Source organism: Ranitomeya imitator, chromosome 5, assembly GCF_032444005.1.
Source record: "Ranitomeya imitator isolate aRanImi1 chromosome 5, aRanImi1.pri, whole genome shotgun sequence".
Lineage (NCBI taxonomy): Eukaryota > Metazoa > Chordata > Amphibia > Anura > Dendrobatidae > Ranitomeya > Ranitomeya imitator.
Genome location: NC_091286.1, coordinates 290969149 through 291113327, shown reverse-complemented (window position 1 = coordinate 291113327; position 144179 = coordinate 290969149).

Genomic DNA, 144179 nt, shown 5'->3' with positions numbered 1-144179 from the left:
GTACAAGCTCCCCCTGTAGGAAGGTGGGTTTTCGGTAACTCCGGCCGGCTCGCGGCCTTTCAATTTTTTTCATGTGGACCTTCTGCTGCCTATCTGAGTTCCAGCACCATTAGCTGGTTCTTTGGAAGTCAATCTTGAATAGGTCCCCCTGGGTTCCAGTACCATCAACTGGTTCCAGGCAGAGCCTTTGGCTTAGGTGCCTCTTTCTTGGTATCCAAGTTCCACCAACGTCTGGTGGTCCTTGGTAGTGCTTTCTGGCACGGGTACCTCCTGGTTAGTAACCGGGTTCCAGTACCGTCAGCTGGTCCTCGGTAGTTCCATTGGCTCTTGTACCTTCGGCTACCCATCCGGGTTCTAGTACCGTCAGCTAGTTCTCAACAGTTCCTCAGCCTTCTTGTACCTTCTGCTAAATTTCCAAGTTCAAGCTTTTTGAAATTGTTTTTGGTAATCACTCTGGATCTCCCTGACGACGACCCTAAAGACAACGACCCTGAAGACCACCCTGAAGAAGACGACCCCAGAGACGACGACCCTGGAGACGACGACCCTGAAGACCACCCTGTAGAAAACGACCCCAGAGACGACGACCCTGAAGACCACCCCGAAGAAGACGACGACCCTGGAGACGACGACTCTGGAGACGACCCTGAAGACCACCCCGAAGAAGACCAAGAAGATGACCATGAAGAAGATGAAACACGACATGAAAAAGGACAAACAACAAGAAGACAACCACAAAGATACAGAAGAGCAAGAGACAGAAGACCAAGAAGCAGAAGAACAAGAAGCTGCAGAACAAAAAGCAGAAGAACATTAAGCATAAGACTAAAAATAAGAGCAAAAGATATTATCTAAATTATAAGCAGAAGAAGACTAAGCAGTGTATGGGGGTAAGTCCGTTCCTCCTCTTGGTGCCCCTGGAAAAAACCTGCTGCTGCTGGCCAAACTGAACATGGACAAATCCTGTTGTAAATCTTTTCTGACAGGCAGAATGGAAGGTGTAATCTTCAAACGTTTATAGATAACAACTACAGGAATGCCTGTCACAAATAAGAATATGATGAAGAATATGAAGAAGATGAAGAAGTAGAATATGAAGAATAATAGTTGAATAAGAAGAATATGAAGAATGTAAAAAAAAAAGAATAGGAAGAAGGTGAAGAAGAAGATGAATAAGGTGAAGAAGAAGTTGATGAAAAAGATGCTGCTGCTGAGGATGATGAAGGAGAAAGTGTGGGAGAAGTAAAAAAGAAAGTGAAGAGCATGGAAGTTGTGAAACATAAATATCTGACAAAATATAAAAAAGCTTAACATAGTCAATATCTTTGTAACTCCGAACATCTTAAAAAAAAAAAATCCTGCTATTCCATTTGATTGGGCTAAACCTCTATGCCTTTAATGTCTTTTCCACCTCCCCTAATACATTCTACATTATTCTTAGTTCTTTTCCTTCATGTAGAATTAACCTACAAGGAAAGAAAGGATTTATTTTCATTCCGATATTTGTGTCCCATTGACTTGCATTGGTTTCCCGTATCGGAATCGGCGATACCCGATATTTTTTGGGTATCGGTCCGATCCAATCCGATCCAATATTTCCAGATATCGGAAGGTATCGCTCAGCACTACTGCTACTTATTAAGTATTTTGTGCGACATATCTCTGTGATTTAAGGGCATAAAAATTCAAAGTTGCAAAATTGTGAAATTTTCTAAATTTTTGCCAAATTTCCATTTTTTTCACAAACGCAGGTAATATCAAATACATTTTACCACTATCATGAAGAGTGTCTCGAGAAAACAATGTCAGAATCACCATAGGCAGGAGAGAGGTGAATATTCATTACCTTAATGAGCGGAGACACGTGATCGCTCGGCTGCAGGAGCTGCAGGAAGCCGGAACAAGATGCTGCGAGGGCGCTCAGGGAAGGTAAGTAGGATTTTTTTATAATGTTTTTCTCATGGGGGCCATACTTTTAAGGATAGTGATGAGGACCCACGCATGCAAGGATGGGAATAAAGAGCCATGCAGACAAGGATGGGAATAAGGAGCCATGCAGACAAGGAAGGGAATAAGGAGCTATGCAGACAAGGATGGGGATAAGGAGCCATGCAGACAATGATGGAAATAAGGATCCATGCATACAAGGATGGGAATAAGGAGCCATGCATACAAGGATGGGAATAAGGAGCCATGCATACAAGGATGGGAATAAGGAGCCATGCATACAAGGATGGGGATAACAAGCCATGCATACATTGAATGGGAATAAGAAGCCATGCAGACAAGGATGGGGATGAGGAACCATGCATACCTGAATAGGGATTTGGCGACAATGCATACCCGGCTTATACTCAAGTCAGTAAGTTTTCCCAGTTTTTCGAGGCAAAATTAGGTGCCCTGGCTTCCACTCAGGTCGACTTATACATGAGTATATACGGTAATTGTGCTGAATAAATTGTATTTTATGATCTGTGCAGGAAAATTAGAATTCCATGAGTATAATACTTGTTTACATAATCCTCAGACAATAACAATGACATTTTTCTGAAATGAAATGTCTAAAATTCTTTAAACGACAGATACATTTATATCTTCTAATTTTTACATGTGTTAGGCTACTTTCACACATCAGTTTTTTGTCATCAGGCAGAATTTTGAAAAAAAACGAATCCGTCGGAAATTGGGAAAAACTGATGCAACGGATCAGTTTTTTCGCCGGATCCGAGTTTGTGGATCTGCCGGCTATTTTGGATTCTGGGGAGGAGAGAGAGAGAATGCATGATTTGTTTCAAAAAACGGAATATGTCGCCGGATTCCATAATTTGACCTCACGTTTCACCCGTTTTTCACCGGATCCATCGCTGTCCGTTTTTTCGACGGACAGAAAAAACGTTCCTATGTCCATTTTCTCCAGCCTCTGGAAAATGGATTTTCGATGGATCCGCCAAAAAACGGATGAAACGTGAGGCCATCCATCGCGAATATAAGTCGTTGAGAAAAAACTGATCTGACGGATCCGTTTTTTGCAAAATTCACCGGATTGTGCCTGACGGCAAAAAACTGATGTGTGAAAGCAGCCTTACTTTAACTTTATCAAAGCCCAACATTTTAGTCCTGACTTAGCAGGCTTAAAAGGAATGTACAATGCCTTGAAAAAAATATTCATACCGAATGAACTTTTGTACATGCTGCACAACTCAAATGTAAATGTATTTTATTGGGATTTTATGCAGTCATCTCATGGGTCCTTGATATCATTGACCTTGACTCACTGAAGGTGGCTATGGAGGTTGGCTGGGGTAGGGTGGTCAATCTGCCATATAATGTGAACAGAGTATATAATTTTGTCCTTTGCTGGTGTATCCCAAGGGTAGTGCCTCTCAGATCCCAATAGCTCATCTTGGCAGACGTTGACTGGATGGGATGGCAGATGGGCTTCAGGCATGGGGTCTTCACCCTGTAGACAATCTTTGGCCATGTGACCAAGGTGCCCGCACATGTAACAGCGCAGTAGGTTGGTCAAATCATGGGTCCTGTTTGTAAACCTTTGTCCTGCTCAAATGGCTGGTGGCTTGAATCCTTGATTAAGGGGTCTCCTGGGATTGACAGGTATACCAGGTCTCCAGTGGGGTCGATTGGCTATAAATTCATCAGCCAATCGAGCTGCATATTCTGGGGTTTTGATTTTTTGTTTGGCTACCCACTCTTGTATTTCTGGAGCCATTTTCTCCATACGTTGCTTGAGCACAATCAGGTCCCAGAGGGCATCAGTGGAGTGGGCAGCTCGACCATTGAATCAGCTGTTGCAGTGTCGTCGTAGTTGTCTGCCAAATTCTACATAGGAGACTCCCTTTGGAGAGAGTGTCTGAAACTTGGTGCAATATCTTTCAGGGGTTATGGTAAAAAGGGACAACAGGGTGTCCTTAATAGTCCAATAGTCCAGACAAGGAGCACCATTTGACTTTTCAATGCAAAATTTACTGGAATTGAGATGGGACGCCATGTTGCATTTGGAGAGCCCCTGATGCACCTTTTGGGCACATGGCAGTGCTCGGAAAGGAAGTTGCGCTGTTTTGGAATGCAGACTTTGATGGAATGGTCTGCAGGTGTCACATTGCGTTTGCAGAGCCCCTGATATACCTAAACAGTAGAAACCCCCACAAGTGACCCCATATTGGAAACTAGACCCACCAAGAAACTTATGTAGATGTGTTGTGAGAACTTTGAACCCCCAATTGTTTCACTACAGTTTATAACTCAGAGCCGTGAAAATAAAAAAATCCTTTTTTTCCAAAGAAATTATCTTTTAGCCCCCAGTTTTGTATTTTCCCAAGGGTAACAGTTGAAATTGGACCCTAAAAGTTGTTGTCCAATTTGTCCTGAGTACGCTGATACCCTATATGTGGGGGGAACCACAGTTTGAGCGCATGGCAGAGATCGGAAGGGAAGGAGCGCCATTTGGAATGCAGACTTAGATGGATTGGGCTGCAGGCATCACGTTGGATTTGCAGAGCCCCTGATGTAACTAAACAGTAGAAACCCCCCACAAGTGATCCCATATTAGAGACTAGACCCCCCAAGGAACTTATCTAGATGTGTTGTGAGAACTTTGAACCCCCAAGTGTTTCACTACAGTTTATCACGCAGAGCCGAGAAAATAAAAAATATTTTTTTTTCCACAAAAATTATTTTTTAGTCCCCAGTTTTGTATTTTCCCAAGGGTAGTAGGAGAAATTGGAACCCAAAAGTTGTTGTCCAATGTGTCCTGAGTACGCTGATACCCCATATGTTGGGGTAAACCCCTGTTTGGGTGGATGGGAGAGCTCGGAAGGGAAGGAGCACTGTTTTACTTTTTCAACACAGAATCGGCTGGAATTGAGATCAGACGCCATGCCGCATTTGGAGAGCCCCTGATGTACCTAAACAGTGGAAACCCCCCAATTATAACTGAAACCCTAATCCAATTGTATAACAGAAAGATGGAGGGCACCATCAGACATAATAGCAGAAAAAAAGGGGTTCAACCCACAGCATGACCTATAGTAAGATCCGTAAACAAGATGTCATGCTATATACAGGGGACCACCAAGTAATAAACCAAAAAAATATAAACTATAATTATTTTATTATGTCGACCAAAAAACACACAAAACGACACTACAATTTAAGAACATTTAAAAAACACACACAAATGTGACATCATAGGTTCCAATAAGGAACCCCCCCCTGGACATTTTATTCATGGGTACATTTGTCCTAAACACATATTTTGAAGATGGTAAGCTCTACCATCTTCAAAATATGTGTTTAGGACAAATGTACCCATGAATAAAACATTGTTGTATACCTCTATCTTATTACATGTCCAGGGGGGGGGTTCCTTATTGGAACCTATGATGTCACATTTGTGTATGTTTTTTAAATGTTCCTAAATTGTAGTGTCGTTTTGTGTGTTTTTTGGTCGACATAATAAAATAATTATAGTTTATATTTTTTTGGTTTATTACTTGGTGGTCCCCTGTATATAGCATGACATCTTTCTCTTGGTTTTTATGAAACCCTAATCCAAACACACCCCTAACCTTAATCCCAACGGTAACCCTAACCACACCCCTAACCCTGACACACCCTTAACCCTAATCCCAACCCTATTCCCAACCGTAAATGTAATCCAAACCCTAACCGTAACTTTAGCCCCAACCCTAACATTAGCCCAAACCCTAACCCTAACTTTAGTCCTGACCCTAGCCGCAACCCTAACGCTAGCCCCAACCCTAGCCCTAACCTTAACCCTAGCAATAACCCTAGCTCTAACCCTAGCCCTAACCCTAATGGGAAAATGGAAATAAATACATTTTTTTAATTTTATTATTTTTCCCTAACTAAGGGGGTGATGAAGGGGGGTTTGATTTACTATTTATAGCGGGTTTTCTAGCGGATTTTTATGATTAGCAGCCGTCACACACTAAAAGATGCTTTTTATTGCAAAATATATTTTATGCGTTACCACATATTGAGAGCTATAATTTTTCCATATTTTGGTCCACAGAGTCATGAGAGGTCTTGTTTTTTGCAGGACGAGTTCACGTTTTTATCGGTAACATTTTCGGGCACGTGAAATTTTTTGATCGCTTTTTATTCCGATTTTTGTGAGGCAGAATGACCAAAAACCAGCTATTCATGAATTTCTATTGGGGGGGGGGGGGGGGGCATTTATACCGTTCAAAATGGATAAAGCAGTTTTATTCTTTGGGTCAGTACGATTACAGCGATACCTCATTTATATAATTTTTTATGCTTTGGCGCTTTTATGCGATAAAAACTATTTTATAGAAAAAATAATTATTTTTGCATCGCTTTATCCTGAGGACTATAACTTTTTTATTTTTTCGCTGATGATGCTGTATGGCAGCTCGTTTTCTGTGGGACAAGATAACGTTTTCAGCGGTTCCATGGTTATTTATATCTGTTTTTTTATCACATTTTATTGTACTTTATGTTCGGTAGTATGATGATAAATCATTGTTTTTTGCCTCGTTTTTTATTTATTTTTTTGCGGTTTTCACTGATAGGGTTAACTAGTGGGATAGTTTTATAGAACGGGTCATTACAGACATGGCAATACCAAATATGTGTACTTTTATTGTTTTATTTACATAAATAAATTGATTTATTGGAAAATATTTTTTTTCTTCTTTATTTGGGGATTTTTTTTTTTAGTTTATAACATTGTCCCAGGGTGGGATATCATTATATTACATCAGATCGCTGATCTGACACTTTGCATAGCACTGTGTCAGATCAGCGATCTGACAGGCAGTGCAGGAAGCCACCTCACTTCAGGACCCGGGGGGAGGCCGTGGCCATTTTGGATCCAGGGACTCCATGGAGAACACCGGAACAATGCGATCGTATCGTGTTGTTCCGGTGGGAGAGAGCAGGGAGCCCCCGTCCCTGCGCGATGCCTCTCTATGTCGCTGTCACTACTCACGTGTTATTCCACTTTTTGTTTGGCGGTATGATAATAAAGTGTTGTTTTTTGCCTCTTTTTTTTTACGGTGTTCACTGAAGGGGTTAACTAGTGGGACAGTTTTATAGGTCGGGTCATTACAGACGCGGCGATACTAAATATGTGTACTTTTATTGTTTTTTTTATTTAGATAAAGAAATGTATTTATGGGAACAATATATATATATATATATATATATATATATATATGTATATATTTTAGGAATTTTGTAAAAAAATGTTTACACTATAACATTGCCCCGTGTATCGTGTAAGGTCGCTGATCTGACACTTTGCTGTGCATTGTGTCAGATCAGCGATCTGATGTGCACTCCTGGAGGCTTCCCTCCCTGCAGGACCCGGATGCAGCCCCGCGGCCATTTTGGATCCGGGCCTGCAGGGAGGAGGAGGTAAGAAACCCTCGGAGCAATGCGATCACATCGCGTTGCTCCGAGGGTTTCAGGGAAGCATGCAGGGAGCCCCCTCCCTGCGCGATGCTTCCCTCTACCACCAGAACACATCATCATGTTTGATCGCAGTTTGCCGGGGATTAATGTGCTGGGGATTAATGTGCCGGGGCAGTCCGTGACTGCTCCTGGCACATAGTGCCGGATGTCAGCTGCGATAGTCAGCTGACACCTGGCCGCGATCGCCGCGCTTGCCCCCCGTGAGCGCGGCCGATCACTATGACGTACTATCCCGTTGGTGGGCATATGGGCCCACCCCACCTCGACGGGATAGTACGTCTAATGTCAGAAAGGGGTTAAACATTGGCACATCTCTATTCTGAAGATGATTTCCTTGATGGTGGGCCATTATGAAGGTAGGGTCCAGCATTGGTGGTAGGGGCACTGGAACACCCAAAACTGACTCAATAACACATGCCTTCTCACTTGAGGTTCCGGGTCTAAATGCAATCAACAATTCTTGGATACGTGCTGCTGGTGACTGGGTATTTGATTCCAGACTACGACTGTATCCTGGATTTGGCAAGCAGCTTAATTCCTCTGGGTTCACTTCAGCTAAGTTTTCATCATCCTCCATGACGTTCTGGACATCCCAAAGGACCAATTTCTTGATCAAATTAAACTGTCGTTGGTCCGGTATTCAGTCTGTCGAAGCTGGCACAAATCCTGTAGTTGTTGTTTCTTGTTGTGGCTATACATCTACTCTGGTCCTCTTCCCAAGGTTGAGTTGGTGGGGTTGGACATGGTGGTGTCTGAATCCTGCTGCGTATGCCTTACCTATAGTCTGCTGTGTCTGTCAGTATGCATCCTTGGTTGTGAAGCTTTGGACAGTGTCTGAGAACACCAGTCCCCTACAGCTCCCCCGATTCTGCCGGGCTGAGTAGTATCCCACTTCTGCTACCAAATGTGAAGATATGGGAGTAAGTCTGTGCTCTCGTCTGCTGGCTCAAAACCGCATGGACCAGGGATCATCATACTGAATGCCCACTCTCTTTTTACTATGTGAGTAATACTGTGAAGGAGAGAATGGCTAATGAAATCAATTATTAAACCTTATATAAGTTAGTTCAGATATGGTGTAGCAAGATGGCGATTGTGTCTTTGAAACGGTCTTGGAAGTCCTTGGAACTGTCCTGGAAGGAATCTAGAATACAGGAGTGAAGACACTGGAATACACCAAGACACCATATTTGGACATGAAGTTGGACATGAACCAATTACAAAGTGACTAGGTGTTCAGAAGTTGTGCGACCTCCCCCATTTCCTGTTTGTAGTATCTTCCTTTGTTCTAAAAATAAAGTTCAGTTGTGCACTACCTTTGGCTGAGAGAGGAGTGTGTATCTGTCTCTGTGTATCTGATACATTCTTTGGCCTCTAAGCATGCACTCAGTTTATATTTGGTCAGGTACAAGCAATCATATAGATCTCACTTTAAGAGATCACCCTCACAATACTACTCAGACAACACAGGGTGAGGGTAAATCAGTGTGGCAATAATTTATTGAACCACCAACACACACTAGCATTAAAACAGTCTCACCCTTCCGCTGACTCGCCGGGATTAGAGCTGCTTCCAGGGCTGACTACCCTCACCAGTGGCTCCCCGCTTTTGGCTTGCCCCCACAGAGAGAAGATAATGACAAGCTTAGGAAGCTGACAGTCCATTGATGTACGAGGCCAGGTGACCTGATTGTCCCAACCAGGATTCTCTAAACCATCTTTGAGGGTTCAGTGATGGTCAATGAAGCAGTTCTGTATTTCTTCAGTTGGAGCCATGATACCATGGCTACTGTAATGTAGAGTCTCTCAAAAGACAGGCAGATCCTTCTTTTTACAGGTCACAACTTCTCATTCAGGCATGTAGAAAAGCCACGGAGACACCATCACGTGTTTCTCAACGCAAGCAATAAATAGCCAGGTCTTTCACCGGGAAGGAACAACCACGGGAAGGGCAGCATCCAAAAGGAAAACCACCTATGCCAAAACATGGTATCCATCCACAGACAGCTGTTTCGGGGTATTTGCCCCTCATCAGTGTGGAGTAGGAAACTGGCTACAACTTCTCATTCAGGCATTCGTCCACAGGCTTGGGGGAAGGTGGAAGGAGGCCATCCCTCACTGCTGGAGTGTTCAAGCAACATGCATAGATTGTCCTTCATATTTGCAGAGCACCAATGGGTCATCAACATATTAACACATTGTACCTTTGTTTCCCACCAAAGATAGTATAACAATACTAGGACTGCAATACTAGCACAAATACAATAGCTGATCAGCAGCCAGTCAACAAATGGCAGCCATTGAACATTAATTCGATGACAATAAGAGTCAATATTCATTCTCACATGAACTTTAACACATGTCCCTAGGCCTACTGAAATAATACGTGTGAATAATTCAGATTAAATGCTGTGTCGCCATACTATCGATCACAGCAGTTAGCGGACTAAACTGACGGGAGCGGTGCGGGCACATACACCAAGGTATACACATTACACATATATGGACTATATTCCCACATTCACAATCTATAAATTTATTACAGAAACATTTGTATGTGAGATTTATTTTTCATTTTATTTTTTTGCGAGATGATCTGTCAGTTTTTTTAGGAGCCCTTTTACTATATACATATTAAGCATTACATTTATATTAACTTTTATTATGAGTTCAATTCAGGAAAAAAACAACCAATTGCACCATTTTTAGTGAGGTCATTTACTGATCAGCATGAAGTAATGTATTCATTGAATTATACACGTTGCTACAATTACAATGGTATAATATATGACTACTCATTTTCTGGTTTGTGATGTTTATTGAAAAAAGTTGTTTTACAAAAATATGGTTATTGCAAATTTATAACTATTTTATGACGGCCACAACACAACAACTTACAAGAAATGCAAAACTGCTGGGCTGGAGTTTTTGCAACTTGTGTGTTTCAAAAATATGCTAGTCACAAAGAGACCATATTCATTTTATTTTTGCTGTGATGCAGCATTGGCATAATGTAATGTTTGGCTGCGTAGCCAAAGTAATCTTGTAGCCCCCGTCACTGTGTGCGTTTGGAATGCACGATTATCATGAACGAATGTTTTTAGGAAAGCTTATTCACAAAACTTGTGCAGTCTAAAGAAGCTGCCTATCATCTGAAGAACAAGCTTGTTCATCGGGTGAAATGATCTTTCTGCTTGCCCAAGAAATCATAATTCTGTGCAGAATATAGTCATGTGTAAACAGGACCTGTGCTGCCGAGAACAATGTCAGCCGAACACTCTATCACAGATTGTTCAGTGCATATCGGAAGCTTGGTCTGCCTGTTTTAAAATTGGCTAATGTAAATTAGGCTGCAACCAAGAATCTATTGTGAATAAATTACATTTTGTAACTGTCTTCACCTAGAAGTCTATGACAGAAACGGTTTAGCATCATCATAAAATCCAAATCAAATCCATATTTCTAATATAAGACAATATTTTCTTTATACTGGATTTGCATGTTGAGTTCACTATGTAATTATTAATAAATCGCTCCCACGTGTTAGAGGTGATATATTGCTGTCATTTTCTTTAGTAGATTTTATAATTACTGACAGCATAAAGATGAAAACAAATTTGTCTTGAATATATTAAACTTTTTAATAATTATTCCCAAACTATTCATAAACAGATTATTTTAGGAAAAAGTTTTTGTTTTCTTTCCTTAACCCCTTCCCCTTGTATGAATACTAGGTCTTAAAGACTAAAGCAAATTTACCAATTGTGCTTTGCCTTTGTTTAATGTTTTAACGAAAAGGGTTTTCCACTATGTCCAACCCAACCACTATTTAGAATCGTAATAGCTCTGCTGTCAGCACAAAATAAAGAGAGGAGGGGATGATCAGCTGTAGTCTTCACTATTCTGCCAGAGCGGATTTTTTTTTCTGGCATTGTTTTTTTTTTATCATTAATTATACTGGTTAATCCCTTACCAGCTGACATGTGCCCGCAATAGGCATTGGGGGAATCGCAGTCCACCCGCACCTGTTAACTAGTTACAGAAAATAAAGAGGCCAAAAAGGACCACTCATGCGATATGCGCAGCACACCACTACTCAAAACATGTAATTATAAAAGGTAAACTTTATTGACAATACCCATTGAAAACAATTAAAAAACACACAATGAACAATTCCATCCACAATGATCCCGCAAATGAACAAGTGTATGGATCCATATAGCATACACTATCAACAAAATAAGAAATAACCCAATGCCTGGACACAATTCACATTTAACATACCCCGGCTATAGGATAATAACAAATATACACAAAACAGGTGGCCATGAAGCAACATAAAACAATTTCACACAAGAACCAAAGTGCCTCGTGGCACTGGAGTATTTGGGATAATACCCGTGGTGAAAGCTTAAGTAAAAGTAATGCCTACCAGCCACACAGTGATGCATGGGCCACCAAATGAATAAACTCCAGCGCATGTATCCTAAAATAAGGACAAGGCAACAAATAGGCTGTGCAAGATGGATGAAAATATGAGACCGCTCACAAGACCAACCCGAAAAGTTACATGCTGCTGTCAAACTCTGACAGTGGCATTTAACAAGCGTATCCGGCTGGAAATGCGTGCACCGGTGACCCCCGGCACGTGATTGGGGGGGTCATCGGTGCATCGGCATGACAACCATAGGTCTCCATGAGAGGCCGGCGTCACACTAGAGAGTTTTACGGACGTATGAGCGCAGAAAATACGTCCAGAAAATACGCATTGCACACTGCCCAATGATTTTCTATGGGGCAGCTCCTATCTGCCATATATTACGCATCCGTAATATATAGTATGTTACGGGCATAGAAAATTGCAGCATGCTGCGTTTGTCAGCGTATTGCGCAAAAAATACACCAATGAAAGTCTATCGGGCGAGAAAATTACGGATTACACACGGACCATGCGTGTGACTTGCGAGAAATACGCACCGGTGTTCTATAGAAAAGCCGGCAATTCAGCGCAGTGTACAGTAAAATTACACTGACAGAATAGAATAGGTAGAATAAATGTGTAAACATAGAATAGGTATATAAATATATATGTGTATATATATATATATATATATATAAATATATATATATATCTATATATGTCAGTGAGACACATATATATCTAATATATAAAGCTGAATTTGTGTGTGTGTATGTGTGTATGTCCAGGATTGGCATCTGCACCGTTGCAGCTACAGCCACAAAATTTTGCACAGTCACAAGCCTGGACCCCGAGAGCGTCATAGGCTATGTTATGAGGCAAAACTAAAACCCCACGCGTTCCAATTCACCAAACAATTTTGCCCCTATCTACATAATGGGGAAAAAGTGAAAGGAAAAGTGTTGGAGGCAAATTGACAGCTGCCAGATGTGAACAAGGGGGACTTAAAGAGTGAGAGCGATGGCGCCAAAGAGTATATACCGTACAGTTGCTAAGGTGGGGCCCCGACATGGGATACTCACCACACACGGTGATATGAACACACACACAAAATGCGCCACACACTACCACGTGCTTGATCACATATTCCAACCTCAGCACACATTTCACCACACATACACCAACCTCGCCACATGAAAGTCGAAACAACACAAAAGTCGCCACTCAAAACTCGCCACATGCAAAACTAGGCTCATGCAAAACTCCCCACACGTGCAAAACTCACCTCATGGAAAACTCGCCACACGCAAAACTTGCATACGCGGAAAAATTGCCACGTGCACAACAGTTGCAATACATGCAAAAGTTGACTCACACAAAACTTGCACATACTCAAAACGCACCACACATAAAACTCACCACGCGCAAAACTTGCTGCACACAACTTGCTACACTAACCCGTCACATGCAACTCGACACACAAAAAGTTGCTACACGCATGTCACCACACAAAACCCATCTCACAAAAGTCGTTACATGCATGTCGCCACATGCAACTCAACATACACAACTTGACACATGAAACTCGCCCTAAAACACACACAAGTCTGGTATTATCCTTCAAAAATAAAAATCTGATTAATAAGCAGACAAACTTCAAGAGCAACAAATGTACCATATAGGAAATACGGCAGCTGTCAGTCACATGACCTGTCTATTATGTGTATGTGTGAGCTAATATATACTGCCAGGGGGGAGGGCTTCCTGTTGCCTGGAGATTTATCAGGCTGCCAATTTAGCTTACAAATACTGAGGTAAAAATACTGACCAAATAACGTGTGAACGCGGTCTAATACAGGAGGAGATGACATACAGATATATACTATGTGCAGGGGAGATGACACACAGGTATATACAATATACAGGAGGAGATGACACAGGTATATACTATATACAGGAGGAGATAACACACATATATACTATATACAGGGGAGATGACACACAGGTATATACTATATACAGGAAGAGATGACATACAGGTATATACTATATACAGGAGGAGATGACACACTGGTATATACTATATACAGGGGAGATGACATACAGGTACATACTATATACAGGGGAGATGACACACAAGTATATACTATATACAGGGGAGATAACACACAGGTATATACTATATACAGGGGAGATGACACACAGGTATATACTATATACAGGAGGAGATGACACACAGGTATATACTATATACAGGGGAGATGACACACACATATATACTATATACAGGGGAGATGACACAGGTATATATATACAGGAGGAGATGACATACAGGTATATACTATATACAGGAGGAGATGACAGACATATATACTATATACAGGGAGATGACACACAGGTATATACTATATACAGGAGGAGATGACACACTGGTATATACTATATACAGGGGAGATGACATACAGGTACATACTATATACAGGGGAGATGACACACCGGTATATACTATATACAGGAGGAGATGAGACACAGGTATATACTATATAGAGGAGGAGATGACATACAGGTACATAATATATACAGGAGGAGATGACACAGATATATACTATACACAGGAGGAGATGACACACAGGTATATACTATATACAGGAGAAGATGACACACAGGTATATAGTGTATACAGGGAAGATGACACACGTATATACTATATACAGGAGGAGATGACATACAGATATATAATATATACTGGAGCAGATGACACACAGGTATATACTATATACAAGAGGAGATGTCACACAGGTATATACTATATACAGGATGAGATGACATACAGGTACATACTATATACAGGAGGAGATGACACACAGGTATATACTATATACAGGAGCAGATGACACACAGGTATATACTATATACAGGAGGAGATGACTTACAGGTATATACTATATACAGGAGATGACACACAGGTATATACTATATACAGGAGCAGATGGCACACAGGTATATACTATATACAGGAGGAGATGACTTACAGGTATATACTATATACAGGAGGAGATGACACACGTATATACTATATACAGGAGATGACATACAGGTATATACTATATACAGGAGGAGATGACACACAGGAATATACTGTATACAAGAGCAGATGACATACAGGTACATACTATATACAGGAGGAGATGACACACAGGTATATACTATATACAGGAGGAGATGATACACACATATATACTATATACAGGGGAGATGACACACAGGTATATACTATATACAGGAAGAGATGACATACAGGTATATACTATATACAGGAGGAGATGACACACTGGTATATACTATATACAGGGGAGATGACATACAGGTACATACTATATACAGGGGAGATGACACACAAGTATATACTATATACAGGGAAGATGACATACAGGTATATACTATATACAGGAGGAGATGACACACTGGTATATACTATATACAGGGGAGATGACATACAGGTATATACTATATACAGGGGAGATGACATACAGGTATATACTATATACAGGAGCAGATGACACACAGGTATATACTAAATACAGGGGAGATGACACACACACATATATACTATATACAGGAGGAGATGACACACAGGCATATACTATATACAGGAGCAGATGACACACAGGTATACTGTATACTATATACAGGAGGAGATGACTTAAAGGTATATACTATATACAGGAGGAGATGACACACGTATATACTATATACAGGAGGAAATGACATACAGGTATATACTATATAAAAGAGGAGATGACACAGGTATATAGAGGAGGAGATGACATACAGCAGGTATAGCAAATAGATTAATGGCTGCACTCAAAATTAATCTGTGTTAGAGCAAGGAAATGTGCGATACATGAAATGGGAATAGCATAATAGCTTGTGAAATATATGAAAAAACACATGAGATTCTTAGCACAAGATTTGGCCAAAAGTTGTGAGCCCATCCACCAATCGTCAAGGTAATCTCAGAACGGATGGGTACCTGAGCTGACTGCCTAGTGTGAACACTTACCTATGGCTAATAACGTGGTAAAGCCTGCTTATATAGGAAGCTCAGAACCAACTGTGTTAGGATGTAATTAAAATCACAGCATGGTGAAGGGCGGGGCGTTCAAGTCAGAAAAAATAGTACATAGTAGATATAGTAAAACTGACTGAACAGCAATCTAATCTGAACTGGTGCATAACCAAAAAAGTCATATAGCAAATAGATTAATGGCTGCACTCAAAATTAATCTTTAATATTTCATTAAAATAATGTTTAATAATGTGTTTGTGTATTTTTTAACCCTTTACTAGTATTGGATTAATAATGGATAGGTGTCATAATTGACGCCTCTCCATTATTAATTTGGCTTAATGTCACCTTACAATAGCAAGGTGGCATTAACCCTTCATTACCCCATATCCCACCGCTACACGGGAATGGGAAGAGAGTGGCCAAGTGCCAGAATAGGCGCATCCTCCAGATGTGCCTTTTCTGGGGTGGCTGGGGGCAGGTGTTTTTAGCCAGGGGGGGGGGCAATAACCATGGACCCTCTCCAGGCTATTAATATCTGCCCTCAGTCACTGGCTTTACCACCCTGGTGGAGAAAATTGTGCGGGAGCCCACGCCAATTTTTTCCGCCATTTAACCCCTTAATTTACTAGCTAGAACGGCCAAATTTTGCATAGACACACCACTGACTTTAGTAGTGTGGAATATGCAAAAAAATGGTGATATGAGATGGTTTACTGTATGTAAACCAGGTCTCATATCATGTCGGGTTTAGGAAGGAGAAAGCAAAAGCCGGTAATTGAATTACCGGCTTTAAAGCTGTCTAGCGCTGGCAGAAATGTTAATATATATATATATATATATATATATATATATATATATGTGTCTCACTGACATATATATATACCTATTCTATGTGTAGACATTTTTTCTACCTATTCTACTGTAAGCTGTCAGTGTGATTTTACTGTACACCGCAATGAATTGCCGGCTTTTCTCTCTAACAGCGCTGCGTATTTCTCGCAAGTCACACTGCTGGTCCGTGTGTGATCCGTATTTTTGGGGCTTCCATAGACTTTCATTGACGTTTAATTTGCGCAATACGGTGACAAACGCAGCATGCTGCGATTTTCTACAGCCGTAGAAAGCCGTATAATACTGATCAGTTTAATACGGCAGATAGGAGCAGGGGCATAGAGAATAATTGTGCCGTATGTTTTGCGAGTTTTACGGACATAGTTTCTGCACTCTTACGTCCGTAAAACTCGCAAGTGTGAAGCCGGCCTCACACCGTTGGTTCTGAGCTTCCTATATAAGCAGGCTTTACCACGTTATTAGCCATAGGTAAGTGTTCACACTAGGCAGTCAGCCAGAGGCGTAGCTAGAGCTTTTGCCGCCCGGGGCTGTTCCCGAGTTTGGCGCCCCCCCCGGCTCAATACACACAAAGGTTACCAAAAACGGTTTTCCTGTTTTGTAGAACTTAAACTGGGCCTAATGGTGTCACCCCCACATGCCACACCTGTGACTTAATACCACCACACCATGACCAGGCCACATAGTGACCGAATAATACTACATACAAGGGACAAATACCACAACACCATTTCCAGACCACATATTACCACCACATAGTGACTGAATACTACAATACTGATCAGTAATAAAAAAAAACCCACAATACTATCACCATAAGTGCCAGTATTCACAGGAGATCTGTACTTAGTATGCAGTGTCTGTGTAGAGGTAATACAGAGATCACTGGTGACATTATACACAGGACCTCTATATAGTATACAGTGTATAGTGTCAGTGTATAGGTAACACTGACTCACCAGTGACGTCTCTAGGTGAAGTCCTTCATCTTTCATCCAGCACAGACCGCCATCATTCCTTCCAGCCAGGACTCGTTTCTGCAGGAAATAACACAGTTATCTCGAGCTCCGCTTGCAGAACACATTACTTAATTTCTCACAACTTCTACATTACATCACATGAAGAAAAAAAGGTGATATAGTGTCACTCTGCACAGTAACAGGACCGCCCCCCCATTTAAAACAGTATACTCAAAAAATAAAATAAATACATCACTGCAGTAATAATATCCCTTAATTAGCCCCTATGGTAATAATATTCCCCACCCTGGCCCCGTTTCTCATTCCTGGCTCCAGCCATATGTTCTCGCATCCTGCCCTCATGAGTATCCATTCTACCCCATATGATCTCCACATCCTGCCCCACCAGCCTCCATCGTATCCGTCCTGCCCCATGATCCAATCCTGCCCCGTGTCTCCAATCATGCCCCGTATCTACATTCTGCCCATGCCTCAAGTCCTGCCCCCAGTGTGTCCAGCATATTACCCCCATGTTGTCCAGCAATCTGCCCCAGTGTGTCCAGCATATTACCCCCATGTTGTCCAGCAATCTGCCCCAGTGTGTCCAGCATATTACCCCCAGTGTGTCCAGCAATCTGCCCCAGTATGTCCAGCACTGCCCCCAGTGTGTCCAGCAATCTGCCCCAGTGTCCAGCCTTTCCCCAGTGTGTCCAGCAGTCTGCCCCAGTGTGTCCAGCATATTACCCCCAGTGTCCAGCATTGCCCCAGTGTGTCCAGCATATTACCCCCAGTGTGTCCAGCAATCTGCCCCAGTGTCCAGCATTGCCCCAGTGTGTCCAGAAGTCTGCCCCAGGGTCTCCAGCATTGCCTCAATGTGTCCAGAAATCTGCCCCAGGGTCTCCAGTATTGCCCCAGTGTGTCCAGAAGTCTGCCCCAGGGTCTCCAGCATTGCCTCAATGTGTCCAGAAATCTGCCCCAGGGTCTCCAGCATTGCCCCAGTGTGTCCAGAAGTCTGCCCCAGGGTCTCCAGCATTGCCCCAGTGTGTCCAGCAATCTGCCCCATGGTCTCCTGTATTGCCCCAGTGTGTCCAGCATTCTGCCCCATGGTCTCCAGTATTGCCCCGGTGTATCCAGCAATCTGCCCCATGGTCTCCTGTATTGCCCCAGTGTGTCCAGCATTCTGCCCCATGGTCTCCAGTATTGCCCCGGTGTGTCCAGCAATCTGCCCCATGGTCTCCAGTATTGCCCCAGTATGTCCAGAAGTCTGCCCAGGGTCTCCAGCATTGCCTCAATGTGTCCTGAAATCTGCCCCATGGTCTCCAGTATTCAGTGTGTCCAGCAATCTGCCCCATAGTCTCCTGTATTGCCCCAGTGTGTCCAGCATTCTGCCCCATGGTCTCCAGTATTTCCCCAGTGTGTCCAGCATTCTGCCCCATGGTCTCCAGTATTGCCCCAGTGTGTCCAGCAATCTGCCCCATGGTCTCCTGTATTGCCCCAGTGTGTCCAGCATTCTGCCACATGGTCTCCTGTATTGCCCCAGTGTGTCCAGCATTCTGCCCCATGGTCTCCAGTATTGCCCCAGTGTGTCCAGCAATCTGCCCCATGGTCTCCTGTATTGCCCCAGTGTGTCCAGCAATCTGCCCCATGGTCTCCTGTATTGCCCCAGTGTGTCCAGCATTCTGCCACATGGTCTCCTGTATTGCCCCAGTGTGTCCAGCAATCTGCCCCATGGTCTCCTGTATTGCCCCAGTGTGTCCAGCATTCTGCCACATGGTCTCCTGTATTGCCCCAGTGTGTCCAGCATTCTGCCCCATGGTCTCCAGTATTGCCCCAGTGTGTCCAGCAATCTGCCCCATGGTCTCCTGTATTGCCCCAGTGTGTCCAGCAATCTGCCCCATGGTCTCCTGTATTGCCCCAGTGTGTCCAGCATTCTGCCACATGGTCTCCTGTATTGCCCCAGTGTGTCCAGCAATCTGCCCCATGGTCTCCTGTATTGCCCCAGTGTGTCCAGCATTCTGCCACATGGTCTCCTGTATTGCCCCAGTGTTTCCAGCATTCTGCCCCATGGTCTCCAGTATTGCCCCAGTGTGTCCAGCAATCTGCCCCATGGTCTCCTGTATTGCCCCAGTGTGTCCAGCAATCTGCCCCATGGTCTCCTGTATTGCCCCAGTGTGTCCAGCAATCTGCCCCATGGTCTCCAGTATTGCCCCAGTGTGTCCAGCAATCTGCCCCATAGTCTCCTGTATTGCCCCAGTGTGTCCAGCATTCTGCCACATGGTCTCCTGTATTGCCCCAGTGTGTCCAGCAATCTGCCCCATGGTCTCCTGTATTGCCCCAGTGTGTCCAGCATTCTGCCACATGGTCTCCTGTATTGCCCCAGTGTGTCCAGCATTCTGCCCCATGGTCTCCAGTATTGCCCCAGTGTGTCCAGCAATCTGCCCCATGGTCTCCTGTATTGCCCCAGTGTGTCCAGCAATCTGCCCCATGGTCTCCTGTATTGCCCCAGTGTGTCCAGCAATCTGCCCCATAGTCTCCTGTATTGCCCCAGTGTGTCCAGCATTCTGCCCCATAGTCTCCTGTACTGCCCCAGTGTGTCCAGCATTCTGCCCCATGGTCTCATGTATTGCCCCAGTGTGTCCAGCAATCTGCCCCATGGTCTCATGTATTGCCCCAGTGTGTCCAGCATTGCCCCAGCCCCAGACAGTCAGACATAAAGAAAAAAAAAAAAAAGTAAAATCCTCACCTCTCCCGTTCCTAGCGCAGGTCCGGTGCAGTCAGCGTCTCTCCGGCTCTGCGACGCTCAGGACAGAGAGGCAGAGCGGCGCGCACAGTAGTGACGTCATCGCGCCCTCTGCTCTGAGACGTCGCAGAGCCAGAGGACGCTGCAGCTGCCGGCGCCGCAGGAACCAGGAGAGGTGAGTATAGAGCGGGGGGCGGGGTCCGGTGGTGGGGGGAGCTGGCCCTGGTCGTGGCGGCGGACGGCGCCGCCCGAAGATTTAAAGGGGCGTCTTTTTTTTTTTTTTTTTCTTCTCCTGCAGCGCCGGCCGCCCCCCGCATTGTGCCGCCCGGGGCGGACCGCCCCCCCCGCACCCCTCTTCCTACGCCACTGCAGTCAGCTCAGGTACCCATCCGTTCTGAGATTACCTTGACGATTGGTGGATGGGCTCACAACTTTTGGCCAAATCTTGTGCTAAGAATCTCATGTGTTTTTTCATATATTTCACAAGCCATTATGCTATTCCTATTTCATGTATCGCACATTTCCTTGCTCTAGCACAGATTAATTTTGAGTGCAGCCATTAATCTATTTGCTATATGACTTTTTTGGTTATGCACCAGTTCAGATTAGATTGCTGTTCAGTCAGTTTTTCTATATCTACTATATACAGCAGGTATATACTATATACAGGGGAGATGACATACAGGTATATACTATATACAGGAGATGACATACAGGTATATACTATATATTGGAGGAGATGACATACAGGTATATAGTATATACAGAAGAGCTGACATACAGGTATCTACTATATAATTGTCCAAGGGTCACTTCCATCTTTCTGTCTGTCTGTCTTTCTGTCACAGATATTCATTGGTCGCGGCCTCTGTCTGTCATGGAATCCAAGTTGCTGATTGGTCTCGCCAGCTGCCTGTCATGGCTGCCGCGACCAATCAGCGACGGCCACAGTCCGATTAGTCCCTCCCTACTCCCCTGCAGTCAGGTGCCCGGCGCCCGCTCCATACTCCCCGCTGTCATCGCTCACACAGGGTTAATGCCAGCAGTAACGGACCGTGTTATGCCACAGGTAACTCACTCTGTTACCGCTGCTATTAACCCTGTATGACCAAGTTTTTACTATTAATGCTGCCTATGCAGCGTCAATAGTAAAAAGATCTAATGTTAAAAATCATTAAAAAAAAAAATCATCATATACTCACCGTCCGGCACCTTTCCCGATCTTCGCGACGTTCCGGTGCTAAGGATGGTATGGGACAAGGATCTTCAATGACGTCACGGTCATGTGACCGCGACGTCATCACAGGTCCTGTGCGCCTGCGCGAGAAGGACCTTCCATAACGTCATGGTCATGTGACCGCGACGTCATCTTAGGTCCTGCGTGAGAAGGACCTTCCATAACGTCACGGTCATGTGACCGCGACGTCATCACAGGTCCTGCGCGCCTACGCTGGCGACAACTACAAGGGGCCCTCGGATCGGAAGGTGAGTATATGTTTATTTTTTATTTTTTAACCTGTGACATACGTTGCTGGGCAATATACTACGTAGCTGGGCAATATACTACGTGGCTCTGTGCTGTATACTACATCGCTGTGCAATATACTACATGTCTCTGTGCTGTATACTACGTCACTGGGCAATATACTACATAACTGGGCAATATACTACATATCTGGGCAATATACTATGTGGCTGGGCAGTATGCTCTGTGCTGTATACTACGTCGCTGGGCAATATACTATGTGACTGGGCAATATACTACGTGACTAGGCAATATACTACGTAGCTGGGCAATATAGTACGTGACTGGGCAATATACTACGTGGGCTGTGCAATATACTACGTGGCTCTGTGCTGTATACTACGTCTCTGGGCAATATACTACGTGGCTGTGCAATATACTACGTCGCTGGGCAATATACTACGTGGCTGGGCAGTATGCTCTGTGCTGTATACTACGTCTCTGGGCAATATACTATGTGACTGGGCAATATACTACGTGACTAGGCAATATACTACGTAGTTGGGCAATATAGTACGTGACTGGGAAATATACTACGTGGGCTGTGCAATATACTACGTGGCCCTCTGCTGTATACTACGTCTCTGGGCAATATACTACGTGGCTGGGCAATATACTACGTCTCTGGGCAATATACTACGTGGCTGGGCAATATACTACGTCGCTGGGCAATATACTACGTGGATGGGCAATATACTACATGGCTGGGCGATATACTACATGGCTGGGCAATATACTACGAGGACATGCATATTCTAGAATACCCGATGCGTTAGAATCTGGCCACCATCTAGTATACTATATACAGGAGGAGATGATACATAGGTATATACTATATAACTAACCACAGATATTTACTATGCCCAGGCAACGCCGGGCTCTTCAGCTAGTATATATATATATATATTTAATTCAGCGCTAGATAGCAGAAAAGCTGGTAATTCAATTGCCGGCTTTTCCTATCTCCTTCACAAACCCGACAGACTATGAGACATGGTTTACATACAGTAAACCATCTCATATCTCTTCTTTTATTACATATTCCTCTTTAGTAATATAAAAAGTGTCTTTCTGTCAAATATGGGATTTCTAGCTATTAAATTAAAGGGTTAAATCCCGGAAAAAATTGGCGTGGGCTCCCGCGCAATTTTCTCTGCCAGAGTGGGAAAGCCAGTGACACAGAGGGCAGATTTTAATAGCCTAGAGAGGGACCATGGTTATTGCCCCCCCCCCCCCCCGGCTAAAAGCATCTGCCCCCAGCCACCCCATAAAAGGCACATCTGTAAGATACGAAAAGCCGGCAATTGAATTACCGGCTTTTCTGCTATCTAGTGCTGAATTATATATCTCAGTGACATATATATATATATATATATATATATATATATATATATATATATATATATATAGACTGTATATACAGTTAGGGCCAGAAATATTTGGACAGTGACACAAGTTTTGTTATTTTAGCTGTTTACAAAAACATGTTCAGAAATACAATTATATATATAATATGGGCTGAAAGTGCACACTCCCAGCTGCAATATGATAGTTTCCACATCCAAATCGGAGAAAGGGTTTAGGAATCATAGCTCTGTAATGCATAGCGTCCTCTTTTTCAAGGGACCAAAAGTAATTGGACAATGGATTCTAAGGGCTGCAATTAACTCTGAAGGCGTCTCCCTCGTTAACCTGTAATCAATGAAGTAGTTAAAAGGTCAGGGGTGGATTCCAGGTGTGTGGTTTTGCATTTGGAAGCTGTTGCTGTGAGCAGACAACATGCGGTCAAAGGAACTCTCAATTGAGGTGAAGCAGAACATCCTGAGGCTGAAAAAAAAGAAAAAATCCATCAGAGAGATAGCAGACATGCTTGGAGTAGCAAAATCAACAGTTGGGTACATTCTGAGAAAAAAGGAATTGACTGGTGAGCTTGGGAACTCAAAAAGGCCTGGGCGTCCACGGATGACAACAGTGGTGGATGATCGCCGCATACTTAATTTGGTGAAGAAGAACCCGTTCACAACATCAACTGAAGTCCAGAACACTCTCAGTGAAGTAGGTGTATCTGTCTCTAAGTCAACAGTAAAGAGAAGACTCCATGACAGAAAATACAAAGGGTTCACATCTAGATGCAAACCATTCATCAATACCAAAAATAGACAGGCCAGAGTTAAATTTGCAGAAAAACACCTCAAGAAGCCAGCTCAGTTCTGGAAAAGTATTCTATGGACAGATGAGACAAAGATCAACCTGTACCAGAATGATGGGAAGAAAAAAGTTTGGAGAAGAAAGGGAACGGCACATGAACCAAGGCACACCACATCCTCTGTAAAACATGGTGGAGGCAACGTGATGGCATGGGCATGCATGGCTTTCAATGGCACTGGGTCACTTGTGTTTATTGATGATATAAGAGCAGACAAGAGTAGCCGGATGAATTCTGAAGTGTACCGGGATATACTTTCAGCCCAGATTCAGCCAAATGCTGCAAAGTTGATTGGACGGCGCTTCATAGTACAGATGGACAATGACCCCAAGCATACAGCCAAAGCTACCCAGGAGTTCATGAGTGCCAAAAAGTGGAACATTCTGCAATGGCCAAGTCAATCTCCAGATCTAAACCCAATTGAGCATGCATTTCACTTGCTCAAATCCAGACTTAAGACGGAAAGACCCACAAACAAGCAAGACCTGAAGGCTGCGGCTGTAAAGGCCTGGCAAAGCATTAAGAAGGAGGAAACCCAGCGTTTGGTGATGTCCATGGGTTCCAGACTTAAGGCAGTGATTGCCTCCAAAGGATTTGCAACAAAATATTGAAAATAAAAATATTTTGTTTGGGTTATGTTTATTTGTCCAATTACTTTTGACCTCCTAAAATGTGGAGTGTTTGTAAAGAAATGTGTAGAATTCCTACATTTTCTATCAGATATTTTTGTTCAACCCTTCAAATTAAACGTTACAATCTGCACTTGAATTCTGTTGTAGAGGTTTCATTTCAAATCCAATGTGGTGGCATGCAGAGCCCAAATCGCGAAAATTGTGTCACTGTCCAAATATTTCTGGCCCTAACTGTATGTTTTTAAGAATATTTGAGCCGATGGATCCATGATGTGTACATTTTGCAAGCCTGCGAGAAAATAATCGCCGTACGGAAGCCATACGGATGCCACACGGATAAATTTGTGCGTAAAAATCGCATCCTCGCATTGAATACGGAACAGTGTTTTGGGACAATTACTGCACATTACGGCCGTAAAAAACGGACCGTATTTACTGAAGCCTAGTGTGACGCCGGCCAGACCTCTATGGTTGTTGATGCCAGATTGCTGTGAGCGCCACCCTGTGGTCCGCTCATAGCAAGTCTGCAATTCAGCTACAAAGAGCATCTGAGCATCACCTCTATGTAGCTGAGCCGATCAAAATGTGGCAGCTTCTAACCTCCCATGGAGGCTATTGAAGCATGGCAAAAGTAAAAAAAAATGTTTTTAAAAATATGAAAAAATAAATAAATAAAGTTGAAATCACCCCCCTTTCGCCCCATTCAAAATAATAATAAAAAAAAGTTAAACATTCACATATTTGGTATCGCCGCGTTCAGAATCGCCCGATCTATCAATAAAAAAGGATTAACCTGATTGCTAAACGGCATAGCGGGAAAAAAAAAGTCAAAGCCACAGAATTAAGTTTTTTCTGGTCACTGCGACATTGCATTAAAATGCAATAACGGACGATCAAAAGAATGTATCTGCATCAAAATGATATAATTAAAAACGTCAGCTCTGCGTGCAAAAAATAAACCCCCACACAACACGAGATCATGAAAAATGGAGATGCTACGGGTATCGGAAAATGGCACAATTTTAGTTTTTTAGGCAAAGTTTGGAAATTTTTTTCACCACTTAGATAAAAATGAACCTACGATACGATACGATACACTTTATTGATCCCGTGGGAAATTATGGTATCACAGCAGCACAACTTAAATCATAAAAATCATAAAGGAATTACATAGTTGACATGACAGTGGAGTTGACAGAAGAACATTATACATTATACATTAGAATAGGACATACACAACAAGTGAACTGAAATGTAGAGAAATAAGTAGACATTCACCTTGGTGGTTTAACCCTAATGTTATTGTTGTACATTCCGATAGCAGTTGGCACAAACGATTTCCTATATTTTTCCTTCTTACACCTCAGAAGTATAAGCCGGTTGCTGAAGGTGCTCTTCTGTCTCATGAATAGCTCATATAATGGATGTGCATTATTGTTCATAATTGCCATACACTTTTTCAGAGTTCTTTTCTCCACTACCTCCCCAAAAGAGTCCAGCTTGCAGCCCACAGCAGAACTTGCCTTCTTAATAATCTTATTCAGCTTATTAGCATCAGAGGCCCGCACACTACTACCCCAGCACGTGATTGCAAAAAAGATGGCACTTGCCACTACAGATTGGTAGAACATTTCTAACATTTTGCTACACACATTAAAAGACCTCAGTTTCCTTAGGAAATACAGTCTGCTCATCCCCTTCTTGTAGACAAACTCTGAGTGGCATTTCCAGTCCAGTTTGCTATCCAAATGGACCCCCAAATATTTGTAACTCTCCACCTGCTCTACCTCCTGACCAGCAATAGTGATCGGTAATCATTCCATCTTTATCCTGCTATAGTTAGCCACCAACTCCTTAGTTTTCCTCCTTAGAACAACTCCTTAGAACCTAATCATGTTTGGTGTCTATGAACTCGTAATGACCTGGAGAATCATAATGGCAGGTCAGTTTTAGCATTTAGTGAACCTAGCAAAAAAAGCCAAACAAAAAACAAGTATTGGATTGCACTTTTTTTTGCAGTTTCACCGCACTTGGAATTTTTTTCCCATTTTCTAGTACACGACATGGTAAAACCAATTGTGTCATTCAAAAGTACAACTCGTCCCGCAAAAAATAATCCCTCACATGGCCATATTAATGGAAAAATAAAAAAGTTATGGCTCTGGGTGTTAGAATCTGTTTAGTTTGTTACTATCCGCCATTTTCTTGTGGAGTTCTGGCTGCTGGTCTTTTCCCTCTGGTGCTGGGTTTGTCTTGGGTCAGGTGTTTGTTTCACTCTTTATTAACCAGCACCTGCCTCCCAGTCCTTGCTGGACAACAGTGTTAATCTAGCTTGGTGCTTTGCTTAGTGTTCTGTGTGTGTTATTTGTGCAGTACTGGTACCTCTGGTTCTGCTAGCCTTAGTTTCTGTTTTCTATTGGTTTCTGCAGCCTTCTCTGTGTTTTCTACTAGGAGGTGACCCATTTTTGTACCCAGTCCTTAGTTCTTTTAGGGAAAAGCCTTCCCCTTATCTATAGGTCTTCGCTTGAGATTATCCTAGGATCGTGGGTCTATTAGTAAGGAATGGGTCGTCCACTCCATCGTAGGGTTTCAGCCTAGTCATAGTGCAGGGTCAGTTTTCCCCCTTCTACCGTAGTCCTGTGTTGCAGATCCGCAACACTGGCAAGGTGGGGAGAAAAATACAAAAACGCAAAACTGAAAAAAGCTCCGCGGCTTAAGGGGTTAAATATAGTTATATGTTTATAGTTGGTGTCAATACAAACATGGCAATTCCAATTTTTTTAATACTTTTTTTCATCTTTTATTTTAGTACAATTTGGAAACTTGCACTTTAATGAACTTGATCACTCATAAGCTGCGGTGCTTCTGTATTGCGGTGTAATTTGTTGGGCAGAATAACGCTGATAGACTTCCTATTAGACCCAGCCCTGGTAGGGTCTACTAGGAGGACTCGGATGGCAATCATGAGAGCCGAGGATTGTATCACAAAATGAGCTGTTATGTTATTTCCAGGGAGAGTTTTCTGTTCGGTAGTGTTCAGGCCATATGGGGGTTTCTAAATATAGGAAGACAATTCCTGGACATGATTTAAGAGAGCAATTAAAACAATTATAAATTAGACCACATTTTGTTTGATTCATTATAATTGCAGTAGACATAAGTTACCAAAAAGTAGGGTGATTTTTTACAAATTAAAAGTGTATTATTACACTTTCCATTGACTCATAAGGTATTCTAAAATTTACATTTTTATACCATCACCTGCCAATTTATGGGTTCTGGGCACTGCATGTGATGATCACACTATCTCTTTATTTCATGGTGCGTTTCCCATCTTCATAATGATATTTGATCTGCATCATTACATTTACTGGTAATTGTGCGAGGCCTAATTCCAGGATGTGCTTTTCAGCTGACTCGCATTTGGCCAGTCTTTATATTCATTTGTACACGCTTATGATAAATTTAGAGTTGCTTGAGGTTGAAAATTTGTGCAACTAAGAACAAAAATGCAATCAATTTTAATGCATGCGGGCGAAGGGCAAGGGAAGTTTATTCTGCTGGTAATGACTGACACCTTCCTGTGAATCATCTTTCCTGAATGTTTCTTAAAGGACTAGCTGGCTTGTAGCCAGTAAAAGATGCAAAAACAGACCACAATGACTATGCTATCTCAGTAAAATATCACTGAGGCTCAGACTGCTAATCTGCCTTTTGGGCATTTGCCCGGGGAGTAGCAGTGTGCTACTGCTTGGAAGTCCGCCAGCTAGTTTTTCCGTCTGCTGGCCCCTTTAACATTCCGAGCACCTGGTGGTGTAGTATCACCGAGGGCGGGATGGGGCTCATGATGAACATGCGGCTGGAGCCATGTCTGGCCTCAGCTATGTGCTTTGGGGAGGGGGGCAGCTCTGCTACCTGGCACACATCTTGTTACTTATATTGCACGCAGCATCAACCTCTCTATGTGCCGAGCTGTCTTTAGTGTCCCATCAGCCATGGGGGGACATCGAAGTCAGGCCAAAATGAGAACTGTGATAACTGCCTTGTGTGGTGCCCAGTGCCCAAAACACTCCAGGTAACCTCTGCAACTGGTTATCAGCTGCGCTGTCCATCTCAGCTTTTGCAGTGCTAAATAGGCAGAGGAGGCAAAAATTTGACAAATGATAATTTAACCCCTTCACCTTCATGACCATGCCAAATTTTACAATTCTGACCAGTGTTACATTATGTGGTAATAACTCTGGAATGCTTCAACTGATCCCAAATCTCTAAAGGCCCTGTCACACATAGCGACGCTTAAGCGATCCCGACAACAATACGACCTGTCAGGGATCGTTGCTGCGTCGCTATGTGGTCGCTGGTGAGATGTCAAACAGTGAGATCTCTCCAACGACGCAGCAGCGTTGCGGCGACCTGCAGCGACCTGTACAACGATGCTATTTCATGACGATTCAATGGGACGTCCTGTCAAAGAGGTCGTTGGTAAGGTGTCAAACACAGCGATGTGTGCTACCCAGCGGGACCTCAACGATCAAAAAACGGTCCAGGCCATTCCGACACGACCAGCGATCTCACAGCAGGGGCCTGGTCGCTGCTACGTGTCACACATAGCGAGATCGCTACTGAGGTCGCTGTTGCGTCACAAAACTTGTGACTCAGCAGCGATCTCGCTAGCGATCTCGCTGTGTGTGACGGGGGCTTAACCCTCTCACATGATAATTCTGCTTCACGTCACTTGTCTTATCTATTGCTTTCTTTCTCTCTGTGCTATGTTGTGCATAAGTATGTGATTCTTAAGATCTTGCATTTGTCTTTGCCTGATGAAGAGACCTGTGTAGTCTCAAAAGCTTGCAATTAGTTAACATCTTTTCAGTTAGCCATTAACCCCTTAAGCCCAAAGGGTGGCTTGCACGTTAATGACCGGGTCAATTTTTACAATTCTGACCACTGTCCCTTTATGAGGTAATAACTCTGGAACGCTTCAACAGATCCGGATGATTCTGAAAAGGTTTTCTTAGGACATATTGTACTTCATGATAGTGGTAAAATTTCTTCAATAAGACTTGCATTTATTTGTGAAAAAAATGGAAATTTGGTGAAAAGTTGAAAATTTCGCAATTTTCCAACTTTGAATTTTTGTTCCCGTAAATCACAAGAGATATGTCACACAAAATGCTTAATAAGTAACATTTCCCACATGTCTACTTTACATCAGCACAATTTTGGAACCAAAAGTTTTTTTTGTTAGGGAGTTATAAGGGTTAAAAGTTGACCAGCAATTTCTCATTTTTACAACACCATTTTTTTAGGGACCACATCTCATTTGAAGTCATTTTGAGGGGTCTATATGATAGAAAATACCCAAGTGTGACACCATTCTAAAAACTGTACCCCTCAAGGTGCTCAAAACCACATTCAAGAAGTTTATTAACCCTTCAGGTGTTTCACAGGAATTTTTTGAATGTTTAAATAAAAATGAACATTTAACTTTTTTTCACACAAAATTTATTTCAGCTCCAATTTGTTTTATTTTACCAAGGGCAACAGGAGAAACTGGACCCCAAAAGTTGTTGTACAATTTGTCCTGAGTACGCCGATACCCCATATGTGGGGTAAACTACTGTTTTGGCGCATGGCAGAGCTCAGAAGGGAAGGAGCGCCGTTTGACTTTTCAATGCAAAATTTACAGGAATTGAGATGGGACGCCATGTTGCGTTTGGAGAGCCACTGATGTGCCTAAACATTTAAACCCCCACAAGTGACAATATTTTGGAAAGTAGACCCCCTAAGGAACTTTTCTAGATGTTTGGTGAGCACTTTGACCCACCAAGTGCTTCACATAAGTTTATAATGCAGAGCCGTAAAAATAAAAAATAATTTTTTCACAAAAATGATCTTTTCACCTCCAATTTTTTATTTTCCCAAGGGTAAGAGAAGAAATTGGACACGAAAAGTTGTTGTACAATTTGTCCTGAGTACTCTGATACCTCATATGTGGGGGTAAACCACTGTTTGGGCACATGGCAGAGCTTGGAAGGAGCGCCGTTTGACTTTTCAATGCAACATTGACTGGAATTGAGATGGGACGCCATGTTGCGTTTTGAGAGCCACTGATGTGCCTAAACATTGAAACCCCCCAAAAGTGACACAATTTTGGAAAGTAGACCCCCTAAGGAACTTATCTAGATGTGTTGTGAGCGCTTTGAACCCACAAGTGTTTCACTTCAGTTTATAACGCAGAGTCGTGAAAATAATTTTTTTTTTCCCACAAAAATTATTTTTAGTCCCCAGTTTTGTATTTTCCCAAGGGTAACAGGATAACTTTGTTGTTCAAATTGTCCTGAGTATGCTGATACCCCATATGTGGGGGGGAACCACCGTTTGGGTGCATGGCAGAGCTCGGAAGGGAAGGAGCTCCATTTGAAATGCAGACTTAGATGGAACGGTCTGCAGGTGTCACATTACGTTTGCAGAGCCCCTAATGTACCTAAACAGTAGAAACCCCCACAAGTGACCCCATACTGGAAACTAGACCACCAAGGAACTTATCTAGATGTGTTGTGAGAACTTTGAACCCCCAAGTGTTTCACTACAGTTTATAATGCAGAGCCGTGAAAACAAAAAATCATTTTTTTCCCACAAAAATGGTTTTTTAGCCCCCAAAATTTTTATTTTCCCAAGTGTAACAAGAGAAATTGGATGCCAAAAGTTGTTGTCCAATTTGTCCTGAGTATGCTGATATCCCATATGTTGGGGTAAACCCCTGTTTGGGTGCATGTGAGAGCTCAGAAGGGAAGGAGCACTGTTTTACTTTTTCAACGCAGAATTTGCTGGAATTGAGATCGGACGCCATGTCGCGTTTGGAGAGCCCTGATGTGCCTAAACAGTGGAAAACCTCAATTCTAACTGAAACCCTAACCCTAGCCCTAACCCTAGCCCCAACCCTAGCCCTAGCCCTAACCCTAACGGGAAAATGGAAATAAATACATTTTTTAAATTTTATTATTTTTCCCTAACTAAGGGGGTGATGATTTACTATTTATAGCATTTTTTTAGCGGATTTGTATGATTGACAGCCGTCACAGACTAAAAGACGGTATTTATTGCAAAAAATAGTTTTTGCGTCTCAACATTTTGAGAGCTATAATTTTTCCATATTATGGTCTACAGAGTCATGTAAGGTCTTGTTTTTTGCGGGACGAGTTGACGTTTTATTGGTAACATTTTTGGGCACGTGACAGTTTTTGATCGCTTTTTATTCTGATTTTTGTGAAGCAGAATTACCAAGAACCAGCTATTCATGAATTTCTTTTTGTGGGGCGTTTATACCGTTCCACGTTTGGTAAAATGGATAAAGCAGTTTTATTCTTCGGGTCAGTACGATTACAGCGATACCTCATTTATATAATTTTTTATATAATTTTTTTATGTTTTGGCGCTTTTATACGACAAAAACTATTTTATAGAAAAAAATAATTATTTTTGCATTGCTTCATTCTGAGGACTATAACTTTTTTATTTTTTCCCTGATGATGATGTATGGTAGCTAATTTTTTGTGGGACAAGATTACGTTTTCAACGGTACCATGGGTATTTATTTCCGTCTTTTTGATCGCGTGTTATTCTACTTTTTGTTCGGTGGTATGATAATAAAGTGTTGTTTTTTTGCCTCTTTTTTTTTACCGCGTTCACTGAAGGGGTTAACTAGTAGGACAGTTTTATAGGTGGGGTCGTTATGGACGCGGCAATATTAAATATGTGTACATTTATTGTTTTTTTTTATTATTATTTAAATAAAGAAATGTATTTATGGGAACAATATATATATTTTTTCTTTATTTAGGATTTTTTTTTTTATACATGTGAATTTTTTTTTTTATATCATTGCCCCGGGGGGGAGGAGGGGAGATTAAGGGGTTTAAAGGTATCAACCACTGGGGACTCTCAATTCGAAATATTTTTCTGTCCACTGGCTAAGGCCTCTTTCACACATCGGTTTTTTAGAATGAGTCACAATCCGAAAAAGCGTTGAAGACGGATGCTGTGCAGATAGTAAAAAACTGATGCACTGGATCCGTTTTTTTCAAGCAGCTGTTGAAGGAATTTAAAGGAACAAAATTTGAGAGAGAGAGTTAGGGAGAGAGAAAGAGAGATATTTTTCCCTGAATGGAAAAATGGGTTAAATTACAGGAATTAGAAATTCTTCCAGGCATGTTCAGTTTAAAAAAACGGAATCAGTCGCTGGATTCCGTCTTTGGACGGACAGCGATGAATCCTGCGTCCATAGGCTTCCATTATTGCCAACGACAGACAGCGCAGGATCCGTCGCTGTCCGATTTTTCGACGTACACAAAAAACTTTACTGTGTCCCTTGTCTCTGGGTGACGGACACAGAATTTATGAAGGATCTGTCAAACGACGGATGAAACGGAAGCCAAGTCTATGAGAAAAAAAACGGATCCAGCAGCAACATTTGCTGGATCTGTTTTTTTCACAAAACAACGGATTTTGACAAAAGCAAAAAGACCTTACACACTACAAAAATATATATCATTCCTGTGTCAACTGATCCCGCTAATTTTGAGAATTTTTTTTCGTTACATATTGTACTTGATCAGCAATTTCTGGTTTGAAGTGACTTTATTGGGCCTATATGACAGAAAAGACCCAAAAGTGATACCATTCTAAAAACTGCACCCATCAAAGTGCTCAAAGCCACATTCAAGAAGTTTATTAACCTTTCAGGTGCTCATCTGGCTCCTTGAACATCTGATGAAGGATCTGGTCCAGAGCTGAAAACCGGTTTGTGATGTTGACCGTAAATAAAAGGTACCGTATATATTCGAGTATAAGCCGACCCGAGTATAAGCCGAACCCCCTAATTTTGCCACAAAAAACTGGGAAAACTTATTGACTCGAGTATAAGCCTAGGGTGGAAATGCAGCATTTACCGGTGAATTTCAATAATAAAAATAGATCATTATTTCCCCATAGCTGTGCCATATAGTGCTCTGCACCGTTCATTATTTCCCCATAGCTGTGCCATGTAGTGCTCTGCACCGTTCATTATTTCCCCATAGCTGTGCCATATAGTCCTCTGCACCGTTTATTATTGCCCTATAGCTCTGCCCCATATAGTGCTCTGCACCGTTCATTATTGCCCCATAGATGTGCCCCATATAATGCTCTGCGCCGTTCATTATTGCCATATAGCTCTGCCCCATATAGTGCTCTGCACCGTTCATTATTGCCCCATAGCTGTGCCCCATATAGTGCTCTGCACCGTTCATATTTCCCCATAGCTGTGCCCCATATAGTGCTCTGCGCCGTTCATTATTGCCCCATAGCTGTGCCCCATATAGTGCTCTGCACCATTCATTATTGCCCCATAGCTGTGCCCCATATAGTGCTCTGCACCGTTCATTATTTCCCCATAGCTGTGCCTCATATAGTGCTCTGCACCATTCATTATTGCCCCATAGCTGTGCCCCATAAAGTGCTCTGCACCGTTCATTATTGCCCTATAGCTGTGCCCCATATAGTGCTCTGCGCCGTTCATTATTGCCCTATAGCTGAGCCCCATATAGTGCTCTGCGTCGTTCATTATTGCCCTATAGCTGAGCCCCATATAGTGCTCTGCACCGTTCATTATTGCCCTATAGCTGTGCCCCATATAGTGCTCTGCACCGTTCATATTTCCCCATAGAAAGCTGTGCCTTGGTCATCTCCCATGAAGTCAACTTTGGCTCATACAATGATGGATGGTGCAATCTGACACTCCTTGAGCTTCAAGTTCACCTCTAATCTGTTTAGATTTTTTTCTGGGCTCTTTTGTTACATTCGTATTATCCATCTCTTTGATTTGTCATCAATTTTCCTCCTGCAGCCACATCCAGGGAGGTTGGCCACAGTCCCATGGATCTTAACTTTCTGAATAAAATGTGCAACTGTAGTCACAGGAACATCAAGCTGCTTGGAGATGGCCTAATAACTTTTACCTTTAACATGTTTGTCTATAATTTTCTTTATAATCTCCAGAGACAAGTTTTTTCTTCGCTTCCTCTGGTCCATGTTAAGTGTGATACACACCATGTCACAAAACAGCACAGTGAGTATCTGTAGCCCTATATACAGGCCCACTCACTGATTCCAAGATTGTAGACACCTGTGATGCTAGTTAGTGGACACCTTGATTTAACATTTTCCTTTTTGTCACATTATTTTCAGGGGTACCATCATTTCTGTCCAGGCGTATTTTATGAGATTTTTTTTTAAATTCTGTGGAAGCATGGTTGAAAAGCAATGTATGACTTTCATTTGTTGATTTTCATATATCTTTTATTTATTATTACTTATGTCAGATTCAAAAACCATTGTGGGTTTTTCTGTCATTAAACGAGGGGTACCAACAATTTTCACCATGTGTGTGTGTATATATATATATATATTTTTTTTTTTTTTTTCATCTTTTGTATTTTAAAAATCGCAAAAAGGTAAATGGGTTGACGCAAAGTTTGGGCACCCTTGGAGATTTGTGTGCTCAAGTAAGGTCTGAAACCTTGGTCAAAATTAATTGCAATTTTCCCGGCTTTATAAAAACACAGCCTCCTCTAACCTTATGGTAAAAATAGCAGTCATGGGTTCTTCTAAGCAGCTGCCTAGTACGCTGAAAATAGTGGAGGTCCACAAAGCATGAGAAAGCTATAAGAAGATAGCAAAGCATTTTCAAGTTGCTATTTCCGCAGTTTGAAATTTAATTAAGAAATGGCAGTCAAAAGGAATAGTGGAGATCAAGATAAGGTCTGGAAGACCAAGCAAAATTTCAGTGAGAACTGCTCATAGTATTTCTAGAGAGGCAAATCAGAACCCCCGCTTGACTGCAAAAGACTTTCAGGGAGATTTAGCAGACTCTGGAGTTGTGGTGTTCAGAGACACCTGCACATATATGGCCTTCATGGGAGAGTCATCAGAAGAAAACTTCTCATGCGCCTTCATGATAAAATTCAGGTATGTGTGGAGAAAAAAGGGCACAAAATTTCAGGAAAAGAACATTTCACCAACCATTAAGCATGGTGGTAAATCAATTACACTTTGAGGTTGTGTTGCGGCAAATGGCACGGGGAACATTTCAACGGCGGAGTGAAGAATGGATTCAATGAAATTTCAATGAATTCTTGATGTAAACATAACATCATCTGTACAAAAGCTGAAATTGAAAAAGGATGGCTTCAACAAATGGATAATGATTGTAAACACGTCAAAATGCACAGTAGACTTCCTCAAACAACAGGTTTAGAGAATCGCTAAGAACTGGCGAAATCCTCATCTCCTTCATTACTAGGTAATTTTTCATTCTTGCTTTATTTAAAACAAAGTATTATTTTAAAAAAAATCCAATTTTTTTGCCATATCACATTTTTTAATACAAAAAAAAGGAACTTGCAATTATCACACTGGCCATTAGAACTAATTTCAGCCCTAGCTCTACCCATTTTTGCGGAGGTGGCTTAAACTGGAGTGAAAGCACCAAAAAGGTTCAAAATCTTTGCTCAACTTCATGTTGTTCAAAAACATTCCTTCTTTTCTAAGCCTTTTATGCCAGAATGTAATTGCTTTGATGAATTGAGGCATAGGTTCCTGTCATTTCAGCCTCTTTACATACTGTATACATTAGGTGCAATGGACAACTGTGACTCTATGCTTTCTACTGAAGCATCTAATAAACCTGTGCAAAGGTTGTTATGAAGATAGGGGACACAGGGGAGCTGTGACATCACCTATTGTCTCTGTTGACAAGGAACTGAGGTGAAAAAGAGTATGAATCGAAAAAAAGCCCCAGTGGCAATTATGAAAAACAAAATTGGCAAAAAATTAATAAAATATGATCAATAGGTCAAGTTCTGATAATAGCGTCCCTTCTAAAGGGGGAAAGGCAGAAGGGTTTATTCTAGTTTTCATATTTATATTTTTAAATACTTTTATTGCTTACTTTTTTATTTTTGTTTCTTTTATGGACTTAAACCTGCTATTGCTTGATAACTTATCTTATAGGCCGGGGTCACACTAGCGTAGACTATGGACGAGTGCTATGTGAGAAAACATCGCATAGCACTCGGACCATTGTTAATCCATGGGGCAGCTCACATCACCATTTTTTTCTCGGGCATAGTCTGCGTGCGAGAGAAATTGCAGCATGCTGCGATTGTACCTGCATATCAGCCTAGTCTCACCAATGCAAGTCTATGGGTTCAATAAAAAAAATTAATAATAATAAAAAAAAAAAAAACTAACAACACACGGACCATCAGTGTAGCTTACGAGAAATATGCAAGCATTTTCCAGGTGACTGGAAATTGCCTCATCCATTATCAGGAAGCTCTTCAAAAAGTCTCCTCGGAGACCAACAACTTGGCCAGACACATAAATGTGGAGATGTTGATAGTTTTGGTGCAGGAGAGGCCAGAAAAATGGGACCAACGTGACGCACATTATGCGGACCGAAATAGAAAGGATGGAGCTTGGAGGCGAATATGCAGCAAGATGTGCCCCAATTATGAGGAAAGTAGCAGGATATTAGTAAGTACAATCAAAAAAAAACAAAAAAATTCAGTAATAATGAAGCAGCAAATTAAGATAACAATCATATGTGATGTTGTTTGTAATATCCTGCCTGTTTCACACTTTACACTTGGCAAGTCGCATGCCACGTTACACTGTAACCGACGTTTCACAATGCAAACACTGTGATCAAAATTTAAATATTTATTGTGTTACTTTGCAGTGTGTGATGTCACTAGACGGTGGCACAGCTGCAGTGATTTGTACCGCTGTGAGCACCAGCAGCGGGCCAGAAGTGTTGCAGAGGGCACTAAGCGAAAATATATCTATTATCACAGATTGAATTTCCTTGCTCCCATTATGGATCTACGTAAATGCACGCATGCCCTCATATTTTACACATGGCCTTATAGTCCAATATTAATATTTTTCCCTTATTTAACTTTGTGCTAAAAAACAGAGCTGACTCTAACCTTACCGAACGGGAAACAGCATCTGACTCCGAGGTCAACTTGGAACCTGTTGTTGAAGCTGAAGAAGTGGCTGGACCTTCTTCTGCAGCATCATCATCAACAAACCAACCACCACTACCAGCACAGCCTTCTACAGGAGAGGAGACCAATCAAGAGACGAGGAACATGGACATATTAGTAGTCCTACACTACCCCTGGATACTTCACCCCAGGCTGCAGCCATCCCACTGTTATGAATTCCGCTCTTGGGCTCCCTCCGGTGGTTGTGAGTGGCACTTTTGTGAGTTCTGCTCTTGGGCTCCCTCCGGTGGTTTTAAGTGGTATGGCTGCTCCTTGGATTTAGCAGTCTGCAGCTGCTTCCACTGATTGTCTTTCTGCTCGGCTATTTATGCCTGGCTCTTCCCTTCAGCCAGTGCCACTTGTCAATGGTTCTTGGTTGGATTCACATCTCTCTTGGATTTCCCTGATATCCTGACCAGTCCTGCAAAGTTAAGTCCTTGCTTTGCTCTTTTCTGTCCACATGTTGTGGACTTATTCGTTCTGTGCATTCTATGTTTTGTCCAGCTTGTTAGTATGGATGTATTCAGTTAAGCTGGAAGCTCTATGAAGCAGATTTACCCTCCACACCTTTAGTCAGGTGTGGAGATTTTTGTAAACTCTGTGTGGATTTTTGTAGTTTTTAATACTGACCGCACAGTATTCTATATCCTGTCTTATCTATCTAGCTAGACTGGCCTCCTGTGCTACATCCTGGTTTCATTCTGTGTGTGTCTTTTCCCTCTCCACTCACAGTCATTACTTGTGGGGGGCTATCTATCCTTTGGGGATTTTCTCTGAGGCAAGATAGTTTTCCTGTTTCTATCTTTAGGGGTAGTTAGTTCTCAGGCTGTGACGAGGTGCCTAGGGAGTGACAGGAGCATCCCACGGCTACTTCTAGTGTTGTGTTGAGCTTAGGGACTGCGGTCAGTACAGGTAACACCTCCTTCAGAGCTCGTCCCATGTTGATCCTAAACCACCAGTTCATAACAGTACAAGTGGCCAAAATGAATTAAATGCATCTCAAAAGAAGGAAAAAAAAATTCTGAGCCATTTTTTTTCTGTGCTCTGTTTTGTCTTTTTTTTCCTCTTGATCTCTGGGTGATTCAGGATTTATGCTCTGTGTTATGAAAGGCAATTCAGTACCACAATGGACATAGCGGTCAGAGCACATACAGTGATCTGACAATAACAAAACCCTAAAGAAAACCACGCAAAGGGGGCAAAAAGACCCTCCGTACCGAACTAACGGCACAGAGGTACACCCTTTGCGTCCCAGAGCTTCCAGCAAAAAATTAGACAAGCTGGACAGAAAAAATAGCAAACAAATAGCAAAGAAGAACTTAGCTATGCAGAGCAGCAGGCCACAGGAATGATCCAGGGAAAAGCAAGTCCAACACTGGAACATTGACAGGAAGCCAGGATCAAAGCATTAGGTGGAGTTAAGTAGAGAAGCACCTAACGACCTCACCAGATCACCTGAGGGAGGAAACTCAGAAGCCGCAGTACCACTTCCCTCCACCAACAGAAGCTCACAGAGAGAATCAGCCGAAGTACCACTTGTGACCACAGGAGGGAGCTCTGCCACAGAATTCACAACAGCTCTGGCATGGATGTTCAGGGTTTATTTTCTCGTGTGGATCAACTTGCTGCAAGAGTACAGAGTATCCAAGATTATGTTGTCCAGACTCCGGCTTTGGAGCCTAAGATTCCTACTCCTGATTTGTTTTTTGGGGACAGATCCAAGTTTTTGAACTTTAAAAATAGCTGCAAATTGTTTTTTGCTTTGAAACCCCGTTCTTCTGGTGATCCCATTCAGCAAGTTAAAAATCATCATATCCTTGCTGCGTGGTGACCCTCAGGACTGGGCATTCTCCCTTGAATCAGGGGATCCGGCATTGCTGAATGTAGACGCATTTTTTCAAGCGCTCGGATTATTGTATGATGAACCTAATTCTGTGGATCATGCAGAAAAAAACCCTGTTGGTCCTGTGTCAAGGTCAGGAAGCGGCAGAATTATTCTGCCAGAAATTTAGGAAATGGTCTGTGCTCACTAAATGGAATGAGGATGCTCTGGCTGCTATTTTCAGAAAAGGTCTTTCTGAAGCCCTTAAAGATGTTATGGTGGGCTTCCCTACGCCTGCTGGTTTGAGCGAATCTATGTCTCTAGCCATTCAGATTGATCGGCGTCTGCACGAGCGCAAAGCTGTGCACCATATGGCAGTGTCCTCTGGGCAGAGTCCTGAGCCTATGCAGTGTGATAGGATTTTGACTAGAACAGAACGGCAGGAATTCAGACATCATAATAGGCTGTGTTTTTACTGTGGTGATTCTGCTCATGTTATTTCTGATTGCCCTAAGCATACTAGGAGGGTCGCTAGGTCTGTTACCATCAGTACTGTACAGCCTAAATTTCTTTTTTGTTGCTAAGAAGGATGGCTCCTTGAGACCCTGTATAGATTATCATCTTCTTAATAAGATCACGGTCAAATTCCAATACCCCTTGCCTTTGCTTTCTGATTTGTTTGCTCAGATTAAGGGGCTAGTTGGTTTACTAAGATTGACCTCCGAGGGGCATATAATCTTGTTCGTATTAAACAGGGTGACGAATGGAAAACTGCATTTAATACGCCCGAAGGCCATTTTGAATACGTCGTGATGCCATTCGGGCTCTCTAATGCTCCATCTGTGTTCCAATCTTTTATGCATGATATTTTCCGCAATTATCTTGATAAATTCATAGTTGTATATTTGGATGATATTTTGATTTTTTCCGATGATTGGGAGTCTCATGTGAAGCAGGTCAGGATGGTATTCCAGATCCTTCGTGATAATGCTTTATTTGTGAAGGGGTCTAAGTGCCTATTCGGAGTTCAGAAGGTCTCTTTTTTGGGGTTTATTTTTTCTCCCTCGTCTATGGAAATGGATCCTGTGAAGGTCCAAGCTATTCATGACTGGATTCAACCCACATCTGTGAAGAGCCTTCAAAAATTTTTGGGCATTGCTAATTTCTATCGCCGTTTCATTGCCAACTTTTCCAGTGTGGTTAAGCCCCTTACTGATTTGACTAAGAAAGGCGCTGATGTGGCGAATTGGTCCTCTGCGGCTGTTGAGGCCTTTCGGGAGCTTAAACGCCGATTTACTTCTACCCCTGTGTTGCGTCAGCCGGATGTTTCTCTTCCTTTTCAGGTTGAGGTTGAAGCTTCTGAGATTGGGGCAGGGGCCGTTTTGTCTCAGAGGGATTCTGATGGTTCTTTAATGAAACCGTGTGCTTTTTTTCCAGAAAGTTTTCGCCTGCGGAATGCAATTATGATGTCGGCAATCGGGAGTTGTTGGCTATGAAGTGGGCGTTTGAGGAGTGGCGACATTGGCTTGAGGGAGCTAAGCACCGCATTGTGGTCTTGACTGATCATAAGAATCTGATTTACCTCGAGTCGGCCAAGCGGCTGAATCCTAGACAGGCTCGATGGTCCCTGTTTTTCTCCCGTTTTGATTTTGTGGTCTCGTATCTTCCGGGATCTAAGAATGCTAAGGCTGATGCCCTCTCTAGGAGTTTTTTACCTGATTCTCCTGGAGTCCTTGAGCCGGTTGGCATTCTTAAGGAAGGGGTGATTCTTTCTGCCATCTCCCCTGATTTGCGGCGGGTGCTTCAGGAATTTCAGGCTGATAAGCCTGACCGCTGTCCAGTGGGGAAGCGGTTTGTTCCTGATAGATGGACAAGTAAGGTAATTTCTGAGGTTCATGGTTCAGTGTTGGCTGGCCTTCCTGGGATTTTTGGTAACAGAGATTTGGTTGCTAGGTCCTTTTGGTGGCCTTCCTTGTCGCGCGATGTGCGTGCTTTTGTGCAGTCCTGTGGGACTTGCGCCCGGGCCAAGCCTTGCTGTTCCCGCGCTAGTGGGTTGCTTTTGCCTTTGCCGGTCCCTGAGAGGCCCTGGACGCATATTTCCATGGATTTTATTTTGGATCTTCCTGTTTCCTAGAAGATGTCTGTTATCTGGGTTGTTTGTGACCGGTTCTCTAAAATGGTCCATCTGGTACCTTTGCCTAAGTTGCCTTCCTCCTCAGATTTGGTTCCATTGTTTTTTCAGCATGTGGTTCCTTTGCATGGCATTCCGGAGAATATTGTGTCTGACAGAGGTTCTCAGTTTGTCTCTAGGTTTTGGCGGGCCTTTTGTGCTAGGATGGGCATTGATTTGTCTTTTTCTTCGGCGTTTCATCCTCAGACTAATGGCCAAACTGAGCGAACTAATCAGACCTTGGAGACCTATTTGAGATGCTTTGTGTCTGCTGATCAGGATGATTGGGTGGCTTTCTTGCCGTTGGCCGAGTTTGCCCTTAATAATAGGGCTAGTTCGGCTACTTTGGTTTCACCTTTCTTTTGTAATGTTGGTTTTCATCCTCGTTTTTCTTCGGGGCAGGTTGAGCCTTCTGATTGTCCTGGTGTGGATTCTGTGGTGGACAGGCTGCAGCAGATTTGGACTCATGTGGTGGACAATTTGACGTTGTCTCAGGAAAAGGCTCAACGTTTTGCTAACCGCCGTCGGTGTGTTGGTCCCCGGCTTCGTGTGGGGGATTTGGTTTGGTTGTCTTCTCGTCATGTTCCTATGAAGGTTTCTTCCCCTAAGTTTAAGCCTCGGTTTATTGGTCCTTATAAGATTTCTGAAATTATCAATCCTGTGTCTTTTCGTTTGGCTCTTCCAGCCTCTTTTGCCATTCATAATGTTTTCCATAGATCTTTGTTGCGGAGATATGTGGTGCCCGTTGTTCCCTCGGTTGATCCTCCTGCCCCGCTGTTGGTTGAGGGAGAGTTGGAATATGAGGTTGAGGAAATTTTGGATTCTCGTTTTTCGAGGCGGAGGCTTCAGTATCTTGTCAAGTGGAAGGGTTATGGCCAGGAGGATAATTCTTGGGTTGTTGCCTCCGATGTCCATGCCGCCGATTTGGTTCGTGCTTTTCACTTGGCTCGTCCTGATCGGCCTGGGGGCTCTGGTGAGGGTTCGTGACCCCTCCTCAAGTGGGGGGTACTGTTGTGAATTCTGCTCTTCGGCTCCCTCCGGTGGTTGTAAGTGGCACTTTTGTGAGTTCTGCTCATGGGCTCCCTCCGGTGGTTTTAAGTGGTATGGCTGCTCCTTGGATTTAGCAGTTTGAAGCTGCTTCTGCTGATTGTCTTTCTGCTCGGGTATTTATGCCTGGCTCTTCCCTTCAGCCAGTGCCACTTGTCAATGGTTCCTGGTTGGATTCACATCTCTCTTGGATTTCCCTGATATCCTGACCAGTCCTGCAAAGTTAAGTCCTTGCTTTGCTCTTTTCTCTCTACATGTTGTGGACTTATTCGTTCTGTGCATTCTATGTTTTGTCCAGCTTGTTAGTATGGATGTATTCAGTTAAGCTGGAAGCTCTGGGAAGCAGATTTACCCTCCACACCTTTAGTCAGGTGTGGAGATTTTTGTAAACTCTGTGTGGATTTTTGTAGTTTTTAATACTGACCGCACAGTATTCTATCCTGTCTTATCTATCTAGCTAGACTGGCCTCCTGTGCTACATCCTGGTTTCATTCTGTGTATGTCTTTTCCCTCTCCACTCACAGTCATTACTTGTGGGGGGCTATCTATCCTTTGGGGATTTTCTCTGAGGCAAGATAGTTTTCCTGTTTCTATCTTTAGGGGTAGTTAGTTCTCAGGCTGTGACGAGGTGCCTAGGGAGTGACAGGAGCATCCCACGGCTACTTCTAGTGTTGTGTTGAGCTTAGGGACTGTGGTCAGTACAGGTACCACCTCCTTCAGAGCTCGTCCCATGTTGCTCCTAAACCACCAGTTCATAACATCCCACGCCGTGGCCGGCGCAGGAGGGAGCTTCCCACCACCGGTAACAGGTGCCAAGTAGACTGTGAACGATATTGGTAAGGAGGCATATGCACGGAGTGTTGCACGCTATATGTGCACATTTCCCCATGAGGTGAGGCTGTGGGCCAGAGGTTCCATGCAAATTTTGATAGATGCATGCACCGAAACTAATAATCGTACTCCGGTGTTTTTTTACCTAGAAAGATGGCAGATGTCCAGCAACAACCACCTACAAATGCCTGGAATCCAGGATGAGCAGCCAATAGCAGTCACAGAACCACCTCCCACACGGATACCATCACCACAGTCACATCAAGCCCCTTACCAACACCGCCTCAAAACATGTCAATTTTCCTAATCCAGCTGCACCTGTCCAATATGGCCACTTGAACATACCTACTGTAGGAGAGTGGTGACAACATGGGTAATCTTGACATGGCCATTCTGGGGGTATGCACAAATAGCCCACGTCAACCCACATGATTATGTAAATCCTTACCCAAGTGCCCAGTACCATGTTCCACAACAGGGCCCTTTCTTGTTCTGTAATCCAGCCTCATCCACCTCTCAAGGCTGTCTTCCCGCCATCACCTCGACCTACATGCCATAATTTGTAAAACAAAGTCTCATCATGACTAAACTGTTTTTTTTTTTAAGTTGTTGTTGGCCCTGTAGTAGTGGCCAAATACGCCATATGCTTCCAATATGTTTTTTTGTGTGAACCAAACCTGTTTTGAGTTAAAAAAAAAAGTTAATTCAATAGGTGTGGTTTCTGTTTTAACAAATATATAGATGATGTGTTTAATTTCACAATTAGAACATTATTGGTCCAAAACATCACACACTTCAAACATTAACATAAGTTTATTTAAAAAAACATCATAACATAGACACTGTATTGTCTTGCAATGGAGTATATCCCTCTGGTGAAACAAAATAATTTGTAAACACATCCCGCACTTTAAGTCCAGAGGGCTGACGATGTAGATGATGTACATGTGTAATAGCCATGCCATTATTTCCATGTGCACCATCATCACCATCATTTGCTGTACAGTCATGGATTCTGGTGAAGTTGTGAAGTATCCCACACGTTTTAATAACCACATTCACATTTCCTTGACTGCAGGACCCACCATTTGGCACAGAGAATGCCAAACGCACACTCCACCAATCGTCGTGCACGGGATAGCCAAAAATTAAATATTCTGCGCCGGTGGTCCAGGGCTCTACGTGGATAGGGCTTCATGATGTTGCGGTTCAATTGAATGGCCTCATCAGCAACCATCACATAAGGCACTGCTTCCATAGTAGACTCTGATAGCTGGAATCTCCAGTTCTTCCATAGGCCCCAATATTTACAATTATAAACCTGTATGTGCTGTCGACCAGGGCCAATAGAACTACAGAAAAAAATTATTTGTAATTGAAATATTGGAGCCCAGAGTTTTGCGGCTTACGAACACGGATGTGCTTCCCATCCAGAGATACAACGCAGTTTGGAAACTGACATGTTTCCTTAACCCCTTTACCCCCAAGGGTGGTTTGCACGTTAATGACCGGGCCAATTTTTACAATTCTGACCACTGTCCCTTTATGAGGTTATAACTCTGGAACGCTTCAATGGATCCTGGTGATTCTGACATTGTTTTCTCGTGACATATTGTACTTCATGACAATGGTAAAAATTATTTGCTAGTACCTGCGTTTATTTGTGAAAAAAACGGAAATTTGGCGAAAATTATGAAAATTTCGCAATTTTCCAACTTTGAATTTTTATGCAATTAAATCACAGAGATATGTCACACAAAATACTTAATAAGTAACATTTCCCACATGTCTACTTTACATCAGCACAATTTTGGAACCAAAATTTTTTTTTGTTAGGGAGTTATAAGGGTTAAAAGTTGACCAGCAATTTCTCATTTCTACAACACCATTTTATTTTAGGGACCACATCTCATTTGAAGTCATTTTGAGGGGTCTATATGATAGAAAATACCCAAGTGTGACACCATTCTAAAAACTACACCCCTCAAGGTGCTCAAAACCATATTCAAGAAGTTTATTAACCCTTCTGGTGCTTCACAGGAATTTTTTGAATGTTTAAATAAAAATGAACATTTAACTTTTTTTCACAAAAAATTTAATTCAGCTCCAATTTGTTTTATTTTACCAAGGGTAACAGGAGAAAATGGACCCCAAACATTGTTGTACAATTTGTCCTGAGTATGCCAATACCCCACATGTGGGGGTAAACCACTGTTTGGGCGCATGGCAGAGCTCGGAAGCGAAGGAGTGCCATTTGACTTTTCAATGCAAAATTGACTGGAATTGAGATGGGACGCCATGTTTCGTTTGGAGAGCCCCTGATGTGGCTAAACATTGAAACCCCCCACAAGTGACACCATTTTGGAAAGTAGACCCCCTAAGGAACTTATCTAGAGGTGTGGTGAGCACTTTGACCCAACAAGTGCTTCACAGAAGTTTATAATGTAGAACCGTAAAAATAAAAAATCATATTTTTTCACAAAAATTATCTTTTTGCCCCAAATTTTTTATTTTCCCAAGGGTAAGAGAAGAAATTGGACCCCAAAAGTTGTTGTACAATTTGTCCTGAGTACGCTGATAGCCCATATGTGGGGGTAAACCACTGTTTGGGCGGATGGGAGAGCTCGGAAGGGAAGGAGCGCCGTTTGACTTTTCAATGCAAAATTGACAGGAATTGAGATGGGACGTCATGTTGCGTTTGAAGAGCCACTGATGTGCCTAAACATTGAAACCCCCGACAAGTGATACCATTTTGGAAAGTAGACCCCCTAAGGAACTTATCTAGAGGTGTGGTGAGCACTTTGACCCACCAAGTGCTTCACAGAAGTTTATAATGTAGAACCGTAAAAATAAAAAATCATATTTTTTCACAAAAATTATCTTTTTGCCCCCAATTTTTTATTTTCCCAAGGGTAAGAGAAGAAATTGGACCCCAAAAGTTGTTGTACAATTTGTCCTGAGTACGCTGATACCCCATATGTGGGGGTAAACCACTGTTTGGGTGGATGGGAGAGCTCGGAAGGGAAGGAGCGCCGTTTGACTTTTCAAAGCAAAATTGACAGGAATTGAGATGGGACGCCATGTTGCGTTTGAAGAGCCACTGATGTGCCTAAACATTGAAACCCCCCACAAATGACACCATTTTGGAAAGTAGACCCCCTAAGGAACTTATCTAGAGGTGTGGTGAGCACTTTGACCCACCAAGTGCTTCACAGAAGTTTATAATGCAGAGCCGTAAAAATAAAACAAAATTTTTTTCCCACAAAAATTATTTTTTTAGCCCCCAGTTTTGTATTTTCCTGAGGGTAACAGGAGAAATTGGACCCCAAAATTTGTTGCCCAATTTGTCCTGAGTGCGATGATACACCATATGTGGGGGGAACCACTGTTTGGGCACATGGGAGGGCTCAGAAGGGAAGGAGTGCCATTTGAATGCAGACTTAGATGGAATGGTCTGCAGGTGTCACATTGCGTTTGCAGAGCCCCTAATGTACCTAAACAGTAGAAACCCCCCACAAGTGACACCATTTTGGAAAGTAGACCCCCTTAGGAACTTATCTAGATGTGTGCTGAGCGCTTTGACCCACCAAGGGCTTCACAGAAGTTTATAATGGAGAGCCGTAAAAATAAAACAAAAAATTTTTCCCACAAAAATTATTTTTTAGCCCCCAGTTTTGTATTTTCCCGAGGGTAAAAGGAGAAATTCGACCCCACAATTTGTTGTCCAATTTGTCCTGAGTGCGCTGATACCCCATATGTGGGGGGGAACCACTGTTTGGGCACACAGGAGAGCTCGGAAGGGAAGAAGCACTGTTTTACTTTTTCAACGCAGAATTGGCTGGAATTGAGATCGGACGCCATGTCGCGTTTGGAGAGCCCCTGATGTGCCTAAACAGTGGAAACCCCCCAATTATAACTGAAACCCTAATCCAAACACATCCCTAACCCTAATCCCAACAGTAACCCTAACCACACCTCTATCCCTGACACACCCCTAACCCTAATCCCAACCCTATTCCCAACCGTAAATGTAATCTAAACCCTAACTGTAACTTTAGCCCCAACCCAAACTGTAGCCCTAGCCCTAACCCTAGCCCTAACCCTAATCCTAACCCTAGCCCTAACCCTAGCCCTAACCCTAGCCCTAACCCTAGCCCTAACTCTAACCCTAGCCCTAATGGGAAAATGGAAATAAATACATTTTTTTAATTTATCCCTAACTAAGGGGGTGATGAAGGGGGGTTTGATTTACTTTTATAGCGGGTTTTTTAGCGGATTTTTATGATTGGCAGCCGTCACACACTGAAAGACGCTTTTTATTGCAAAAAATATTTTTTGCGTTACCACATTTTGAGAGCTATAATTTTTCTATATTCTGGTCCACAGAGTCATGTGAGGTCTTGTTTTTTGCGGGACGAGTTGATGTTTTTATTGGTAACATTTTCGGGCACGTGACATTTTTTGATCGCTTTTTATTCCGATTTTTGTGAGGCAGAATGACCAAAAACCAGCTATTCATGAATTTCTTTTGGGGGAGGCGTTTATACCGTTCCGCGTTTGGTAAAATTGATGAAGCAGTTTTATTCTTCGGGTCAGTACGATTACAGCGACACCTCATTTATATCATTTTTTTATGTTTTGGCGCTTTTATACGATAAAAACTATTTTATAGAAAAAATAATTATTTTTGCATCGCTTTATTCTCAGGACTATAACTTTTTTATTTTTTTGCTGATGATGCTGTATGGCAGCTCGTTTTTTGCGGGACAAGATGACGTTTTCAGCGGTACCATGGTTAGTTATATCTGTCTTTTTGATCGCGTGTTATTCCACTTTTTGTTCGGCGGTATGATAATAAAGCGTTGTTTTTTGCCTCGTTTTTTTTTTTTTTTTCTTACGGTGTTTACTGAAGGGGTTAACTAGTGGGCCAGTTTTATAGGTCGGGCCGTTACGGACGCGGCGATACTAAATATGTGTACTTTTATTGTTTTTTTTTTTTTATTTAGATAAAGAAATGTATTTATGGGAATAATATTTTTATTTTTTTTTTCATTATTTTGGAATATTTTTTTTTATTTTTTTTTACACATTTGAAATTTTTTTTTTTTACTTTTTTACTTTGTCCCAGGGGGGGACATCACAGATCAGTGATCTGACAGTTTGCACAGCACTCTGTCAGATCACTGATCTGATAGGAGTGCAGGCTGCTTCACAGTGCCTGCTCTGAGCAGGCTCTGTGAAGCCACCTCCCTCCCTGCAGGACCCGGATCCGCGGCCATCTTGGATCCGGGGCTGGAGGGAACAGGGAGGGAGGTGAGACCCTCGCAGCAACGCGATCACATCGCGTTGCTCCGGGGGTCTCAGGGAAGCCCGCAGGGAGCCCCCTCCCTGCGCGGTGCTTCCCTGTACCGCCGGCACATCGCGATCATCTTTGATCGCGGTGTGCCGGGGGTTAATGTGCCGGGGGCGGTCCGTGACCGCTCCTGGCACATAGTGCCGGATGTCAGCTGCGATAAACAGCTGACACCCGGCCGCGATCGGCGGTGCTCCCCCCGTGAGCGCTGCCGATCGCATATGACGTACTATTGCGTCCTTGGGAAGTAAAGCCCACCCCACATGGACGCAATAGTACGTCTAATGGCAGAAAGGGGTTAAAGCCACGGGCTATCCGCAGCCAGTCTTCTTTATTGGGCTCAGGCATTACCGATTGATGCAGTTGGGACCATATTTCTGAGCACGGAGAACGGACAATGCCTGAGATGGTGGATTTCCCAATTAAAAACTCAAGATGAAGTGCCACATAGGAGAGTCCAATGGATAGAAATCTTAAAGAAAAAAAACTAGAAAAGGCCATATCCATGCATCATTTTAACAGTCAAGAGATCATAAAAGTTCTGGATGTTGCAAACTAAGCCCAGGCTCAACAAGTGACAAGACTATTCAATGCCTAGGGAACATATATAAGTTACAAACAGGGAATGTCAAAGGCAAAATGTAATTAAGCCATTTAACTTGAAAAAAGGGAAAAAACAATTCAAACACAAGGAAGGGAACAGTGTAATTAGAAAACAAAATAAAACCAGGAACATAGAGGATGAATACATACTGCAATGTAAGTAAAAGGCACTCCTCTGCGGAAATACACTTGGGCATCTTGGTGTCCATGAAGGTGATCCCAGGCCGCACAGTCTCCAGAAGAATTTCAAATGTAGCCACGCTCAATGACAATACTGGTAGAACTTGTCAGGATATCTACATAGTGAAGCATACAGACGGTGGAAATGCCCTTTAGTCAGCCGTCGCCTCAGAAGCGGATGTATCCACATTCATCTCCACCTCCTCGGATTCACAATCACTGGGTAGGGCTCCCCAAAACGTTGGGACAAAACCCAATGAAAAAGATCCCGCTCAGTTGTGTTGAAAGTAAGCCTGTCTGACATGTTTGACACAATGCAGCAATACCAAAACTCCAGCATGGACTCTAATGCAAAGATGGGAGGGTGGAACTTGTTGAGGAGCCAATAAATAGGGTCCTTGATTAGGTTTTTATTCATTTCAAGACATTTATCCATTTTACGTCCATTTTGCAAGTCAGCGAGAAAGTTCAAGCCATACGCCTGACATATGGATGCCATATGGATACATAGGTGAGAGGAAATCGCATCATCGTGTTGCAAACGGATTACACACGGATGACCATATGGAGAACACTCATGCAACTCTCGGCCGAGAGACTAGGATCGATTTTCAATTAGTTAAGTGTGACCCCGGCCATATACTGCAATACTGATGGGTGCCACACAGAGATGCACTGCAAAATTACCCAGAAGACTTAGCTGTCTCGTGAGACCGCTAAGTCATGTGGGTAATTTTGCAATGCATCCTGGGAAGGGAAGATGGCGGCAGCCGTGCGCGCATCGCCATAGCTTCGCTGGATTGGATCCCGGCGGGTGAGTATAGAACTATTTTTTATTTTTTTTAACAGGGATATGGTGCCCACATTGCTATATACTACGTGGGCTGTGTTATATACCACGTGGCTGCTATATACTACCTGGCCAGTGTTCCATACTATGTGGGCTGTGTTATGTACTGCGTGGGCTGTGCTATATATTACGTGGCCACTGTTATGTACTGCATGGGCTGTGCTATATATTACGTGGCCAGTGTTATATACTGCGTGAGCTGTGTTATATATTATGTGGCCAGTGTTATATACTACATCGCCTGTGGCTGCTATATACTGCGTGGGCTGTGTTATATAGTACGTGGGCTGTGTTAACGCACCGGGTATTCTACAATATGTATGTATATATGTATATAGCAGTCACATAGTATATAGCACAGGCCATGTAGTATTTGTCTGCTATATACTACATGGCTCCTATATACTACGTGGCCTGTGCTATATACTATGTGGCTGCTATATAAATACATACATACATATTCTAGAATACCCGATGCGTTAGAATCGGGCCACCATCTAGTATAATATAACCAGCCTCTGCCCATTATGGAGTGGACTCAGCCTTTAACCCGCTCCAAAGTGCTTGAAGAGTTCCATGATGTAATAGTACATCATGGAACAAGAAGGGGTTAAAGGACCCAGTCCTTAACCTATGAATAAGCACTTCAGATTGCCTAAACCTAATCAGGTTAAAATACTTTCATCCTTAAAGGGGTTGCCCACAAAATGTATACTGATGACCTATACTAATATAAGCCGCATCTAATAGGGGCAGAGAGTTTTTATAATGGCATTACGTGCAGAGTACGTGCAGGATGAACATCGCATGGCTAGGTCCCTAATAAAATCTTACAATAAAGAGTAGACTTGTACAGTTGGAATAAACATCGATAAACCTTAGAATATGAAAGAGATGGTAAATTAAAGCAGGACGTGTAAAAGTAATGCATTAAATAATGAAGATAATGTACATAATTGCTGTCTGCATTTTTTGTCTCTGTCTGCGTTTATGGTGACCTTAAAAGACTTCTAGACACATGGTAGTAGCTTGCATGCGGCTAGAAATCCCATTTCAGAGGCTGCCCTCAAAGAACACAGACTTCAGTAATTAAATTGTCACTAAGCAGTGAGAAGAACTCATACATTAGATTCATTAGCTGCCATTGCCACACACATTGCCTATATTGCTTAAATCAAGAGCTGAAGGACAACAATCTACTTGTGAATTTTAATCTAATTTTCCAATACCTGTTATGTCAGGACCAGGTTAGATAAGTTTACTTTTTGTTTGTTTGTTTTGATAACAGCTGTTTGACTTTTATTGAATTCGTCGAATTCACTAAAATGTATTAATATGTATATTATTCATAAATTAACACAAATTAACAGAGAAATAAATCACATTACTGATAGAAAACAATGCTCATGACTCAAATAGCTGTTTTACCAACAAAAGTTCATGTTTAAACGAGTTGGCCAAAACTCGGACAACCCCTTCTCAATTGCTATATTCCCTCTTATAAAATTATAACAGCCAACATTTACCTCTATTGCCGGCACTGTTCCAGCGATCACGACACTAGGTCTCCCAGGGCTTACATGATGTTGTTGTGCCATGTGAGCCGTGCAGTCATTCGGTGGCTTATACCCTCTCACTTCCTTTGAACATAGTTGACATTCGGAGAAAGTCAAAGAACAGCAATGGTTCTCACTTCTTCCAGGTATCAGTTTTGTCCAAGTCAGAGTGAATAGGCTGCTGTTTGGCTACAGGACTCACATGGCATAACAAGGTCACGCAAGCCCGGGAGACCAAGAGCCGTCATCCCTGGAACAGCATTGCCATTGCATCGGAGGTGTGAATAGGCTGATATTATTTTATAAGGGGGAATATAGCAATTGAGGAGGGATTGTCTGAGTAGTGGACAATCCCTTTAATCATGATAAAGTACTTTGTTGAAGGGTTATTTTCAAAAAGGTAAGATATAGTGTATCAGTCGGATAACTGCTTTGGGCCAGAAATCTACAACCCCCATGTATACTGAGAACTGGGCTGTGGAAAACCAAGAATGGGACTTGCAGCTCTGTCCTGAATAGAGTACAGGTGTCAATGCACAAACCTCAACTCTGTTCATTGTCTATAGGACTTCTAGAAAAAGCCATCGCTGTACTGGGCAGTCCTATAGACAATTAATGGACACATCCACTCCTTACAGGAAAGAGCTGTAAAGTCCTACTCTTGAGGTTCCAGAGCCCCAATTACAGTATCCTAGAGATCCCCAGGTAAGATCTTTTAGATCTGCACATATTATTAGGAGAATAAATCTTTAACCAGAATAGAAGTAATTTTTGTAATAACTGAAAGGAAATTAAATCTATTTTCTACAGTTTGTATTTTGATTTGACTAAAGTTTGAGAAATAGCATATCTATAGAAAAAAAGAAAGAACATTTGAAATGAATGACAACAAATCGTACATAGAGTTGTTTTAACATTTCATTTATACAATCACGTTGACTGTATTTTACGTTGTACATGTTTTTTCTTTGCAGAACTGCATTTTTTATGTTGATAACATTATAGTTTTTTGTTATACTGCAGATCATAGGTGTCTGATACTGGACTACGTCTCTAGCATTTTCCTTTTTCATTCAGTTTTCATCTTGAGTAACTTTAACAGTAGGTTCTTCATATACAGTTGTGCTCAAAAGTTTAGATACCCCAGCAGAATTTTCGCTTTCTTGGCCTTTTTTTCAGAGAATATGAATGGTTGAAGCCATTTATTGTCCAACTACTGTGTTTTCTCTTTTTAAATCATAATGACAACCCAACATCCAGATTACCCATTTTTCTTCAAGTGCCTCCTTATTGTGCATCCTGAAACAGCCACAGCGCTAGTTTTCAGAGATTCCAGTATTTCAGCTGATGTTATTTGTGGGTATTTCTATGCATCCCGAACAATTTTCATTTGTCACAGGTCACAGGTGAGGATTTTACCTTTGGTAGCCATTCAAACCTATTTGTGTCAAATTCTGTGCACGTTATCTGGCTAAAATCACCAGGGTATGATCAGGGTCATTTTGATGTTTTGGGTTGTCATTATGATTGAAAAAGAGAAAACAGAGTAATTTGGCAATAAATGGCTTCACCCAACCACTAGCCATGAGTGGAGAAAAAGATTTGGTGTCATCATTCATATTCTCTTAAAAAAGGACAATAAAGCAAAAATTCTGCTGGGGTTTGTAAACTTTTGAGCACAACTGTAGTATTTTTTTTACTATATTTTTTTCTCTTTCATGGTGGATACTCCTCCATTTTTTCACCCTCCATTTTTAAATGCTGTTCATGTTTGTAACTTAGGTACAGTTATGTCACCTCCTTTGGCTTATATAGTAGTGATAAGCGAATGTGCTCGGATAACGTCTTATCCAAGCACAGTTGGGTGTTATCTGAGTATCTTGGGCGTGCTTGGGTAATATTTTTGAGTCCCCATGGCTGCATAATGTCAATTCTTGCAGCATATTTCACCAGTACTAATCGGAGGAAATACATAAGAAAAGCATGGGAAAAATGTGGAAAATAAATGTATGTATTTTACACAACTTTCTTCCTGCCAACACATTAGGATATGCAGCAGAATTTTCTCCTGTAAATCCTGAATGTGTACACATAACCTTAGTCCCTGTCCTGTGTCCCCCCATTCAGTATAATTACTTCATAGCATCATAATGAATTTGGGTTGGGAGAAGGCGCTATCAGGTACTGAGTCTCCTCCGCCACCTCCCAATTCATTACAAGTCCCTGACAGCATCTTCTTCCACCTTTCAGTTCATTATAGAGTGTTCTATGCACCTTATCGCCTCCTCACCTATTTCCCAATAAATTTAAAATCCCTGATAGCATCACAATGAATTGTGAGATGGGGGATGATGCTATCATGGGCTTAGCATACTCCTCCACCACCCAATTCATTTTAGATCCATATCTAACATCCTCCACCTTCCCATTTTTGTAAGTCCATTATTAGCCCCCCTTCCTCCCATCTCAATCCCCCACATCCCTTATTGTCCCCCCGCATCCCATCATTGTCCTCTCCTCACCTCCATCATTGCTTACTATACCACCCCATCATTGTCTTCTCCCCACCTCTATCATTGCCCTCTCCACCATCTCAATCATTTCCCTCTCCACCTCCTCCATCATTACACTTTCCACAGCCTACATCATTGTTCTCCACCTCCACCCCATCATTGTCCTTCCCATCACCTTCATCATTACCTTCTCCACCACCTCCATCATTGCCTTCTCTCCCACCACTGTATTCATTGCCCGTTCCACCACCCCCATCATTGTTTTCTCCCCCCACCATCCCCATGATTGCCCTTTCCACCACCTCTACTATTGCTTTCTCCCCCACCACCCCATCATTGTCCTCTCTATCATCTCCATCATTGCTTTCTTCACCACCACCCCCATCATTGCCTTCTCCATCACCCCCATCAGTGCTCTCTCCACCATACACACACACACCACTCACCTCTCTACACGTGTACACAGACACACACGAATCACTTCTCCGCATGTGTACACACAGACACAGACACACACCGCTCATCTCTCTGCACGTGTACACACACATACACACACATCTTCACCACCTGCACACATATATATACACACATACACACACACCGCTCACCTCTCCGCACATTCCCCGCAGCAGCATCTTCAGCAGCTTTCTCTCTGACTAGAAAATACCAAATATAACAAAACAGAAAAACAGAGTATAAATCAATATATAAAACAAAAACAATACCCCTAAAATATAACTTTTAATGTTCTTAGGTAAAATTACCCTTAGATTAGGGTCAGGAGACAAATAGTTAATCTTAACAAAGCAATCTTAATAACACTAAAAAGGATAGAGGTAAATATGGTGAGGGGATGATCTTTCCCTTACTCACCCTCCCTTACTGCGGAGGTTGGCACCTTAGTTCGACATGGCACCCCCACTCAACGACGGCTCTCCCTTGGGACCCTAAAGGGGACTAACAAAGAAAAACCATCACCAACACCAATATTATCTAAAGTGCTAATTTGCTTAAAGTGCTTAATAAAAAAAACCTTCATAGATATATCCTTCTTGAGTTGATATACCAAATTGGTTCAGGGTTATTTATTAGGCTACTTTCACACTAGCGTTAACTGCAAACCGTCACAAAAACGTCTTTTTCCCGAAAAAACGGATGCGTCTAAAAACTGCAAAACGTATGCAACGCATACAGCATTTCGACGGATACATCGCAAATCCGATAAACGGTTGCGTTGAAATGCTGGATGCGTTGCATACGTTTTTACCATCCGTTGCATCCGTTTTTACGACGGATCCGTTGTTAAAATGGGAGGCACCAAAATTTGATTGGCTACTGGAAACTAAGGGAAATCTATATAATGACTGTATTTACAGGCCATCTTTGAGGGTTTTAGTTTAGTGGCAAGGATGGATGGTGTAATTGGGAGGATTTCGAGTTTGGTTACTGAAGTTATATTTGAGACGAATCGCCTGGATATCATAGTGCGGGAGAAGGAGGCGGCAGAAGAAAGACGGAGGATGCAACGGAGAGTGTGACGATTCTGGATACATCCAATCAATGAGCTGTGGATGACCAGGGGTGTCTAGTCCACTCTCTTTCTGGAGTTGCGGTGCAACCCACTGAAATTCTACAATTATGTACGGATGAGAATGGAACATTTCGATTATTTGGTTGGAAAACTAGAGGATGTCATCCAAAGGCAGGACACAAGGATGAGGCTTGCCATCACACCGACAGAGCGGCTCCTGGTGACACTGCGGTAAGCATCTTTTTTTTATGTGATTGCTCATATTGAATGTTATTACATGCTGCAGAGAAAACTGCGCTGACACATTGCGCAGCATTTTCTGCAGCATGTAATTTTTTGGTTTGTTTGAGGCCATTCCACTGGTTTTTTTTTCTTGTGTCATTGCTCATATTGAATGTTATTACATGCTGCAGAAAAAACTGCGCTGACACATTGCGCAGCATTTTCTGCAGCATGTAATTTTTTGGTTTGTTTGAGGCCATTCCACTGGTTTTTTTATTCTTGTGTCATTGCTCATATTGAATGTTATTACATGCTGTAGACAAAACTGCGCTGACACATTGCGCAGCATTTTCTGCAGCATGTAATTTTTTGGTTTGTTTGAGGCCATTCCACTGGTTTTTTTTTGGTTGATGGTCTGTGCAATTATTTTTTTTTACATTTTTTTTTTCCTGCAGCTTCCTAGCTACGGGTGAGTCTTTGACTTCACTCCATTTCCAATTCAGGCTGGGGATTTCCACTATTGGCGGAATTGTGAAGGACACATGTCGTGCGATTTGGGACACTTTACAGCCGGAGTATATCCCACAACCAACAATGGAAATCTGGTTGAGAAGTTCCGAACAATTTGAGAGAATTTGCAATTTCCCAAATTGTGTTGGTGCCGTGGACGGCAAACACATAAGGATTGCTAAACCGGCAGGAACAGGATCCGAGTACTATAACTATAAAAAATACTTCTCCATTGTACTCATGGCTATTGCTGACGCCAACTGCCGATTCCTTGCTGTGGACATAGGAGCGTATGGCCGGTCCAACGACTCACAAGTGTTTAAAAACTCTCCGATGGGTCGCTGCCTGTATGGAGATACATACAATTTCCCGCCAGCAAGACCGCTCCCAGGAACAAGTGAACCAGCCATGCCATATGTGTGTGTAGGTGATGAAGCCTTTCAACTGTCGCCGCACCTACTGAAACCATACAGCAGCCGTGAATTACACCGTACCAAGCGGGTATTTAATTACCGTCTTACTAGAGCAAGAAGAGTGGTAGAGTGCTCTTTCGGTATATTGACGGCAAAGTGGAGAGTTCTGCTGACGGCAATAAAACTGGAAACAAAAACTGTAGACGATGTTGTCAAGGCATGTGTGGTGCTCCATAATTTTGTTATTTCAAAGGAGCCCGTTACCTTGGATGACGAAGAATTGGAGACATCCTTGTGGGATTACCGCAGTGCGTCTGTTCACTCCACCAGTTCTGTTACTATGATGAGGGACCAGTTTGCGGATTATTTTTTGTCACCTGTTGGGCGGATTCCATGGCAAGACATCATTGTGTGACATGTTTTTTTTGGCTTTTGTTGTTTGTCAAAATTGTGTTTGTAGCAACCAAAAAAAAAAAAAAACCACAAAGTGTGGTTTGCTTGCTAATATAAAACCATTTTGTTATACCTTTAAAACGTCTGGTGTTTCTTTTCACTTAACCTTTAATATTTACCTTAATGAATCAACACACACACAGTAGATTGTAAACCAGAAATATTTTTATTTAAAAAAATTTTTTTTTTTGGTAATTTTCAAAAAAAAAATTTTTTTTTGTCAAAATATAATTTTTTAATAACAAGGAAAAAACATTTTTACAGGTCTTGGTAGTGTCGGGTGGAGTATCTATGGGAGGAGGGGCTGGAAGGTTGGACCACGTCAGTAGGTGGGATTGGGGAAACCCTACCTGTTTGGTCTGCAGTGGAAGGGGGGTGAAAAGCAGGAGGCTGACCAGAGGGGGGTTGTGTTGGGGTAGGTGGAAAACTTCCTGGGGAAGGAAAGCTGGGCAAGGACGAAGAAAACACGGGTGAATACATTTGGGTTGTGGGCCGGGTTGGGTATTGGTACTGATGTGGATATTGGGACTGATGTTGATATTGGGACTGGCGGTGATATTGGGGGGCATGGTGTTGAAATTGGGACTGGGATGTGTGGGGAGGTGTGGGGGTAGATTGTGGTTCATTGATGACCTTCAGAAGAGCATTATGGCAGCTATTCATTACCCGCATCTGCTGATCAAAAGAAAGCTTTTCCATGCTCCTGAGCATGGACTGAAAAAAAAGGTTTGCTGGAGCTTGACTTGCATCTAAATGCAGCCTATCCAAGCGACTGCTGATTTCATGGTGGTTTTCACTCATGCGTGATTGCACCATGCTGAAACCAGCAGTCACTTGTTCTCCCAAAATTTTAAAAGAATTTTGGAAGCCTGCATTTAGATGCAAGAACTCAGGAGCATAGCTCCTTTCCTGACCCCTCTGACGCTGCCGCCACGAACCTAACGGTGGTGTAGAGGTGGCAGGGTCAGAGGGGTGGGGTAAAGGGAACGCTATCTGTTGACCATCAGATGCGAGTAAGGAAGGCTGCGCTCCACTGGTTGAGGTGGATGAAGTGGAGGGGACAGAGGGGTGAGAGGTGTGGTACCTACCGACGTGGTCCCCGGTGGCGGACTCAGGAGGGATCGCTTCAGAGGGCGCAGAGGTAGGTGCAGGCGCACGGTGGCTGGAGAAGGTGCTGTGAAAGAAAAAAAAAAAAAATTAATATATTGATATGAAAAAGCCCGGACTGAAACAAAAGTTTTGTGATTAGACAGGTTCTTACTGGGATGTTGAATACTTACACTCTACTCAGCATGGTTTGCCTCAGGAAGGAGAGGGCAGGGCCGTATCTGTACCTCCTCTTCTTCCTTCCTGCTGAGCCACTCGGGGCCTGCATCTCCTCGTTAAATTCTCTTTTAAAACGATCCCTCAGTGACCGCCACCGCTTCCTAACCTTGCCACCTGTGAAGACAGGAATGAAGAAAAAAAAAAAAAAAGGTAAATACAATACATTACATTCAGCTCTAAACATCACTGAAAAGTGAATACTTACATAGTTTGCTCTGCTGCTGTGGAAGAAGGTCCTCCCACCTCGGAAAGATGTTCCAGCATACTTCCAACCAGAGCCGACGGGTGACACTGGTATCAGCATGCCTGCGGTCAGCCATGTTCCACAGTGGCTCCCGCTCGCGAACCTCCTCGATGAGGGCTTCGATTTCAATATCTGAATCTTCTGCGGGAGCACACTGTGAAGCCTGTGAGAAAAAAAAAAAATAAAGCAATAAAAATTAGTAGACTGAAACAAAAAAATTAACAATCGAAGCCCCACAAAAAACCAACTCACTGATGGCCGACCGCGGCGTCGATTCCGCCGGCTCTGGGAGCGCCTGGGAGAACCTTCATGCTGTGCTGGCAGTTCAGCAGCAGCAGTAGACTGAAATAAAGGATAAAAAAAATTAGCTTTAATGTATGTATATGTTTTCTGTGTTACGTTATATATGAAATTATGTTTTGTGTATGGTGCAGTGTGATGTGTGAAGCAAGTGTTTCACCACTACTTACACTTGGTTCCTCCTCCACTTGCATGTCTCCACCCGTCTCGGTCCCATCTGACAGCTCCTCATCGGATTCTGATTCCTGTTTAAACATAATAAATGCATGTAGTGAAAAAAAAAATTTAAATTTAAATAAAAAAATAAAAAAATAAAAATTTACTTACCGATACGCGCTGTTGCTGTGGAGGAGGGCTGTCAGAAGAGGACATTTTGTTCCTGGTAGCTGTGATCCTGGTAGCTGTGGTCCTGGTAGCTGTGGTCCAGGTGGGTCTGTAAGTTAAAAGATACTTGCAATCTGCTCTACACATTGAAGTAGCAGATTTGGGGTCTTCAAAACTTACTTTTAAGAATTTCTTGATGTGGTCCAGGTGGCTGTGGTCCTGTTAGCTGTGGTCCTGGTAGCTGTGGTCCAGGTGGGTCTGTAAGTTAAAAGATACTTGCAATCTGCTCTACACATTGAAGTAGCAGATTTGGGGTCTTCAAAACTTACTTTTAAGAATTTCTTGATGCGGTCCAGGTGGCTGTGGTCCAGGTGGCTGTGGTCCTGTTAGCTGTGGTCCTGGTAGCTGTGGTCCTGGTGGGTCTGTAAGTTAAAAGACACTTGCAATCTGCTCTACACATTGAAGTAGCAGATTTGGGGTCTTCAAAACTTACTTTTAATCATTTCTTGATGCGATCCTGGTGGCTACGGGCGGTCACTGTGGTCCCTACTCTATCTGCAATATAATAAGTATAATGGATTTATAGTTAGACCACCGCAGAAATAGGTAATGTTTACCAATAAACACCCTGTTAAAATGTGAGAAATAGGTGAACAACAAAACCCAAAAACAGGTGCACGTTATACCATTCTTTTCCATGTCCCAAAAAAAAAAATTTTTTAAATGTGAGACACCTTTAAAAATATTTTTCAGTTATTTAAAAAAAAAAAAATTACCTCCCCCAAAAAACCTTTCAAAGGATAACCTTTAGTAAAAAGTGAGCCCTCAACCCACTGTGTCTTGCATGTGTAAACATTGGTACATACACCTGTTTTAAATTTACCTTTTTGAAATTATACTACGGACAATTTTTAATTAAACATTTTATTAATTATTTTTTTTTTTGGTTTTGTTTTTTTTTAAAATCACAATGGAGCAGAAATGCTTTTTATTTTAAATACAAGTACATCAACTGGGAATGGTTTCAACAGTTAATTTAAAAAAATCAACACTTTTTTTAAAAAAAAAACACTCACACATTCTAACCAGAAGCTGCAGACCACTAGGCTTTGCAATAATACATCAAATTAAAAAAAAAAAACCCACATGCTGCACAAACCACTATACTAAAGGTACCGTCACACTGAACGATATCGCTAGCGATCCGTGACGTTGCAGCGTCCTGGCTAGCGATATCGTTCATTTTCACACAGCAGCGATCAGGATCCTGCTGTGATTTCGTTGGTCGCTGCAGAAAGTCCAGCACTTTATTTTGTCACTGGACTTCCTGCGGACATCGCTGAATCGCCGTGTGTGACGCCAATTAAGCGATGTGTTCGCTGGTAACTAGGGTAAACATCGGGTTAATAAGCGCAGGGCCACGCTTAGTAACCCAATGTTTACCCTGGTTACCAGCGTAAAAGTAAAAAAAAAACCACATACTTCCCTTCCGCTGTCTGTCTTCGGCGCTGTGCTTTCCTGCACTCACTGAGCACAGCGGCCGGAAAGCACAGCAGTGACATCACCGCTCTGCTTTCCGGCCGCTGTGCTCACAGCCAGAGCAGAGAAGCAGAGCGCCGGGGACAGACAGCGGAAGGTAACTATGAAGCGTTTGTTTTTTACTTTTAGGATGGTAACCAGGATAAACATCGGGTTACTAAGCGCAGCCCTGCGCTTAACCCGATGTTTACCCTGGTTACCGGCATAGTTGGTCGCTGGAGAGCTGTCTGTGTGACAGCTCTCCAGCGACCAAACAGCGACGCTGCAGCGATCCAGATCGTTGTCGGTATCGCTGCAGCGTCGCTCAGTGTGACGGTACCTTCAGTAAATACATCAAAAAACAACATTAACCAATATAGCATTGACAAATGCACATGCAACCAACAAGACGCACACAAACATACCTGCAAGCAGAATCGTAACGCAAGCATAACACATGATCAGGCGTAATATTGACGAAGGCATAATAAGGTGCAGGCACATGAACACATACATACAAAAGCACACAGCAGTACAAAAATACACACACACACACACGGCCATCAGTCCTCCGGCTGGAGCTTGATGTCTTCACAGTGGCAGGCCTCGGGGTAGATCTGGACTGTAGCAGGGCACTGGCTGTTGCAGGACGACGGCAGGCCTCAGGTTGGATTCAGGTTTTAAAAGCTCTTGCTGTAGTCAGTACGGCATACACAAATGCGCGCGCACACACACACACACACACACACACACGGCCATCAGTCCTCCGGCTGGAGCTTGATGTCTTCACAGTGGCAGGCCTCGGGGTAGATCTGGACTGTAGCAGGGCACTGGCTGTTGCAGGACGACGGCAGGCCTCAGGTTGGATTCAGGTTTTAAAAGCTCTTGCTGTAGTCAGTACGGCATACACAAATGCGCGCACACACACACACACACACACAAACACACACAAACACACTCACACACAAATGGCAATATACTCACACTGTTGGAGTGTGTCTGGTCCTTGCTGCCAGGCTGGGGTCTTGGTGTCCGGCTGGGGTCTTGGTGTCCGGCTGGGGTCTCGCTGCCAGGCTGGGGTCTTGCTGCCAGGCTGGGGTCTTGGTGTCCAGGCTGGGGTCTTGGTGTCCAGGCTGGGGTCTTGGTTTCTGGCTGGGGTCTTGGTGTCCGGCTGGCTGGAGGCTTCTTCTTTCTCTGGGTCTTGCTGGCATATGTTGGGGTTGAAGGCCCAGACCAGGTTTATATAGATTTGGGGATGTCTGGCCAATTAGATAAAAAATCCTGTTTCTGAGCATGCTCAGTAGAAAAAAACGTATTGCAGCGCTGCATTGCGTCGTACGACGTGTCTCGACACATCCGTCGCTCATAGACTTTCATTGTAGCAAAAGACGCATGCCGACGGATGCGCCGAGACACGTTTTATTGTCGGAGCCAAAAAACGCTACAATCTATGTTTTTCCAGACGACGTGTCGCCTCTTTTCGACGCATCCGTCGAAAGACGTATACCGATGAATGCCAATTCGTCGCAATGCGTCGCCAATACAAGTCTATGGGGAAAAAACGCATGCAGCAAAATATTTTGCTGCATGCGTTTTTTCGGCAAAACGACGCATTTTAACGTATTGCAGTTAACACTAGTGTGAAAGTAGCCTTAGGTAGACCCTGGTAGTTCATAGATGAGGTGCATTTGTGAGCAATACTATAGATTAAGAAGAGGATGTATTTCTCTAATTTAACGAATAGTCATATCGTTAATACCATACCCTCATGGATTAGCTCTCTGTCAAATATAGCCACGGTTATTGAAGAGTTTATCTGCCAAAACTAGCAGCAATAACATGTCTAGAGTCTAAATGACAATTATGTCAGCTTTCTCTCTGACACAGAAGGGTGCTGAATGCTGCTGTGTCAGACAGTGCGGGCAGGAAGCAGGATGGATTCCTGCGCCTGCACTCCGCTGCCATTTTCTCCTGTAGGCAGCAGAGCTGCAGGGATCGCTCCCTGCCCGCCAGACATGAGGGCAATCTTGCCAGGGGCCTCTCAGTGCCAGATAAACAGGCCAGATTGCCCTCTGTGTTAACCGCCCTGCAGGGGCCAACCGGAGCCTCCGGGCCCTGATGCAGCCGCATCGGCTGCACATGTGGTATCTCCGCCCCTTATCTCAGTGGATAAATAAGAAAATTGCATTTTCAGAGTGGAAGAGGACTTGAACTTTAGTGCCATCTATTGGAAGTAGCAATCCTAAAAGTCAATATCGACCCTGTAATTTGTATTGCCACATGACTTCAGAGAAACGCTAAACCAGACACTAAATTTGCAGACACGTGTTTAAGGATATTTGTCCCACATCAAGTGGTCTGATTTGGCTGGATGAGAGGCTTCTGATGGGAGTTTAAGGGGTAACTTCTCTCATTGAGGAGAATGCCAAGCCGCTGTAAGGACACTTATAAGTTATGCAAGGCTCCCCTGGGATATCAAATAGGCAATTGCCTCTTCAGGAAAGAAGAACTCTCGAACACTAGTGCCACCTATTGGCAGTAGCAATAGTAAAAGTGAATATCGTCCCTTTAAAGAGCCTTGCAACATGATTTAAGATAAAAGCCAAACCAGACACTTTAATTACAGACACATGTTTTGGGGGTGTTTGCTGTTCATCAGCATATAGCAAAAGGTCTGATTATAGGTTACATTCATTTTCGTACACATGCTTTGCTACACTCACACAAAGTGGGAAACAGTTTCAAGAGTAGCAGCAGTCTACTGTTAGGTCTCCTTTTTGTCAGGTACAGTCTCCGAACCACCCACAGCTTGTAACTGAACAGGAGTGCGTGCCATTAATACTTGCTAATAACTTGATCATTATCCCTAAACAATGCACGATCAATACAGCTCAAGGATTAACCCCTTCGTGACATGCGCCGTACTAGTACTGCGCTGCCGGCACTGCATTTGTGCCAGCAGCAGTACTAGTACGGCGCACCGATCACCGCGGTCTCGCGCTGAGCGCCGCGGTGATCAGGTGTCAGCTGTATATGACAGCTGACACCCCGCAGCAATATCCACGATCGGCACTATCGCCGATCACGGGCATTTAACTCCTCTGATGCCGCTGTCAGTAGTGACAGCGGCATAGAGGGGGATCGCGCAGGGACGGGGGCTCCCTGCGCTTTCCCACCGGAGCAACGCAATGAGATCGCGTTGCTCCGGTGACCCGGAAGGAGTCCCCGGATCCAAGATGGCCGCCGTACTCCTTCCGGGCCTGCTAAGAGCCAGCTAAACTGCCTGTCAGATCGTTGATCTGACAGAGTGCTATGCACAGTGTCAGATCAACGATCTGATCTAATACAGTGATGTCCCACCCTGGGACAATGGTAGAAAGTTAAAAAAAAAAAAAAATAGAATGTATAAAAAAACAAAAAAAAAATCCCCAAATAAAAAAAAAAAAAACATTTCCCAGTAAATCCATTTATTTATGTAAATTTAAAAAAACAATAAAAGTACACATATTTGGTATCGCCGCGTCCGTAACGACCCGCTCTATAAAACTATCCCACTAGTTAACCCCTTCAGTGAACACCGCAAAAAAATAAATAAAAAACAAGGCAAAAAACATTGCTTTATTATCATACAGGCGAATAAAAAGTGGAATAACACGCGATCAAAACGACGGATATAAATAACCATGGTACCACTGAAAACGTCATCTTGTCCCGCAAAAAAAAAAGCTGCCATACAGCATCATCAGCAGAAAAATAAAAAAGTTATAGCTCTCAGAATAAAGCGATGCAAAAACAATTATTTTTTTATATAAAATAGATTTTATTGTGTAAAAGCGCCAAAACATAAAAAAATTACATGAATGAGGTATCGCTGTAATAGGACTGACCTGAAGAATAAAGCTGCTTTATCCATTTTACCACACGTGGAACGGTATAAACGCCCCCTCTAAAAGAATTTCAGGAATTGCTGGTTTTTGTTCATTCCGCCTCACAAAAATCGGAATAAAAAGCGATCAAAAATGTCACGTGCCCAAAAATGGTACCAATAAAAACGTCAACTCGTCCCGCAAAAAACAAGATCTCACATGACTCTGTGGGCCAAAATATGGATAAATTATAGCTCTCAAAATGTGGTGATGCAAAAACTATTTTTTGCAATAAAAAGCGTCTTTTAGTGTGTGACAGCTGCCAACCCTAAAAATCCGCCAAAAAAACGCTATAAAAGTAAATCAAACCCCCCTTCATCACCCCCTTAGTTAGGGAAAAATAATAAAATGTAAAAAAATGTATTTATTTCCATTTTCCCATTAGGGCTAGGGTTAGAGCTAGGGCTAGGGTTAGGGTTGGTGTTGGGGTTGGGGCTAGGGTTAGGGTTTTAGTTAGAATTGGGGGTTTCCACTGTTTAGGCACATCAGGGGCTCTCCAAACGCGACATGGGTCCGATTTCAATTCCAGCCAATTCTGCTTTGAAAAAGTAAAACAGTGCTCCTTCCCTTCCGAGTTCTCCTGTGCGCCCAAACAGTGGTTCCCCCCAACATATGGGGTATCAGCGTTCTCAGGACAAGTTGGACAACAACTTTTGGGGTCCAATTTGTCCTGTTACCCTTGGGAAAATAAAAACATAGGGGATAAAATATCATTTTCGTGGAAAAAAAATATTTTTTATTTTCACGGCTCTGCGTTATAAACTGTAGTGAAACACTTGTTGGTTCAAAGTTCTCACAACACATCTAGATAAGTTCCTTGGGGGGTCTAGTTTCCAATATGGGGTCACTTGTGGGGGGGTTTCTACTGTTTAGGAACATCAGGGGCTCTGCAAATGCAACATGACGCCTGCAGACCAATCCATCTAAGTCTGCATTTCAAACGGCGCTCCTTTCCTTCCGAGCTCTGCCGTGCACCCAAACAGTGGTTCCCCCCAACATATGGGGTATCAGCGTTCTCAGGACAAGTTGGACAACAACTTTTGGGGCCTAATTTGTCCTGTTACCCTTGGGAAAATAAAAACGTGGGGGCTAAAATATCATTTTCGTGGAAAAAAAATATTTTTTATTTTCACGGCTCTGCGTTATAAACTGTAGTGAAACACTTGTTGGTTCAAAGCTCTCACAACACATCTAGATAAGTTCCTTGGGGGGTCTAGTTTCCAATATGGGGTCACTTGTGGTGGGTTTCTACTGTTTAGGTACATCAGGGGCTCTGCAAATGCAACATGACACCTGCAGACCATTCCATCTAAGTCTGCATTTCAAACGGTGCTCCTTCCCTTCCGAGCTCTGCCATGCACTCAAACGGTGGTTCCCCCCCACATATGGGGTATCAGCGTACTCAGGACAAATTGGACAATAACATTTGTGGTCCAATTTCTCCTGTTACCCTTGGGAAAAAAAATTGCGGGCTAAAACATCATTTTGTGGAAAGAAAAAATTATTTTTTAATTTTTACAATGCTACATTCTAAACTTTAGTGAAACAATTGGGGGTTAAAAGTGCTCACCACACATCTAGATAAGTTCCTTAGGGGGTCTACTTTCCAAAATTGTGTCACTTGTGGGGGTTTCCACTGTTAAGGCACATCAGGGGCTCTCCAAATGCGACATGGCGTCCAATCTCAATTCCAGCCAATTTTGCATTGAAAAGTCAAATGGCGCTCCTTCCCTTCCGAGCTCTGCCATGCGCTCAAACAGTGGTTTATCCCCATATATGAAGTATCAGCGTACTCAGGACAAATTGCACAACAACTTTTGGGGTCCAATTTATCCTGTTACCCTTGGGAAAATAAAAAATTTGGGGCAAAAAGATAATTTTTTGTGAAAATTAATATGAAATTTATTTTACGGCTCTACATTATAAACTTCTGTGAAGCACTTTGTTAGGACTGGCGGAACGCACCAAGTACAAGATGAAATGGGACTAGGTGCGTTCGCAGTCCGAGGTCCACCGTGCAGGTAAAAACCCTGCTGCTAGTAAGACGGACTATATGGCGGTACTACAAATATACACGCACTTGTTAACTACACCCAGCGTGAAGGAAGCGATCCTGTTGCGTCACAGGACCGCGGTACCGCACATAGAGCGCGAGCAAGTAGTCAGCGAACTCAACCCCAACTAGGATTGAAGTCCGATTAGACACTTGCTGGCACAACACCGCAACTGGGTGTGTAAGGAAACTAAATAAGAATATAAAGGCACAAGAGTGCGTGCGGTGCCGCACAGACGGACGCCACTAACCACCCAGGCTTGGGTCAGGAAAGCGCAGAGCAAGCGCACGGCGCCGTACAGGCGGACACAGCAACTGGTAGCTGTAATGTGTGTTACGTGCTGTTGGATAAGTCGGGCGCTAGATAGCAAACATACACCTTCCGCAAACAGACATTCAATAGGGAGGGTTATTTAAAGAGCGACTTTCACTCACAACACACACACATATTTACAAGACAATACTAGCGCATGGCCGTGCGGTCATGCGCAGTTTATATAGCTGCAGCACAGAAAACAGCTACAGAAGTTTTGCCCTTTCAGGACCTGCCAAAAGGACCATTGGGATGTGCTGCAGTATATGAGCATGTGACCCTCGATCTCCAACAGGAGATCTTGCCCTGGGCATGCTCAGTGTGTGCAAATAAGGACTTAGATCCAGAAACGTCCACTCGCCGCTGCCCAGCACTGGCTTCAATGGCAGAAGCAGGAAAAGCAGCAGTAACTCTTCGCACAGAGTCAGACTGAGCGAGATGCTGGGATCGACGTCCCTGCTGAGCAGATTCCACTGCGGCTGGAGGAGAATGGGAGACCGCAGCGGAGACGGATCGAGATTCCCCCTGTGCAGCAGAGGAAACTCGACTCCTAACACACTTGGAGGTTCAAAGTGCTCACCACACATCTAGATTAGTTCCTTAGAGGGTCTACTTTCCAAAATGGTGTCACTTGTGGGGGTTTCCACTGTTTTGGCACGTCAGGGGCTCTCCAATCGTGACATGGGCTCCGATCTCAATTCCAGCAAATCTTGAATTGAAAAGTCAAATGGCGCTCCTTCCCTTCCGAGCTCTGCCATGTGCCCAAACAGTGGTTTACCCCCACATATGGGGTATCGGCGTACTCAGGACAAATTGTACAATGACTTTTGTGGTCCAATTTCTCCTGTTACCCTTGGTAAAATGAAACAAATTGGACCTGAAGTAAAAATTTTGTGAAAAAAAAGTTAAATGTTCAATTTTTTTAAACATTCAAAAAATTCCTGTGAAGCACCTGAAGGGTTAATAAACTTTTTGAATATGGTTTTGAGTACCTTGAGGGGTGCAGTTTTTAGAATGGTGTCACTTTTTGGCATTTTCTGTCATATAGACCCCTCAAAGTCACTTCAAGTGTGAGGTGGTCCGTAAAAAAAATGGTTTTGCAAATTTTGTTGCAAAAATGAGAAATCGCTGGTCAACTTTTAACCCTTATAACTCCCTAACAAAAAAAAATTATGTTTCCAAAATTGTGCTGATGTAAAGCAGACATGTGGTAAATGTTGTTTATTAACTATATTATGTGATATACAGTTAGGTCCATATATATTTGGACAGAGACAACATTTTTCTAATTTTGATTATACACATTACCACAATGAATTTTAAACAAAACAATTCAGATGCAGTTGAAGTTCAGACTTTCAGCTTTCATTTGAGGGTATCCACATTAAAATTGGATGCAGGGTTTAGGAGTTTCAGCTCCTTAACATGTGCCACCCTGTTTTTAAAGGGACCAAAAGTAATTGGACAATTGACTCCAAGGCTATTTCATGGACAGGTGTGGGCAATCCCTTCGTTATGTCATTCTCAATTAAGCAGATAAAAGGCCTGGAGTTGATTTGAGGTGTGGTGCTTGCATTTGGAAGGTTTTGCTGTGAAGTAAACAGGCGGTCAAAGGAGCTCTCCATGCAGGTGAAACAAGCCATCCTTAATCATCGAAAACAGAAAAAACCCATCCGAGAAATTGCTACAATATTAGAAGTGACAAAATCTACAGTTTGGTACATCCTGAGAAAGAAAGAAAGCACTGGTGAACTCATCAATGCAAAAAGACCTGGGCGTCCATGGAAGACAACAGCGGTGGATGATGGCAGAATAATCTCCATGGTGAAGAGAAACCCCTTCACAACAGCCAACCAAGTGAACAACACTCTCCAGGAGGTAGGCGTATCAATATCCAAATCTACCATAAAGAGAAGACTGCATGAAAGTAAATGCAGAGGGTTCACTGCACGGTGCAAGCCACTCATAAGCATCAAGAATAAAAAGGCTAGACTGGACTTTGCTAAAAAACATCTAAAAAAGCCAGCACAGTTCTGGAAGAACATTCTTTGGACAGATGAAACCAAAATCAACATCTATCGGAATGATGGAAAGAGAAAAGTATGGCGAAGGCGTGGTACAGCTCATGATCCAAAGCATACCACATCATCTGTAAAACACGACGGAGGCAGTGTGATGGCTTGGTGGCTTGGGCATGCATGGCTGCCAGTGGCACTGGGTCACTAGTGTTTATTGATGATGTGACACAGGACAGAAGCAGCTGAATGAATTCTGCGGTATTGAGAACCATACTGTGTGCTCAGATCCAGCCAATTGCAGCCAAACTGATTGATCGTCGTTTCATACTACAGATGGACAATGACCCAAAACATAAAGCCAAAGCAACCCAGGAGTTTATTAAAGCAAAGAAGTGGAATATTCTTGAATGGCCAAGTCAGTCACCTGATCTCAACCCAATTGAGCATGCATTTCACTTGTTAAAGACTAAACTTCAGACAGAAAGCCCCACAAACAAACAGCAACTGAAAACCACCACAGTGAAGGCCTGGAAGAGCATCAAAAAGGAGGAAACACAGCATCTGGTGATGTCCATGAGTTCAAGACTTCAGGCAGTCATTGCCAACAAAGGGCTTTCAACCAAGTACTAAAAATGAACATTTTATTTAAAATTATTGAATCTGTCCAATTACTTTTGGTCCCTTTAAAAACAGGGTGGCACATGTTAAGGAGCTGGAACTCCTAAACCCTTCATCCAATTTTAATGTGGTTACCCTCAAATGAAAGCTGAAAGTCTGAACTTCAACTGCATCTGAATTGTTTTGTTTAAAATTCATTGTGGTAATGTCTATAACCAAAATTAGAAATATGTTGTCTCTGTCCAAATATATATGGACCTAGCTGTAACTCTCTAATTTAAGGGCATAAAAACTAAGAGTTTGAAAATTGCTAAATTTTCATAATTTCCGACAAATTTTAGTTTTTTTCACAAATAAATGCAAGTCATATCGAAGAAGTTTTACCACTATCATGAAGTACAATATGTCACGAGAAAACAATGTCAGAATCACCAGGATCCGTTGAAGCGTTTCAGAGTTATGACCTCATAAAGTGACAGTGGTCAGAATTGTAAAAATTGGCCCTGTCACTTAGGTGAAAACAGGCTTTGGGGTCAAGGGGTTAAAGGGGTTTTCCCACGAACAAAAGTTAATTTTAATCAATAGATCTTGGAATAATAATAAGCTCCACAATTGGATGTGTTTAAGTAAAATGTCCCTGTGCTGAGATAATCTTATAAATGTGCCCCTGCTTTGTACTGTGTAATGGCCCCATCTGACCGTACTGCGACATGGTCTGGTCATACTACATCTCCTGCATATTGTGGTGGCGATAGAAAATATAGGAGAGCGATTAACTCAATGAGTGGATTTATATTTACTACCGTTGGTTAGAAATCTACCAAGTTTCATCAGAGATACTAAATATTTCATGTAATCTTTGAACAATCAAAAATGGCATTCTAATGGCATCTATATGCATAATTGTCTAAGGGGTACTTCCGTCTGTCTGTCTGTCCTTCTGTCACGGTTATTCGTTCGCTGATTGGTCTCGGCAGCTGCCTGTCATGGCTGCCGCGACCAATCAGCGACGGCCACAGTCCGATTAGTCCCTCCCCTACTCCCCTGCACTCACTGCCCGACACCCGCTCCGTAATCCCCACCGCTCACACAGGGTTAATGGCAGCGGTAACGGCCCGCGGTGTAACGCGCTCCGTTACCGCTGCTATTAACCCTGTGTGTCCCCAACTATTTACTATTGATGCTGCCTATGCAGCATCAATAGTAAAAATAGGTCATGTTAAAAATAATAATAATAAAAAAACCTGCTATACTCACCCTCTGTGCCTTTCTCGCTCCTCGCCACGCTCCCTGGACCGCTCCTGTTGTGAATTCTGTGGCAGAGCTCCCTCCTGTGGTCACAAGTGGTACTTCGGCTGATTCTCTCTGTGAGCTTCCGTTGGTGGAGGAAAGTGGTACTGCGGCTTCTGAGTTTCCTTCCTCAGGTGATGTGGTGAAGTCGTTAGGTGCTGCTCTTTTTAACTCCACCTAGTACTTTGATCCTGGCCTCCAGTCAATGTTCTAGTATTGGACCTGTTTCCTCCTGGATCGTTCCTGTGGCCTGCTGCTCTGCATAGCTAAGTTCCTCTTTGCTATTTTGTTTGCTTTATTTTTCTGTCCAGCTTGTCTTTTTGTTTTTTCCTGCTTGCTGGAAGCTCTGGGACGCAGAGGGTGTACCTCCGTGCCGTTAGTTCGGTACGGAGGGTCTTTTTGCCCCCTTTGCGTGGTTTTTGTAGGGTTTTGTGTTGACCGCAAAGTTACCTTTCCTATCCTCGCTCTGTTCAGAAAGTCGGGCCTCACTTTGCTAAATCTATTTCATCTCTACGTTTGTCTTTTCATCTTAACTCACAGTCATTATATGTGGGGGCTGCCTTTTCCTTTGGGGTATTTCTCTGAGGCAAGGTAGGCTTGTTTTATATCTTCAGGCTAGCTAGTTTCTCAGGCTGTGCTGAGTTGCATAGGGAGCGTTAGGCGCAATCCACGGCTGCCTCTAGTGTGGTTGGAGAGGATTAGGGATTGCGGTCAGCAGAGTTCCCACGTCTCAGAGCTCGTTCTTTGTTTTTGGGTTTTTGGGTTATTGTCAGGTCACTGTATGTGCTCTGACCTCTATGTCCATTGTGGTACTGAATTACCTTATCATAACAGTACTGGAGGCCCAAAGTACTAATGATTCTCAATAGAGGGAAAAAAGAAGTTCTGAGACCATTTTTTTTTCTCTGCACTGTGTTTTGCCTTTTTTTTCCCCTAGACATTTGGGTGGTTCAGGACACAGGTGTAGCGATGGACATTAAAGGTCTGTCTTCATGTGTGGATCAGCTCACGGCAAGAGTACAAAATATTCAAGACTTTGTGGTTCAGAATTCTATGTTAGAACCGAGAATTCCTATTCCTGATTTGCTTTTTGGAGATAGAACTAAATTTCTGAGTTTCAAAAATAATTGTAAACTATTTCTGGCTTTGAAACCTCGCTCCTCTGGTGACCCAGTTCAACAAGTTAGGATCATTATTTCTTTTTTACGTGGCGACCCTCACGACTGGGCATTTTCTCTTGCGTCAGGAGATCCTGCATTAAGTAATATCGATGCGTTTTTCCTGGCGCTCGGATTGCTGTACGATGAACCTAATTTAGTGGATCAGGCAGAGAAAAATTTGCTGGCTCTGTGTCAGGGTCAGGATGAGATAGAGGTATATTGTCAGAAATTTAGAAAGTGGTCCGTACTCACTCAATGGAATGAAGGTGCGCTCGCAGCTATTTTCAGAAAAGGTCTCTCTGAAGCCCTTAAGGATGTCATGGTGGGATTTCCTATGCCTGCTGGTCTGAATGAGTCTATGTCTTTGGCCATTCAGATCGGTCGACGCTCTTGCGTGAGCGTAATTCTGTGCACCATTTGGCGGTATTACCTGAGCTTAAACCTGAGCCTATGCAGTGCGATAGGACTTTGACCAGAGTTGAACGGCAAGAACACAGACGTCTGAATGGGCTGTGTTTCTACTGTGGTGATTCCACTCATGCTATCTCTGATTGTCCTAAGCGCACTAAGCGGTTCGCTAGGTCTGCCACCATTGGTACGGTACAGTCAAAATTTCTTCTGTCCGTTACCTTGATCTGCTCTGTCATCGTATTCAGTCATGGCATTTGTGGATTCAGGCGCTGCCCTGAATTTGATGGATTTGGAGTATGCTAGGCGTTGTGGGTTTTTCTTGGAGCCCTTGCAGTGTCCTATTCCATTGAGAGGAATTGATGCTACGCCTTTGGCCAAGAATAAGCCTCAGTACTGGACCCAGCTGACTATGTGCATGGCTCCTGCACATCAGGAGGCTATTCGCTTTCTGGTGTTGCATAATCTGCATGATGTGGTCGTGTTGGGGTTGCCATGGCTACAAGTCCATAATCCAGTATTAGAATGGAAATCCATGTCTGTGTCCAGCTGGGGTTGTCAGGGGGTACATGGTGATGTCCCATTTCTGACTATTTCGTCATCCACCCCTTCTGAGGTTCCAGAGTTCTTGTCTGATTACCGGGATGTATTTGATGAGCCCAAGTCCGATACCCTACCTCCGCATAGGGATTGTGATTGTGCTATCGATTTGATTCCTGGTAGTAAATTCCCAAAAGGTCGACTGTTTAATTTATCTGTGCCTGAGCACGCCGCTATGCGGAGTTATGTGAAGGAGTCCTTGGAGAAGGGGCATATTCGCCCGTCATCGTCGCCATTAGGAGCAGGGTTCTTTCTTGTAGCCAAGAAGGATGGTTCACTGAGACCTTGTATAGATTACCGCCTTCTAAATAAGATCACGGTTAAATTTCAGTACCCCTTGCCGTTGTTATCTGATTTGTTTGCTCGGATTAAGGGGGCTAGTTGGTTCACCAAGATAGATCTTCGTGGTGCGTATAATCTTGTGCGTATTAAGCGAGGCGATGAATGGAAAACTGCATTTAATACGCCCGAGGGCCATTTTGAGTATCTAGTAATGCCATTCGGACTTGCCAATGCTCCATCAGTGTTTCAGTCCTTTATGCATGACATCTTCCGAGAGTACCTGGATAAATTCCTGATTGTGTACTTGGATGACATTTTGATCTTCTCGGATGATTGGGAGTCTCATGTGAAGCAGGTCAGAACGGTGTTTCAGGTCCTGCGTGCTAATTCTTTGTTTGTGAAAGGATCAAAGTGTCTCTTTGGTGTTCAGAAGGTTTCATTTTTGGGGTTCATCTTTTCCCCTTCTACTATCGAGATGGATCCTGTTAAGATCCAAGCCATCCATGATTGGACTCAGCCGACATCTCTGAAAAGTCTGCAAAAGTTCCTGGGCTTTGCTAATTTTTATCGTCGCTTCATCTGCAATTTTTCTAGTATTGCTAAACCATTGACCGATTTGACCAAGAAGGGTGCTGATGTGGTCAATTGGTCTTCTGCTGCTGTGGAAGCTTTTCAAGAGTTGAAGCGTCGTTTTTCTTCTGCCCCTGTGTTGTGTCAACCAGTTGTTTCGCTTCCGTTCCAGGTCGAGGTTGATGCCTCTGAGATTGGAGCAGGGGCTGTTTTGTCGCAGAGAAGTTCTGATTGCTCGGTGATGAAACCATGCGCCTTCTTTTCCAGGAAGTCTTCGCCTGCTGAGCGAAATTATGATGTGGGCAATCGAGAGTTGCTGGCCATGAAGTGGGCATTTGAGGAGTGGCGTCATTGGCTTGAAGGAGCTAAGCATCGCGTGGTGATCTTGACTGATCATAAGAACTTGACTTATCTCGAGTCTGCCAAGCGGTTGAATCCTAGACAGGCTCGTTGGTCGCTGTTTTTTGCCCGTTTTGACTTTGTGATTTCGTACCTTCCGGGCTCTAAAAATGTGAAGGCGGATGCTCTGTCTAGGAGTTTTGTGCCCGACTCTCCGGGTTTATCTGAGCCGGCGGGTATCCTCAAAGAGGGAGTAATTGTGTCTGCCATCTTCCCTGATTTGCGGCGGGTGCTGCAAAAATTTCAGACTAATAAACCTGATCGTTGCCCAGCGGAGAAACTGTTTGTCCCTGATAGGTGGACGAATAAAGTTATCTCTGAGGTTCATTGTTCGGTGTTGGCTGGTCATCCTGGAATCTTTGGTACCAGAGAGTTAGTGGCTAGATCCTTTTGGTGGCCATCTCTGTCGCGGGATGTGCGTACTTTTGTGCACTCCTGTGGGATTTGTGCTCGGGCTAAGCCCTGCTGTTCTCGTGCCAGTGGGTTGCTTTTGCCCTTGCCGGTCCCGAAGAGGCCTTGGACACATATCTCTCTATATGGATTTTATTTCAGATCTTCCCGTCTCTCAAAAGATGTCAGTCATTTGGGTGGTCTGTGATCGCTTCTCTAAGATGGTCCATTTGGTACCCTTGTCTAAATTACTTTCCTCCTCTGATTTGGTGCCATTGTTCTTCCAGCATGTGATTCGTTTACATGGCATTCCAGAGAATATCGTTTCTGACAGAGGTTCCCAGTTTGTTTCGAGGTTTTGGCGAGCCTTTTGTGGTAGGATGGGCATTGACTTGTCTTTTTCCTCGGCTTTCCATCCTCAGACTAATGGCCAGACCGAACGAACCAATCAGACCTTGGAAACATATCTGAGATGCTTTGTTTCTGCTGATCAGGATGACTGGGTGTCCTTTTTGCCTTTGGCCGAGTTCGCCCTTAATAATCGGGCCAGCTCCGCTACCTTGGTTTCGCCGTTTTTCTGCAACTCTGGGTTCCATCCTCGTTTCTCTTCAGGGCAGGTTGAGTCTTCGGACTGTCCTGGTGTGGATACTGTGGTGGACAGGTTGCAGCAGATTTGGACTCATGTGGTGGACAATTTGACCTTGTCCCAGGAGAAGGCTCAACGTTTCGCTAATCGCAGACGCTGTGTGGGTCCCCGACTTCGTGTTGGGGATTTGGTTTGATTATCTTCTCGTCATGTTCCTATGAAGGTTTCCTCTCCTAAGTTTAAACCTCGTTTCATTGGTCCGTATAGGATTTCTGAGGTTCTTAATCCTGTGTCTTTTCATCTGACCCTTCCAGATTCTTTTTCCATACATAACGTATTCCATAGGTCATTGTTGCGGAGATACGTGGCACCTATGGTTCCATCTGTTGATCCTCCTGCCCCGGTTTTGGTGGAGGGGGAGTTGGAGTATATTGTGGAGAAGATTTTGGATTCTCGTGTTTCAAGACGGAAACTCCAGTATTTGGTTAAGTGGAAGGGTTATGCTCAGGAAGATAATTCCTGGGTCTTTGCCTCTGATGTCCATGCTCCCGATCTTGTTCGTGCCTTTCATATGGCTCATCCTGGTCGTCCTGGGGGCTCTGGTGAGGGTTCGGTGACCCCTCCTCAAGGGGGGGGTACTGTTGTGAATTCTGTGGCAGAGCTCCCTCCTGTGGTCACAAGTGGTACTTCGGCTGATTCTCTCTGTGAGCTTCCGTTGGTGGAGGAAAGTGGTACTGCGGCTTCTGAGTTTCCTTCCTCAGGTGATGTGGTGAAGTCGTTAGGTGCTGCTCTATTTAACTCCACCTAGTGCTTTGATCCTGGCCTCCAGTCAATGTTCTAGTATTGGACCTGTTTCCTCCTGGATCGTTCCTGTGGCCTGCTGCTCTGCATAGCTAAGTTCCTCTTTGCTATTTTGTTTGCTTTATTTTTCTGTCCAGCTTGTCTTTTTGTTTTTTCCTGCTTGCTGGAAGCTCTGAGACGCAGAGGGTGTACCTCCGTGCCGTTAGTTCGGTACGGAGGGTATTTTTGCCCCCTTTGCGTGGTTTTTGTAGGGTTTTGTGTTGACCGCAAAGTTACCTTTCCTATCCTCGCTCTGTTCAGAAAGTCGGGCCTCACTTTGCTAAATCTATTTCATCTCTACGTTTGTCTTTTCATCTTAACTCAGTCATTATATGTGGGGGCTGCCTTTTCCTTTGGGGTATTTCTCTGAGGCAAGGTAGGCTTGTTTTCTATCTTCAGGCTAGCTAGTTTCTCAGGCTGTGCCGAGTTGCATAGGGAGCGTTAGGCGCAATCCACGGCTGCCTCTAGTGTGGTTGGAGAGGATTAGGGATTGCGGTCAGCAGAGTTCCCACGTCTCAGAGCTCGTTCTTTGTTTTTGGGTTATTGTCAGGTCACTGTATGTGCTCTGACCTCTATGTCCATTGTGGTACTGAATTACCTTATCATAACACGCTCCATTGCAAGCGGCAGCTTCCGGTCCCATCCCAGGGCTGGTGTGCGGCAAGGACCTGCCGTGACGTCACGGTCATGTGACCGCGACGTCATCATAGGTCCTGCTCACACCAGCCCTGGGACTGCAAGCTGCCGCTTGCAATGGTGCGGTCCCAGGAACGTGGCGAAGAGCAGCAAAGGCGGCGGATGGTAAGTATAGCAGGACTTCCAACGGGCTATAGGTGAGTATATGTTTATTTTTTTTAAGTCTCTATACTACGTGGCTCTGTGCTGGCCAATATACTATGTGACTGGGCAATATACTATGTGGCTGGGCAATATACTATGTGACTGGGCAATATACCGTACTATGTGGGCTGTGCTATATACTCTGTGGCTGGGCAATACGTGACTGGGCAATACGTGACTGGGCAATATACTACGTGGCTGGGCAATATACTACGTGGCTGGGCAATATACTACGTGGCTGGGCAATATACTACGTGGCTCTGTGCTGTATACTACGTGACTGTGCAATATACTACGTGGCTGGGCAATATACTACGTGGCTGGGCAATATACTACGTGGCTGGGCAATATACTATGTCGCTGGGCAATATACTACGTCGCTGGGCAATATACTATGTCGCTGGGCAATATACTATGTCACTGGGCAATATACTACGTGGCTGGGCAATATACTACGTGGCTAGGCAATATACAACGTGGCTGGGCAATATACTACGTGGCTTGGCAATATACTACGTGGACATGCATATTCTAGAATACCCGATGCGTTAGTTAGTCTAGTTTCCTTATATTCCTCTATCCCACATCATCAAGCATTGACCGTCTGGACAAATATAGTACATAGAAACTCAGTATAAAACAATTTCTAATTTCTGCAGTGGAATTTCTTCTTAAACATAATTCCACTATTATTGAACAAAAGAATCAGAACATGTGAAATAAATTAAAACAAAGACACTATCCTAACTGGAAGTTGCAGAGCGAAAAACATAGTGGGAAATGTAAACATGTTACAAGATAAAACAGATTGTGATAATTTGGAGGGTATTAATTTTTGTACTAGCTACAGACTAGAATTTCTAGAAATTAAAAAAATCATTAACCCCTTAACCCCAAGAGTGGTTTGCATGTTAATGACCGGGCCAATTTTTACAATTCTGACCACTGTCCCTTTATGAGGTAATAAATCTGGAGTGCTTCCATGGATCACGGCGATTCTGACAATGCTTTCTCATGTCATATTGTACGTCATGATAGTGGGAAAATTTCTTTGATATGACTTGCCTTTATTTGTGAAACAAATGGAAATTTGATTAAAATTTTGAAAATTTCACAATTTTCCAACCTTGAATTTTCATGCCCTTCAATCATAAAGATATGTCACACAAAATACTTAATAAGTAACAATTCCCACATGTCTACTGTCTTTTTTTTGTTTGTTAGGAAATTATTAGGGTTAAAAATTGATCAGCGTTTTCTCATTTTTGCAACACCATTTTTTTTAAGGACCACATCACATTTGAAGTTATTTTGAGGGGTCTATATGATAGAAAATAACCAAAAGTGAAACCATTCTAAAAACTGCACCCCTCAAGGTGATCAAAACCACATTCAAGAAGTTTATTAACCCTTCAGGTGCCTCACAGGAATTTTTGGAATGTTTAAAAAAACAAAAAGAACATTTAATTTAACTTTTTTTTTCACAAAATTTTTTACTTCGGATCCAATTTGTTTTATTTTCCCAAGGGTAACAGGAGAAATTGGACCCCAACGGTTTTTGTGCAATTTGTCCTGAGTATGCTGATACCCCATATGTGGGGGTAAACCACTGTGTGGGCGCATGGCAGAGCTCAGAAGGGAAGGAGCGCTGTTTTGGAATGCAGACTTTGATGGAATGGTCTGCGGGCGTCACTTTGCGTGTGCAGAGCTCCTGATGTACCTAAACAGTAGAAACCCCCACATGAGACCTCATATTGGAAACTAGACCCCCCAAGGAACTTATCTAGATTTGTTGTGAGAACTTTGAACCCCCAAGTGTTTCGCTAAAGTTTATAATGCAGAGCCATGAAAATAAAAAAATACTTTTTTTTCCACGAAAATGATATTTTAGCCCCCAAATCTTTATTTTCACAAGGGTAACAGGAGAAATTGGACTACAAAAGTTGACTGATTGCAAAAGCCGATTGACTTTTCAATGCAAAATTGGCTGGAGTTGAGATCGGACACCATGTTCCGTTTGGAGAGCCGCTGATGTGCCTAAGCCCCCCACGAGTGACACCATTTTGGAAAGTAGACCCCCTAAGGAACTTACAACCAATAGAGCAAATGAAGTAACAACACGATCAAAATTATAAAAATTAAATATCTTTTATTACAAATATATAGCAGAAAATAAAATAAATTTCTCACCTCTTGACCAAACTGCAGAGGCAGTGAAACGTGCGTTGAGGTGTAGCCACGGACTGTCACCTTGTTACAAATATGACAGCAGGTAATTGATGTATTCTTTTATATTTAGCATGACAACTAATTGAGCCATTTTGGTGATATCATTTCCTGATTGCCCTTTTGAGCAATGAATTTGAGGTAGTTGTTATATGCACTGCGGATCCACTAGAGACATATATATATACTAGATTGTGGCCCGATTCTAACGCATCGGGTATTCTAGAATATGCATGTCCCCGTAGTATATGGACAATGATGATTCCAGAATTCGCGGCAGACTGTGCCCGTCGCTGATTGATCGACGCAACCTTTATGACATCATCATTGCCATGGCAACCATTATGACATCTACGTCGATGCTGTGCCCGTCGCTGATTGGTCGAGGCGAATTCGCGGCAGACTGTGCCCGTCGCTGATTGGTCAAGGCAACCTTTATGACATCATCGTTGCCATGCTGTGCCCGTCGCTGATTGGTCGAGGCCTGGCGGCCTCGACCAATCAGAGACGCGGGATTTCCAGGACAGACAGACAGACAGACAGAAAGACAGACAGATGGAAAAACCCTTAGACAATCTATATATATAATTGTCTAAGGGTTTTTCCGTCTGTCTGTCTGTCTGTCCTGGAAATCCCGGCTCTCTGATTGGTCGAGGCCGCCAGGCCTCGACCAATCAGAGACCGGCACAGCATCGACGTAGAAATCCCGCGTCTCTGGTCGAGGCCGCCAGGCCTCGACCAATCAGCAACGGGCACAGCGACGATGATGTCATAATGGTTGCCATGGTGATGATGATGTCATAAAGGTTGCCTCGACCAATCAGCAACGGGCACAGTCTGCCGCGAATTCTGGAATCATCATTGTCCATATATTACAGGGACATGCATATTCTAGAATACCCGATGCGTTGGCGGCCTCGACCAATCAGAGACCGGCACAGCATCGATGTAGAAATCCCGCGTCTCTGATTGCTCGAGGCCGCTAGGCCTCGACCAATCAGCAACGGGCACAGCGACGATGATGTCATAATGGTTGCCATGGTGATGATGATGTCATAAAGGTTGCCTCGACCAATCAGCAACGGGCACAGTCTGCCGCGAATTCTGGAATCATCATTGTCCATATATTACAGGGACATGCATATTCTAGAATACCCGATGCGTTGGCGGCCTCGACCAATCAGAGACCTACACAGCATCGATGTAGAAATCCCGCGTCTCTGATTGCTCGAGGCCGCCAGGCCTCGACCAATCAGCAACGGGCACAGCGACGATGATGTCATAAAGGACGTAGACATCTCACGTTTCTGATTCAGCGACGGGCACAGTATCGACGTAGATGTCATAATGGTTGCCATGGCGACGATGATGTCATAAAGGTTGCCTCGACCAATCAGCGACGGGCACAGTCTGCCGCGAATTCTGGAATCATCATTGTCCATATACTACGGGGACATGCATATTCTAGAATACCCGATGCGTTAGAATCGGCCCACAATCTAGTCTATATATATAATTGTCTAAGGGTTTTTCCGTCTGTCTGTCTGTCTGTCTGTCTGTCCTGGAAATCCCGGCTCTCTGATTGGTCGAGGCCGCCAGGCCTCGACCAATCAGAGACCGGCACAGCATCGACGTAGAAATCCCGCGTCTCTGATTGGTCGAGGCCACCAGGCCTCGACCAATCAGCAACGGGCACAGCGACGATGATGTCATAAAGGACGTAGACATCTCACGTTTCTGATTCAGCGACGGGCACAGTATCGACGTAGATGTCATAATGGTTGCCATGGCGACGATGATGCCATAAAGGTTGCCTCGACCAATCAGCGACGGGCACAGTGTGCCGCGAATTCTGGAATCATCATTGTCCATATACTACGGGGACATGCATATTCTAGAATACCCGATGCGTTAGAATCGGGCCAAAATCTAGTTATATATATAGACTAGATTGTGGCCCGATTCTAACGCATCGGGTATTCTAAAATATGCATGTCCCTGTAGTATATGGACAATGATGATTCCAGAATTCGCGGCAGACTGTGTCCGTTGCTGATTGATCCAGGCAACCTTTATGACATCATCGTCGCCATGGCAACCATTATGACATCATCGTCGCTGTGCCCATTGCTGATTGGTCGAGGCCTGGCGGCCTCGACCAATCAGAGACGCGGGATGTCTACGTCCTTTATGACATCATCGTCGCTGTGCCCGTCGCTGATTGGTCGAGGCCTGGAGGCCTCGACCAATCAGAGACGCGGGATTTATACGTCGATACTGTGCCCGTCGCTGATTTGTCGAGGCCTGGCGGCATCGACCAATCAGGGACGTGGGATTTCCAGGACAGACAGACAGAAAGACAGACAGACAGACAGACAGAAAGACAGACAGACGGAAAAACCCTTAGACAATTATATATATAGACTAGATTGTGGCCCGATTCTAACGCATCGGGTATTCTAGAATATGCATGTCCCCGTAGTATATGGACAATGATGATTCCAGGATTCGTGGCAGACTGTACCCGTCGCTGATTGGTCGAGGCAACCTTTAGGACATCATTGTCGCCATGGCAACCATTATGACATCTACGTCGATACTGTGCCCGTTGCTGATTGGTCGAGGCCTGGCGGCCTCGACCAATCAGACGCGGGATATCTACGTCCTTTATGACATCATCGTCGCTGTGCCCGTCGCTGATTGGTCGAGGCCTGGCGGCCTCGACCAATCAGAGAGGCGGGATTTCCAGGACAGACAGACAGACAGACAGAAAGACAGACAGACGGAAAAACCCTTAGGCAATTATATATATAGATGGACTAGATGGTGGCCCGATTCTAACGCATCGGGTATTCTAGAATATCTATGTATATAGCAGCCACATAGTATATAGCACGGGCCACGACATATTCTTGAATACCCGATGCGTTAATACAGGCCACGCAGTATATAACAGTGACCACGCAGTATATAACACAGCCCAAACTGTATATAACACAGCCCACGCAGTATATAACATTGCCCACATAGTATATAACACTGGCCACATAGTATATAGCAGCCATGCAGTATATAACGCAGCCCACACAGTATATAACACTGCCCACATAGTATATAACACTGCCCACATAGTATATAGCAGCCATGTAGTATATAACGCAGACCACACAGTATATAACACTGCCCACGTAGTATATAGCAGCCATGTAGTATATAACGTAGCCCACGCAGTATATAACATTGCCCACGTAGTATATAACACTGGCCACATAGTATATAGCAGCCATGTAGTATATAACGCAGCCCACGCAGTATATAACATTGCCCACATAGTAAATAATACTGCCCACGTAGTACATAGTAGCCATGTAGTATATAACGCAGCCCACGCAGTATGTAACACAGCCCACGTAGTATATAGCAATGTGGGCACTATATGCGTGGTTAAAAAAGACAAAATAAAAAATAAACATATACTCAGTATACTTGTAGTCCTGGCACCTGTGTGCGGTGCACGCGGCAGCTTCTGGTCCCAGGGTTGGTATGAGCGCAGGACCTGTGATGACGTCGCGGTCACATGACCGTGACGTCATGGAAGGTCCTTCTCGCATAGCATCTTTGGAACCGGAACCTGCCGCTTGCACCGCCGAGGACAGCGCGCACGTCGGAGGGTGAGAATAACCTTTTTTTTAATTATTATTTTTAACATTAGAAAGTTGGTCACACAGGGTTAATAGCTGCGTTAATGGAGTGTGATACACCGCGGTATAACGCGGTCCATTAACGCTGCCATTAACCCTGTGTGAGGGCTGACTGGAGGGGAGTATGGCGCGGGCACTGATTCCGGGGAGGAAGGAGCGGCCATTTTGCCGCCGACTGTGCCCGTCGCTGATTGGTCGTGGCGATGGACTTGGATTTTCATGACAGACAGAGGCCGCGACCAATGAATATCCGTGACAGACAGAAAGATAGACGGAAGTGACCCTTAGACAATTATATAGTAGATATGCATGCTGGCACTGACTGTCACTAAATTATACATATTTTTATACATGACCAGCATGGATATACATATCATTATCATGATATGTGTCATTAGCAGGTTGTATAGGTCATAGATCTCTATATGCTTTATCTCTTGTTATGATTGTCCATGATTATTGGGGAATGGAACCCTTGCTATTTATTATATGTGATATTGTTCTTGTGAGAAATTTATTTTATTTTCTGCTATATATTTGTAATAAAAGATATTTAATTTTTATAATTTTGATTGTGTTGCTACTTCATTTGCTCTATTGCTTGTGAGTTATTGGATTTGAGGAGGATCATAGTGTATTTATTGTTGGAGGAATTGTTTTGGTTGTACCCCTAAGGAACTTATCTAGATGTGTGGTGAGCACTTTGAACCCCCAAGTGCTTCACAGAAGTTTATAATGTAGAGCCGTAAAAATAAAACAATCCTTTTTTTTTTAAAGATCTTTTTGCTCCCAATTTTTTATTTTTCCCAAGGGTAACAGGAGAAATTGGACCCCAAATGTTCTTGTGCAATTCGTCCTGAGTACGCTGATACCCTATATGTGGGAGAAAACTACTGTTTGGACATACGTCGGGGCTCTGAAGGGAAGTAGTGGCGTTTTAGAATGCAAACTTTGATGGAATGGTCTGCTGGCGTCATGTTGCGTTTTCAGAGCCACTGATGTCCCTAAACAGTTCTAGATGTGCCTAAACAGTTAACCCCCCACAAGTGACCCAATTTTGGAAAGTAGACACCCAAAGGAACTTATCTAGACGTGTTGTGAGAACTTTGAACCCCCAAGTGTTCCACTAAAGTTTATAATGCAGAGCCATGAAAATAAAAAAAATACAAATTTTCCCACAAAAATGATTTTTTTGCCCCCAAATTTTTATTTTTCCAAGGGTAACAGGAGAAATTGGACCACAAAAGTTGTTGTACAATTTGTTCTGAGTACGCTTTTACACCATATGTGGGGGTAAACCACTGTTTGGGCGCAGAATTGGCTGGAATGGAGATTGGATGCCATGTCACGTTTGGAGAGTCCCTGATGTGCCTAAACAGTGGAAACCCCCCACTTCTAATTCCAACCCTAACCTGACCACACCCCTAACCCTAATCCAACCCTAACCATAACCCTAACCACACCCCTAAATCGAACACACCCCTAAACCTAATCTCAACCCTAAACCCAACACATCCCTAACCCCAACTCTAGCCATAAACCTAACCACACCCCTAACTGACACACCCCTAACCCTATCCCAACCCTAACCCTAACCCCAACCGTAAACGCAATCCAAACCCTAACCCCCATCTCTAACCCTAACTTTAGCTCCAACCCTAACTTTAGCCCCAATCCTATCTCTAACTTTAGCCCAAACCCTAATGGGAAAATGGGAATTAATACATTTTTTATGTTATTATTTTTCTCTAACTAATGGGGTGATAAAGGGGGTTTTGATTTACTATTTATAGCGGGTTTTTATGTTTGGCAGCTGTCACACACTAAAAGACGCTTTCTATTGCAAAAAATAGTTTTTGCATCACCACATTTTGAGAGCTATAATTTTTCCATATTTTTGGCCCACAGAGTCATGTGAGGTCTTGTTTTTTGCGGGACAAGTTGATGGTTTTATTGGGACCATTTTTGGGTACATGACATTTTTTGATCGCTTTTTATTAGGATTTTTAGGAGGCAGAATGAACAAAAACCAGCAATTCATGAATTTCTTCTAGGTGGGGCGTTTATACCGTTCCGCGTGTGGTAAAATTGATAAAGCGGTTTTATTCTTCGGGTTAGTACAATTACAGCAATACCTGATTTATATAATTTTTTTATGTTTTGGCGCTTTTATACAGTAAAAACTATTTTATATAAAAATACTTATTTTTGCATCACTTTATTCTGAGGGTTGTAACTTTTTTATTTTTTTGCCCATGACGCAGTGTCATGGCTCGTTTTTTGTGGGACAAGATGATGTTTTTCAGCGGTACCATATTTATTTATATCCGTCTTTTTGATCGTGTGTTATTCCACTTTTTGTTCAGCAGTATGATGATAAAGCATTGTTTTTTGTATCGTTTATTTTTTTACGGTGTCCACTGAAGGAGTTAACTAGTGGGACAGTTTTATAGGACGGGTCATTATGGACGTGGCGATACTAAATATGTGTACTTTTATTGTTTTTTTTATTTACATAAAGAAATGTATTTATTGGAACAATATATATTTTTTATTTATTTAGGAATTTAAAAAAATATTTTTACACAATATAATATATTTTTTTTAAACATTTTTACATTGTCCCAGGGTGGGACATCACTGTGTAAAGTCAGATCGTTGATCTGACTTTGCACAGCACTGTGTCAGATCAGTGATCTCACAGGCAGTGAAGGAGGCTTCTCAGGTCCTGCTCTCAGCAGGCACCGACAAGCCACCTCCCTGCAGGACCCGGAAGGACCCCGTGGCCATCTTAGATCCAGGGGTCTGCAGGCAGGAGAACCTCAGAACAGCGCGATCACATCGCATTGTACTGAGGGTCTCAGGGAAGCACGTAGGGAGTCCCCTCCCTGCACGATGCTTCTTTATGCCTTCGGAACGCTACGATCTTGTTTGATCGCAGTGTTCTGGGGGTTAATGTGCCAAGAGCGGTCTATGACTGCTCCTGGCACTTGGTGCCGGGTGTCAGCTGTGAGAATAAGCTGACACACCACCCGTGTGCACGGCCGATTGGCCTCGATGTACTAACCCGTCTATGGTCATATGGGCCCAGTCCACATGGGCGGAATAGTACGTCGGATGTCAGAAAGGGATTAAAATAAATATACCTACCATATATACTCATGTATAAGCTGAGTTTTTCAGCACTTTTTTTGTGCTGAAAACTCCCCCTCGGCTTATACACGAGTCACGAATGCCGCCCGAGGAGGGGGGCGGCAGAGCAGCGGGTCACAGAGGTCGGAGATGTCAGCTGTGGCTAAAGCCTGTGCCGCTGCTATAATAGCACATAGTGCCAGCCACAGCCACCGGGTTCCAGCACTCATCATTCTCACCTACCGATGCGCCCTTGCTGCTGGCACTGTATCTCATTCCGGCCGCTGGCACCTGCAGCTCTTCCAGCTGAGCGATCATGTGGCACCGCTAATTAAGGTAATGAATATGCATGCCTCTCCACTCCAATAGGCGTGGTGTGCATATTCATTACCTTAATGAGCAGGGCCATGTGATCGCTCGGCAGGAAGAGCTGCTGGAAGTTGGAAAGAGATGCAGTGCCACCGAGGGCGCGCAGGCAGGTAAATAAGATGCTGTTTCTTTTTTTTTTTTTAACAGAAATCATGCATAGGGATAAGGGTATAAGGAGCCATGCACACCAGGACACTGACTGGGGAGCCATGCACACCAGGACAGGGACTGGGGAGCCATGCACACCAGGACAGTGACTGGGGAGCCATGCCCACCAGGACAGGGACTGGGGAGACATGCCCACCAGGACAGGGACTGGGGAGCCATGCATACAACGACAGGGACTGGGGAGCCATGCATACAATGACAGGGACTGGGGAGCCATGCATACAATGACAAGGACTGGGGATCCATGCATACAATGACGAGGACTGGGGAGCCATGCATACAATGACAGGGACTGGGGAGCCATGTATACAATGACAGGGATGGGGGTGTCATGCATACAATAACAGAGACGGGGGAGTCATGCATACTGGGAAAGGGATGAGTGTTGTGAATTCTGTGGCAGAGCTCCCTCCTGTGGTCACAAGTGGTACTTCGGCTGATTCTCTCTGTGAGCTTCCGTTGGTGGAGGAAAGTGATACTGCGGCTTCTGAGTTTCCTTCCTCAGGTGATGTGGTGAAGTCGTTAGGTGCTGCTCTATTTAACTCCACCTAGTGCTTTGATCCTGGCCTCCAGTCAATGTTCTAGTATTGGACCTGTTTCCTCCTGGATCGTTCCTGTGGCCTGCTGCTCTGCATAGCTAAATTCCGCTTTGCTATTTTGTTTGCTGTTTTTTTCTGTCCAGCTTGTCTATTTGTTTTTTCCTGCTTGCTGGAAGCTCTGGGACGCAGAGGGTGTACCTCCGTGCCGTTAGTTCGGTACGGAGGGTCTTTTTGCCCCCTTTGCGTGGTTTTTGTAGGGTTTTGTGTTGACCGCAAAGTTACCTTTCCTATCCTTGCTCTGTTCAGAAAGTCGGGCCTCACTTTGCTAAATCTATTTCATCTCTACGTTTGTCTTTTCATCTTAACTCACAGTCATTATATGTGGGGGCTGCCTTTTCCTTTGGGGTATTTCTCTGAGGCAAGGTAGGCTTATTTTCTATCTTCAGGCTAGCTAGTTTCTCAGGCTGTGCCGAGTTGCATAGTGAGCGTTAGGCACAATCCACGGCTGCCTCTAGTGTGGTTGGAGAGGATTAGGGATTGCGGTCAGCAGAGTTCCCACGTCTCAGAGCTCGTTCTATGTTTTTGGGTTATTGTCAGGTCACTGAATGTGCTCTGACCTCTATGTCCATTGTGGTACTGAATTACCTTATCATAACAGTACTGGAGGCCCAAAGTACTAATGATTCTCAATATCGGGAAAAAAGAAGTTCTGAGACCATTTTTTTTCTCTGCACTGTGTTTTGCCTTTTTTTTCCCCTAGACATTTGGGTGGTTCAGGACACAGGTGTAGCGATGGACATTAAAGGTCGGTCTTCATGTGTGGATCAGCTCACGGCAAGAGTACAAAATATTCAAGACTTTGTGGTTCAGAATTCTATGTTAGAACCAAGAATTCCTATTCCTGATTTGTTTTTTGGAGATAGAACTAAATTTCTGAGTTTCAAAAATAATTGTAAACTATTTCTGGCTTTGAAACCTCGCTCCTCTGGTGACCCAGTTCAACAAGTTAGGATCATTATTTCATTTTTACGTGGCGACCCTCAGGACTGGGCATTTTCTCTTGCGTCAGGAGATCCTGCATTAAGTAATATCGATGCGTTTTTCCTGGCGCTCGGATTGCTGTACGATGAACCTAATTCAGTGGATCAGGCAGAGAAAAATTTGCTGGCTCTGTGTCAGGGTCAGGATGAGATAGAGGTATATTGTCAGAAATTTAGAAAGTGGTCCGTACTCACTCAATGAAATGAAGGTGCGCTCTCAGCTATTTTCAGAAAAGGTCTCTCTGAAGCCCTTAAGGATGTCATGGTGGGATTACCTATGCCTGCTGGTCTGAATGAGTCTATGTCTTTGGCCATTCAGATCGGTCGACGCTTGCGTGAGCGTGGATCTGTGCACCATTTGGCGGTATTACCTGAGCTTAGACCTGAGCCTATGCAGTGCGATAGGACTTTGACCAGAGTTGAACGGCAAGAACACAGACGTCTGAATGGGCTGTGTTTCTACTGTGGTGATTCCACTCATGCTATCTCTGATTGTCCTAAGCGCACTAAGCGGTTCGCTAGGTCTGCCACCATTGGTACGGTACAGTCAAAATTTCTTCTGTCCGTTACCTTGATCTGCTCTTTGTCATCATATTCTGTCATGGCATTTGTGGATTCAGGCGCTGCCCTGAATTTGATGGACTTGGAGTATGCTAGGCGTTGTGGGTTTTTCTTGGAGCCCTTGCAGTGTCCTATTCCATTGAGAGGAATTGATGCTACGCCTTTGGCCAAGAATAAGCCTCAGTACTGGACCCAGCTGACCATGTGCATGGCTCCTGCACATCAGGAGGTTATTCGCTTTCTGGTGTTGCATAATCTGCATGATGTGGTCGTGTTGGGGTTGCCATGGCTGCAAGTCCATAATCCAGTATTAGATTGGAAATCCATGTCTGTGTCCAGCTGGGGTTGTCAGGGGGTACATGGTGATGTCCCATTTCTGACTATTTCGTCATCCACCCCTTCTGAGGTTCCAGAGTTCTTGTCTGATTACCGGGATGTATTTGATGAGCCCAAGTCCGATACCCTACCTCCGCATAGGGATTGTGATTGTGCTATCGATTTGATTCCTGGTAGTAAATTCCCAAAAGGTCGACTGTTTAATTTATCTGTGCCTGAGCACGCCGCTATGCGGAGTTATGTGAAGGAGTCCTTGGAGAAGGGGCATATTCGCCCGTCATCTTCGCCATTAGGAGCAGGGTTCTTTTTTGTAGCCAAGAAGGATGGTTCGCTGAGACCTTGTATAGATTATCGCCTTCTAAATAAGATCACGGTTAAATTTCAGTAGCCCTTGCCGTTGTTATCTGATTTGTTTGCTCGGATTAAGGGGGCTAGTTGGTTCACCAAGATAGATCTTCGTGGTGCGTATAATCTTGTGCGTATTAAGCGAGGCGATGAATGGAAAACTGCATTTAATACGCCTGAGGGCCATTTTGAGTATCTAGTAATGCCATTCGGACTTGCCAATGCGCCATCAGTGTTTCAATCCTTTATGCATGACATCTTCCGAGAGTACCTGGATAAATTCCTGATTGTGTACTTGGATGACATTTTGATCTTCTCGGATGATTGGGAGTCTCATGTGAAGCAGGTCAGAACGGTGTTTCAGGTCCTGCGCTCTAATTCTTTGTTTGTGAAGGGATCTAAGTGTCTCTTTGGTGTTCAGAAGGTTTCATTTTTGGGATTCATCTTTTCCCATTCTACTATCGAGATGGACCCTGTTAAGGTCCAAGCCATCCATGATTGGACTCAGCCGACATCTCTGAAAAGTCTGCAAAAGTTCCTGGGCTTTGCTAATTTTTATCGTCGCTTCATCTGCAATTTTTCTAGTATTGCTAAACCATTGACCGATTTGACCAAGAAGGGTGCTGATGTGGTCAATTGGTCTTCTGCTGCTGTGGAAGCTTTTCAAGAGTTGAAGCGTCGTTTTTCTTCTGCCCCTGTGTTGTGTCAACCAGATGTTTTGCTTCCGTTCCAGGTCGAGGTTGATGCTTCTGAGATTGGAGCAGGGGCTGTTTTGTCGCAGAGAAGTTCTGATTGCTCGGTGATGAAACCATGCGCCTTCTTTTCCAGGAAGTTTTCGCCTGCTGAGCGAAATTATGATGTGGGCAATCGAGAGTTGCTGGCCATTAAATGGGCATTCGAGGAGTGGCGTCATTGGCTTGAAGGAGCTAAGCATCGCGTGGTCGTCTTGACTGATCATAAGAACTTGACTTATCTCGAGTCTGCCAAGCGGTTGAATCCTAGACAGGCTTGTTGGTCGCTGTTTTTTGCCCATTTTGACTTTGTGATTTCGTATCTTCCGGGCTCTAAAAATGTGAAGGCGGATGTTAGGGGTCGAGTTCCCGCTTCTGCACAGGGGGAATCTCGAGCCACCTCCCCTGCGGTCTCCCATTCTTGTCCAGCCGCAGTGGAGTCTGCTCAGCAGAGACGTCGGTCCCAGCGTCTTGCTCATTCTCACTCTGTTCTGAGAGTTACTGCTGCTTCTCCAGTCTCTGCCATTAAAGTCAGTGCTGGTCAGCAGCGAGCGGACTTCTCTGGGACTAAGTCCTTGTCTGCACGTACTGAGCATGCCCAGGGTAAGATCGAGGGTCATGTGCTCAGGTTCTGCAGCACATTCCATTGGTCCTCTTGGCAGGTCTTGGAAGGGCAAAGGTGCTGTGGCCACTTCCTGTGCTGCAGCTATATAAACTGCGCATGACCGCATGGCCATGCGCTAGTATTGTCTTACAATTGTTAATGTGTGTATGTTGTGAGTGCAAGTCGTCCTTGGATACCCCTACCCTATTGAATGTCTGTTCGCGGAAGGTGTATGGTTGCTATCTAGCGCCCGACTTATCCTACAGCACTAATCACACATTACAGCGTCCAGTTGCTGTGACCGCCAGTACGGCGCCGTGCACTTCCTCTGTGCTTTCCTTACCCAAGCCTGGGTGGTTAGTGGCGTTTGTCAGTGCGGCACCGCATGCACTCTTGTGCCTTAATATTGTTGTTCAGTTTCCTTACACACCCAGTTGCGGTGTTGTGCCAGCAAGGGTCTAATCGGACTTCAATCCTAGTTGGGGTTGAGTTCGCTGACTACTTGCTCGCGCTTTAGGTGCGGTACCGCGGTCCTGTGACTTAACAGGATTGCTTCTTTCACGCTGGGTGAGGTTAACCCACGCGTGTATACTTTAGTGTACCGCCATATAGTCTGCAAATTGCTAGCAGCAGGTTTTCACCTGCACGGTGGACCCCGGACTGCGAACACATCTATATCATCTGTCTTGGTGCGTTCCGCCAGTCCTAACAGCGGATGCTCTGTCTAGGAGTTTTGTGCCCGACTCTCCTGGTTTATCTGAGCCGGCGGGTATCCTCAAAGAGGGAGTAATTGTGTCTGCCATCTCCCCTGATTTGCGGCGGGTGCTGCAAAAATTTCAGGCTAATAAACCTGATCGTTGCCCAGCAGAGAAACTGTTTGTCCCTGATAGGTGGACGAATAAAGTTATCTCTGAGGTTCATTGTTCGGTGTTGGCTGGTCATCCTGGAATCTTTGGTACCAGAGAGTTAGTGGCTAGATCCTTTTGGTGGCCATCTCTGTCGCGGGATGTGCGTACTTTTGTGCAGTCCTGTGGGATTTGTGCTCGGGCTAAGCCCTGTTGTTCTCGTGCCAGTGGGTTGCTTTTGCCCTTGCCGGTCCCGAAGAGGCCTTGGACACATATCTCTATGGATTTTATTTCAGATCTTCCCGTCTCTCAAAAGATGTCAGTCATTTGGGTGGTCTGTGATCGCTTCTCTAAGATGGTCCATTTGGTACCCTTGTCTAAATTACCTTCCTCCTCTGATTTGGTGCCATTGTTCTTCCAGCATGTGGTTCGTTTACATGGCATTCCAGAGAATATCGTTTCTGACAGAGGTTCCCAGTTTGTTTCGAGGTTTTGGCGAGCCTTTTGTGGTAGGATGGGCATTGACTTGTCTTTTTCCTCGGCTTTCCATCCTCAGACTAATGGCCAGACCGAACGAACCAATCAGACCTTGGAAACATATCTGAGATGCTTTGTTTCTGCTTATCAGGATGACTGGGTGTCCTTTTTGCCTTTGGCTGAGTTCGCCCTTAATAATCGGGCCAGCTCGGCTACCTTGGTTTTGCCGTTTTTCTGCAACTGTGGGTTCCATCCTCGTTTCTCTTCAGGGCAGGTTGAGTCTTCGGACTGTCCTGGTGTGGATACTGTGGTGGACAGGTTGCAGCAGATTTGGACTCATGTAGTGGACAATTTGACCTTGTCCCAGGAGAAGGCTCAACGTTTCACTAATCGCAGACGCTGTGTGGGTCCCCGACTTCGTGTTGGGGATTTGGTTTGGTTATCTTCTCGTCATATTCCTATGAAGATTTCCTCTCCTAAGTTTAAACCTCGTTTCATTGGTCCGTATAGGATTTCTGAGGTTCTTAATCCTGTGTCTTTTCGTCTGACCCTTCCAGATTCTTTTTCCATAAATAACGTATTCCATAGGTCATTGTTGCGGAGATACGTGGCACCTATGGTTCCATCTGTTGATCCTCCTGCCCCGGTTTTGGTGGAGGGGGAGTTGGAGTATATTGTGGAGAAGATTTTGGATTCTCGTGTTTCAAGACGGAAACTCCAGTATCTGGTTAAGTGGAAGGGTTATGCTCAGGAAGATTTTTCCTGGGTCTTTGCCTCTGATGTCCATGCTCCCGATCTTGTTCGTGCCTTTCATATGGCTCATCCTGGTCGTCCTGGGGGCTCTGGTGAGGGTTCGGTGACCCCTCCTCAAGGGGGGGTACTGTTGTGAATTCTGTGGCAGAGCTCCCTCCTGTGGTCACAAGTGGTACTTCGGCTGATTCTCTCTGTGAGCTTCCGTTGGTGGAGGAAAGTGGTTCTGCGGCTTCTGAGTTTCCTTCCTCAGGTGATGTGGTGAAGTCGTTAGGTGCTGCTCTATTTAACTCCACCTAGTGCTTTGATCCTGGCCTCCAGTCAGTGTTCTAGTATTGGACCTGTTTCCTCCTGGATCGTTCCTGTGGCCTGCTGCTCTGCATAGCTAAGTTCCGCTTTGCTATTTTGTTTGCTGTTTTTTTCTGTCCAGCTTGTCTATTTGTTTTTTCCTGCTTGCTGGAAGCTCTGGGACGCAGAGGGTGTACCTCCGTGCCGTTAGTTCGGTACGGAGGGTCTTTTTGCCCCCTTTGCGTGGTTTTTGTAGGGTTTTGTGTTGACCGCAAAGTTACCTTTCCTATCCTCGCTCTGTTCAGAAAGTTGGGCCTCACTTTGCTAAATCTATTTCATCTCTACGTTTGTCTTTTCATCTTAACTCACAGTCATTATATGTGGGGGCTGCCTTTTCCTTTGGGGTATTTCTCTGAGGCAAGGTAGGCTTATTTTCTATCTTCAGGCTAGCTAGTTTCTCAGGCTGTGCCGAGCTGCATAGGGAGCGTGGCTGCCTCTAGTGTGGTTGGAGAGGATTAGGGATTGGGTCAGCAGAGTTCCCACGTCTCAGAGCTCGTTCTATGTTTTTGGGTTATTGTCAGGTCACTGAATGTGCTCTGACCTCTATGTCCATTGTGGTACTGAATTACCTTATCATAACAGATGAGGGGACAATGCATACCCGGCTTATACTAGAGTCAATACGCATACCCAGTTTTTCGTGGCATAAGTAGGTGCCTTGGCTTATACTTGCGTCTGCTTATACTCGAGTATATACGGTATGTTACTGCAGGATAAAAAATTAAATACGATTCTAATATTGACAGTTAATTTTATATCTAAAAGTGCTCCCACACTAGGAAATATACTTTCGTCCACAAAAAACTAATAGTCCCATATGGTTGCACAGCACAGGTTTTTATAAATGCGGTCATAAATGCACATGTTGCAATTATGTGACAAAAATCAAATAAATTCAGTTAAGTAGCTACAAACAAAGAATCCAAAATTAAAACGTATCAATTGCAATACTGTGTTTTTAATATATGTACGATTTGCAACCTGCAATACGTAGGTTGCACTACAGGACCGCTACAAAATTAGAACGAAAAGGCATGTCTCGGATGCAGATAATACATTAAGATTTAAAAGCTCTGCGGCTTCCAAACATTTTATCGACCGTCATAATGGAACTACAGAAAGTTTAAAAATAATTGATATAGAGAGAGTATTCATACCGGTCCGAGGAGGAGATCACAAAATGAAATTAATAAATGGAGAATAACCGTGGATGTATGTATTGAAAACGCGAGTACCACTAGGTATGAAAATGAGGCAAGATATAATCCACCATTATGAATAATTATCAAGTATATGAAGATAGGATTATATGTATTTTGAGCATATTCATGTATATATCTTGTGAGGGGTTGACTCACTCAGCTGCTTGCAGAGGTGAAAACAGGAATTCCTCTTGTGGTAAATCACCTGCAGGTCTATTAACCCCTTCCTGACATGCGCCGTACTAGTATTGCTCTGCGGGAACTGAGTTCCCGCAAACCGCAGTACTAGTATGGTGGCACCAACGTGCGGTCTCACGGTGAGCACCGCGGCGATTGCGTGCGGGTGTCAGCTGTTTGTAACAGCTGACACCCCACAGCAATGCCCACGATCGGCTCTAGCGCTGATCGTGGGCATTTAACCCCTCTGATGCCACTGTCAGTAGTGACAGCGACATAGAGGGGCATCGCGCAGGGACGGGGGATCCCTGCTCTCTCCCACCGGAACAACGTGATGCGATCGCATTGTTCCGGTGTCCTCCATGGAGTCCCTGGATCCAAAATGGCCGCGGGCTCCTTCTGGGTCCTGAAGTGAGGTGGCGTCCCGGCGCCTGCTGAGAACAGGCGCCGGAAAGCCTCCTGCACTGCCTGTCAGATCGCTGATCTGACACAGTGCTATGCAAAGTGTCAGATCAGCGATCTGATGTAATATAATGATGTCCCACCCTGGGACAATGTTATAAAGTAAAAAAAAAAATCCCCAAATAAAGAAAAAAAAATATTTTCCAATAAATCCATTTATTTATGTAAATACAAACAATAAAAGTACAAATATTTGGTATTGCCACGTCCATAACGACCCGCTCTATAAAATATCCCACTAGTTAACCCTTTCAGTGAACACCGCAAAAAAAAAAACGAGGCAAAAAAACAATGCTTTATCATCATACTGTCGAACAAAAAGTGCAATAAAATGTGGTAAAATAGACGGATATAAATAAACATGGTACCGCTGAAAACGTCATCTTGTCCCGCAAAAAAAGCCGCAATACAGCATCATCAGCAGAAAAATAAAAAAGTTATAGCTCTCAGAATAAAGCGATGCAAAAACAATTATTTTTTAAATAAAAGTTTTTGTGTAAAAACGCCAAAACATAAAAAAAGATATAAATCAGGTATTGCTGTAATTGTACTAACCCGAAGAACAAAACTGCTTTATCAATGTTACCACACGCGGAACGGTATAAACGCCCCCCTAAAAGAAATTCAGGAATTGCTGGTTTTTGTTCATTCTGCCTCCCAAAAATCGGAATAAAAAGCGATCAAAAAATGTCATGTGCCCGAAAATGGTACCATTAAAAATGTCAACTCGTCCCACAAAATAACAAGACCTCACGTGACTCTGTGGCCAAAATGTGGAAAAATTATAGCTCTCAAAATGTGGTGATGCAAAAAGTATTTTTTGCAATAAAAAAGCGTCTCTTAGCATGTGACAGCTGCCAAACATAAAAACCCGCTATAAATAGTAAACCAAACCCCCCTTTATCACCCTCTTAGTGAGGGAAAAAGAATACAATTAAAAAGAAATTATTTATTTCCATTTTCCTATTAGGGTTAGGGTTGGGGCTAACGTTGGGGTTCGGGCTAAAGTTAACGTTAGGGTTAGGGCTAAAGTTAGGGTTTGGATTATGTTTATGGTTGGGGATAGGGTTGGGATTAGGGTTAGGGGTGTGTCAAGGTTAGAGGTGTGGTTAGGGTTGAGATAAGGGCTGGTATTAGGGTTAGGGGTGTGTTGGGGGATAGTGGTGTGGTTAGGGTTATGGTTGGGATTAGGCTTAGGGGTGCATTGGAGTTAGGGACAGAGGTAGAATTGGGGGGATTTCCACTGCTTAGGCACATCAGGGGCTCTCCAAATGCGACATAGCGTCCGATCTCAATTGCAGCCAATTCTGTGTTGAAAAAGTAAAATGGTGCTCCTTCCCTTCCGAGCTCTGCCATGCGCCCAAACAGTGGTTCCCCCAACATATGGAGTATCAGCGTACTCAGGACAAATTGGACAACAACTTTTGCAGTCCAATTTCTTCTGTTACCCTTGTGAAAATAAAAATTTGGGGGCTAAAATATCATTTTCGTGGAAAAAAAAGTATTTTTTATTTTCACGGCTCTGCATTATAAACTTTAGCGAAACACTTGGGGGTTCAAAGTTCTCACAACACATCTAGATAAGTTCCTTGGGGGGTCTAGTTTCCAATATGGGGTCACTTGTGGAGGTTTCTACTGTTTAGGTACATCAGGGGCTCTGCAAACGCAATGTGACACCTGCAGACCATTCCATCAAAGTCTGCATTCCAAAACAGCGCTCCTTCCTTTCCAAGCTCTGCCATGTGCCCAAAAGGTGGTTCCCCCCATATATAGGGTATCAGCATACTCAGGACAAATTGCACAACAACTTTTGGAGTCCAATTTCTCCTGTTACCCTTGGGAAAATAAAAAATTTGGGGCGAAAAGATCATTTTTGTGAAAAAAAAGATTTTTTTTTTACAGCTCTACATTATAAAACTTCTGTGAAGCACTTGGGGGTTCAAAGTGCTCACCACACACCTAGATTAGTTCCTTAGGGGGTCTACTTTCCAAGATTGTGTCACTTGTGGGGGTTCCACTGTTTAGGCATATCAGAGGCTCTCCAAATGCGACATGTGTCCGATCTCAATTCCAGCAAATTTTGCATTGAAAAGTCAAATGGCGCTCCTTCCCTTCCGAGCTTGGCCATGTGCCCAAACAGTGGTTTACCCCCATATATGGGGTATCAGCATACTCAGGACAAATTGTAAAATGACTTTTGTGGTCCAATATCTCCTGTTACCCTTGGTAAAGTAAAACAAATTGGATCTGAAGTAAAAATTTTGTGAAAAAAAATTAAATGTTCAATTTTTTTTTAAACATTCCAAAAATTCCTGTGAAGCACCTGACGGGTTAATAAACTTCTTGAATGTGATTTTGAGTACCTTGAGGGGTGAAGTTTTTAGAATGGTGTCACTTTTGGGCATTTTCTGTCATATAGGCCCCTTAAAGTCACTTCAAGTGTGAGGTAGTCCCTAAAAAAATGGTTTTGCAAATTTTGTTGTAAAAGTGACAAATCGCGGGTCAACTTTTAACCCTTATAACTTCCTAACAAAAAAAATTATGTTTCCAAAATTGTGTTAATGTAAAGCAGACATGTGGGTTTATTATTTATTAACTATTTTGTATGATATGACTCTCAAATTTAAGGGCATAAAAACTAAAAGTTTAAAAATTGTAAAATTTTCACCAAATTTCAGTTTTTTTCATAATTAAACGCAGGTCATATCAAAGAAATTTTACCATTATCTTAAAGTATAATATGTCGCGAGAAAACATTCTCAGAATCACCAGGATCCGTTGAAGCGTTTCAGAGTTATGACCTCATAAAGTGACAGTGGTCAGAATTGAAAAAAATGGCCTGGTCAGGAAGTTGAATACAGGCTTCGGGATGAAGGGGTTAAAGAACTGCTTAAACCATAGCAATGTAAATAAGGCCTTTCTGGCCTAATGGCAAAACAAAACAGACAAAGTTCATCAGAATCCCATTTTCCTTCGGGATTCACCCACAAGTAATACTCAAAGTTCTCAGCTCCTCCTGGAGCCATGTCTGGAGACTTTCCTCTCCAAAACACACAACAGAGAAAAAAAAAACAGTCGCTCAACATTTAACTCCCCAGCCACTTCCTGGAGGGGGAGATATGGTGAGTAGGTGTCCCGCCCATATCTGACCTTCTCACCTAGAAAACCTGTCCCTTATCATGGCTGATTAGCCCCTTCAGCACATAGCATTCTGGAGAGAAATGGAAGAAAGCAATATTCATGACCCATATCTCCCCACACATAAAGTGCCAGTGACCCTGTCACATATCTCCCCTCTGCCCAATGCCGGGGGTTTTGGCACCTTTAGATAGGGGATTCGGGAGAGAGCATCCTTTTACCATGTAACTTGCCTGGTCTATGGTCTACGTGGAAACTGAAATCTTGAAGGGCTAAGAACCACCTAGTTACCTGGGCATTCTTACCCTTCTCCTCCCTTAACTATCTCAGAGGGGCCTGGTCTGACACTAGCTTAAAACTATGGCCTAGAAGGTAATATTTCAGTGTATCCATGGCCCACATTATGACTAAGCACTCCTCAGCAATCGCATAGTTTAGATACAGGATGGAATGCTGTTCCCCATTTATTTTCTGAGACAGAACGGCTCCCAACCCAACTTCTGAAGCACCCATCTGGACCATGAATTCTTTGTTAAAGTCCGTTGTGACCAGAAGCGGATGTTTGCACTGAGCCCGCTTTCTTCTTCTGAAATGCCACCTCTGTGTCAGTACTCCAATTCACCATCCTTGACTGGGAGACCTTGAGGAATTCAAATAACGGTGTGGCAATTATGGCTAAACTTGCGATAAACCACCAGTAATATCCCACAATTCCAAGAAACGCTATCGCTTCTTGGAAAGCAGTTGCAGACACTTCTGAATTGCCTCAATCATCTTTAGCTGTGGCTTGATTTCGCCTCTTCCGATGACATAGCCCAAGCACTTGACCTCTTCCTTTCATATGGCACACTTTTTCAGATTTACAGTGAACCCAGCTTTTCTTAACGCATCCAGGATCGCCTATATATAGATGACTACTCCAGTTAGGGTAGGTAGGCTGCGGCATACTTCTTATGTGGAGCCAAGATCTGATCCATCGCCCTCTGGAAGGTGTCTGGGAACCCCTGCAGTCCAAAGGGCATTCTAGTGTACTGGAAACACTCATCAGGCATCAAGAAGGCGGTCTTCTCCTTGACACTCTGGGACTCATGGGGATCTGCATGTAGTCCTTTGGTGTCAGGTCGAGGGATGTAATGTACTTCGTGGGTCCAAGTCTCTCAATGAGTTCGTCCACACGGGACGTCGGATACGCATCAAACCTGGACACCTTGTTCAGCCTGCGGTAGTCATTACAAAACTGCCACTCGTCATCTGGCTATGGCACAAGGATGATGGGACTTCATCATCCACTTTTTGACTATCATACCGATATCTAGTATTCTCTTAACCTCCTTTGATATTATATCCCGGCATGCTTCGGAAATCCTAGAGGGCTTGCGGTTCACCCTTACATGTGGCTCTGTTAACATGTCGTGCTCCACAACCTGTGTATGCCCTGTTAACTCTGAGAATAGGTCACGGTTCTGCTGCAGCAGCTCCCTACACTATTGTTTCTGGGCCGTGTTATGGTCTCTGAAATTGTGACTTCCTCCACTTTGGCTTTGGGACGGGCTCCCAGGAAAGGAGATTCCAGCGATTCCCGGTCTCAGCATGGCTTGAGCAAGTTGACATGATATACTGGGTGCGGCTTGCTTCAACTGGGCTGTTGTACCTTGTAATTCACCTCACCAAGTTTTTCTACCACCTCGTATGGGCCTTCCCACTTCACTAGGAACTTGCTCTTCACCATGGGGATAAGCACTAGCATGCGGTCCCTGGGCTGGAACTGCCTCAGCCTTGCTGATCGGTTAAATACCCTTGCCTGTGTCGCCTGTGCCTGGTGAAGATGCTCCTTCACGATAGGCATTACTTGCACCATCCTCTCCTGCAACTGTGCCACATGCTCAATGATGCTCCGTTGTGGTGTGACCTCAGCTTCCCAGGTTTCATTGGCAATGTCCATGAGCCGTCGCAGATGTCAACCGTACAGGTGCTCGAATAGCAAGAAACCAGTTGAAGCTTGAGGAACTTCTCGGATGGAGAAGAGCAGAAATGGAAGCAGATAATCCCTGTCTCGACCATCCTTCTCAATGACCTTCTTGAGCATGGCCTTTAAGGTCTTATTGAAGTGCTCTACAAGGCCATTGGTCTGCGGATGTTAAACTGAGGTTCACAGCTGGACAATCTGGAGGACTCTACACCCTCATCACATTGCTCATAAAAAGGGTTCCCTGGTCCGTAGAAATCTTCTTTGACAGGCCCGTCCTTGCAAAGATATGGACAAGCTCTCGGGTAATACTCTTAGCTGAAGAGTTCCTTTGTGGCACCGCTTCAGGGTACTGGGTCGCATAGTCCGTGACAACTAGGATGTACTGATGGCCCCATGCAGACTTAACTAGGAGACCTACTAGGTCCATGGCAATCCTCTCAAAAAGGACCTCTATCACAGGTAACGGAACTAAGGGACTTCGGAAGTAAGAAGTAGGAGCAGTTATCTGGCAGGTGGGGCAGGCCCTACAATAATTTAGGATCTCCCAGTAACATCCTGGCCAATAGAACAATCCAAATTACTTTCTCTTGAGTTTTCTCTACCTCCTGATGTCCCCCCAAAACATGTGAATGTGCCATGTCTAAAACCCTCCACCTGTAGGGTCCTGGAGCCAACAGCTGCTCCACAATGTCACCTTCCCTCAGTTTGGCCACCCAATGAAATAGATCACCATTGGCAGCAAAATGTGGGAACCTGGTGTCGGCACCTGACTCTTGAGCAGCCCCATTACATATGGTAACATTGTCAAATGCCACCTTTAAAGGTAGGATCCTAAGTTGAGCAGTCCCAAAGTTCTATTAGGGCACTTATAACTCAGGGAAGTTGGGATTCTTTGTCACCATCTCATCCCCTTCTCCAGCGAGGACACATAGGAGAAACTCCTCCATCTTTGTTTTTGATGGGGTCTCTTCCAGGGGGACCTGACTTTTGTCCTGGACACTCTGTGCAGCACCCTTTTGCCACAAGTTCCAAAATAATGAAAACTCCTGCCCCAATATGACAGGATGTATCAAGTCCTTTACTACCCCAACTTCATGGGATTTAGTACCAGAGTCTATTCCCTTGGTCACTTTCACCACAGGGTAGTCCTTGGCATCTCCATGTATGCAGTGGACGCCCACAAACTTATTACGGATCAACTTGTGGGGCAGTGTAGCATTGATTGGGGTCACTAGACTTCCAGAGTCCAAAAGTCCAAGAACCAGTATCCCATTGACGGATACGGTACATGCCTGCGGCCCCTCGCCGGGTTGACAGTCCCCACTGCAGGCCGGACATGCGCAACATTTTTATTATTTATTTATATAGCACCATTGATTCTATGGTGCTGTACATGAGAAGGGGTTACATACAAATTGCTGATATCACTTACAGTAAGCAAACTAACAATTACAGACTGATACAGAGGGGCGAGGACCCTGCCCTTGCTTACATTCTAGAGGATGGTGGGCATGGAGACAATAGGTTGAGGCGGTAGCTTCGGTAGTGGTGATGAGGCAGCAGGGTCAGTGCAGACTGTAGGCTTTCCGAAGAGCTGGGTTTTCAGGTCCTATCTGAAGGATCCGAATGTGGTTGATAGTTGGACGTATTGGGGCAAAGAATTCCAGAGGATGGGGGATATTCGGGAGAAGTCTTGTAGGCAGTAGGGTGAGGAGCGAATAAGTGTGGAGGAGAGAAGGAGGTCTTGGGAGGACTGGAGATTACGTGAGGGAAGATATCGGGAGATTAGTTCAGAGATATATGGAGGAGACAGGTTATGGATGGCTTTGTAGGTCAGTATTAGTATTTTGAACTGGATATGCTGAGGGATTGGGAGCTAGTGAAGAGATTTGCAGAGGGGGGAAGCGGAGGAGTAGTGAGAAGAGAGATGAATTAGTCGGGCAGCAGAGTTAAGGATGGACTGGAGAGGTGCAAGGGTGTTAGCAGGGAGGCCACAGAAAAGGATGTTGCAATAGTCAAGGCGGGAGATGATGAGGGCATGCACAAGAATTTTAGTAGATTGACGGTTGAGGAAAGGACGGATTCTGGAGATTTTTTGAGCTGGACGCGACAGGAGGTGGAAAGAGCTTGGATGTGCGGGATGAAGGACAGGGCAGAGTCGAGGGTTACTCCGAGGCAGCGGACTTCCAGTATGGGGAAAAGCGTGAGGTCCTTTAATGCGATTGGTCAGGTAAGGAAGATATACGAGATGGAGGAAAGATGATGAGTTCAGATTTGCCTACATTGAGTTTGAGGAAGCGAGAGGAGAAGAAGGAGAATATGGCTGATAGACACTCCGGGATTCTTAACACCAGGGAGGTGACGTCTGGGCCAGAAAGGTAGATCTGAGTGTCATCAGCATAAAGGTAGTACTGGAATCCATGAGACTTTGAATTGCCCAGGCAATTTATCTGCAGGTAAAACGCAGATTTTTCAAAAACGGTGTGGAAAAATCTGCAAACGAATCCGCAATGAGGGCACATAGCCTTAGGGTTAGGGCTGGAACTAGAGTTAGGGTTGGAATTAGGGTTAGGGATGTGTTGAGGTTAGGGTTACGGTTAGGGTTGGGATTAGGGTTGGTTGTGTGTTGGGATTAGGGTTGTGGTTAGGGTTGGGATTAGGGTTAGGGGAGTGTTGGGGTTAGGGTTGTGGTTAGGGTTGGGATTAGGGTTAGGGGTGTGTTGGGGTTAGGGGTGTGTTGGGGTTAGGGTTGTGATCACGGTTATAGTCAGAGTTGGGATTAGGGTAAGGGGTGTGTTGGGGTTAGTGTTGGAGTTAGAATTGAGGGGTTTCCACTGTTTAGGCACATCAGGGGATCTCCAATCACGACATGGCGCCACCATTGATTCCAGCCAATCTTGCATTCCAAAAGTCAAATGGTGTTCTCTCCCTTCCAAGCTCTGACATGCATCCAAACAGTGGTTTACCCAAACATATTGGGTATTGGCGTACTCAGGAAAAATTGTTCAACAATTTTGGGGTCTAATTTTCCCTGTTTCACTTGGAAAAATAAAAAATTGGGGGGCTAAAAAATTATTTTTGTGGGGAAAAAATGATTTTTTATTTTCACGGCTCTGCAATATAAACTTCTGTGAAGCACTTGGTGGTTCAAAGTGCTCAACACACATCTAGATAAGTTCCTTGGGGGGTCTAGTTTCCAAAATGGGGTCACTTGTGGGGGAGTTTCTACTGTTTAGGTACATCAGGGGCTCTGCAAACTCAACGTGACACTCGAAGACCATTCCATCAAAGTCTGCATTTCAAAACGTCACTACTTCCTTTCTGAACCCCGACGTGTGCCCAAACAGTGGTTTACCCCCACATATGGGGTATCAGCATACTCAGGACAAACTGGACAACAACTATTGGGGTTCAGTTTCTCCTGTTACCCTTGTGAAAATAAAAATTGCTTGCTAAAAAATAATTTTTGAGGAAAGAAAAATGATTTCATGGCTCTTCATTATAAACTTCTGTGAAGCACTTGGGGGTTCAAAGTGCTCATCACACATCTAGATAAGTTCCTTGGAGTGTCTAGTTTCCAAAATGGTGTCACTTTTGGGGGAGTTCAAATGTTTAGACACACAGGGGCTCTCCAAACACGACATAGTGACCGCTAAAGATTGGAGCTAATTTTTCATTCAAAAAGTCAAATGGTGCTCCTTCACTTCCGAGCCTTGCCGTGTGCCCAAACAGTGGTCTCCCCCCACATGTGAGGTATCGACGTACTCAGGAGAAATCGCCCAACACATTTTAAGATCCATTTCATCCTGTAGCCTATGAGAAAATGAAGAAATTGAGGCTAAAATAATTTAAAAAAAAATATATACATTTTTAATTTTTACGGATCATTTTGTGAAGCACCTGGGGGTTGAATAAAACTGCTTTATCAATTTTACCACACGCGGAACGGTATAAACGCCCCCCTAAAAGAAATTCAGGAATTGCTGGTTTTTGATCATTCTGCCTCCCAAAAATCGGAATAAAAAGCGATCAAAAAATGTCATGTGCCCGAAAATGGTACCATTAAAAATGTCAACTCGTCCCACAAAATAACAAGACCTCACATGACTCTGTGGCCAAAATGTGGAAAAATTATAGCTCTCAAAATGTGGTGATGCAAAAAGTATTTTTTGCAATAAAAAAGCGTCTCTTAGCGTGTGACAGCTGCCAAACATAAAAACCCGCTATAAATAGTAAATCAAACCCCCCTTTATCACCCTCTTAGTTAAGGAAAATAATAAAATTTAAAAAAAAATTATTTATTTCCATTTTTCCATTAGGGTTAGGGTTGGGGCTAACGTTGGGCTTCGGGCTAAAGTTAACGTTAGGGCTAAAGTTAGGGTTTGGATTATGTTTATGGTTGGGGATAGGGTTGGGATTAGGGTTAGGGGTGTGTCAAGGTTAGGGGTGTGGTTAGGGTTGAGATAAGGGCTGGTATTAGGGTTAGGGGTGTGTTGGGGGATAGGGGTGTGGTTAGGGGTATGGTTGGGATTAGGCTTAGGGGTGCGTTGGGGTTAGGGTTAGAGGTAGAATTGGGGGGATTTCCACTGTTTAGGCACATCAGGGGCTCTCCAAATGCGACATAGCGTCCGATGTCAATTGCAGCCAATTCTGCGTTGAAAAAGTAAAATGGTGCTCCTTCCCTTCTGAGCTCTGCCATGCGCCCAAACAGTGGTTCCCCCAACATATGGGGTATCAGCGTACTTAGGACAAATTGGACAACAACGTTTGCAGTCCAATTTCTCCTGTTACCCTTGTGAAAATAAAAATTTGGGGGCTAAAATATCATTTTCGTGGAAAAAAAAGGATTTTTTATTTTCACGGCTCTGCATTATAAACTTTAGCGAAACACTTGGGTGTTCAAAGTTCTCACAACACATCTAGATAAGTTCCTTGGGGGTCTAGTTTCCAAAATGGGGTCACTTGTGGGGAAGCTCCAATGTTTAGGCACACAGGGGCTCTCCAAACACGACATGGTGTCCACTAACAATTGGAGCTAATTTTTCATTCAAAAAGTCAAATGGCACTCCTTCCCTTCTGAGCCCTGTCACACGCCCAAACAGTGATTCCCCCCCACATATGGGGTTATCGGCGTACTCAGGACAAATTGTACAACAACTTTCTGGGTCCAGTTTCTCATTTTACCCTTGGGAAAATAAAAAATTGTTGCTAAAATATAATTTTTGTGACTAAAAAGTTAAATGTTCATTTTTTCCTTCCATGTTGCTTCTGCTGCTGTGAAACACCTGTTTATAAACTTCTTGAATGTGGTTTTGAGCACCTTGAGGGGTGCAGTTTTTAAAATGGTGTCACTTTTGGGTATTTTCAGCCATATAGACCCCTCAAACTGACTTCAAATGTGAGGTGGTCCCTAAAAAAATGGTTTTGTAAATTTTGTTGTAAAAATGAGAAATCGCTGGTCAAATTTTAACCCTTATAACTTCCTAGCAAAAAAAAATTTTGTTTCCAAAATTATGCTGATGTAAAGTAGACATGTGGGATATGTTTGTGTCACATAACACTCTGGTTTAACAGAATAAAAATTAAAAATTTGAAAATTGCAAAATTTTCTCCACCTTTCCATTTTTTTCACAAATAAACGCAAAAATTATCAACCTAAATTTACCACTAACATGAAGCTCAATATGTCACGAAAAAACAGTCTTAGAATTGCTAGGATCTGATGAAGCGTTCTTGAGTTATTACCTCAATAAGGGACACTGGTCAGAATTTTAAAAAATGGACAGGTCATTAAGGTCAAAATAGGCTGGGTCATGATGGGGTTAAGGATAGATGTGAATGTGGCATGTTTGAAAGCATGTAATAGGAGCAATGTCCGCCTATGCTGCAGTCCATTGGTTAAGGGGACATATGACACGGAATGGCTACGTGCTGAGTATTGTGACATTGCCAACAGACCATATCCTTAATAACAGCCTTAGGGGACCCCTCAGCAGGATTGGGACACCCCAATTTGTGCATCTAGACACCCTCTGTGGTGAACCCACCCCCCTTTGGGTATCCACCATGGGGAAGTGGTGATGTCTGGTTTCCTGAGGGACTTTTTAACAACCTGATATCTCTCAACCAGGCTAACCAGGTCGTTCACATTTTGAGGGTCGCCCTGGGCAACCCAGGTCTGTATTGGCCTGGGAAGGGAGTGGATAAACCTGTCCATCACCACATGCTCAACCATCTGGGCAGGAGTGGAAGTCTCTTGCTGCAACCACTTTTGGACTAGCTGCAACAAGTCAAACATCTGCGAGCAAGGGGATTTATCGCCAGCATACGCCCAGTGGTGGAATCGCTGAGCTCTAACAGACATCATTACTCTCAGGCATGTCAAGATTTTGGTCTTTAATTTGGCGAATTCTTTGGCATCTTGTAGTGCGAAGTCATAATAAGCCTTTTGGGGTTCGCCTGTCAAATATGGCACCAGCACCTCTGCTCACTGCTCTAGTGGAAGTTTCTCCCATTCAACCACCCTCTTGAAAACAGTCAGAAAAGCTTCCATATCATTCCCTAGGGTCATCTTTTGCAAGGCTCTTCTTATAGCTTTCTGGATGTACAAGTTATTACCTGGAGTTGGAGAGGAGACCACCCACCTCCAAAGAACTGCCTCTGCAATACGTTCCATTTGTTGCGTTAGCATCTCCTTTTGCTGTCGCTGCTGCTGTTGTTGGAGCTGTTGTGTCAATAGCTTTTTTGTTTCCTGTTGTGCCATTTGCTGCTGTTGGACCTGGACCAGATGCTTCACGAGCTCCTCCATGCTGCCAGCCGTCTCAGGCTGGATGACGAATTTTACCCAGGACATGCAGTGTGTCCACAGACTATATGCATGTTCCTGGATTGATTCCCTCATTCTCCACCACATGTGAGGGGATGACTCACTCAGCTGCTTGCAGAGGTAAACACAAGAACGCCTCTTGTGGTAAATCACCTGCTAGTTTATTACAGCACAGCATAAACCGTAGCAGAGTTGATCAAAGTAAATGTGGCCTTTCTAGCCTATTAGCAAAACAAAGACAAAGTTCAATAGAGTCCATTTTTCCTGCAGGATTCACCCACAGGTAACATCCAAAGTCATCAACTCCTCTTGGAGCCAAGTCTTGAGACTTTCCTCTCCAAACACAGGGCATTGAGGTGGAGATATGGTGAGTAGGTGTCCCGCCCATCTCTGACTTATTCACCTAAAAAACCCATCCTTTATCATGATTGATTAACCCCTATAGAACATAGCATGCTGTAGAGAAACTTATAGGTTTCTTAATCACAGAAGAAAGCAATCTTTGTGACACATATCTCCCCTCACATACAGTGCCAGTGACCCTGTCACAATCTCTATATTGTTTTGACAGGGTGGCCCATTTATATGGATACACCTAAATAAAATGGGAATGGTTGGTGATATCAACTTTCGGTTTGTGGCACATTACTACAGTGCCTTGTGAAAGAATTCGGACTTTTCAACCTTTTCCCACATATCATGCTTCAAACATAAAGATACCAAATGTAAATTTTTGGTGAAGAATCAACAAGTGGAACATAATTGTGAAGTTGAATGAAATTTATTGGTTATTTTAAATTTTGTGGAAATTCCAAAACTGAAGAGTGGGGCGTGCAATATTATTCGGCCCCTTTAACTTTATACTTTGTTGCGCCACCTTTTGCTGCGATTACAGCTGCAAGTCGCTTGGGGTATGTCTCTATCAGTTTTGTATATCGAGAGACTGAAATTCTTGCCCATTCTTCCTTGTCTAACAGCTCAAGCTCATTGAGGTATGAAGGACATCGTTTGTGAACAGCAGTTTTCAGCTCTTTCCACAGATTCTCAATTGGATTGAGGTCTGGACTTTGACTTGGCCTTTCTAACACCTGGATACATTTATTTGTGAACCATTCCATTGTAGATTTTGCTTTATGTTTGGGATCATTGTTTTGTTGGAAGACAAATCTCTGTCCCAGTCTCAGGACTTTTGTAGACTCCAACAGGTTTTCTTCAAGAATGGTCCAGTATATGGCTCCATCCATCTTTCCATCAATTTTAACCATCTTCCCTGTCCCTGCTGAAGAAAAGCAGGCCCAAACCATAATGCTGCCACCACCATGTTTGACAGTGGGGATGGTGTGTTCATGGTGATGAGCTGTGTTGCCTTTATGCCAAACATATTGTCGTAGCTGTTTTCGTTCTGACCAATGTCAGCTGACAGATCACAAGTGAGACCAAATTGTGGAGTTACGCCCGTCATTTTACAAGCGCGCTTGGAGACAAAAAGACACCTCACACATATCCTGTGAGCAAGTCACTTTTATCTGAAGTAATAGAGCAAGAGGCAATATTTTATACCATTTACAACAAATGTAACTCTTAATGCAATTCATGTAGCCCCCACCATCACCCAGGGTCATACTGACCTTTATTCTCTAACGTACCCAGAGCATGTTGTGACTGACTATTGAGAACATACATTGATAAGAAGTATGGTCTCCTTGAAAGGAGGCCATCAGACTACTGCGTCAACAGATTCTAGTAATTCTAACAATTAAAGGCAAAAGGCACTTAAAGGCAAACTATTAACCCTTCTATATCAATATCATTTGGCATTGTTTGATTTTGGTTTCATGTGACCAGAGCACCTTCTTCCACCTGTTTGGTGTGCCCCCCAGGTGGCTTGTTGCAAACTTTAAACGACACTTTTTATGGATATATTTGAGAAATAGCTTTCTTCTTGCCACGCTTCCATAAAGGCCAGATTTGTGCAGTGTACGACTGATTGTTGTCCTATGGACATACTATCCCACCTCAGCTGTAGATCTCTGCAGTTCATCCAGAGTGATCATGGGCCTCTTGGCTGCATCTCTGATCAGTCTTCTCCTTGTTTGAGGTGAAAGTTTAGAGGGACGCCCGGGTCTTGGTAGATTTGCAGTAGTATGATACTCTTCCATTTCAATATGATCGCTTGCACAGTGCTCCTTGGGATGTTTAAAGTTTTGGAAATCATTTTGCATCCAAATCCAGCTTTAACCCCTTCACGACATGGGTCGTACTATTACGGCGCATGTCTTGTCTCCCCCTTTGATGTGGGCTCCGGCGGTGAGCCCACATCAAAGTCGCGACATGTCAGCTGTTTTGTACAGCTGACATGTGTGCGCAATAGCGGCGGATGAAATTGCAATTCACCCGCCGCTATTAACCTCTTAAATGCCGCTGTCAAATGCTGACAGCGGCATTTAACTACCGCTTCCGGCCACGCGGCCGGAAATGAGCACATCGCCGACCCCGTCATGTGATCGGGAGTCGGCGATGCATCAGAATGGTAACAATAGAGGTCCTTGAGACCTCTATGGTTACTGATGCCGGCCTGCTGTGAGCGGCCCTCTGTGGTCGCCGCTCACAGCAAGCCTGCATTTCAGCTAAATAGCAGCGATGATCGCTGCTATGTAGCTGAGCCCATCGAGTTGTGCCAGCTTCTAGCCTCCCATGGAGGCTATTGAAGCATGACACAAGTAAAAAAAAATGTTTAAAAATGTGAAAAAAATATAAAAGTTTAAATCACCCCCTTTTCACATCGTCCTAAATAAAACAATTAGAAAAACCTACACATTTTTGGTATTATCGATTTCAGAATCACCTGATCTATCAATAAAAAAAAGCATTAACCTGATCGCTAAACAGCGTAGCGAGAAAAAAATTAGAAATGCCAGAATTACGTTTTTTTGGTCGCCACAACATTGCATTAAAATGCAATAACAGGCGATCAAAAGAATGTATCTGCACAAACGTGCTATAATTAAAAACGTCTGCTCGGCACACAAAAAATAAGCCCTCTCCCGACCCCACATCACGAAAAATGGAGACGCTACGGGTATCGAAAAATGGTGCTTTTTTTTTTAGCAAAGTTTTAAAAAATTTTTCACCACTTAGATAAAAAATAACCTAGACATGTTTGGTGTCTATGAACTCGTAATGACCTGGAGAATCATAATATCGGGTCAGTTTAAGCATTTTAGAGAAGGTAGATAAAAAGCCAAACAAAAAACAAGTGTGGGATTGCACTTTTTTTTGCAATTTCACCACACTTGGAATTTTTTCCCATTTTCTAGTTCAAGTCATGGTAAAACCAATGGTGTTGTTCAAAAGTACAACTTGTCCTGCAAAAAATAAGCCCTCACATGACCATATTGATGGAAAAGTAAAAAAGTTATGGCTCTGGGATGGAGGGGAGCGAAAAACGAAAACGCAAAAACGAAAAATTGCCGCATCTTGAAGGGGTTAAACTTCTCCACAACAGTATCACGGACCTGCCTGTTGTGTTCCTTGGTCTTCATGATGCTCTCTGTGCTTCAAACAGCACCCTGATACTATCACAGAGCAGGTGCATTTATATGGAGACTTGATTACACACGTGGATTATATTGATCATCATTAGGCATTTAGGACAACACTGGATCATTCAAAGATCCGCAATGAACGTCTGGAGTGAGTTTGCTGCACTGAAAGTAAAGGGGCTGAGTAATATTGCACGCCCCTCTTTTCAGTAGTTGAATTTCCACAAAAAGTTAAAATAACCAATACATTTCGTTCAACTTCAGAATTGTTCCACTTGTTGATTCTTCACCAAAAATTTACATTTGGTATCTTTATGTTTGAAGCATGATATGTGGGAAAAGGTTGAAAAGTTCCACGGGGCCGAATACTTTCACAAGGCACTGTAGTAATGTGCCACAAACAGGAAGTTGAAATCACCAACCATTCCCATTTTATTTAGGTGTATCCATATAAATGTAAATATAATATATATATATATATATATATATATATATATATATATATAATATATAATATATAAAATATATAGTCCAAGGCGCTGCACTGAGTCTCGGGTCTTTGCTGCAAATAAAAAGACAATACCGCCCTTTTTTTGTCCAGTTTTAGATAAATATATATATAAAAGGTCTATATTTGCGCTAAAAGATCGAATATAGCAAAAGTTCCTATTAAAATATATTTAAGTGGGATATACCAATTAGTAAATTATAAATACTGCCACAGGAAATAGTTGTTAAAAAAAAATCCATATAAATGGCCCACCCTGTAAAAACAATATAGACATTGTGACAAGGTCACTGGAACTGTATGTGAGGGGAGATATGTGTCACAAAGATTGCTTTCTTCTGTGATTAGGAAACCCATAAAGGTACCGTCACACATAGCGACGCTGCAGCGATACCGACAACGATCCGGATCGCTGCAGCGTCGCTGTTTGGTCGCTGGAGAGCTGTCACACAGACCGCTCTCCAGCGACCAACGATCCCGAGGTCCCCAGTAACCAGGGTAAACATCGGGTAACTAAGCGCAGGGCCGCGCTTAGTAACCCGATGTTTACCCTGGTTACCATCCTAAAAAGTCAAAAAACAAACGCTACATACTTACCTACCGCTGTCTGTCCTCGGCGCTCTGCTTCTCTGGTCTGGCTGTGAGCGCCGGGCAGCCAGAAAGCAGAGCGGTGACGTCACCGCTCTGCTTTCCGGCTCACAGCCAGAGCAGGAGGAGAGCAGAGCACAGCGCTGGAGGACAGACGGCTGTAGGTAAGTATGTAGTGTTTGTTTTTTTACTTTTAGGATGGTAACCAGGGTAAACATCGGGTTACTAAGCGCGGCCCTGCGCTTAGTTACCCGATGTTTACCCTGGTTACCAGCAAAGACATCGCTGAATCGGTGTCACACACGCCGATTCAGCGATGTCTGCGGGGAGTCCAGCGACGAAATAAAGTTCTGGACTTTCTTCCCCGACCAGCGATCTCCCAGCAGGGGCCTGATCGCTGCTGCCTGTCACACTGGACAATATCGCTAGCGAGGACGCTGCAACGTCACGGATCGCTAGCGATATCGTCTAGTGTGACAGTACCTTAAGTTTCTCTACAGCATGCTATGTTCTATAGGGGTTAATCAACCATGATAAAGGATGGGTTTTTTAGGTGAATAGGTCAGAGATGGGCGGGACACCTACTCACCCTATCTCCACCTCAAGGCAGTGCAGAGGCGTAGCTAGAGCTTTTGCCGCCCGGGGCTGTTCCCGAGTTTGGCACCCCCCCCCCCCCGCTCAATACACACAAAGGTTACCAAAAATGGTTTTCCTGTTTTGTAGAACTTAAACTGGGCCTAATGGTGTCACCCCACATGCCAAACCTGTGACTTAATACCACCACATCATGACCAGGCCACATAGTGACCGAATAATACTATATACAAGGGACAAATACCACAACACCATTTCCAGACCACATATTACCACCACATAGTGACTGAATACCACAATACTGATCAGTAATAAAAAAAAAAACCCACAATACTATCACCATAAGTGCCAGTATTCACAGGAGATCTGTACTTAGTATGCAGTGTCTGTGTAGAGGTAATACAGAGATCGCTGGTGGTATTATACACAGGACCTCTATATAGTATACAGTGTATAGTGTCAGTGTATAGGTAACACTGACTCACCAGTGACGTCTCTAGGTGAAGTCCTTCATCTTTCATCCAGCACAGACCGCCATCATTCCTTCCAGCCAGGACTCGTTTCTGCAGGAAATAACACAGTTATCTCGAACTCCGCTTGCAGAACACATTACTTAATTTTTCACAACTTCTACATTACACCACATGAAGATAAAAAGGCGATATAGTGTCACTCTGCACAGTAACAGGACCGCCCCCCCATTTAAAACAGTATACTCAAAAAATAAAATAAATACATCACTGCAGTAATAATATCCCTTAATTATCCCCTATGGTAACACTATTCCCCACCCTGGCCCCGTTTATCTCATTCCTGGCTCCAGCCATATGTTCTCGCATCCTGCCCTCATGAGTATCCATTCTACCCCATATGATCTCCCCATCCTGCCCCACCAGCCTCCATCGTATCCGTCCTGCCCCATGATCCAATCCTGCCCCGTGTCTCCAATCATGCCCCGTATCTACATTCTGCCCATGCCTCAAGTCCTGCCCCCAGTGTGTCCAGCATATTACCCCCATGTTGTCCAGCAATCTGCCCCAGTGTGTCCAGCTTATTACCCACATGTTGTCCAGCAATCTGCCCCAGTGTGTCCAGCATATTACCCCCAGTGTGTCCAGCAATCTGCCCCAGTATGTCCAGCACTGCCCCCAGTGTGTCCAGCAATCTGCCCCAGTGTCCAGCCTTTCCCCAGTGTGTCCAGCAGTCTGCCCCAGTGTGTCCAGCATATTACCCCCAGTGTCCAGCATTGCCCCAGTGTGTCCAGCATATTACCCCCAGTGTGTCCAGCAATCTGCCCCAGTGTCCAGCATTGCCCCAGTGTGTCCAGAAGTCTGCCCCAGGGTCTCCAGCATTGCCTCAATGTGTCCAGAAATCTGCCCCAGGGTCTCCAGTATTGCCCCAGTGTGTCCAGCAATCTGCCCCATGGTCTCCTGTATTGCCCCAGTGTGTCCAGCATTCTGCCCCATGGTCTCCAGTATTGCCCCGGTGTGTCCAGCAATCTGCCCCATGGTCTCCTGTATTGCCCCAGTGTGTCCAGCATTCTGCCCCATGGTCTCCAGTATTGCCCCGGTGTGTCCAGCAATCTGCCCCATGGTCTCCAGTATTGCCCCGGTGTGTCCAGCAATCTGCCCCATGGTCTCCAGTATTGCCCCAGTATGTCCAGAAGTCTGCCCCAGGGTCTCCAGCATTGCCTCAATGTGTCCTGAAATCTGCCCCATGGTCTCCAGTATTCAGTGTGTCCAGCAATCTGCCCCATAATCTCCTGTATTGCCCCAGTGTGTCCAGCATTCTGCCCCATGGTCTCCAGTATTGCCCCAGTGTGTCCAGCATTCTGCCCCATGGTCTCCAGTATTGCCCCAGTGTGTCCAGCAATCTGCCCCATAGTCTCCTGTATTGCCCCAGTGTGTCCAGCAATCTGCCCCATGGTCTCCTGTATTGCCCCAGTGTGTCCAGCATTCTGCCACATGGTCTCCTGTATTGCCCCAGTGTGTCCAGCAATCTGCCCCATGGTCTCCTGTATTGCCCCAGTGTGTCCAGCATTCTGCCCCATGGTCTCCAGTATTGCCCCGGTGTGTCCAGCAATCTGCCCCATGGTCTCCTGTATTGCCCCAGTGTGTCCAGCATTCTGCCCCATGGTCTCCAGTATTGCCCCGGTGTGTCCAGCAATCTGCCCCATGGTCTCCAGTATTGCCCCGGTGTGTCCAGCAATCTGCCCCATGGTCTCCAGTATTGCCCCAGTATGTCCAGAAGTCTGCCCCAGGGTCTCCAGCATTGCCTCAATGTGTCCTGAAATCTGCCCCATGGTCTCCAGTATTCAGTGTGTCCAGCAATCTGCCCCATAATCTCCTGTATTGCCCCAGTGTGTCCAGCATTCTGCCCCATGGTCTCCAGTATTGCCCCAGTGTGTCCAGCATTCTGCCCCATGGTCTCCAGTATTGCCCCAGTGTGTCCAGCAATCTGCCCCATAGTCTCCTGTATTGCCCCAGTGTGTCCAGCAATCTGCCCCATGGTCTCCTGTATTGCCCCAGTGTGTCCAGCATTCTGCCACATGGTCTCCTGTATTGCCCCAGTGTGTCCAGCATTCTGCCCCATGGTCTCCAGTATTGCCCCAGTGTGTCCAGCAATCTGCCCCATAGTCTCCTGTATTGCCCCAATGTGTCCAGCAATCTGCCCCATGGTCTCCTGTATTGCCCCAGTGTGTCCAGCATTCTGCCCCATGGTCTCCTGTATTGCCCCAGTGTGTCCATCAATCTGCCCCATGGTCTCCAGTATTGCCCCAGTGTGTCCAGCAATCTGCCCCATGGTCTCCAGTATTGCCCCAGTGTGTCCAGCAATCTGCCCCATGGTCTCCAGTATTTCCCCAGTGTGTCCAGCATTGCCCCCAGACAGTCAGACATAAAGAAAAAAAAAAAAAGTTAAATCCTCACCTCTCCCGTTCCTAGCGCAGGTCCGGTGCAGCCAGTCAGCGTCTCTCCGGCTCTGCGACGCTCAGGACAGAGAGGCTGAGCGGCGCGCACAGTAGTGACGTCATCGCGCCCTCTGCTCTGAGACGTCGCAGAGTCAGAGGACGCTGAAGCCGCAGGAACCAGGAGAGGTGAGTATTAGAGCGGGGGGCGGGGCCCGGGGATGGGGGGAGCTGGCCCTGGTGGTGGCGGCGGACGGCGCCGCCCGAAGATTTAAAGGGGCGTCTTTTTTTTTTTTTTTTCTTCTTCTTCTCCTGCAGCGCCGGCCACCCCCCGCATTGTGCCACCCGGGGCGGACCGCCCCCCCGCACCTCCCTTCCTACGCCACTGAGGCAGTGTGTTTGGAGAGGAAAGTCTCAAGACTTGGCTCCAAGAGGAGTTGAAGTATGTTTGAAGCATGATATGTGGGAAAAGGTTGAAAAGTTCCAGGGGGGCGAATACTTTCGCAAAGCACTGTATATAGGAGAGGGAAAACTTTTCAATATGGGTGGTGACCATGGCGGCCATTTTGTAGTTGGCCATTTTGGATCCAACTTTATTTTTTTCAATCGAAAGAGGGAGATGTGACACATCAAACTTTTTGAGAAATTCACAAGAAAAACAATGGTGTGCTTGGTTTTAACGTAACTTTATTCTGAGTTATTTACAAGTTTCTCTTTGTTCACAGCCATTGACCTGTCGCAGAGGTTAACACGTGAGGAGCAGATAGAAATTGTGTTGATGTCTAGTGAATGCAGTACCCGGGTCATTGCAGTAGATTTCAATGCAAGACACCCTACATGACCACCCATCACCCATGCTACAGTTAACAAACTGTGTGCCAAATTTCGTGAAACAGTTTCAGTGTTGGATTTGCCAAAATGTGGACGCAAGAAAACTGTCACTAATGAAGAAACATCAGTGGCTGTCCTAGCTTCATTTAGCAAGAGCCCACAGCGTTGCGCTCGCCGCATGTCACTGGAGAGTGGCATCAGTCGAACATCCCTTCGGCCGATTTTAGCTACTCACCAATGGCACCCTTACAAAATCCAGCTGCTGCAGCATCTCAATGAGGATGACCAGATCGGCACGCTGAATTTGCAGAATGGGCAAAGCAAAAATTGGAACAGGACCCTCAGTTTACACAGAACATTTTGCCTCATCACTGAACATACTTTTTTTGTGAATGGTGAAGTTAACAAACAAAACCACTGCTATTGGTCTGACACTAACCCACAGTGGATAGATCCCTCCAAGACTGTTGGAACACAAAAATTGATGGTATTGTGTGGTATATGGGTACAAAGATAGTGGGGCCATTCTTCATCAATGGAAACCTCAATGCCGCTGGATATCGGAAATTGCTACATGATGATGTGTTGCCCTCTTTATGCACTGAAGATGGCACATTCCCTAAGTTTTTCCAGCAAGATGGTGCACTACCACATTATGGGTTTCAGGTCCGAGTATTCCTACATAAACAGTTTCCTGGAAAGTGGATTGGACATCATGGGCCAGTGGAATGGCCACCAAGGTCTCCCGATCTGACCCTCCTAGACTTTTATCTTTGGGGTTATCTGAAGGCAATTGACTATGCTGTGAAGATATGAGATGTGCAGCATCTGAAACAATGGATACTGGAAGCCTGTGCTAGCATTTCTTCTGTGGTGTTGCTATCAGTGTGTTAAGAGTAGGAGAAGAGGGTTGCATTGGCAATGCAACACAATGGGCAGCATTTTGAACACATTTTATAAGTAGTCATAAACTTGTAAATCAAGAAAGAATAAAGTTATGTTAAAACCAAGCACACCATTGTTTTTCTTGTGAAATTCTGAATAAGTTTGATGTGTCACATGACCCTCTTCCCATTGAAAAAAATAAAGTTGGATCCAAAATGGCCAACTTCAGAATGGCCGCCATGGTCACCACCCATCTTGAAAAGTCCCCCCCCCCATATATTAATGTGCCACAAAAAGGAAGTTGATATCACCAACCATTCCCATTTTATTTAGGTGGATCCATATAAATGGCCCACCCTGTATATTTTTGTATGTTTTTTAATGAATTTATATGTTACATATACATTTAAATAAGTTTGTCTAGTTAGAAATTAATCAGATTTCACAATTGCACAATGGATGTGGTATATGTGATTTTCCCAGAACGCATGCTGTATATAGCTTAGGAACCCAGTTTGTGATATGTATGCAATAAATACAGACATCAGTCAGAAGAGCATCTGCGATTACTACGAATTTGGGGATTTTAATGGATCTTAAATAAAGAAGAATTTTTTATTGGACCCTCTGCTGTATTTTTTATTTTCTTCTTTGTTCTATTCACCTTAATTACTTGTAAACCTAAATGGGTTCTCCAAAAATATAATAAAATGGCCCCTTTCACATAACTGAAATTACAGCCCAAACATATCACCCGAGACCTGTGATTCAAATGACTCCTCATGGCTGACTGAGCATGAAAAAAATCATTTGCATTCAGCATGAGAAGATATATTTTTTCTCTTGTCACACATTTCTCTGGCACCTCACCTGTATACGCGATTAAGATGCAGCTTCTGTCATTTGAGACACAGGTCTCGGGAGCTGTGTGTTTTCAGACTGCAGCCAATCCTGAAATGTGACTAGGACGGCTGTCATTTGAATTCTTTCATGGGGACCATTTTATTTCATTCTTGGAGTACCTCTTTAATTGTAACTTATATGTTTTATGGTTCTATTTCCCACTTTGTTCTTCACTGGTGAATGGTTTGTATTTCATAACAAAATTAATTAATTAATGGCTGTGCGTTGAGTTATTTAGAGGAAACACGAAATTTACACTGTTATACAAGCTGTACAATGACTACTTTACATTGGATCAACATGTAATATCTTCAGTGTTGTCCCATGAAAAGATAAAAAAAAATGTATAAATATGTTTATCTTTGTGGAAGAAATTGAATAACATGAACTCTGCTCAGTACACCAAATTAAAAAAAGCACAGAAAAAGACAACAAAAATATATTTATCTCTAAACTGATCATTTTAAGGTAGAGAGTGAATAACTTTTTGTACTGTGATTGTGAACCTCCTAATAGACAATGCTTGCTGTTATACTGGCACTTAACTTATGAACCTGGGGAAGTAGAATGTACAGTATGTTAGTTATGAGTAGAGTTGAGCGACCTTGACCTTTTTAGAGTCGAGCCGGGTTTTGCGAAACCCGACTATGTCCAAAGTCGGGTCGAGTGAAATCGGCCGATTATGACGTAAAGTCGGGATCGACCGAAACACGAAACCCAATGCAAGTCAATGGGGCAGCATAGTCGGCAGTGAGTGGGGGCCAGGAAAACACCTAGAGTGGCCATTTTAATGTCAAAACCATCCATTCTTCTTAATGAAGCTTGTCAAGCGTAATTTACCTTATAATAATTGGAAGGCATTTGAAATTGGGGGTCATTTGGCTAAAGTTGTGGGGGGTAGGGCTGGTTCAAGTAATTAGTGGGCCCAGGAAATCTGGACCACGTCACGGCAGTGGAGCAGGGAGAGGTAAGTATTTCAACTTTGCAAGTGCTGTGAACCTGAGCAAGCAGGGGGGGCCCACTCGTTGGCATTGGCACTGGCACAGGGCCCCTCAAAGTACAGCGGTGTGTTTGCACGGCGGGGGCGCCTCCCACCGGCAGCAACACTTTTGCGTACTATGAGAGGCCCTGTGCCAGTGACGTCGCCAACTAGTATTCCTCCCCCCACCTGATGAAGGAACCTGCACTTTCATCTGCACCTTCCTCTTTGTCCCCGTGTAAGGTGGTATGGTATGCGGGAAGAGCAACCTGACTTTCAGCAGGGTCACAATGTTGTTGTGTAGCGTGCACGGGGAATGTTGCGTTATGGGTCAATGTACCAGCAGACTCATCTATCACTGGCTGGGCAATGGGCACGATGAAGTGGAAACACAGATATAGGCCCAAAGAAGAAAGTGGGCTAAATGCAGTTCAAAATTGGTAACACAGGACTAACCAGGGGACATTGCAGTGGAGGACAACTGGAATGAGAGGCTGACACAGAGAGTAGGGCCAAATCAGTAAGTAGTCGAAATGCAGTTCAAAATTGGCAACCGTAGTAAACAGGCGGCACAGCTTTGTTCAGTGGAGGAGAACAGCAAGGAGTGGCAGACACCGATAGTAGGCCCCAACCCAACTAGTAGGCCAAATGCAGTCTAACATTAACAACTACTTAACGAGAGGCTGAAAATGGTATTTCAGGACAGGAAACCAGGAGAACAGCAAGGAGTGGCAGACACCGATAGTAGGCCCCAAACCAACTAGTACGCCAAATGCAGTTGTTCCATTTAACCACAATTTAATGAGAGCCTGAAGATAGAAGCTCAGGAAAGGCAACCTGGGGAACACCTTGGAGTGTAACACACCATCTCTCTCCACCCCATACCCATTTTGTATGGCCTAATGCAGTGTACTTTTCTACAACTACTAAACGAGAGTCGGAAGACCGAAGCAATGGCAAGGAAACCTGGGGAACACCTTAGAGTGTAACACACCCTCTCTCTACACCCCATACCCAATTTGAAGGCCTAATGCAGTGTAGTTTCCAAGAACTACTAAACGAGAGCCGGAAGATCGAAGCTCAGGAAAGGCAACCTGGGGAACACCTTGGAGTGTAACACACCCTCTCGCTACACCCCATACCCAATTTGAAGGCCTAATGCAGCGTAGTTTCCAACAACTACTAAACGAGAGCCGGAAGATCGAAGCTCAGGAAAGGCAACCTGGGGAACACCTTGGAGTGGAACACACCATCTCTCTACACCCCATACCCAATTTGAAGGCCTAATGCAGAGTAGTTTCCAAGAACTACTAAACGAGAGCCGGAAGATCGAAGCTCAGGAAAGGCAACCTGGGGAACACCTTGGAGTGTAACACAACGTCTCTCTACACGACGGAAGGGCTGATTCTTAGGAAGGAAGGCTGTTGGAAATAAGCATTGCGCGTCCGAGGGTGATTATATTCTTATTAGGTATATACTCACCCTCGGACGCGCCCTGCTTCTTTATTTGGAATGAATGTTTATTTGCAATGTGGTGTTGACTTTCTCTATTATTTTGGTAATTAATGATTTTATTATTTTCATTATTTTGCATCTTCTCGGCAATAATATAAAGAAGACGCGACAGGACAACACTCGGTGGATGCCATATGTGTGTTTTCAATTTAAAAAAACTTTCAGTTAACTACTTGCAGGAGAAAGTAATTGTAGCTGGTGGCCATTTTTAGTACTGTACCAGATTAGAGTTGTGTGTTTGTTTTTAATGTTAAAATGTCTGCATTTGATATCTCACCAGTATTTTCTTTTTTATAAGCAAAATACTTATTTTTATATTTTCTGATGTTGGTTCCAGGGGTACACGGCCAGCAGTGCCCTGGTCAGTGTAGTAGTAGTTGAAAGAATGGACCGCAGACAGGCATCGAAGGCCTAAAATAATAACACATGGCTGTAGGCAATTTTAAATTGGTTCCAGGGGTACACGGACAGCAGTGGTGTGGTCAGTGGAGGCCTAGTGGAAGGAGTGACCGCAGACAGGCATCGAAGGCCTAACATAACAAACTTGGGCTGGCTGTAGGCACTTTTAAATTGGTTCCAGGGGTACACGGGCAGCAGTGGTCTGGTCAGTGGAAGTCTAGTGGAAGGAGTGACCGCAGACAGGCATCGAAGGCCTAAAATAATAACACATGGCTGTAGGCAATTTTAAATTGGTTCCAGGGGTACACGGACAGCAGTGGTGTGGTCAGTGGAGGCCTAGTGGAAGGAGTGACCGCAGACAGGCATCGAAGGCCTAAAATAATAACACATGGCTGTAGGCAATTTTAAATTGGTTCCAGGGGTACACGGACAGCAGTGGTGTGGTCAGTGGAGGCCTAGTGGAAGGAGTGACCGCAGACAGGCATCGAAGGCCTAAAATAATAACACATGGCTGTAGGCAATTTTAAATTGGTTCCAGGGGTACACGGGCAGCAGTGACCTGGTCAGTGTAGTAGTAGTTGAAAGAATGGACCGCAGACAGGCATCGAAGGCCTAAAATAAAAAAATTGGGCTGGCTGTAGGCAATTTTAAATTGGTTCCAGGGGTACACGGCCAGCAGTGCCCTGGTCAGTGTAGTAGTAGTTGAAAGAATGGACCGCAGACAGGCATCGAAGGCCTAAAATAATAACACATGGCTGTAGGCAATTTTAAATTGGTTCCAGGGGTACACGGACAGCAGTGGTGTGGTCAGTGGAGGCCTAGTGGAAGGAGTGACCGCAGACAGGCATCGAAGGCCTAAAATAATAACACATGGCTGTAGGCAATTTTAAATTGGTTCCAGGGGTACACGGACAGCAGTGGTGTGGTCAGTGGAGGCCTAGTGGAAGGAGTGACCGCAGACAGGCATCGAAGGCCTAAAATAATAACACATGGCTGTAGGCAATTTTAAATTGGTTCCAGGGGTACACGGGCAGCAGTGACCTGGTCAGTGTAGTAGTAGTTGAAAGAATGGACCGCAGACAGGCATCGAAGGCCTAAAATAAAAAAATTGGGCTGGCTGTAGGCAATTTTAAATTGGTTCCAGGGGTACACGGGCAGCAGTGACCTGGTCAGTGTAGTAGTAGTTGAAAGAATGGACCGCAGACAGGCATCGAAGGCCTAAAATAAAAAAATTGGGCTGGCTGTAGGCAATTTTAAATTGGTTCCAGGGGTACACGGGCAGCAGTGACCTGGTCAGTGTAGTAGTAGTTGAAAGAATGGACCGCAGACAGGCATCGAAGGCCTAAAATAAAAAAATTGGGCTGGCTGTAGGCAATTTTAAATTGGTTCCAGGGGTACACGGGCAGCAGTGGTGTGGTCAGTGGAGGCCTAGTGGAAGGAGTGACCGCAGACAGGCATCGAAGGCCTAAAATAATAACACATGGCTGTAGGCACTTTTAAATTGGTTCCAGGGGTACACGGGCAGCAGTGGTCTGGTCAGTGGAAGTCTAGTGGAAGGAGTGACCGCAGACAGGCTTCGAAGGCCTAACATAACAAAATTGGGCTGGCTGTAGGCACTTTAAATTGGTTCCAGGGGTACATGGGCAGCAGTGTATGGTCAGTGGAAGTCTAGTGGAAGGAGTGACGGCAGACAGTCTTCGAAGGCCTAACATAACAAAATTGGGCTGACTGTAGGCACTTTTAAATTGGTTCCAGGGTAACACGGCCAGCAGTGGCCTGGTCAGTGTAGTAGTTGTAGAAAGAAGGGACCGCAGACAGGCTTCGAAGGCCTAACATAACAAAAATGTCAAAACAATGGTATTGTCAGTGCCAGGCATTGAAGGATGTCAGCGGCTAGACTACACATTGGTGAAGCTGTGAGAGATAATTTTGCTAGTGGTAGAGCACTGTTTGAGCTGGGGGGGGGAACTGTCTTGTGGCCGGCGGTACAGGCACAGGGCCCCTCATATTACAACGGTGTGTCTGACGTTGGGTGCGCACCACCACCGCCAGAGACACTTTATTGTACTATGAGGGACCCAGTGGCAGTGCCGTCGACCAAAAGCGGCCACACCCACCTCTTCAGACAAACAGCACTCTCAAGGGTCCAAGCGCAAAGTGGCGATAGCACGGCCCCGTGTGGGGAGTTTGGCCATTTCGTGAGGTGGAAACATGTCGTATGCTGGACAATCAGGTGAAGAAAATTACGAGATTGGAAAAGTCATTCAGAATAGTCCACAGGCAAGACCTTTTCATAGGAAAGCTAGGTGTCAGCCGGGCAGGGTGGGGCAAAAGATTTTGAAATCCAGTTGTGGTTCATTTTAATGAAGGTTAGATCATCTACATTTTGGGTAGCCAGACGAGTCCTTTTTTCTGTTAGTATTGAACCTGCAGCACTGAATACTCTTTCTGATAGGACACTAGCTGCCGGGCAAGCAAGCTCCTGCAATGCATATTCTGCCAATTCTGGCCAGGTGTCTAATTTGGATGCCCAGTAATCAAATGGGAATGACGGTTGAGGGAGAACGTCGATAAGGGATGAAAAATAGTTTGTAACCATACTGGACAAATGTTGTCTCCTGTCACTTTGAATTGATGCTGCAGTACCTGTCCTGTCTGCGGTCATAGAAAAATCACTCCACAACCTGGTCAGAAAACCCCTCTGTCCAACGCCACTTCTGATTTCTGCCCCTCTAACACCTCTGGTCTGCTGGCCCCTGGAGCTCGTGTGAGAACGATCACGGGCGCTGTGTGCAGGGAATGCCAGAAGCAAACGGTCAACAAGAGTTGATTGTTTTGTTGCTAATATTAGTTCCAAGTTCTCATGTGGCATAATATTTTGCAATTTGCCTTTATAGCGAGGATCAAGGAGGCAGGCCAACCAGTAATCGTCATCGTTCATCATTTTTGTAATGCGTGTGTCCCTTTTGAGGATACGCAAGGCATAATCCGCCATGTGGGCCAAAGTTCCCGTTGTCAAATCTGCGGTTGTGCTTGGTTGAGGGGCAGTTGCAGGCAAATCTACGTCACTTGTGTCCCTCAAAAAACCAGAACCCGGCCTTGCCACGCCACCAATTTCCCGTGCCCCCGGGAAAGCTTCCTCATTAAAAATATACTCATCCCCATCATCCTCCTCATCCTCCACCTCCTCTTCGCCCGGTACCTCGTCATGTACACTGCCCTGACCAGACAATCGCTGACTGTCATCAAGGCTTTCCTCTTCCTCTGGTGCAGACGCCTGATCCTTTATGTGCGTCAAACTTTGCATCAGCAGACGCATTAGGGGGATGCTCATGCTTATTATGGCGTTGTCTGCACTAACCAGCCGTGTGCATTCCTCAAAACACTGAAGGACTTGACACATGTCTTGAATCTTCGACCACTGCACACCTGACAACTCCATGTCTGCCATCCTACTGCCTGCCCGTGTATGTGTATCCTCCCACAAAAACATAACAGCCCGCCTCTGTTCGCACAGTCTCTGAAGCATGTGCAGTGTTGAGTTCCACCTTGTTGCAACGTCTATGATTAGGCGATGCTGGGGAAGGTTCAAAGAACGCTGATAGGTCTGCATACGGCTGGAGTGTACAGGCGAACGGCGGATATGTGCGCAAAGTCCACGCACTTTGAGGAGCAGGTCGGATAACCCCGGATAACTTTTCAGGAAGCACTGCACCACCAGGTTTAAGGTGTGAGCCAGGCAAGGAATGTGTTTCAGTTGGGAAAGGGAGATGGCAGCCATGAAATTCCTTCCGTTATCACTCACTACCTTGCCTGCCTCAAGATCTACAGTGCCCAGCCACGACTGCGTTTCTTGCTGCAAGAACTCGGACAGAACTTCCGCGGTGTGTCTATTGTCGCCCAAACACTTCATAGCCAATACAGCCTGCTGACGTATGCCAGTAGCTGCCCCATAATGGGAGACCTGGTGTGCAACAGTGGCAGGTGCGGATGGAGTGTTTGTGCGACTGCGGTCTGTGGACGAGCTCTTGCTTCTGCAGGAGGACGAGGAGGAGGAGGAGGAGGGGGTGCGAACGGCTACAGACAACTGTTTACTAGACCGTGGGCTAGGCAGAACTGTCCCAAACTTGCTGTCCCCTGTGGACCCTGAATCCACCACATTTACCCAGTGTGCCGTGATGGACACGTAACGTCCCTGGCCATGCCTACTGGTCCATGCATCTGTTGTCAGGTGCACCTTTGTGCTCACAGATTGCCTGAGTGCATGGACGATGCGCTCTTTAACATGCTGGTGGAGGGCTGGGATGGCTTTTCTGGAAAAAAAGTGTCGACTGGGTAGCTCGTAGCGTGGTACAGCGTAGTCCATCAGGTCTTTGAAAGCTTCGCTTTCAACTAACCGGTAGGGCATCATCTCTAACGAGATTAGTCTAGCTATGTGGGCGTTCAAACCCTGTGTACGCGGATGCGAGGCTAAGTATTTCCTTTTTCTAACCATAGTCTCATGTAGGGTGAGCTGGACTGGAGAGCTGGAGATCGTGGAACTAGCGGGGGTGCCGGTGGACATGGCAGACTGAGAGACGGTGGGAGATGGTATTGTTGCCGCCGGTGCCCTAGATGCAGTGTTTCCTACTACGAAACTGGTGATTCCCTGACCCTGACTGCTTTGGCCTGGCAAAGATACCTGCACAGATACAGCAGGTGGTGCGCTAAATGGTGGTCCTACACTGCCGGAAGGGATGTTGCGTTGATGACTAGCTTCATTGGCCGAGGGTGCAACAACCTTAAGGGACGTTTGGTAGTTAGTCCAAGCTTTCAAATGCATGGTGGTTAAATGTCTATGCATGCAACTAGTATTGAGACTTTTCAGATTCTGACCTCTGCTTAAGGAAGTAGAACATTTTTGACAGATGACTTTGCGCTGATCAATTGGATGTTGTTTAAAAAAATGCCAGACTGCACTCTTTCTAGCATCGGATACCTTTTCAGGCATTGCAGACTGAGCTTTAACCGGATGGCCACGCTGTCCTCCACCAGGTTTTGGCTTTGCCACGCGTTTTGGGCAAGATACGGGCCCGGCAGATGGAACCTGTGGCGATGTTGATGCCTGCTGCGGCCCCTCCTCCTCCTCTGCTTCAGAACTGCTGCCGCCTGCACCCTGTTCCCCCAATGGCTGCCAATCGGGGTCAAGAACTGGGTCATCTAATAACTCTTCTTGTACCTCCTGCGCAACTTCGTCTGTGTCACCGTGTCGTTCGGTGGTATAGCGTTCGTGATGGGGCAACATAGTCTCATCAGGGTCTGATTCTTGATCAGCACCCTGCGAGGGCAATGTTGTGGTCTGAGTCAAAGGACCAGCATAGTAGTCTGGCTGTGGCTGTGCGTCAGTGCACTCCATGTCAGATTCAATTTGTAATGGGCATGGACTGTTAACTGCTTCACTTTCTAAGCCAGGGACGGTATGTGTAAAGAGCTCCATGGAGTAACCCGTTGTGTCGCCTGCTGCATTCTTCTCTGTTGTTGTTTTTGCTGAAGAGGACAAGGAAGTGACTTGTCCCTGACCGTGAACATCCACTAACGACGCGCTGCTTTTACTTTTACCAGTTTCACGAGATGAGGCAAAAGAGCTAGAGGCTGAGTCAGCAAGATAAGCCAAAACTTGCTCTTGCTGCTCCGGCTTTAAAAGCGGTTTTCCTAATCCCAGAAAAGGGAGCGTTCGAGGCCTTGTGTAGCCGGACGACGAACCTGGCTCCACAGCTCCAGACTTAGGTGCAATATTTTTTCCCCCACGACCACCTGATGCTCCACCACTACCACTACCCTCATTACCAGCTGACAATGAACGCCCCCGGCCACGACCTCTTCCACTAGACTTCCTCATTGTTTTAAAAACGTAACCAAACTAACGTTATTTGTTGCAGTCACACAACTTACACGGTGAGCTATAACTTCAGTATGATTTAGCTACCCCTTTACAGGTTGGTGAGACCACAGCGAAAATCAGGCCCAATGTTACACACTCTTTTTTTGGTGGCTGCAAATTAGAGAGATGCCCCACACGCAGGACTGTCACTGAAGCACAAATGTTAATATTAATGTCACACTATTATTTTTTTTTTATTTTTATTTTTTTCAGGAACACTTTAGAAACCCCCCAAAAAAAAAAAAATAGATTTTTGCAGGGAGAATTTAGAAAACAAATGTAACAAACTATATGCTTTCTATGGGCCACTGAGTGAGAGATGACGCACACAGGAATCAGGAGTGGCACACAAGCCCAGAGGCCAATATTTTTCTACCAATGATTGATGGAGTTATTTTCTCTGGTAGATTTTGGAACCCAAATCAAGGAAAAAAAATGTAGGCTTTCTATGGACCACAATTGGAGAGAGAGAGAGAGAGAGATGGCACACCCAGGAGTCAAGACTGGCACACAAGCAGAAAGGCCAATATTAATCTCCCACTGTTTTTTTTGGTTGTTTTTTTTTTTTTTTTTTTCAGGGAGACTTTAGAAAAAAAAATAATAAAAAAAATATGATTTTATCAGGAAGAATTTAGAAACCAAATAAAATAAAATGATTTTTTCAGGGAGAATTTAGAAAACAAATAAAACCAAAAATAGGCGTTCTATGGCCCACTGACTGAGAGATGACGCACCCAGGAGTCAAGACTGGCACACAAGCAGAAAGGCCAATATTAATCTCCCACTGTTTTTTTTGGTTGTTTTTTTTTTTTTTTTTTTCAGGGAGACTTTAGAAAAAAAAATAATAAAAAAAATATGATTTTATCAGGAAGAATTTAGAAACCAAATAAAATAAAATGATTTTTTCAGGGAGAATTTAGAAAACAAATAAAACCAAAAATAGGCGTTCTATGGCCCACTGACTGAGAGATGACGCACCCAGGAGTCAAGACTGGCACACAAGCAGAAAGGCCAATATTAATCTCCCACTGTTTTTTTTGGTTGTTTTTTTTTTTTTTTTTTTCAGGGAGACTTTAGAAAAAAAAATAATAAAAAAAATATGATTTTATCAGGAAGAATTTAGAAACCAAATAAAATAAAATGATTTTTTCAGGGAGAATTTAGAAAACAAATAAAACCAAAAATAGGCGTTCTATGGCCCACTGACTGAGAGAGAGAGAGAGATGGAACGCTTAGTACTGGCACACAAGCCCAAAGGGCAATATTAATCTCCCTTTTTTTTTCCAGGGAGAATTTCTGAAACCCAAAAAAAAAATAAAATAGGCTTTCTATGGCCCACTATTTGTGAGAGAGATGGGACGCTCAGGACTGGCACAGATGGCACGCTCAGGACTGGCACAGAAGCCCAGAGGCCAATATTAATCTCCCTTTTTTTCTGGGAGAATTTATAAAACCAAAAAAATATTTAAATAGGCTTTCTATGGCCCACTATTTGTGAGAGAGATGGCACGCTCAGGACTGGCACAGATGGCACGCTCACAACTGGCACAGAAGCCCAGAGGCCAATATTAATCTCCCTTTTTTTCTGGGAGAATTTATAAAACCAAAAAAATATTTAAATAGGCTTTCTATGGCCCACTATTTGTGAGAGAGATGGCACGCTCAGGACTGGCACAGATGGCACGCTCACAACTGGCACACAAGCCCAGAGGCCAATATTAATCTCCCTTTTTTCAGGGAAAATTTATAAAACCAAAAAAAAAATTAAATAGGCTTTCTATGGCCCACTATTTGTGAGAGAGATGGCACGCTCAGGACTGGCACAGATGGCACGCTCACAACTGGCACACAAGCCCAGAGGCCAATATTAATCTCCCTTTTTTCAGGGAAAATTTATAAAACCAAAAAAAAAATTAAATAGGCTTTCTATGGCCCACTATTTGTGAGAGAGATGGGACGCTCAGGACTGGCACAGATGGCACGCTCAGGACTGGCACAGAAGCCCAGAGGCCAATATTAATCTCCCTTTTTTTCAGGGAGAATTTATAAAACCCAAAAAAAAATAAAATAGGCTTTCTATGGCCCACTATTTGTGAGAGAGATGGCACACTCAGGACTGGCACACAAGCCCAAAGGCCAATATTAATCTCCCACTGTATTTTTATCAGGGAGAATTTATACACCCCACAAAAAAAAATACAGAAAAATGAAAAGGCTTTCTATGGCCCACTATGTGAGAGAGATGGCACACACAGGGATGGCACTCTAGCAGAAATGCCAAATTGCCAATCTTAATCTCCCACCAAAAAAAAAAAAAAAAAAAAAACAGGGAATGTCCTACAATTACTATCTCCCTGCCTGCAGTAATCTCAGCCAGGTATGGCAGGCAGCTACTATCTCCCTGCCTGCAGTAATCTCAGCCAGGTATGGCAGGCAGCAATAAGGAGTGGACTGATGCACAAATGAAATAAAAAGTGTGGACAAACAAAAAAGATAGCTGTGCAGAAAGGAAGGAACAAGAGGATTTGTGCTTTGAAAAAAGCAGTTGGTTTGCACAGCGGCGTACACACAGCAATGCAGCTATCAGGGAGCCTTCTAGGGCAGCCCAATGAGCTACAGCGCTGAGGGGAAAAAAAAAAAAAAAAAAATTCCACTGTCCCTGCACACCGAGGGTGGTGTTGGACAGTGCAAATCGCTGCAGCACAAGCGGTTTTGTGGTTAATGGACCCTGCCTAACGCTATCCCTGCTTCTGACAAAGCGGCAGCAACCTCTCCCTAAGCTCAGATCAGCAGCAGTAAGATGGCGGTCGGCGGGAACGCCTCTTTATAGCCCCTGTGACGTCGCAGACAGCAAGCCAATCACTGCAATGCCCTTCTCTAAGATGGTGGGGACCAGGACCTATGTCATCACGCTGCCCACACTCTGCGTTTACCTTCATTGGCTGAGAAATGGCGCTTTTCGCGTCATTGAAACGCGACTTTGGCGCGAAAGTCGCGTACCGCATGGCCGACCCCGCACAGGGGTCGGATCGGGTTTCATGAAACCCCGACTTAGCCAAAAGTCGGCGACTTTTGAAAATGTTCGACCCGTTTCGCTCAACCCTAGTTATGAGTCAGGCAGGCACATGCAATGCTTTTTGGCTGTAAAAGTCATTTTTTCCCCATTTTTTATCTTGATAAAAATAATGCTGGACTAGAATTTTAATTATGCTGCATAACATGCTTCAAATTGGAAAGCCGAGATCTAACTTGGAATTGTCTAATGATTCAAAACGTTAACACATTCATAGCCTGAGCTGGTACATCATGGAATTACATTTATAACAATACAGAAATAATACTGAAATACTGAAAACCAAGTCGGTGTGATGGTGTGATTTTTATCTTATATGTTGTAAGATAACGCTTACTGCGTGTCTTGGGGGACACAAGCTTGGCAACAGGATAAACGCACTCAGGCATGATTTTCTTACAAAAACAGTCTATTTGGTGTATTTCCACATCAGCATAAACCGCAACCTCAGGAACTTGTAAGTATGCAACAGCCCAGAGGCGTAGCTAGGGGTTCAGCTTAAGGGGGGCGAGACATCTGAGTGGGCCCCTAACCCCTGATTACAACTATGGTGTGGCACTGTAATTGTGTGTATAAGAACCTCAGCCAATGATCCTCCTGTAACTAAAAAAAATCTCCACAAAGACCAACACTGATATTACTGCCATATTGTGACCATACTAGAGGAAAAAATGGTGTGCACTCAGGTCTAAATTACGAGGTGCTGGCGTCACGGACCTAGATGGCCCCAGAGTTGAGTAGTAGAAATTCACCGCACACTCTTAGATGCTGGTTTGCAGACGTGTATTTACACTTTTATTCCAATTATTCCAAAAATAGTTTCAGACAGAAAAAATAACCCACAAGCAGTGTAGAGATAAAGTATGATATAACAACCCAACGTTTCGACCCTCCTGGGTCTTAGTCATGGGGTTACTTGGTAGGAGATGCCAAAGTAGAGGATGTAGGACCCTTAGTCTTGTCAGACAGCCGCACACCGAGCAGGACGCGGATGCGCCGCTCCATCACCCTGGACACCACACCTTCAGCAGTTTCGGTTACCCTAAGACTAAGGGTCCTACATCCTCTACTTTGGCATCTCCTACCAAGTAACCCCATGACTAAGACCCAGGAGGGTCGAAACGTTGGGTTGTTATATCATACTTTATCTCTACACTGCTTGTGGGTTATTTTTTCTGTCTGAAACTATTTTTGGAATAATTGGAATAAAAGTGTAAATACACGTCTGCAAACCAGCATCTAAGAGTGTGCGGTGAATTTCTACTACTCATATTGTGACCATACAGTGGCAGATACCAGTCCAACAGAACATAGATCACTGCACAGTTACAGATGGTGACTTACCACTGACGTTCTTTCTGATGGAGTCGTCACTTTTCCTGTCTTTTCCATCTGGCCCAGACCGACATGACAACTTCTTCCAGCAACCGACTCGGCTGCAGAGAATACAACAAAAACACATTTCTTCTGTCTGGCTATTTATCATACTGTATAAACTCACCCATAACTTTTTTTTTTTAAATAAAAGGTTTTATAATGGGGTTTTGTGTTTACAACCTTGGATTTACTGATATGAGATCATACAGACACTGGACTGAGATCCTGATCCCGGCTATAGGACTGCATTACATTATATATATATATATATATATATACATACATATCTCCTATAGCAGGGGTCAGGATCCTACCAGTCCAATGACTGTATGATCTCAAATAAGTATGGCTACTTTCACACTAGCGTCGGTACGGGCCCGTCGCAGTGCGTCGGGCCGACGTACCAACGCATGCTGTGAAGTAAAAGCACAACGGGGGCAGCGGATGCAGTTTTACAATGCATCCGCTGCCGCAAGCAAAGTTTTTTTGTCCCGACGGACTGCAAAAACACGTCGCATCCGTCGCACGACGGATGCAACATGTGGCAAGTATATATACTGACAAGACTGGTCAGTAATGTGCACTGATAGACGTGACCCCGGCTGCAGGACCCCACAGATGAGGATATATGTTTCTTTCCTATATATAAAAAGGAGGTGTGTGTGTGTGCGTGCGTGCGTGCATGCGATGTATCCTCATCTGTGGGGACCTGCAGCTGGGGTCACATCGATCAGTGCACATTACTGACCAGTCTTGTCTATCTGAGGAACCATTAGATTTATATCAGCTGCTCTGAAGTTTTTTACAGATCGAGTGATGCTTGGGCGATTTGCACTCACAGTGACCATAAATCTACAGTGTCTCAGAGAGTGCAGATACAGCATGTGGAAGGGTCTCATCTGGAGCAGCGTCCTGTCACCTTCTCCCTGCACAGTGCAGACACCTCCGGCTGTACAGGCAGAAGTGTGAGCTGTTACTTACAGCACTGAGTCCCCTGTCCTGCTCCTCTCTGGAGCGAAGACCTAGCGCCATATTCCTGACTTCTCTGCCGCAGAGTCAGACACGTTCACTGAGCGAGCAATGTGGGCGTGTGTGCTGCACACAGGACAGGTACAGTGTCAGCACTGGGGGGGAGGGGGCATAGCTTCACTGCCTTTCTCCAGCCCTTGCCCGAGGTAGAGCAGGGAGATCTGCTCTACCACCAGGTGGGCCCCTGTGAGCTGTGGGCCCGGGGCGGCCGCACCCGCTGCCCCCCTGGTAGCTACGCTACTGCAACAGCCTGAACGCAGTCTGTCAATATTCAGCTTTACAGTGGAACCACAGTCCCTCACTGACCCTGGTCAGCATAACACGGATTACAGTCCGTTACCTGTTGGCGTCCATCACACAGATTCCCGGATGCCTCTTATCCTCAGAGGTATCCCATAGAGTAAACACAGTCTCTCTTTCTCTCTCTGACCCCGGTCAGTATAACACGGATCCCTTTCCGGTACATGTTGTGCCACACAGGTTCCCGGATCCCTCTTATCCTCAGAGGTATCCCACAGACATCTCTCACTGACCCCGGTCAGTATCACTCACGGTTATCACACCGTCCACTCCGGAGGTATCTCACAGGCCTCCTTGCTCTGGCTCAGACTAGCCAGCACTCACTCCCATGTGCAAAACACACCTCCATTACATAGGTGTAACCACACCCAGGTACCTATCACTTGGCTAGTCAGGTGAGCGTGACATCCTTAAACACAAAACCATCTTAGGTGTTCAGACACACCTCTTTGGTTGGGTTTGTAGGTGACTGGACCCACTCAGCTCTCCAATCACCTGGAAGCCTTCCCAATGTAAAACAAATCCCCCAGCAGTAGATATGCTGAGCAAAACATGCCCAGGCTTCCATCACAGGGCCACCCACCTCTGCAATACATACTGCCCATTAATCACATGACCATTCGCTATGCCACATATTCCCCCTCTGCCTAAAGCCGTGGAGCTTGTCACTTTCTATCACTTGATCAACTTCTTTGTGGCCCTTGTTTCTCTGGCGACGAGAGGTCTTGCCCTTCTTGTGGGGCTCTTCTTTACTGTACTCCCTTAATTTCTCAGAGTCACAGTCACCCCCAGTCTGTGTCACACCTCACAGTATGGTGAACCCCCAAGTCACTCTCTATCTGGGTGTCAGCTTCACTCTGAAGCAACACAACTTTGCCATCTGCATGGCATTTCTGTATATTATAACATTTTTTTCCCCAAAAATGTTCAATACGCTAAAATTAGTATAGATTTTTTACCCTAACAGTAAAAACATTCATTTTCTGCAGAACATAGTTTCATTGCCTCATACTACCCTGAAGGAGTCAACAAAGTCGTTTAAGTATTAAAAGCCAATTGATTCTTAGACAATGGTACGTTATATTGATCGATAAATGCAATAGCTAAAGAAAGCAAAGTTTAAAGATGCCATATTCACATGCCCACACTGTGCAAGGAATGTGACTCACAGATCTTATTATTGATTGTGAGGATCTATTGACATGCTCAACTCGAAGATAAATGCTCTTATAACGAGAACTTAATTCTCATTGTCACACAAATATTTGCTACGTGCTGTCGCTTTGCTGCACAGGATTCCGCTTATGTGACCCACCTGGGTGGGGCCCATAAACATTGTAAGATTTTTTTTTTTTAAGTGGCAACATCTTCTTTAGCACTTTATAAGTGAGAAAGTTATGAAATTTTACAAAATTACATAGAATCAAAACAAACAGAAGATGGCCTGGTTCACACGGCTACCGTATTTTTTGGACTATAAGATGCACCGGACCATAAGACGCACCCCAAATTTGGGGTGAAAATTGCAGAAAAAAAGATTTTTTTATAAGATGGGGGTCCATGTTATTCTCCAAATTTACAGTATCTTACCTGAGGGCTGGCGGTGGCAGAGCAGGGTCACAGGAGGCATGGTGTCGGCAGAGGTGGGGTGATGCGGTATGGCGTGCACCTGAGCAGGGTCCCTTCCTGCTTAGGTGTGCGATGCCACGGCCTGGTGTCCATGTGGGGGTTGCAGCAGTGTTGTGGCGATGGCAGAGGTGCGGGGATAATGAGCGGTATGGCATGAGCAGGGTCCCTTCCACAGGTGAAGTGACGCAGCGGCCCAGTATCCATTCCAATGTGAGCAGCAGAGCCGGGTTAATTACCGGTTTATCGGTGGTGGCGGCCATCTTCCGGAGGCCGCACATGCGCAGATTGAGTGCTCTGCTTCCCTGGGCTTCAGGAAAATGGCCGCGGGAGGCCGCGTGTGCGCAGATGGAGATCGCGGCAGCCATTTTCCTGAAGCCGAGCTCTAAATGTGCGAACTCGGCTTCAGGAAAATTACCGCTGCGATCTCCATCTGTGCACGCGCGGCCTTTTTCCTGAAGCCCCGGGAAGCAGAGCACTCCATCTGTGCATGCGCGGCCACAGGAAGATGGCCGCCACCACCGATAAGGCCATGATTCACCCGACTCTGCTGCTTACCGGGCTGCTGCATCACCTCACCTGTGGAAGGGACCCCGCTCACGCCATACCGCCTCTTCATCCCCGCACCCCTGCCGTCGCCACACCTCTGCCGCCACCACACCACTGCCGGTAAGCCTGTATTCCAACTATAAGACGCACCCCCATTCTCCCCCCTTTTTTAGGGGGAAAAAGTGCGTCTTATAGTCTGGAAAATATGGTATGTTGTGGCGTTCTCATGTAGTGTATGACTGAGGGTTGTACTCCTGACAGGGTATGATGTATCTTACCTTGGCCAAGCTTTCTGTCAGGAGAAGAGTCTATCCTTCTCAAATTACACACACACAGGAAACTCCACAATACAATGTTTGCACAATCACTGCCTCTAGGCAGAAGATGATGATGGTAGTAGTTGGTGCATTTGAGCCCCAGTCATGAAGCAGCCGTAAGAATTTAACACAGAAGTCTTTTTACTGAAGATAATGGGGCAAATTATTATTTACACACAGCAGAAAACTGAGGTACAGGATTACACTCACGGTTGATGATTGCTGTGTACCTGCAGACAGGGAGATCTTAGTAACCTCTGGTTTTATTAAGTCTGAATATTTCTTCTTCAGCACTGTGCTCTGTTTCTGGTCTGAGGTAATTCTTCCTCCTAGAGGTGCAATGGTAGTCTTCCTCATATGAAGACTATTAACCCCTCTGTGACCTTAGACGTACTATCCCGTCGAGGTGCCCTGGGCTTATCTGACCCTGGACGGGATAGTACGTCATAGCCGATCGGCCGCGCTCACGGGGGGAGCGCGGCCGATCGTGGCCGGGTGTCAGCTGCTTATCGCAGCTGACATCCGGCACTATGTGCCAGGAGCGGTCACGGACCGCCCCCGGCACATTAACCCCTGGCACACCGCGATCAAAGATGATCGCGATGTGCCGGCGGTGCAGGGAAGCACCGCGCAGGGAGGGGGCTACCTGCGGGCTTCCCTGAGACCCCCGGAGCAACGCGATGTGATCGCGTTGCTGCGAGGGTCTCACCTCCCTCCCTGCTCCCTCCAGCCCCGGATCCAAGATGGCCGCGGATCCGGGTCCTGCAGGGAGGGAGGTGGCTTCACAGAGCCTGCTCAGAGCAGGCACTGTGAAGGCTGCAGCGCTGCATGTCAGATCAGTGATCTGACAGAGTGCTGTGCAAACTGTCAGATCACTGATCTGTGATGTCCCCCCCTGGGACAAAGTAAAAAAGTAAAAAAAAAATTTTCCAAATGTGTAAAAAAAATTAAAAAAAATATTCCAAAATAATGAAAAAAAAAAAAAAATATTATTCCCATAAATACATTTCTTCATCTAAATAAAAAAAAAAAACCAATAAAAGTACACATATTTAGTATCGCCGCGTCCGTAACGACCCGACCTATAAAACTGTCCCACTAGTTAACCCCTTCAGTAAACACCGTAAGAAAAAAAAAAAAAAAACGAGGCAAAAAACAACGCTTTAATATCATACCGCCGAACAAAAAGTGGAATAACACGCGATCAAAAGGACAGATATAAATAACCATGGTACCGCTGAAAGCGTCATATTGTCCCGCAAAAAAAGAGCCACCATACAGCATCATCAGCAAAAAAATAAAAAAGTTATAGTCCTGAGAATAAAGCGATGCAAAAATAATTATTTTTTCTGTAAAATAGTTTTTATCGTATAAAAGCGCCAAACCATAAAAAAATGATATAAATGAGGTATCGCTGTAATCGTACTGACCCGAAGAATAAAACTGATTTATCAATTTTACCAAACGCGGAACGGTATAAACGCCTCCCCCAATAGAAATTCATGAATAGCTGGCTTTTGGTCATCCTTCCTCACAAAAATCGGAATAAAAAGCGATCAAAAAATGTCACGTGCCCAAAAATGTTTTCAATAAAAACGTCAACTCGTCCCGCAAAAAACAAGACCTCACATGACTCTGTGGACCAAAATATGGAAAAATTATAGCTCTCAAAATGTGGTATTGCAAAAAATATTTTTTGCAATAAAAAGGGTCTTTCAGTGTGTGACGGCTGCCAATCATAAAAATCCGCTAAAAAACTCGCTATAAAAGTATATCAAACCCCCCTTCATCACCCCCTTAGTTAGGGAAAAATAAAAAAAAATGTATTTATTTCCATTTTCCCATTAGGGCTAGGGTTAGGGCTTGGGTTAGGGCTAGGGTTAGGGCTAGGGTTAGGGCTAGGGTTAGGGCTAGGGCTAGGGTTAGGGCTAGGGTTAGGGCTAGGGCTAGGGCTAGGGTTAGGGCTAGGGTTAGGGCTAGGGCTAGGGCTAGGGTTAGGGCTAGGGTTAGGGCTAGGGTTAGGGCTAGGGTTAGGGTTAGGGCTAGGGTTAGGGCTAGGGTTAGGGCTAGGGTTAGGGTTAGGGTTGGGGCTACAGTTAGGGTTGGGGCTAAAGTTAGGGTTAGGGTTTAGATTACATTTACAGTTGGGAATAGGGTTGGGATTAGGGTTAGGGGTGTGTCAGGGTTAGAGGTGTGGTTAGGGTTACCGTTGGAATTAGGGTTAGGGGTGTGTTTAGATTAGGGTTTCAGTTATAATTGGGGGGTTTCCACTGTTTCGGCACATCAGGGGCTCTCCAAACACGACATGGCGTCCGATCTCAATTCCAGCCAATTCTGCGTTGAAAAAGTAAAACAGTGCTCCTTCCCTTCCGAGCTCTCCTGTGTGCCCAAAAAGAGGTTTACCCCAACATATGGGGTATCAGCGTACTCAGGACAAATTGGACAACAACTTTTGTGGACCAATTTCTCCTGTTACCCTTGGGAAAATACAAAACTGGGGCCTAAAAAATAATTTTTGTGGGAAAACAAAAAGATTTTTTATTTTCACGGCTCTGCGTTATAAACTGTAGAGAAACACTTGGGGGTTCAAAGTTCTCACAACACATCTAGATAAGTTCATTGAGGGGTCTAGTTTCCAATATGGGGTCACTTGTGGGGGGTTTCTACTGTTTAGGTACATTAGGGGCTCTGCAAACGCAATGTGACGCCTGCAGACCAATCCATCTAAGTCTGCATTCCAAATGATGCTCCTTCCCTTCCGAGCCCTCCCATGCGCCCAAACGGTGGTTCCCCCCCACATATCGGGTATCAGCGTACTCAGGACAAATTGGACAACAACATTTAGGGTCCAATTTCTCCTGCTAACCTTGGAAAAATACAAAACTGGGGGCTAAAATATAATTTTTGTGGAAAAAAAAATATTTTTTATTTGCATGGCTCTGCGTTATAAACTGTAGTGAAATACTTGGGGGTTCAAAGCTCTCACAACACATCAAGATGAGTTCCTTAGGGGGTCTACTTTCCAAAATGGTGTCACTTGTGGGGGGTTTCTACTGTTTAGGTACATTAGGGGCTCTGCAAACGCAATGTGACGCCTGCAGACCATTCCATCTAAGTCTGCATTCCAAATGGCGCTCCTTCCCTTCCGAACCCTCCCATGCGCCCAAACGGTGGTTCCCCCCCACATATGGGGTATCAGCGTACTCAGGACAAATTGGACAACAACTTTTGGGGTCCAATTTCTCCTGTTACCCTAGGGAAAATACAAAACTGGGGGCTAAAAAATAATTTTTGTGGGAAAAAAATTTTGTTTTATTTTTATGGCTCTGCATTATAAACTTCTGTGAAGCCCTTGGTGGGTCAAAGTGCTCACCACACATCCAGATAAGTTCCTTAGGGGGTCTACTTTCCAAAATGGTGTCACTTGTGGGGGGTTTCAATGTTTAGGCACATCAGTGGCTCTCCAAACGCAATATGGCGTCCCATCTCAATTCCTGTCAATTTTGCATTGAAAAGTCAAATGGCGCTCCTTCCCTTCCGAGCTCTCCCATGCGCCCAAACAGTGGTTTACTGCCACATATGGGGTATCAGCGTACTCGGGACAAATTGGACAACAACTTTTGAGGTCCAATTTCTTCTCTTACCCTTGGAAAAATAAAAAATTGGGGGCAAAAATATAATTTTTGTGAAAAAATATGATTTTTTATTTTTACGGTTCTGCATTATAAACTTCTGTGAAGCACTTGGTGGGTCAAAGTGCTCACCACACCTCTAGATAAGTTCCTTAGGGGGTCTACTTTCCAAAATGGTGTCACTTGTGGGGGGTTTCAATGTTTAGGCACATCAGTGGCTCTCCAAACGCAACATGGCGTCCCATCTCAATTTCTGTCAATTTTGCATTGAAAAGTCAAACTGCGCTCCTTCCCTTCCGAGCTCTCCCATGCGCCCAAACAGTGGTTTACTGCCACATATGGGGTATCAGCGTACTCAGGACAAATTGGACAACAACTTTTGAGGTCCAATTTCTTCTCTTACCCTTGGAAAAATAAAAAATTGGGGGCTAAAATATAATTTTTGTGGAAAAAAAAATATTTTTTATTTGCATGGCTCTGCGTTATAAACTGTAGTGAAATACTTGGGGGTTCAAAGCTCTCACAACACATCAAGATGAGTTCCTTAGGGGGTCTACTTTCCAAAATGGTGTCACTTGTGGGGGGTTTCTACTGTTTAGGTACATTAGGGGCTCTGCAAACGCAATGTGACGCCTGCAGACCATTCCATCTAAGTCTGCATTCCAAATGGCGCTCCTTCCCTTCCGAACCCTCCCATGCGCCCAAACGGTGGTTCCCCCCCACATATGGGGTATCAGCGTACTCAGGACAAATTGGACAACAACTTTTGGGGTCCAATTTCTCCTGTTACCCTAGGGAAAATACAAAACTGGGGGCTAAAAAATAATTTTTGTGGGAAAAAAATTTTGTTTTATTTTTATGGCTCTGCATTATAAACTTCTGTGAAGCCCTTGGTGGGTCAAAGTGCTCACCACACATCCAGATAAGTTCCTTAGGGGGTCTACTTTCCAAAATGGTGTCACTTGTGGGGGGTTTCAATGTTTAGGCACATCAGTGGCTCTCCAAACGCAATATGGCGTCCCATCTCAATTCCTGTCAATTTTGCATTGAAAAGTCAAACGGCGCTCCTTCCCTTCCGAGCTCTCCCATGCGCCCAAACAGTGGTTTACTGCCACATATGGGGTATCAGCGTACTCGGGACAAATTGGACAACAACTTTTGAGGTCCAATTTCTTCTCTTACCCTTGGAAAAATAAAAAATTGGGGGCAAAAATATAATTTTTGTGAAAAAATATGATTTTTTATTTTTACGGTTCTGCATTATAAACTTCTGTGAAGCACTTGGTGGGTCAAAGTGCTCACCACACCTCTAGATAAGTTCCTTAGGGGGTCTACTTTCCAAAATGGTGTCACTTGTGGGGGGTTTCAATGTTTAGGCACATCAGTGGCTCTCCAAACGCAACATGGCGTCCCATCTCAATTTCTGTCAATTTTGCATTGAAAAGTCAAACTGCGCTCCTTCCCTTCCGAGCTCTCCCATGCGCCCAAACAGTGGTTTACTGCCACATATGGGGTATCAGCGTACTCAGGACAAATTGGACAACAACTTTTGAGGTCCAATTTCTTCTCTTACCCTTGGAAAAATAAAAAATTGGGGGCAAAAATATAATTTTTGTGAAAAAATATGATTTTTTATTTTTACGGTTCTGCATTATAAAGTTCTGTGAAGCACTTGGTGGGTCAAAGTGCTCACCACACATCCAGATAAGTTCCTTAGGGGGTCTACTTTCCAAAATGGTGTCACTTGTGGGGGGTTTCAATGTTTAGGCACATCAGTGGCTCTCCAAACGCAACATGGCGTCCCATCTCAATTCCTGTCAATTTTGCATTGAAAAGTCAAATAGCGCTCCTTCCCTTCCGAGCTCTCCCATGCGCCCAAACAGTGGTTTACTGCCACATATGGGGTATCAGCGTACTCAGGACAAATTGGACAACAACTTTGTGGGTCCAATTTCTCCTGTTACCCTTGGTAAAATAAAACAAATTGGAGCTGAAGTAAATTTTTTGTGTAAAAAAGTTAAATGTTCATTTTTATTTAAACATTCCAAAAATTCCTATTAAACACCTGAAGGGTTAATAAACTTCTTGAATGTGGTTTTGAGCACCTTGAGGGGTGCAGTTTTTAGAATGGTGTCACACTTGGGCATTTTCTATCATATAGACCCCTCAAAATGACTTCAAATGAGACGTGGTCCCTAAAAAAAAATGGTGTTGTAAAAATGAGAAATTGCTGGTCAACTTTTAACCCTTATAACTCCCTAACAAAAAAAAAAATTGGTTCCAAAATTATGCTGATGTAAAGGAGACATGTGGGAAATGTTACTTATTAAGTATTTTGTGTGACATATCTCTGTGATTTAATTGCATAAAAATTCAAAGTTTGAAAATTGCGAAATTTTCAAAATTTTCGCCAAATTTCCGTTTTTTTCACAAATATACGCAGGTACTATCAAAGAAATTTTACCACTATCATGAAGTACAATATGTCACGAGAAAACAATGTCAGAATCACCAGGATCCGTTGAAGCGTTTCGGAGTTATAACCTCATAAAGGGACAGTGGTCAGAATTGTAAAAATTGGCCTGGTCATTGACGTGCAAACCACCCTTGGGGGTAAAGGGGTTAACTTCCCTTTTTGTGTCAGCCCCCTTTTTAAGCAAAGCAGGCAGGGAGAAGGTAGGTAATTCCTTCACCTACAAAATGGCTTCCTCTTCTCAAGATGTCCGACCAAAAACTGCCACTTCAAATTATCAAATTAAAACTCTCTCCCATTACTTAGCTCTTCCCTTCTATGTGACTGTAGAGCCGCAGCCACTGGCTGACTGCCCTGAGGCGTTTTTCCAGAACTTTCTGCATATTAAAACAGAGCTGGGTCACCTGGTCATTAAGATAAACCCTTTTTGTGCTGCCTGTCAGCAGGTCTCACGTTGTATTTAAAATGCACAGTCCACATAAAAATTCACAGCATTTATATGAAAACACACTATATATCCGGTATCCCATAGAAACGGCCACTTTGTGGGATACCACAGTGTTAGTCAGTGTTAGCCAATGTGCAAGTGCACATGAGCTATTTCACGCACAGATTTAAAGGGGATGTCCAGTGAAAACAAAGTATTACTGATCCACAGGAAAGATGAATACTTTCTGATTGGTGGAGGTTCAACCGCTGGAGCCCCCACTGATCGGTTCAATGGGGTGTTTTTATTCTCGACTGGGCACTTTTATCCCTGTTGCAAAATGTAGCTTGTATCATCAACTGTGGCTTCATTCATTCTCTACACGGTTGCTGGAAAAAGCCAAGAACAGCACATGGGAGTCCGATAGAAGGAAATGAATGGAACAGTTCTTGGAGAGCATGCACATTGCCACTCCATTCTAATAGGGATAAAAGTGCCCCATTCAGTGGGGGTCTCAGTGGCTGCACCTCCACTGATTATTATCACCTATCCTCCGATAGGTGATAACTTGCTTTCACCGGACAATCCCTTTATGGTCCATGTGGAAAAAATGCACTCTTCTGGTCTAGTTTAGAGATCAGACAGTACCTGTTTTTATTGTGGGCAGTTTCTGTACCTGCCCATGATGAGAAAGAATATACAGAACTGTACACAGATATGTCTGGGCCGAGAATACAGACATTGGTCTTAGGCTACTTTCACACTAGCGTTAACTGCAATCCGTCACAATGCGTCATTTTGCAGAAAAAACGCATCCTGCAAAAGTGTTTGCAGGATGCGTTTTTCTCCATTGACTAACATTACGCGACGCATTGCGACGGATTGCCACACGTCGCAACCGTCGCGCGACGGTTGCGCCGTGTTTCGGCCGACCGTCGGCCGCATAAAACGTTCCATGTAACATTTTTTGCAGCCGACGGACCGTCTTTTCCGACCGCGCATGCGCGGCCGGAACTCCTCCCCCACCTCCCCGCACCTCACAATGGGGCAGCGGATGCGCTGAAAAGCAGCATCCGCTGCACCCGTTGTGCGGCGGAGGCAACGCTAGCGTCGGTACCTCGGCCCGACGCACTGCGACGGGCCGGGCCCGACGCTAGTGTGAAAGAAGCCTTACTCAACCAAAATGAGAGCGTTCCCTGCCCACAAAAAGATACAGTCTGCAACTTGTATTTATAGCAAACTCACAGCTCTAAGAAAGTCACGTGGCATCATGTCACAGACAAGTTGTACAAATGTTTTTGTTGTGACTTTTCAGGAAAATGCTGTGGCACGATTCCTGTCACCATGTAGCCCCAGCATAAAACATGATGAGCAAGTTTTCTCTCTCCTTTTGTTTCCCCTCAGGATAAGGAGGGTCTTAGGGTATGTTTTCACTGTCAATAAACACTGCAGGTTTGACGCTGTGTACAGCTGCAGCATCTAACCCCCAGCATCCAGATGTTAGAGCATAATGGAGGGGATTTCAAGATATCCCATCTCCACTATGCGTAAAACGGATAGGCAGCGCATCTTTCCAGACCGCAGCATGTCTATTTATGTTGCAGAGATGCTCTGTCTCCGCAGCATAAATGTCCCATAGACTATCATTACATAATTATCTTTATAGTCACATGCTTTGTAAGTGCAGAAACGCAGCTTACTACGCATGTGAAGTAATTTACATAATGTCTTACCTTGTGCCACAGCTGGAAGTTCGCATCCACTGCAGTTCTCGAGATGAGATCAGCTGACCACGAGAACTGTCGTGCACGTGAACACCGGGGTTATCT